Source organism: Solanum lycopersicum, chromosome 12, assembly GCF_036512215.1.
Source record: "Solanum lycopersicum chromosome 12, SLM_r2.1".
Classification (NCBI taxonomy): Eukaryota; Viridiplantae; Streptophyta; class Magnoliopsida; order Solanales; family Solanaceae; genus Solanum; species Solanum lycopersicum.
Window position 1 is genome coordinate 62888104 of NC_090811.1, and position 134580 is coordinate 63022683.

Sequence of the window (134580 nt, forward strand, 5' to 3'; positions counted from 1 at the left end):
AAAGGTATAGAAAAAAAAAGTTTTACCTAGTATTTTCATGAATAAAGTGAATCTACTTTTCATGAAAAAAATATTATGTTTGAATTCTTGAAATAGTGGGGTATATGAAATGAGAAAAAAAAATCATTGTGAAATTGTGATTTTTGCATCTTTGAAAAAGGCTCTAAAAGAGTGTTACAAGAACATTTATATTAATTGTGGAATAAATCACGTGTTATTATTTGGCTATAATTTGATGATTTTTAGCTCTAACATGAGAGTTTCAAATAAATTATGAAAACCATTTTGAGTAGTCATTTAGCATGAAATTTATGGTGAGATAAATTTCATTCTTGAAATTAAAAAAAAAATACCATAAAACATGTGATGAAGTTTTCCTTGTCAAGTCACATAATATATTGTGAAATGCAATTTTGTTGTTTGTGTGAGTCTTGCAACTCCTTTTGATTCAATTGTGTAACAAAGTAGTGACAAATAAAAACAAATGGAGTTTGCTAGTCTTATAAAAATATGAGTTATGCGACTAACAACTTGACTTGATGCTGTGTTTGCAGTACAAGCAAACTAGATGAGAAAAAAAATTGTTGTTATTTGGTGGATGAGAAAAGCAAATTATTTTTTGCTATCTCTATTATGAAGATTGAAGTAAAAACAATAAATAAGTTAAACTTCAACCAGTGAAAAAGTGAATTGAAACACTTTATTTTGAGAAATAACTTTTTAAATTTTGACTAAATGTGAAAGCACCAATATAGTGGTTAAATACAAAATTATTATTATAACGGTAAATTTAGACTCTTGAGGAGAAAAAAATACAATATTATAAGATCATATTGATCGTTGGTATACCATCAATGTTGATTGTGTTAAAATCTATGATAATCTTAAAAATTTATGAACTAAGGCCTTAGCAAGATAAAGAGTCTGAAGCACATCGAGGGGATGAAAATTGAAGCTCATAAATTCTGAGTCATATATGAGGAAATCCAACCTGGGGACTAGAGATCCTATAACCAGGTTCAATGGAAAGAACGAATCATATGATGACTTGTTGTGAAATGCACTACTGTTAATTTTATTCAATCCCTATGATGTGAGTGCATTTATCCTATAATTATTTGTGGAGGTTGAGTCTAAACTCTTAATGAAAGTCTGTATCTCGTATGAGTGGGGTGTCAAATTATAAGAGCACCTTTGACAGATTTCACCTATATGAGTGTGAAAGTAGGTCGCTTTCTATGAGAATGGGCTTGTTCTCAAAAACACTCATGAAACTTGGATAGCACAAGGCCGTAAAGTGCTGGCTATTAAAGCTTATGTCAACACCTTGATTATTGTGTGTATGCAATAATTATTTATTTCCCTTAAGCAGTCATAGTTCAAGTTTGAGACGACTACTGACTCTGTTGTTTTACTAAGTGAAGGTTCAATGCAGAGCACACCTTCATTATGTATAATAGTCTACCTTCAACTAAGTTGTAAAAAACTCTTTTATCTTAATATTAAAATGAATGGGGGATTGTTGGTGTGACATTTTAATATTAATAAAAATATATATTATATGTCACATTATATATCATGTAATGTCTATTGATAGACATTACATGCCTCTTTACTCTCATCAATTGTGGAAGAATGGTCATTAGTTTTTAGTAATTTATGTAACCACCAACTCTTCATTTCATCCATTATTCTATATTTATGTCTTGAACTTATGTATCATAGAGTCATTCATTTGGCAAATTTACTATCCACTATTCTCCTATTCATTGCAAGGAAGAATTCATCACCTAAGTCTTCATTTGTGTTGAGATAGGAGAAGAAACAAGAGAGGTACAAAAAAATATAGAATGAAAAAGATGATTGGTTTCTATTGAGCTTAGTGTAGTGAAAGAGAGAGTTGAGACATAGAAAATATTTTAAGTCTTCAACTATATTCACTATACAAAAGAGAGTGTTATATGTTGAAGGAAGGTGTTCTTTTGTAGAGCTTTGGACTCTTCAACTAATCCGGAGTTGCTAGAGTTATACACTGTTGTTAGGCTGTTGTATACTTAAGGAGGCAAGTCAAGAGTATTACTGTTGGATCGGTGTAGATTATGCCGCAATGCTTGAATCTCTTTAAAAAGAGCGAGATATTCGTGCCTCAGCCTAAAAATTTATTTCTTCATTTTATTTTCAATTTTAATCTTGCAATTTTATTATATTGTAAGTTTTTTCACTAACAATTTTTTTCCGCAAAAACATATCAATCAGTCGATCAAAATAAGTGAAATGAGGAAATTTTTTCTCTAACATATTTTTTCCTCCATTTTACATTACACTCATCTTTTAAAATTTAAACTTTAAATAAATCAAAAATAAACCTAATCCGCGAAAGTATTATTAAATAGTAAAAGTGTGTTATAATTTTAATAGTTTAAATTTTTAGATGAGATGATTACACACTACAATATGGTATCAGAATAGGTTATGAGATCGACTCTCACCATCATCAATGTGAAGAAGAATTTGCATGTATGCTCTATAGAAATATCACGGATAAAACGATCACACACGATAATAATCGGCTGAAAAAAATATTTATTGAAATTATAATTTTTTCACAGAGAAATACGACATGTTTCCAAATAACTTCATTAAAATATTGAATAGATCTACGTTGAAATTAAGTAGATTTCCTTTTTTATTCCATAAAAAATCTGCTGTTATATATATCTCAAGACAATCATGACTTTTGACTTGTGTTTCCTCAATAGATATTTGTCCACGTTGAAAAAATGAATGATATTAATATGATGAATATAGAAGCGGATTTACTATTAGAGGTGAAGTCATTATTTTTATTGATTTTAGATTCTAGAATAATAATATCACGTATTAGTAATTATGTAAGTTTTGAATATAATTTTATACATATTTTGAATAAGACAAATACGAAATCGAATTAAAGTTCTTGATTTTGGTTGAGCCTGTACGTCGATTTCTAACGCAATCTTTGTTTGGGATTTAAAATTTATTATTTTATCTCAATTTCAAATTAATATAATATAATCGAGTTTACATTAATATAATATTTAGTTAATTTCTTTGTGTATATATATAGGGTTTGAACTCGTGTACGTATTTATTTTTAGTAGATAAAATTCTCAATATTTTTCAACATTTTCGGTTTTAAATAATGTTGCCGACTTGGAATAGTTCAATTAAGGTCTTGTAATTTATACTCAACTTGTAGAACTTAATAATTATGTGATAGGAAAAAAAAAGATTTTATAAGTTGACAGATCCATTAATATTGAAAAATCTGAATATTATTTTGGTCATGCATATAGCATTATTGATATTTAGTGCTTTGGTCTTGGCTAAAATTTTCCTAAGTCTGAAGTTAGAAATTTTTGGCTTTTTGGTGTAATAATGAGTTTAGGATTTGAAAGAAGACATCATTTATTCAGAAAAGTTAGCCCACATTTAACCAACATTATCTACCAAATTTGAATCCTTATAGTTCATTTTTTAAAAAATTACAAAATCGAACTATATGATTCAGTAGATGAATCTAACTACTTTTTCATTAATCAGAAGTATTAAGTTAATTTGATTTATATGTATAAAAGAATTCTTGATAGAGAGCGATTTTCTCGATATGTAATTCCACGTGGTATAAATTCAAATTAATCAGAGTCCATACGAAAAATAAATTGAATGAAATTAATTAAAAAAATGCACCAATTTCAAGTTGGACAAAAGAAAAAGGCACCAATTTCGTAGAAAATCTTCTAAAGTTACTAGATCTACCATGTGATTTTCTTTTAAGAAAATTTCAACTATGGTCCTTAGGTATTCCTTTTTGATTAAGTAATGTATAAATTGACATAAATATAGATAGACATAGAATTTTATTAGCTTATATTTATACTAAATTAAATTATTATTATTATTATTATAAGCTTTAATTGTGATAAATACGAGATCATGGCTGGATAAACTTTAACGATTTGAAGATATGATATGTAGTTGTGCACTTTTTTTTCAAAAACTTGTCAACCTTAATATCTGTCAATCCTTTTTTATGTCCTCCGTCATAGGTATAACATACACCCTTAAGGTACTCGATAAACAAATTCAACCATATGCATTGTTCACAAAATTCCAAATCTTCTTTTTCATCTCTGATTGCTCGATAATACAATTAATATAGACTTTGGTTTTATACAACGAATCATCTTCATGATTATATATTGTTCCTTTAATGATCTAGTTACAAGTACCCTTTGATTTATAAGTAAGCATATCTTGTAAAATAAGAGTACTTCAACATAATTGTTAAGGTTGCCGCCAACCACCATATTAAGAGAGAGTTTGACTCTAATATCATATTTGTCATTATTTAAATCCATAACACATATTTTTCACTTTAACACAAATGCTTCATGAATCTGTTTCCGGAATATATTGTCATCGAATTTAAAAGCACTAATAACATATTATGAACTTATATCATGTCTTATAAAATTTCACTTATAACTCTCATTTTAAAGTAATAAAACTCACTTAAAATATCATATGCACCTATTTTTCAAATATTTATCAGTCTAAAAACTTATCGATCCCTCTTTATATGATTTTACAAACTATTAATTTGCTCTTACGCATGTGTATATATGTAGTAATGGTCCCCTAAAGTTGTTAGATTTAAAGTGGAGGAATTGTAGTTGGGAGACCATGACCAACACATGTCTATTTCAAGGTGGCACTATTACCTTTTATTAACGTTACGATGCTTTTACTTATTCAAACAAATGTTAAATAGTCAAAGCTTCTTAGTCCTCCTTTTAGCTTTTGATTTTCAATAATATACATTTAGAGACTCGACGTATTTATTTTACTTGTCATAGTTTTTTATATGTATTTTACAAAAATTATCAAGGTTAGCTCCATTCTACTGAATTGGAGAATTTCAAAACACGTACTAAAGAGTTTTCTAATGACAGTGAGATACAATTGAAATAATGTCGAGGATTAGAACTTAAAAAGTAGTAATTAATGGAGGTAGTATAATTAATTATTTAATCAAATTTTATTACTACTCTTTTAACCACATTTATCTTGATTCATGGGTAAGGAAGGATAGGGGAGAAATTACAATTAAATTGCATCTTATTTTCCAATGCAATAATTATTTTGAATCAATTATTTTTTTCGTTTTATTTTACTTGATCCATATATCTAAATAGATAATTAAATTTACTTTTTTGTTTTAGTAATTTAAGAGAGTTTTATCAACTTTTCTTCCCATAACATCATTAGTGAATATAGTTTGGTAAATACACATCTAATTAAGGTTTTGTTAAAAGTTATATCAAGTCAATAGGGAATTTATTTTAATTTAGTACTACTCTCTTTTTCACCATAGTACTTTTTCATTTCATTATTTGGTAAAAGAATAATAATATGAAAATAAGTAATTAATTATCATTTCTTTTTTTAAATGATAACTATTTTAAATTACCCTTCATTCATCTTTGGGCTCTCAAAAAACCTTGTTTTTTACTTTTTGGTTAAAAAATATCCTTATGCATAACAGAGCATACTCATAGGTGGATGAAGGGCGGTATTGTACCAAATCATATCGTTTAAGGGTATTTTAGATCATTTTCATTAAAATAATTTGAAATTACTTAATAAATAAGCTCGCATGATATTAACTTGATTTTACATTTCGTAGTAAATTAAAAATAAAAAAAGGTTAGGATATACTCTCTACACCTCCATCCACCTCCTAGCCTCCACCCTGTCCTTCACTTCCTATTTCTTCCATTTCTTTTTTATATTTGCATTTTGTGCACCATTTTAAATTTTATTTTTTTTCAATTTATGACAGACAAGAGAGAGAAAAGAAGAAAATAACGATGCATTCATATAGAAATAATAAGTTAAAAAAAATGAATTAATTAAGCAAATATGTACGACTATTACACTTTTCTTTTGTATGTACCCTTAATTCAAAATAAAAGAATAAAAATAATTGTTTCTCTTATCCCCACGCAACTCATCCACCAAGACAACAATGCAAACTAAAAGAACATAAACATGTTATTTCATTCAAATTTGAGTCTCAGATATCCTAATTAAGAATAAGACATTAAAAAAGAAATAAAAGAGAATGAACAAGACATCTGGATAATTGATAGAAAATTAAATTCTTTAATGAAAATAATATTGTTTTTTAGATGGACAATCAGTTGGTATGAGTATGAATTTTAGTTGAATCTCCATTTATGAGTTGAATTGCGTTATAATAAATCGAGGCTTGATTTAAAATAGATCAGCAGCAAGATATCATGAAATTAATTATTTTTAAATATTATTTTCAAGTGTATCATGTCAACATATAAATCATATGTGCTTTTATAAGATTTTTCTTTTTTTAAAAAAAAAATCATTTTTATTATTCATTTGAAAAGGGTTTAAATTTAGACTAAGTACATTAAGCAATATAATAAATAAGTAGTTAATGATTTTACTTTAATAAAGTTATTGAAAATGCAGATAAATATGAGCTAAAGAATCAACATAGATAATATTTTTGAGGCCAAAAAATAAACGTCAAAGATAAATTTTTAGGATCAAAAAAAGAATGATTTATACTAATTCAAATACTTTAAAGACATTTTAAATTCTTCACCGATTATTTTATAAACACGATAATTAAAATAAACCAACTAAATATATTGACCATATATGTGCGCAAGTCGTCCCACAAAGTGAGACATGGCCACACTGAGAATGATTGCAAATACCTTTCTTGGAAATTAACATAATCTGCCTCGTGGAATGGTAGTTCCAAAAGAGAAATTATATATTATTATAATTAAAACCTTTTTAGTAAATTAATTAAGTGGAATACTAATAAATCTGTCAATGTAATTTAAATTTTTTATTAAATATTTATAACTTTAAACACTATAAGTTGTCACTCAATACTATTTATTAATTAAATTATTTATAATTATTTTTTTAAGTGATATGATTGTGTAAATTAGGCATAAGAATTATGTAAAATTACATGGTTAATCAAATATATACTAGTTAATTAGTTATTATAATTATAGTACAATTAGTTATCATTGTGATCAATATTCAGTGATAATACGTGGATTGGAGTTACGAATTTGTATAATTTGCACGTTTGTATATTATATAATTTGTAGAACTTTTTATAATATAATAATTTGTATAGTTATTTAAAGTCCAGGTGTTTGTGTTTGTATAAATTCGTTATTTCGAATTTACCATATAAAAATAGCTCAATTATACAAACATACCTAAAAATTAAACAAACTCGTCCGTAAATTACACAATGAGACAACTTAAATTATAGCTACAACCCGTAAGCAAGATCATTTTAACCACTAGGCCATTAAAGCAATTGCTTTAGCCCCATATTTCTTGGAGCCTCCATTTTAAAAAAAATAAATAAAAAATAACTGGAGTATACGTTTTTTTTTTTAAAAAAAAAAGAGTTATGTGTACTATGAGTGCTATGATATCTACTAAGGAAAATGCATGTATGAGGATTATAAACCTGTTTTTAGTAAAAAACAATTTGATGAAAATATGAATAAGGAAATCATTAAGTCCCTTGAAGAATCATTTGTAACGACCTGTTTAGTCGTTTTGAGCAGCAGATTTTATTTCTGGAAAAACAGACTGAGACGACGGAACTCACGACGGACCGTCATGAGCACGACGGACCGTCGAGGGGTCTCGTTTCAAAACACTTTGAAATTCTGAAATTGGATACTGAAAATCGACTCTTTGAACTTCGTAATGGGATGGCAGGACGGACCGTCACGGGCGTGACGGACCGTCACAGACTCTTTGGTGGAAATTGAGTCTCTGAACCTTGCGACGACCTGCAGGACGGACCGTCGCAGGCACGACGGGCCGTCACAGGCTGCGTAATCCTAGGCAGGGTCGGATTTCTTTACACGTTTTAAGGGACGTTTTGGACTATTCCTACTTTAATTATAAAGTTAGTGGGTTTATGTTAATAAGTCTAATTACTTGGGGGTTAAAAGAATAACCTTGAGTAAGTTAGTGGGTTTATGTTAATAAGTCTAATTACTTGGGGGTTAAAAGAGGTAACCTTGAGTAAATTAGTGGGTTATTATTCCATCTTTTATTCTTAATTATATGCTAATTAGGGTAAAAGAAGGAGGGTTTGAATAAGAAAAAGAAAAGAACAGAAAGAGAGAGAAGGAGAATCGATAGAGAGAGACGAACGAAGAGGAAAAACACAAGGCTTTGGGAAATTCTTGCTTGATCACTAGTCTTCGGTGGAGGTAGGTTATGGTTTCTCTTATGATATTCGTAGTAAACTCTTAATAGCGAATGATATGTATTGATAATATTGTAAACCCTGCTATGTGCTTAATTGTATGCTTGCATGAATGTAATTATATAATTGTGATTATATAAGCATGATGAAGTTATTGAATCCCAAATCTTGAAAACCCTAATCTCTTTGTTAATGATGAGGCTTTGGTATAAAAGAAGGCGTGATGAACTAAAATAATGAGATTTATGATGCCTTGGTAAGAAAGAAGGCTTGATGAATTGATAGAAGGAGATTAGGGGATCGGGTGCCACGTTCCGGTACCAGGATAGTATATGAGGATCGGAGTGTCACATTCCGACACCAGGATAGAATATGGATTGGGTGCCACGTTCCGGTACCAAGATAGTATATGAGGATCGGAGTGTCACGTTCCGACACCAGGATAGAATATGGATCGGGTGCCACATTCCGGTACCAGGATAGTATATGAGGATCGGAGTGTCACGTTCCGACACCAGGATAGAATATGGATCGGATGCCACGTTCCGGTACCAGGATAGTATATGAGGATCGGAGTGTCACGTTCCGACACAAGGATAGAATATGGATCGGGTGTCACGTTCCGGTACCAGGATAGTATATGAGGATCAGAGTGTCACGTTCCGACACCAGGATAGTATATGAGGAGCGGAGTGTCACGTACCGACACGAGAGGAATAAAGATAATGAATCTTGAAAGATGTTAATATACTCAATCTAATGAACCTAAATCCCAAATGAGTATGATGAGGAAGCGTGAGTCCTCATTGATGAGCTTGGTGTTGTAACCAAGGGTTATGGTAATTGTAAATGTTGCATGCTAAGGATATTAGTTGATTTTATGATGTTATCTGATATATATTGTTTTCTATTTTGAGTTGGCCGATGATATCTACTCAGTACCCGTGTTTTGTACTGACCCCTACTTTTATGTTTTCTTCTTGTTTAATTGTGGAGTGCAGCAAACGTGCCGTCATCTTTGACTCAACAGTAACTCTAGCCAGTCTTCATTACTCCGGATATCAGGGTGAGCTAATGCTTCTAGCTTGGACTGGATCTTCCTCTTCATGTCTTGATGTCTTGAAGTTCCGGCATGGACTAGCTATTATGTATTTTTAACTTCTTAGAAACTCTTAGATTTAGTAATTTTGAAGTAGATGTTCTTGTGATGATGACTTCCAGATTTTGAAAAATAATAGTTATTGGATTGGGTTTTATTAATGAGTTTAAGTCTTCCGCATTACTTTATGTTGATAGTACCTTGAAATATTAAGGTTTAGATTTGGTTGGTTCGCTCACACAGGAGGGTAAGTGTGGGTGCCAGTCGCGGCCCGATTTGGGTCGTGACATCATTAGAGTTGATTACTTTATATATATTGAATAGATCAAAGTATTTTTTTCAATTCAAAATAGATTTTAACCAATTGAAGCATGTAAGAATATTTTTGATTCGTTATTTAGTGGTAAAATATTGAAATTAGTAGATGATGAAAATTTTAAAAAAATATTGTCTTAACCTTGATCTTTCTTTAACCCGTAATAGCTATTCTGATATTGATGGTTTAGATTTGTTTTTTGAATTAAGAGTGTTAAGAGAAATAATAAAAGTAGAAGATAACGATCTAATGAAAATACTCGATTAAATAAAAAAATTTATTTTCCAAATATACATATTGCTTATAGGATAATGTTAACAAAATTTATAGCAGTTACCTCAGCCGATTTTTTTAAAAAAATTAAAAAATTGATTAAATCTTCTTAAAGATCAACATTGAATAAATTAGCTATATTATTATTTAAAAAAGGATTATTAAAGGAGATTGATTATAAACGAGTACTCAATGACTTTGCATCTAAAATAACTAGAAAAATACATTTTAAATAAAAGTATATGATGAAAAAAATAAAATAGTAGAGCCTCTCTCTTAAGTTTCACTTTAGGCCCCTAATGTTGTTGAGTCGGCCCTACCCATAAAAATGTAAACTATAACTATGAAACATAATTAAATTTATTATAATGACTATTTGTGAAAATTCTCCGAATTATACATTTTTTATTTTAATTTGTTTGATCTATTTTTTCTTTATTCCACTATTTTTCTTTTTTTTTTAAAAAAAATGATGCTTTCTTTCTTCTTTTTTTAACAACTTTTCAATTTCATTTTTTCGCATACATATGTTTAAAATTATAAAATTAAAAAATATTTTGATATATTTAAGTTTTAACATATCATTAAGGTAATATAATTTTTTTTTCTTAAATTTACTATACTATCAAAATAAATCAAATAAATTAAAACAAACAGAGTACTATTAGTAAAATGATAAGTACTCAATCAACATCAACACCACTATTCCCACTACCTCTTCTTTTTTCCTTCTATCTTCATCGACCCTTTTTCCCTTTTCTTTCCTATTCATTTTTAAAGAGATAACTTTTCTCATGTTTACCACACTTCTTTCTATAGCAAATATACTAATCAAATTATAAAATTATAGAGAAAATTAATTAATTTGTTGGCGTGTTGGATTTTTATTATTATGTATAGGGCTAATAATATTTATTTTATGAGCGCAAATTTAATTAATTATAAAAGATGATTTATCTTTGTTTTTAAATTATTATTAACTAGCGTTTATTTTTAAAAAAGGTTGATAAAATAATTGTTCTGTTTCAATTCATGTAATATAATTGAAAGTTTAAGAGTCAATCAAATTTATTTTATAATTGAAATTTATTTATATACCTTTTAAATTGTTAATACGATGATTTATAGTAACTCTTCACGTACTTTTCAAATATAAGAATTTTCTTTCAGTTATGTTGAATTTATGGTCAAAAACTTAATTTAAATATCAATTGTGCCACAGAAAAAATTATATTTACTATATATATATATATATATATATATATATTCTCGATCTGCCACATGACACAGCAAGTGATCTGAAATTCTTCTAAGAGCATAGTAATTTTAATAAAAAGTTGAGAGACATGTGAAAAAACATCTATAAACTCGACGAAAATTTTAAAATGTATTTCAATCATATTACAAAATTGAAAATGTTTTGTTCAATTAGTCATTTACAAAATTGAAAATGTTTTGTTCAATTAGTCAAGTAAAAAATTATTTTTAATTATCAATAATTTAAAATTTTTCATCAAATTTAAAGGTATTTTCGATAGTCGATCTAAAAGAGCCTTAGTTCCGACAAAAGCAAACAAAATGTTTTTACACCTAATATAAAGAAACTCCTCCCTTGCTTGTATATGCGGCAAATAATAGAAATAATAGTAATTAACTAACAACTATACTTTTTACTATTATTATTTTTATTAATTTATCATTTGACCTTATAATAGACTTTCTATTTCTTTCTTCACACTTTCACTTAATATTTTCATATGTTTATATATAGTCTCCCTCACCCCTTCTTATTATCATTCTTATTTATTTCACATATCACCAAACTATACAAATTAATTTACTAATTATAAGCTCTAGTGTTACATCTAATGCTATGGCTATCAAAATTTTGTTGAAAAGTTTACTACCTAATTGCTTCAATGTTAAGATTAATGATGCAATTATTCATCCACATCATGATAAGATTAATGGAAATTCAAGGCTAGGTGTTGGTGATATTAGTGATCCAGAATCACCATCAAATTGTATGAGTGAAATTTCATCAAATGCTATAATAGGAACAAATCTTCATGTTTTTACATATGCTCAACTAAAAGTTATTACAAGTAATTTTTCTTCTCATAATTTTCTTGGAGAAGGTGGATTTGGACCTGTCTTTAAGGGGTTTATTGATGATAAAATTAAGTATGGTTTAGATGCTCAACCTGTTGCTGTTAAGTTGTTGGATTTGGAAGGTGATCAAGGACACATAGAATGGTTGGTAAGTAATAATATTTTTTAATCTGTCTTAATTTGTCTGGAAACGTAGTTTAAAAAAAGTACAAGATGACTTACGAATCTTATATTTTTGTAAATGATCAATATATTCAAGATAATTACGTATTTATAAAAGCTTGTTTGAAATAATTCATCCTATTTCATCATATCTAAGATATATGTATATAGTTCTAAAGATGATTCCAATGTAAATGGTTCCAATAAAATTCAATTGATCTTGAATATGAATCCATTTTTTGATTTCCTAGATATAGATGTTTTAAATTAAAAATGTTTGTAAGATACTATAATGTGTTTGAATTTTATGGTATTAAATTTGCAACTTGGAATGTCAAAAGTAACGAGTTGTTAAACATAAAATATGACATTCTTTTCTAAACAAAGTTGAAAGAAAAAAAAAAAGACACACATAAAATAAAATAGAAGAGCTAATATATTTTCTTTTTAATTCCAATTATTACTAATAGTTTAATATTTTATTTTATTTTTTCAGACAGAAGTAGTGTTGCTTGGACAATTGAGACATCCAAATCTAGTAAAGTTGATTGGATATTGCTGGGAGGATAAGCAAAGGCTTCTTGTTTATGAGTACATGGCAAGAGGCAATTTAGAGAACCAATTATTTAGAAGTATGTTTCTCATAATTAATTAACATTCTTTTGGTTTTATTTTCCATTGAAAGCTTACTTTAATATTTTTGATAATTAAGATGTGGTAAAAATAAACCTATTATTAGTAAATTGTCTAATTTGGCCAATTTCATTTTGACTCAAAGAGTTGATCATATTTGTGACTCACTCAAATTTGGTTCAACTCGTTCATTTGACATCAATATACTTCTTGATCACATAATTTTTTACCGTTTTCAAACTGAACGTTTTTTATTTTTTATTTTTGCTATTAAAACAGGATGTTCAAGTAGCTTACCATGGCTAACTAGAATGAAGATTGCACTTGATGCTGCAAAGGGTTTAGCATTTCTTCATGGAGAAAAAAAACCAGTAATATATAGAGATTTTAAGGCTTCTAATATCCTCTTAGACTCGGTAATAATCTATAATTAATTTTAATTTTCTACTTTGAAAATTTACTCTTTAATTTTAACATCCTTTTTAATTAATTTAGACCACACTATAGCTTATAAGAAAATTTAAATTCAAAATTTCAGAATTATACGGCCAAACTTTCCGACTTTGGACTAGCTAAGGATGGTCCGGAGGGTAGTGACACACATGTCACGACTCGTGTTATGGGCACTTATGGTTATGCTGCTCCCGAGTACATGATGACTGGTATATATATTCTTTATTCATATTCTGATTTATATAAAAAAAATATTTTAAAAAATAGTAGCGAATCTTGGATTTTTAAAATAAGTCATCTATATGTAGTGTTTAGATGGAAAAAAAAAAAAAACAATAGTTGCTTGAGCACCCAGTGTTTATATAGGTCCACCATTATTTTAAAGTTTTAGTAATATGACCCATTAATCTTGAGAATATTTGTCTAAAAGGTTACTTTTTATCTCTCTTTTAAATGTATTTATTGATTAATATTGTATTTATCAAAACGATAAATATTGGGACTAAAAGTATATGACCTTTATCTTAACAGGTTATTTGACAACTAGGAGCGATGTATATAGTTATGGAGTTGTCTTGTTAGAATTACTAACAGGAAGACAGGCGATTGACAAAAAACGTGGTAGTAGGGAGCAAAACTTGGTGGAATGGGCTAAGCCGTTCCTCCGAGATTCACACAAGCTCGAACGAATAATAGACCCACGACTTGAAGGCGAGTACTCGACCCAAGGGGCCAAAAAGGTTGCTACATTGGCTTATCAATGCTTGAGCCATCAACCCAAGTCTAGACCTACCATGAGCAATGTGGTCAAGACATTGGAACCTATTTTGGACTTGAAAGATATACCAATTGGCTCATTTGTTTATGTGGTTCCCTCATTTGACTCTAAAAGTGGTTTGAAGACAAAAGGGAATGAAGAAAATAAGATGCATATAATAAGTGATAAAAATCATGACAAAGAAAATGCAAGGGAAATGAATCAACAAAAGTCTGCTACAAATATTTAATTCACTTAGATACTCATTTGTATAGGACTTTTGAGACAAGAATTTAGATAATCCAACTAGAAATTTTAAATTAAAAGGAGAAAGTACCAGTTATTTTATTTTTAGCAGAGATCTCAGGTTTAATCTTGAGAACAAAATTTTGTATTGTAGGAAGCGCTAGAACTCCAACTAGCAAGATTTATTGCAGGGACTTGAATTAGTTGAGCTATCAAATTATGAATATCAGATATTTAACAATCACAACGTATAGTCAATGGTGTGTATGTTATTGATGTACTTAATTTATAAAAGAAATTTGAATACATTTTAGCTAGATTTTCTATTAAACTTTTTAAAAACAATTTTCACAAAATAAAAAAGAGTCAAAATAATTATATTGTTAAAACATTTCAAACTTGATAAGAGAGAAAAGACAATTCTTTACTTTTGTTTCTAATTAACCTTTAATTAAGATTTTTCAAGGTCAACATTAAACAAGATTGAATGTGGCAAGGAAGCAACTTGTTGGAAGTACAAGTAGAATGAAATGTTATATTTGTCTTCAATTTTGTATATAAGAATTGACTGCAGCACTAACATCATAATCAATTAAAAATTTTATTTTCTAATATTAAAAGTACAAGTGGAATCAAATGTTATATTTTTCTTAAATAAGCCGTGTGTTTTCACATATTCTTATTAGTTAATTTTGGCTCATATTTTAAATAAATTTTTGGGTGTGCTCTCAAATATCTAATTACAAATAAGTTAATTTCATAAAATATTTTTCCTTCTTTAATTATAAATAACAAAATCAATTGAAACCAAACATACCTTAGATTTTACAATTTAACGAGGATAACACATATAATTAATTAAAAGAGATGATATATTTTAACTGACTAACTTATGAACGTAATGAATGCACTTAAGAAAATGTCCAAAAAGTCCAAAATTGTGAGTCGAAATTATTATTAAATCGAATGTGTAAATATAATTTATTTACAAATTTTAGAATCTTTCCTTAAAACATATAATTGAAAGTCAATTCAATATGAAAAGAAGAAAACATCACATCAAAGTTTAATTTTAACATTTAAATAGCATAATGAAATTATAATTATTGAAAATAGGGAAAGTTGTTAGAATAGTGATATATAAATGATGTCACATATTTGGAATAATAAGCTAAAATGAAAAATAAATTTTAAATCTACAACTTGGAATAAAGATAGTGCTATACAACAAAGACGAGAACAATATTCATGCACATTACATTAAGGTCTATTTAGGACTTGAAAAGTCATAAGATTTAACCAAACATATAGTGTGAGCACTTAATTAAAAAAATTAGCACGTTTATTTAATGCAAACCATAAAATTAAATAAGAAATTTGCATCAATTATGGCATGTTTAGTTATGAAATTAAATTTGCTTTTTCTTAGGGTAGATGATAATTATGCTAAGTAGCATTAGACTAGTAATTAGTGATAAATTAGGGTCCACATGACTTTAATTCCTAGAGGTTTCCTAGGAGAAGCAAAGCTTATGCTCAACCATTAGTTAAAAAAGAAATTGAATCAATCGAAATCAATATTTATTATAGTAATTTTACTATCACATTCTTTGTTATGATGAATCAAAACTATCCAATATGTCATCTATTTTTTGGTTGGTTATCGAATTGCGTTGATTTTTTTGGATACACTAACTGATATCGAGTTAGTGAATTCCATGGAAATTATATGATCGTCTTTATCAATACAAGAGTTAAAATAAAACCAACGTCTCATTAGTTTATGCTATTCATTAATTGTTGATTCATATTGGAGCGAAAAAAACTCTATTACACCCTCCGTTCGAAAATGTTTGTCATGTTGCGTTTATCAAAAGTCAATTGGACTAATTTTTAAAGGTAAATTAGATCAAATTAATTCTCAATTATTACAAATTTTTGCATATTAATATGATGAAAAAATGCATCTTAAAATGTTAGTCAAATTTTTTATAATTTGACTCTAAAAATAGAAATCATGGCAAACAATACTAGACGGAGAGAGTAGCATGCCGAATTAGTTTTCGGATGATTTGTACTAATACTTATTTTTCTATTTAATGTTTAATAATGTTGAGATATATACGGTTAATGTGTCATTTCCTCATTTGAATACTATTAAAGTTATGATAATTGACGAAATGATACTTACCCCTAAGGCTTGCATTTAAAAAAGAGAAAATTATATGAAATGGCAAACATTCATAACTAATTATATCATAGGGGTATAGTTTAATTTATTTACCTTATATAATTATAGTTTAATTTTTTTGCTATAATTAATGGGGTCCACAACCTATTATGTAACCAATAGTATAAAAACCTTATTTTCTAATTTTGTATATAATTATACACAAAACAATTTTCTCTCTCCTTTTCACATTCCAATTTTTTCTCCTACATTTAGTACTCCAGCTATCCGGTTTGAATTTCAAATTGTTGTCCAAAATTAGATTACTCCCTCCCGAAGTTGAAGTCAATTTGGTATCCTTAATTTTAGTTGTTTACCTCTTCTTCTTTTTTTTACTTATTCAAAATTTGTATATGTGTTCTGTTTATTATTTTTTTCATATATTTTGACGAAATAATCGATTTTTTGTTCTTGATAGATCTAAAATTGGTCAAACAATGAATGAATCATCTCCATCTTTGAGGATTACCAGAGGTAGTCCTTTGCATGTCAATGTTGTTGACATTTTACCATCCTTTTCTATGGGGTTAACTCAAGATTTTGGGGTTGATGTAGGGTCTTTGGGAAAATCAAAACAAGTTATACAAGAACAAATCATGGAAGAGCTAAGATCAAAGAAAAAAAACGACCCTATGGCAGTTCAACAAGTTATTAAAAATGTCAAAGCTAGAGACATTAAAATTGTACGAGGAAGAAGAAAGAGGAAAGCTGTAAACATTGAATCAGAGGAAAATGATTCTGAAGTTGTCGGATCTGAAGAATTTCATAATCATGAGGTAGTGTATTAAAACACAAAGTCAGATACAATTTTTTGGTTAATTAGTTGTCAATATACAAAAAATATTGCTTAAGTATTGTATATAGTATATTCCATGTTTAGTAATTGTATATAGTATATTGCATGTTTATGTTATTTTTGTTTTTTGTATATATATACAAAAAAGTAATTGGACTTAAATATACAGATGGAAAATTTTCATACACGATTAGAATTTGTATATTCTATTAGTTATATACAAATTATTGAAGTTAGTAAATATTAAGTTTATATACATATACAAAAATTGATATGTACATGTCTGTTTTAATAGCTGGTAGTAGGGGATTGTATGTCAAAGGCTCATTATTTTTTTTATATACATATATACAAATATATACAAAAAGTAATTGGATTTAGTTATATAGATGGGAAAATATCATATGTGATTATAATTTGTATATTGTAGTAGTTATATACAAATTATTGAAGTTAGTATATATTAACTTTATATATTATTAGAGTATATATAAAAAGTCATTTAGAAACTTGTATATAATGTCATGTTTAACTAATATATTCATGTACAAATATCAATATACAAAAAAGGTAAGTTCATATATATATACAGAAATTAATTTGTGCATGACTTCTTTTTTAATTTTTTTTGTATATATATGTAAGTATATATAAAATTATATTTTTGTTTCACTTGCTATATGATTTTTTTTTGAATTTGAACGTTTAGCTTAAAAAAAGGGACGTTTCCCTAAAATTGTGGCATTATCTTAATTTATTGTTAGCATATTTAACGATTCAGTTACAAACCACTTTTTAAAATAGAATTGTATAAATAAAAAAAAACCTTTATATACAAAATTAAAGATACCTAAAATAACTAAATCATACCCATATAATGTAATTAGGTAAACTATACACATATAATGTTATTTAATCAAATAAGTTTGTCATATATGAAATTTTCCCTTTAAAAAATATATAAGATTTGACCTATTAATTGAAATCACAGTTGAAACTTGATTATAGAATTGAACGTATTTACTTACAAATTATGTATACTTGATAATTGGAAACATTCTTAGACATTCAGGAAAGAAAAAACGTTGGGTTCTTGAACTTGTCTGTAAAAATAGTGCCTTGAATAAAGAAGACTTGATGAAATATTGTTAATGAAGTGGAAAGTGATGATAAAAGATAATCAATTAATTATAGGGCAATTTTCACATATAGCAAATAAAAAATTCATATTTGTATGCTATAACAAAGTTTGCATAATTCCGCTCCATAGGAAATATAGAAACTGTATAATTCGCTATACATATACAGTTGAAGCAAATTGTATAAAACGAAGTGTATAAAACAAGAAAAAGAAAGACACTCGGCAGAGAACTGTATAAAAACGAAGTGTATAAAACGAATTGTATTATTATAAGTGTATAGAACGATTATATACGATTTGAATTTGTATAAAATGAGAAAGAGATAAAGACAAAAGAGACTTGACAAGGAATATACAATTGAATCGAATTGTATAAAACGCAAAAAAAGAGAGAAATTAGATACAATTTGAAAATTGTATAAAACAAGAAAGAGAGAAAGGCAAAAGAAACTGGGCAGGGGAGTATTTTTATTGTATAATTATAAGTGTATAGGACGAAAATATATGTACTTGCATGTGTATATACAATTTTCTCACGCTTTATACAAACAGAAACACAATTTATACATTTCGCTTCTGTTTGTATAAGTGAAAAAGGCGAGGTTGGCGAGCGAGATTTGGGAGAGTGGCGAGCGAGATCTAAAAGAGGGGAACAAAAATATATGTATTTATATAATTTTCTCTGTTTTATACAATTGGAAACAATTTTTATACACTTGCGTTGAGGAAGCGAGCGAGAGATTGGAGGAGAGTGGCGAGCGAGATATTTGAGAGAGAGGCGCCTGACAATTTTTTGCAAATGTTTGCTATGGAGCACAATTAAATAAAACCCTAGCTACTCCATTTATTTTAGATTATTAGTTTGCTATTATATAAAAATTTTCCTTAATTATATTTTTGGATCCAAATACCACGAGCGAACACAATATATTTAAATCAGGTGTCATGAGTCCACGCGATATTATTAGATCAAATATCACGTTTTCACACAATATAACTTATTAAAATAACTTAAGATATTTATTTTCAAAAAATCCATTTCGAAAAGAACGTGATTTGAAGACACGAGTCCTCACGTGTGTTCTAACTAAAGGCCCAAGCCCAAACACTAATGCAAAGATTACAAAAAATGTTTAGAATTATGTAGTATCTCAAATGCCCTATTAATTAGTCACTCCATTCCAATAAAAATAAATTTTTAGCACACTTTTAATGATTTAAAAAAAAATAAACAATTTTGATGTCCAAATATATATCAATCATTATTTTCTAAAATTACTCTTTTTACAATGTGTTTTAGAAAAAATTATCTTACATTTCTAGGAGTATTAAAGAAAAGTTTGGGAAAAAATAAATAACTTAATATTAACATATTATTTTATCAATTACTTTTAATTAACTTTCAAAAAATGTAGCTTATGTATATATATAATTTGGAGGATGAGTACAACTTCATTTTTTTACATTAATTAAACTTAAATAATGAATTAATAAATAATCTATTGATACATGGACAAGTGACGCGCATTATATAATCAAAGTTGAAATTTAAAATTTATGAATTTTAAATTGTCATCAAGATTATATAACTCGTCTTAGTTACCGGATTCATAATTAATACAAATACATGACTAGCCGTTTCTGTGTATGTTCTCTATATACTAACTCATCTTAGTTAGTGAATTTTCATATTTACGTATCCCTAAATAATTAAGTGAAATTTTTATGTATGTTCTCCTCATTATTTTAGTTGTTCATCTATACAGCCAAAAAAATTGAGAAAATTATACCTACATTAATAGAAGCTTTAATAAAATGTGAAAAAAATGTGCAAAATATAAGTGAATTTTGAACGTGATTCCCATATCTTTTTTGAAGGAACAACATAGAGTATCTCAACAACTCAATCTCAATCATTCCAAATCTTCTTTTCCTTTTTATGTTCTATTTTTTTATTTTTAATATGATACTCGATCTTTGTATTGAACTCCAAATAATTTTTAAGTTACTTAAATGTCTTGAGTTCCAAAAAAAAGGCATAAAATTTTGACTAAAATTAAAAACCAGCTGGCCAAGGAATAATATTATTTTTTTGGCCAAGGAATAATAAATCACTTTAACCACTTCGATCATGCATCGATCATGACATAACAACAAGTCTCAAACTCTTATAGAAATATGAAATTTTTAGTAAAAAGTTGAGAAAATTTTTGATAACACCTCTAAACTTGATAAAAATTTAGAAGCGTATTTCTCTCATATTGTAAATTTAGAGTGTACTTAAATTCAATTTATCAAATAAAAAGAATATTTTTAAAACTGTCAATAGCTTACAAATAAAATTAATAATTTAAATCAAATTAAGAGATATTTTCACAACTTCACTTCGTGTCTCAAATAAATTAAACTATGTAGATATTATATTTCTCCTGTCACATTTTTCTGATGGAAGAGTAGTCAACAATTTTATTTATATATATATATATATATATATATATATATATATATATATATATATATATATATATTTATTAGAGCAAGTGTGGTACATATTAAATGTTACATAAAAGAAAATACGTATGTGATTTATACTTATTTTTCAAAAGGATATTTTGATTAAAAATAATAACTTCGATTCGTCTGGCCGCAAAACTAATGTCCTTTGTCAAAATCATTTTGATGGACCAAAATATTCATCATTAAGTAAGCACTATGGTCTTGTTATACCAAGTAATAACCAACACATCTTGTTATATTATGGTAGATATATAATATTTCCACACGTCCCTTTTTGTTTGTCTATTATAAAAATAGATGTACGATCTCTTCTACTTATTATTTATAAAAAAAATCAAGAGATAGAATTATTGTTTTACTTTTTATTAAATATTATTTATTTTTTATTGAGTGAGATAAGAAATAATGGATAAAGATCCGGTTAAGTATAATTAAGTCAAGTAATATTTAATGATCCTATAGATTCATGTCATATGTATTATATGATTATTAATAGTTGAGATTCATTTAAATTATATACTCATCTTAATAATAAAAACAATAAAGTTGTCAACTATTTTTATTTTTTAAAACTATCAAATAAAACAATTAAGTGTATGCCCAAGTTAATATTTTTCAAAAAAAAAAATATTTAATATATCTGATTGAAAGTATTTGCATTTTCAAATTGAGACTTATCGTCAACTCTCGATCCGAATATCCGTCATTCTTAATTTTTTTTCTTGAAAATATTAGCTTGAGTACACTTAGTTGCTTTATTTGATAGTTTTAAAAAATAAAAATAGTTGACAGTTTTGTTGTTTGTATTATTAAGATGAGTATACATATAATTCAAATTTATTATTAAGATGAGTATATAATTTAAATAAATCTCAACCATAAATTATAATATAGTACACTTGGCATGAATTTATAAGAACATTGAACATTACTTGACCTGATTATACTTGACCGAATCTTTATCCATAAATAACTTATAACAATTTGGATTAATATAGTAAAATTATTATTTTATTTATTACTTTTTATATATTATATGCGTGCATAATATATAATAGTGAAAAGTACTCCATATTAGTTATGCATATACAAATATAATTCATAGTGATTGTGCCCCGCGTAAAATTATTATGAAAGAGATTATACGGAAAATGACCTAAAATATCCTTAAACTATTAGAAATGGTATAAAATTATCCCCCATTCACATATTGGCTCCAAAATCTCATTCACCTATTTGTTCCCAAAATATCCTTGTCATCCACTTTTGTGTTCAAATTTGACCATTTATTTAGCGGTTTTAAATTTAAACTATTTAAATGTTTTTTTAAATATGTGGTACTCAACTATTTGTTATAATTTAACTTATTAATATATTTATAAATCAATCAACTTGCTCATCCATTACTAATTAAACCTCACTCAATTAATAAATCTGTCCTATTACTAATGTAATAACATGAAAGCCAGTGTCAATGAATGTTTCTAAAATATTGAGGCGAAAATGTCTATAGAAGTACATTTTCATACATTTAAGTCCTCAATCAAAACAATATATCAAGTGTCTAAATAAAATTATCGATAAACTTAAAAGTCTCACTATGTTCATCTTAATTATTCCTTCATCTCAATTATGTGATGTTAATTAATAGATAACGTCTTTTTAAAAAATAATATATTGAAGTTTTTGTCACGACCCAAAACGGGCCGTGAGTGGCACCCACATTTATCCCCCTATGTGAGCGAACCAAATAGTCTAAACCCCATCATTTCAAACATAATGAATAGAAAACATTGCGGAAGACTTAAAAACTCATTAACAAAATAAATCAAATAACTTCTAAAACTCAAACATTTATTATTATCCCCAAAATCTGGAAGTCATCATCACAAGAACATCTATTCTCAAATTACTAATCTAAGAGTATCTAAGAAGCTAAAATACATAAAAAGCTAGTCCATGCCGGAACTTCAAGGCATCGAGACATGAAGAGGAAGATCCAGTCCAAGCTAGAAGCATTAGCTCACCCTGAAATCCGGAGTAATCAAGACTGGCTAGACTTGCGGTTGAGTTGAAGACGACAACAAGTTTGCTGCACTCCACAAATAATCAAAAAGAAAACATACAAGTAGGGGTCAGTACAAAACACAGGTACTGAGTAGATATCATCGGCCAACTCAAAAATAGAATACAGTATATATCAGATAATATCATAAAATCAACTACAATACTCAACATGCGGCATTTACAATTACCATAACTCTTGGTCACAACACCAAGCTCATCAATGAGGACTCACGCCTCCCCATCATACTCATTTGGGAATTAGGTTCATTAAATTGAGTATATTAACATATTTCAAGATTCATTCTCTTTACTAATCCTGGTGCCGGAACGTGGCACTCCGATCCTCATATACTATCCTGGTACCGGAACGTGGCACCCGATCCATATACTATCCTGGTGTCGGAACATGATACTCCGATCCTCATATACTATCCTGGTACCGGAACGTGGCACCCGATCCATATTCTATCCTGGTGTCGGAACGTGACACTCCGATCCTCATATACTATCCTGGTACCGGAACGTGGAACCCGATCCATATTCTATCCTGGTGTCGGAACGTGACACTCCAATCCTCATATACTATCCTGGTACCGGAACGTGGCACCCGATCCCCTAATCTCCCTACTTTCGTTCATCAAGCCTTCTTTATACCAAGGCATCATCATTAACAAAGTATATTAGGGTTTCTTTTTCAAGATTTAGGATTCAATAGCTTCATCATGCTTATTTTATCACAATTATATAATCACAACATGTAAACACACAATTAAGCATATAGAAGGGTTTACAACACTACCCAATACATATCATTCGCTATTAAGAGTTTACTACGAATAGTGTAAAAACCATAACCTACCTCCACCAAAGATTCGTTATCAAGCAAGCAATTTCCTCAAGATCTTTGCTTTTCTCTTCGTTCCTATCTCTCTCGATCGTTTCTCCCTCTCTTTCTGTTCTTTTCTTTTTCTTATTCAAACCCTCTTTCTTTTACCCTAATTAACATATAATTAAGTATAAAAAATGACAAAATAACCCACTAATTAATTTAAGGTTACCTCCTTTAACCCTCAAGAAATTGGATTATTAATATTCAACCACCAACTTTATAATTATAAGCAGGAATAGTCCAAAACGTCCCTTAAAACATTTAAAGAAATCCGACCCAGCCTGGGATTACGTAGCCTATGACGGGCCGTCGTGCCTGCGACGGTCCGTCCTACTGAGTCGTCACAGAGTTCAGAGACTGAAATTTACTGAAGGATCTGTGACAGCCCGTCACGCCTGTGACGATCCGTCCTGCCATTCCGTTACGAAGTTCAGAGAGTCGATTTCAGTACCCAAATTTCAGAATTCTAAGTGTTTTGGAACGAGACCCCCTCGACGGTCCGTCGTGGGATTCGTCGTCTCAGCCAGTTTTTCCAGAAATAAAATCTGCTGCTCAAAACGACTAATCAGGTCGTTACAGTTTTAATATTTAAAACAACTCATAAGTATTTATGAAGTTATATTTAAAAAAGGTATATGAATTAATTCGGATTGTGTTACTTCTTTACCTTTAATCATAAATTTCGAATTCAAGCTTGAAAGAGAATCCTATTGAAAGTGTCCTCCTAAATAAACGTCTCAATCTAACTTTAATTGGGGCTTCAATTTGAACTCGAATAATTTTGGATGTCATTTTGAGAAATCTGCAATTTCATCGTGTTTTTGTAATGTTTAGGGTGATTTTGATATTAGAATTGGTTTATTAATTGGGTGGGGATTAATTAGTATTAGTGGGTAGTGGATTGGTTTATAAATGATATTAATAAATTAAGTTATAACCAATAGTTGAGCGCCAAATAATTTTTAAAAATATTTAAACAATTTAAATTTAAAGCCGTTAAATAAGTGGTCAATTTTGAACTCAAACGTAGATGACAAGGGTATTTTGGAGCAAATAGGTGGATGATAAGGATATTCTGAAGTCAATAAATGGATGGAGGATAGTTTTGTGTCATTTCCAATAATTCAAGGATATTTTAGGCCCTTTTCCATAGATTATATTCACACATATATAATATTTCTGTCTATTTATATTCATGTTTATCTGTTATAAAACCTCAAACTATTGCTATATAATGTAAAATTTTTTAATCTACCGCTATTTCAAGTAAATATATGACCTTAATTTGTTGTTGTACGTGATTTTAATTGAGCAACTTTCACATATAGCAAATAAAAAATTTATATTTGTATGCTATAGCAAAATTTGCATAATTGCGCTCCATAGCAAACATAAAAACTGTATAATTCGCTATACATATACAGTTGAAGCAAATTGTATAAAAAAAGAAAGAGAAAGATACTTGGGCAGAAAACTGTATAAAACAAAGTGTAGAAAACGAATTGTATTATTATAAGTGTATAGAACGATTATATACGATTTGAATTTGTATAAAATGAGAAAGAGATAAAGACAAAAGAGACTTGACAAGGAATATACAATTGAATCGAATTGTATAAAACGCAAAAAAAAAAGAGAAATTAGATACAATTTGAAAATTGTATAAAACAAGAAAGAGAGAAAGGCAAAAGAAACTGGGCAGGGGAGTATTTTTATTGTATAGTTATAAGTGTATAGGACGAAAATATATGTACTTGCATGTGTATATACAATTTTCTCACGCTTTATACAAACAGAAACACAATTTATACATTTCGCTTCTGTTTGTATAAGTGAGAAAGGCGAGGGTGGCGAGCGAGATTTGGGAGAGTGGCGAGCGAGATCTGGAAGAGGGGAGAGAGGGGAACAAAAATATATGTATATATACCATTTTCTCTGTTTTATACAATTACAAACATTTTTTATACACTTGTGTTTGTATAAAAAGTGAGGAAGCGAGCGAGAGATTGGAGAGAGTGGCGAGCGAGATGTTTGAGAGAGAGGCGCCTGACATTTTTTGCAAAGGTTTGCTATGGAGCACAATTAAATCAAACCCTAACTACTCCATTTATTTTAGGTTATTAGTTTGCTATTATATATAATTTTCCTATTTTAATTAGCACTCCATAGAAATCACACGCACCTTAATTCAAATTCTAGTAAATAAATAATATAATTATTGCAGAAATAATTTCCTATACAATATCTCAAAGAAAATAAATAAATTCACACTTTAATTAGCTCCATATTAATCACACATATTTGATAACATAATTACTACTAATTTTCCATACAATATCTCAAAGAAGGAAATTAAAAAGAATTTCACACATTTTAAGTAAATCTACTGCCTCTCTTCCAAAAAGAATTGAATATTTTATTAATTGAAATTTGTAAAAAATTTCTCCCCTGCAAAGAAGCACAAAATTATTAGCTTTGTAGAACAACATAATATTATATATTAATTTCTACCACATAAAATTAATTTGAGTTTTAATAGTGCTTAATTAACTTTCAAGATTTACTCGAGATTATAATTTTTTTCTACATAAATTTATCTGTCATCCGTGCCAAAAAAATATCTTGATTCGAATACTAGAGTTAAACTAATTAATGCTGGGTGTCACTTTAGTACACAAAATCTTCAATATCTTTTGAAATAAAAATTATGTATTTAAAAGTAACAAAAAAAATATTATAAATTACAATAATTAACAATTCAAATTATTTAAAAAGTATTTGTGATAACTTATGATCAAAGAAAATATCTTCTAACTAACCAAATCGCTACTTCCTCCATCCCAATTCATATAATGTTGATTGACATGAAATGAAATTTAAAATATAAAAAAAAAAGCTCATAAAATACATGATTTGAGGAATGTCATAGGTGTTTGTGTAGGTATAATTTTATCTTGTCGAGGATGAATTAAGCATTTTAAAATTAAATTATTACTTCTTCTCTCCACTATTAATTGTCATACTTACTATTTTTAGAGTCAAATTGTAAAAATTTTGACTAATAATTAACGATATATTTTTTTATCATATTGATATACAAAAAATTACAATGTATAGCACTTTTCGTATAGTTTTTAAATATCTAACTTTTTTGTTCAAAATATCAAATAAATGTAACCTAATTTAACTTTTAAAATTAGTCAAATTGACTTTCGCATAACATGACAAATAAAAACAGACTGAGAAATTATTAAATATAGAAATCTGTCATTCAGACATACTAAAAAGAAAAATGTGTTACACAAATTGAGACAGATGGCGTAGCTTAGAAAGTATTACTAATGTAAAAGAACATATTTGAAAGAAGAATATTTACCATATAAAGATCATTTTTTGCTCAAATTTGCCTTGTGATTGGACTTAAAGGAAGGTGTCATAAGAGGAACAGACAAAGATGTTTGCATAATAAAATTTTGTTGAATTGACTCTAGGGTTTTACCACCTTCTTTTATTTCTTTCACTAATGAGTCTGAATATTTTTTAACCTTCTCAACCATGCACTTCACTTTCACTATTCCTATAAACTTAGCTGCCATTAATACTTGATGTATTTTCTTCTCTCCATTTCCCCCACCGAGTCGCGCCGATGGCAACGTCTTCTTCTTGGAGGGATGATTATGGCTACTCTTAGTGAAGGTGTTCAATATTGGAGACCCCATGATTGTTATTGTTAAATGAAAGATAGAAGAAACAATGTTGTTGTTGAAATGGCTAGTTATATAAAGAAACATAGAGATGGAATTATGAGTGGGAGACGTGTTTCTTGAAAACAAGCATAATATTAAAATAATGGCCTTAAAATAGAATACATGTTTTACATTTATGTTGTATTATTTTAATGAATATAGTGTTTGGATAGACTATATCGTTTTCTTGTTGTAATATAATGTTATACATTAATAATTTGAATGATAAACCTAAAAGAAAAGTAGGGCATGGAGTAGAGCTATTATTAAAAAGTAGGGTAAAGGTTTAAATGTGATTATTAATTCTAAAAATAATGAGTAAAGATAAAATAAGAAGAAAATATTAAGGTAACGATGTGATTACACTAAATCGATCATTACATAAAATGAGACTTTTTCTTGTTACATAACTATAGATTAAAACGAGACAATAAAATAAAATTTAAATAACAATCAGAATAGCCGTTATATTTAGACAACACAATACAATATAATATAACAGGTAACAACCATCCAACATGTGAGATAGTGAAGAGAAAATAGATGAGCGTGGAACTAGGAGTTCACATACGAGTTCAATCGAATTTAATAGTTTTAATTCAAGTAATATACTTCTGTTATAAAAAACATTTAGCTATATAAATATTAAATTTAGCACCGAATGATTATCACTTGATTGAAGTTTTTATTTTACGATTCAAAATTTATAAAGTTAAAATCCTAACTCGTTGAATAGCTCTTACATATTAGATGGAAATATAAATATGGATCTTGAACGTGATTCCCATATGCTTTTTGAAGGTATTAACAAATCTCAAGAACTCTATATCTCCCTAAATACTTAAGATTTTATTAAAAGCTCAATTTGGTAACAACAACAGATTATCTCATGTCACATTTTCTAATTGCAAAAGCTGTAAACGTGCTTAACAAAATCATTTTAAAACATTAATTAATTGCATTAGAAAACTTTAGTAGTTGATTGGTTATTTGAATGTTTATTTGTTGGTTCAGAATTTCATTTTTCATTTTATAATCGTCTTTCGCGATGCTTGACTATTTTTTTTATTTTAAAAAAATGTGCCTAAAATTTGTTTGTATATTTTTTTCTATGAAATTTGATGTTAATTATCTTATTTTAAAATTAATTTATATGATTATTATTAACTAGCTACTTGATTATTATTTTTTTGTGTGAAATTAATCTCTGGTAGTCACTTTCCAATTGAGAAAGAAAATTATATTTTAAAATCTCTTATGTTTAAAATAAATTTATTTTATAACTACTATAATCAAATCTCCTGATTTGTTTGTTAGTTGGGCTGCCACATTATAAAATTATTTAGTATCTAACATATCTTATATTACTGTTGTCACGTATTATTTGTTGGAATATATTATAAACATGTTGTTAGCTATATTATTTTTATGATATAATTATTTATATTAATTTTATGATTTTTTATATTAAATAGATCGTTTTTGCAGATATCTGTTTTCAACTTGTATAATAGATAATTTGGTGTACAGAGTCCAAGTTTTGTAAAATAAAATTTTGAAGCTAACTCACATTCTGAATTTATTAGTCAAGAGTAAATCATTTCTTATAAATAGTACTTTTAAATAATTAGATATTTGACCAAGTTTATTTGGAGACAATAATTATTTTACACGAATAACATAAGCGCTTTTTTGATTAAAAAAATATTAAAGAATTTATTATTTGAGTAGACGGGTGACCTAGACGACTGTGCCACAACAGACTGTGGCCATCAGCCGAAAGAGCCACCGGAGCCACAAGAACGCTTTCTGAAACTGGGTGGGCAGACGAACTTGTGCCAGGGAGAACGTACAGACCATGCTCACAGGGGCCCTGAAAAATCACCCTCTTGGTATTATTGTCTAGGATCTGAAAATCATTAGAGGTGAACAAGAGTGAGCAATTATTTTCTTTTGTGAATTGGTGAACTGAAAGGAGATTGGTTTTAATAGAAGAGACGTGGGTAAGGTTACCTAGGTGAAAGATAGCGGTGGGGTTTTTAATGGTACCCGTGCCAGTGTGAGAAATATTAAGGGACTCACCGTTGCCAACAGTAATACCATTGGAGCCATGATATGTCTCTGGAGCGTTAAGCTTGGATAGATCTGAAGTAACGTGCATGTTGGCCCAGTATCCAACAGCCATTCAGAGGAGGGGCCGGCTTGAGATGCATATTTGGCACGGTTATCACTATTTCGGCTCTCCTCATACCGAAACCAGCAATGAACAGCGGTGTGTCCTGTTTTCTGACAGATTTGACAAGTTGGACGATCCCGCTCGTAAGTGCCCTGCTCGCGCTGGAAGATGACTGCCCGCCGCTGCCGAAGGAGTGCAGGCTGTTGTTGCTGCCGTGCTGCTGACCATCGTATGGCGGACGACTGCCCTGCCGACCGCCGCGCCCGCGGCCTCCGGTGTTTCTGCCGTAGCCGCCGCGACTCCCCTGCCGGCCGTCACAACGCCCCCCGCGATAGTTCTGGCTTGCGGTGAGGGCGGTAGCCGGCTCCATAACAGCGGCCTCTCGGAGAAGAAGTTTGCTCTCCAGATCCACATTGATTTCTTCACTTTTTAGCCACGAGGAGAGAGTAGTCAGGTCAACGGGCGTTGGACTGATGCGAACCGCCTGTTTAATGGAGGAGTAAGCTGATGGGAGCCCCCGAACGACCCACATGACAAGATCTTTTTCGGGAATGATTTCGTTCACGGTGTCGAGGGCTGTGATGATGGTGGAGACCTCGTCTAAATACTCCGACATAGTTTTCGTGCCTTTGGTAATTATGTGGAGACGATCACGCAATTGAAAAATATGAGAGTGGGAAATTGATGCATAGCGTGTTGCGAGGGATCGTCCACAGGGCTGAAGCAGTTGTGTAGGATCGGACATGTTTCTGAACCGTGGGAGAGATGACCGCAATCAAACATGATCGGATCTGGCCATCCACGGCTTTCCAGGCGGCATGGGCCGGATTGGTTTTTTCTGATTTGTCCGTGGCGGTGATGACTGCCGGCGGCGGTTCTGTGCTTCCATCGACGTATTTGAGAAGGTAATTAGCCTCAAGGGCTGTAAGAACGGTGATTTTCCATGTAGGGTAATTTATGTCTGATAATTTTTCGAGAGTCAGGGCATGAAGATGCCTGAGAAGGAGTTTAACGCCAGAAGGAAGTGAATCGAGAGGATCCACCTTGGTTGTCATGGCTGCCGCCGCCCAAGAGAAGAGAGGGAACGATCGGTGCCCTAAAGAGAGAAAAAAACCTAGAGAAAAGAAGATCTAAGTTTTCTGGCTCTTGATACCATGAAGGAATATTGATTGTATTGAAGTGTTAACCTAATAAGGGGATCATGGGAGATATATATAGGAGATATAGGAAGAAGTACTAATCCTAAAAGGACTAGGATTAATACACAGTAAATACTAATATTATTTAATACTATTTATTTAATACTATCTGTTATTAGTTTGGCTAAGTAGTATAATTTTATAAGTGAAACTGAACCTGGTATTTGAGTTTTGCCTCTTTAGATATAGGTTTTCTAGTTGGGGTGGGTAGGGATTAATAAAAGGATTCGAATTTGGGTTAACATTTTATTTGTTTAGGTTAATTCATTTTTATTATTTTAATTTATTTTAATTTTATTAAGTACAACTCAATTCGTCTATTTAATACCCCTATATTAAAGTGATCAATTTAATAAGCCAAAAGGCAATAAAGATGGCGTGTAAAAATTAAGGATCAATTTAATTTCGATTGTGTAAAAGTTAGTGTAAATAACTTTTTCACACTCATTCAAAAGATATTCAGCTGGCCTTTGATCAAAATTTTTTAAATATTGTTGGCAAATCATTTTTCATGTGTTTGGCCATTTATTAGGGAGAAGTATTTGACTTTTTAAAAAAACATGATTTATTCATATATATTTTTAAAATAATTAAATTACTCATAAGCTTGTATAATTATTTTATAATAAAAATGTTCAACATAATTAACATGAATTTGAAAAGAAGAACGAAGCAAACGAAAGAAAATCTTTGATAATAGGTTATTCATTTAGTGATTTCGATACAATAATAGAGTATGTGAAATCTTACAAGTAAGATCTGAAAATAATAAAATGTACACAGATCTTATCACTATCTCGTAGAAGTAGACATTCAGTGCACGAAAGATCATAGACTCAAGTGCAATAAATCTCAGTATAAAGATGAAGGAGTCAATGAAGAGAATATAACAAATAACAAGGAAAAAGTGCAAAAGTCAGCCAAAACAATAAAATCATGTGATAATTGAAATAACATAGTATTAGGATAAATTATTTGAAAACATAATAAACAATGAGAAAACTACAATAATACAACTTACTATCGCAATCACCAGACACCCTAAGCAAGACAATATACCACAATACCATCCAACTTTCTGTCCTAATACATGCTCACCACACCCTTTTATCTAGGGTTAATTATATCCTTCGTGACCTGAAGTTGCATCATATCATGTTTTTATCACCTTTCCTTAATACTTCTTTGATCTACATTTAACTCTATTCGTACACTCTATAACCAACCTCACACACCTTCTTAAAGGTGATTCTATGCATCCGCTCTCCACATGTTCAAATCATCTCAGTCTCACTTTCATCATCTTGTCCACCAGAAAGGTTACTCCTATATTTTTCCAGATATCTTTATTTCTTCTCTTATCGCTCCTAGTATGACTTCACGTCCACCTTAACATCCACATCTCCTTCATATGCATCTTCTAGTTATCTCAAACCCCCAATTATTCTATATTTATACTATTTGATATATAAAACTGTTGATCGACTTAGTCTGTGGTCTCATAATTTTATTTCTAGTTGTCCCAACTCTCGATTATTTTATAATTTGTTGACTTTTACTTATTAGCAAAATGCAACATGTCAAATCACGTGCGTTGTTCATTTAGTTCGTCACCTTATTTCTAATTAAGCGATTTTGGTCAAATTTTAACTGTTAAATTGATAATCGAAGTGACAGCGATCAATAAGTCAAAGGGTTCTCAAATGATTTCCTACAAATTAATAATGAATAAATCAAATCAATTAACTCCAAAATCGAATCGAACTGATAATTGCCCTAATTAAAACTCATGTTACTTTTTTTAAAAAAAAAGAAAAAGAAAATGGCAACTATGGGTCCAAGGATTTTCGCCCCTTAGTCAAAGTGAATAGTCCGAATGAGCATCTTCTCCCCCAAATATCAGATTCCATTAATTGCTTCTGAAATTCTTATATCAATTTGGTAAAATTGTTGCAATGTTTTGTAATCTTTTTCAGTTTCTTCAATTCTTCATAAAAATGTTGCTTCCCTTCTTCCTGCTGTCCATTCTCTCTCTTCCTAACAGGTGAGTTTCACTTGCTTATTGTCTTTTTTATTATCTGCACAAACCATTTTTGGTACTGAAAATGAATAGATACAAAGCATTCCTATAATTAATTCTCAAAACAAGTTTAGGATTGAAGTATTAGTACAATTATTGTGGTGATTTTGAAGATCAAGGCCATATTCTTGCCTTTTATACAATTATTATTGTGGTTATTTGTCCCTATTATTGTGTTGTTTGCAATAAATTTTCTCAAGTCTGGAAAATAACTGCTGTCAGCTAAACAATGTGAATCACCAAGAGTTTATGGGATATTCGAGATACTACCGTTTATATAAGCGTGAGCTAGAGTTTGGGGTAGAGTAGCCGACCTCTAATAACCCTAATATGGTTGAGCTTGTCCACAAAATTTCAATGTCTACATGTGTACTCGACTTAGATTTCTTATATGGTCACTCAGCTAATAGTTATTATTTAGAAAGTCACTTTCTTTGTGAAGAAAATTGGAATCGAGAAGAGAGGTGACTTTCTGAGATAATAACTATTACTTGAGTGTGTAAGATATCTAACTCACTTCTTGTGAGTTGGTCGAACTTTAGTTCTCGATAGCCATTCGATTTTAATCAATCGGAGTCAGCTATAATACTCACATTCTGTGCTTCTCTTTTGTCAATGTTCTAATGTTGTAGATGTTCGGCAGACTCTTCTACAGAAACAGAAAGGACATTGGCTATAATAAAGCCAGATGGTGTTTCTGGAAACCATACAAATTCCGTTAAGGAGACAATTCTCAATCATGGATTCAAAATCACAGAGGAATCGCTCATTCAGCTTGATGAGGATCGTGTGAAAAGATTTTATGCTGAGCACTCTTCAAGGAGCTTCTTTCCAAGCCTTGTTGAATACATGACCAGGTAAACGTTTCCCATCTAGAGATGGTATTTGATTCTGAATTTTCTGGTGATCCCCATTCCGTTTTGAGGGAAGTAAAAACTGCAGGTTATAGTATAGGGTGTAGGCTAGTTTAATTTGGTATCAAGTGGTTGTTGAGAACATTTATACGGTTAAACTAAGAATTTGTAAAGAAAAGAATCATTTCCTTTTGAAAATGGACGATATTTGATGATGGGTTGTTAGTTGTTACATAACCAAAAGGCATTGCAGCCTAACATGACTGTTGCATCTGCCTCTAGATTGGAGCTATTATATTTGCTTTTTTAACAGGACAACAGGAAGTAGTATATTGAGCGATAACTCTCTGATACCACTTCATATCACACGACTCAGCAGAACGCAACAAATACGAGGAAATCACTTAGAAAGAGTAAAGGATAGATTGAATTTTACGGATTAGAATAACACAAACTCAAGGATTAAACTTCACTTGAATCCTTGTTATCATTAATGATCATTCCCCAAGACAGTAGCGATAGAACCCAAGAAAAAATCATATAAAGAATATAATTAGTCAATTCCGAACAAATACGAAAGAACCTATTAATTAATATTCCAAACAAGTGAGACTTGAGGTTCTTCAGCGATCAGAAAGATTGGAAGGTGGCATAGGTTGTATGTGGAAATTTGGGACAGCCGGACAGGAAGCAAAAACCCTTGTTTGTTTGTTGACAGAAAAATGGGAGCTTTAGTGTTTTCTACTCCCTGTTCAGTCAGTGGTGATGAAGGATGTTACTTCCATCGAGGCATTTGCTAGACAAAAGCACCTGTAAGGCAGCTCTTGGTTGTGAATGATATGTATTGCAAAAGACAACCTGGATAATTTGCAAAGATGGGGAAAACTCTGTATGGGGTGGTTTGTGTGAGAAAGGATGAAGAAGTATATGAATCACCTCCTTTTTCATATGGTTGAGCATGTTTTATGTGCCTTTTGGAGCGGGATAGTTTTGGAACGTCTAGCAATGTTGAAAGTGTTTTAAATATAAAGGAAGTCCAAGTATCTTGGTTGTGTAATCGTTTACTTGAGACACAATTGAATGGAACAAAGGTTTGTAAAAGATATATTTTCTTCAATCGAGAGAAACAAAAATAAGTTCTCTAAATGATATAGAAACCTTTATAGAGATTTAAATTTTGTATGAATGATATAGAAAACTCTTCATCAAAAAGTACATACTTTAGAAAGTTGTACGAATCTTTTGAGTGGTTTGAAGATTTAGTTTAATATAACTCATTGCTGCCTTTTCATCCATTTCAAATAAAGTACCTTGTTTATTGAGGAAAAAAAAGGTCTTTTGTCCATGTAATTAGTGAAAGATCTGTCAATCGGATATATGCTATTATGTTGAATTAGAATAGTTTCATAGACTGATTTCTCGTGAGAATTTTTTACAGCTGCTCCTCCTCCCTTCTCATCCATTTACTACTCCTTTTTTCCTTCATTAACCATTTATCGGCAGTGGTCCAGTGTTGATAATGGTTCTGGAGAAAGGGAATGCCATAGCTGATTGGCGTGCATTAATTGGTCCCACAGACCCACTCAAGGCAAAGGTTACTCATCCTCACAGGTTTAGACCTCCTCTCTTCCTTTTCTTTTCTATTTTTACGTCTATTATTACTATTGCATGGGCAATATAGTTAGAATATTAGAAAACTAAATAGATAGACATAGATAAGTTTTCCTTCCTTGCAAAAAAGGGTTACTACCTCAATTTAACTCATGTGACCTAGTGGCAATGAAGTAGGTTGAGAATCATGAGGTCTCAAATTCAAATCAAACACTAGGTGATTTTTTTCCTTTTGTTGTAGACTTGGTGGACAGAGTTATGACACTTGTTGCTTTTGGGGGTGTCAAGTGTCCTATAGAATTAGTCGAGGTGCGAGAAAGCCGCAAGCTGGCCCCAACACCATGGTTATTAAATTAAAAAAATGCTTTCTCAAAGATTTGCTTGTTAAAAAAGAAACATAGTGAAATATGTGTAACTTTGATTTCCCTTAGTATGAGGTTACTTTCCCAAAGAAGTTGTCTCCTTCATGGAAATAAAACATTATTTTTACTGATATTCCTTCAAATTATGTGACTCTTCTCGTTCCAGATATGATTAATATTATATCTATAACAGCTACCATCTTCTCGCTTTCTTTGTCAGAGCATTTGCAAGTTTGGTTCTCGACTACCTCAGTGATTGACGATGTTAAAGTTGTTGGTAGTGCCTTAGACTCCATACATAGCACATAGTTAAAGAAATTGTCAGCCCAAGTTGTCCTTTTACATTGAAAATTATTTTTAGGCTTTTGTTAATTCTGAACAAGACATGTTCTTTTCACCTGTGTCTTTATACATACAGTGTCAGAGCCATATGTGGGCTGAACTTACAGGAGAATTGTGTTCATGGTTCTGACTCACCTCAGTCTGCTAGCCGGGAAATATCTTTCTTCTTTAAAACGACATCATCAGGTCAAATTACTAAGCCCATTTTATGTTCTAATTATGTGTATGCATTTTATTCTTGACAATGAAAAGAAAAGGCGGTTTTTGTTGGCTATGACATGTTAATGATATTTGGTTTTGCTGGCTGTGACATTTTGTTCAGGCATCAACAACCATTACCTTTTAGATTATAGGCTTATGCATACCTTTATTAACCTTTTTTAGATTGAGACAAACGAATTTAGTCCTTCAGCCTCTGGGATCATGGGATTAACAGTTACAAGGATTCCTACACTTCCAATCCATTGCCTCTCTAAACCTTTTAAATGGTTCCTCTAAACGTCCAGATTTCGAGATGAGATTATATGAGAGGAAAAATGTCCTTCCTCTCGAGTGCAAATGCCCTCCTCCCCCAATTCCCGAACCAAACAAAAGAAGACAATACAATACTAGATATGTAGAATAAGGGGCAAATATATCCCTCAACTGTGAGATTTAGAGTGTATATACCTCTTGCTAAAAAAGTGGTGCATATATACCCTATAACAAATGGTGCATACTTCTTATTTAGCCCCCCCCCCCCCCCCCCCCCCTCCTTTTTTTAACCGATTGAATTAAAGTAAAATCCTAAAACTGGTTTAAAAGGGGTAAATATGCACTATTTGTTAGACGACGGAGGGGTCTATGCACATCTTTTTAAGAAGGTTATATCTACTCTAAATCGCTAAATTGATACGTATATTTTCCCCTTTTCCCTTAAGAAAATAACTGTACCTGTCTTTTGCTTGGTTGATGTGCCAAGCATACTGACTAGAATTGAAATGTAATCCCTATTTTAGCATTTTCTTTTTGGAGAGATCGACTGCAATCAATCTCGTGATGTATTTTTGGAGGTAAGGTTCGGCCCCCCTCGTGTGCCACCTTTCTGGTGAAATTGATAGCCTATTAATTAAAAGAATCAGAGACTAAGGCATACTTGTTGCCATTGAGATTCTTTGTCTGATTAACGTTCTACACAAAATCCGTTACTTTGCAGGATATGCATCTAAGCATGATGAATTATAAGTCATTGAAGAACAATCGAATCGTGCCCATTCAGATTCCTCTATGAACAGATTGTTGCAGCGAACTTAAATTGAGTTGTCCTCTGAGATATTGTATCCTGCAAGCTAATGAAAGTCAGATGGAGCTTACATTATATGAGTTTAGTTGTCAGTATTTTCGAAATGTAACATAGATATATGTACATTTTCAAAAGTACGATGAATTCAGTATTTTCAACATGTAATATATAGATATATGTGTCAAATTACACATTTCAGATCATGTATTACACTGACTGAACAAGGAACAACATAAACTACTACATTAGCTTGATCACCATGTGCTACTTGAAACTGAATCTACATATTTTATATGATTTTGGACAATTTTATCCCTCGAGAGACCCTTTCATTACTAATATCATGGTTTGTCGTTTATTAGTTATACATAATATCAAGTAGAATGTGTCATTGATTATACGTAGTTTGAAAAAGTGTACCAAACAAGGTATAATTAGTAGAAGTGAAGAACAAAACTATTATGCATGCATGCATACATTCACATGAACGAAATATTGTTTCGAAAGTAACTCTGGTTCGCCAGTTCAAACTCAACTTCTTGCTATATATTAGCGGACCCACAGGTCGGATCATGGCTCTACGCTCTTTCTTTTTGTGTGACTATATGTTAGCGGACTCACAGGTCGGATCGGGACTCTACGCTCTTTCATTCTATGTGGAACTATACCAGGGAGAGAGGGGAATGTGTCTGGAAGTCGAGCAAGACAACTATATTTTGAAATTTTTCCTCAATAAGATCACTTCATGCATTAGACTGATGGATAAAGAGAACGGATATGGCCTAAAAGAGCTTGGTCACTCTACATATGATGTAGATCGACTACATCACAAAAATATCGATTTATTTTAGATGGATCAACAATAAATAGCTATTTCACCAATAGATAGAAATGAGAGATTGATTTCCTCTCTATCTCTTTCAATCTATCATAACAGATCAGACAATCTACCAATCAATTTAAAAATAGTATATTCATCTCGTTTTTCGTTCATTTTCTCCACGTAAACATAGCAAACATGATTTTTTTTTTAAAAACAGTTAAATCAGTTAAAAGTACTCGTTTCACGCCTTTATATTATAGATGTAGTTCCTCCTATATATGTATTATGAATTTGTGATTAGGGACTATGATGCAAAGTCAACTATCCTCAAAATTTAATTTAGTAAATCTATAGAAAAAGTAGATGTATGATATAGCTAGTCAAAGTGAACATAAAGTGCACACAACTTTAATTATTATGGAGGAGATAACTCCACATCATGCAATTAGCGACTTAATTAATTTAATTAAGTTAAATCAAGAACATTCCACATCTAGCAATTCTCTCGATATAAGCAGATTTATCATTTTGCAGTACTCTAATCACATGCCCTTAATTACTGCTTTACTTTTAATTAACTTTTCTTGATTACTGTGATTTTTCCACTAATTCTCTCGAGTTCCACTAATTAATTACATTTTTATAAACCATTTTGTGGCTTAAATATCTTAAGTGACGAACTTGGTGACGCCAAAGAATTTTAATTTATATTTTTATAAAATACTTTTCCCATTGATTAATCATTTGTGTAAGCATTACTCCTAACTTGGTAGTATAGATATGTAATTGTTTTTTAAAAAAGTCAAATCGAATCGAACATTATTTGATTCAATAATTTAAGTGATGGTTTTTTTTTAATATTATAAGTTGAATAACACATTAATGACAATCAGGGTTCAACATATAAAAAATAAAACTAAAATGTGGGAGTCGCGATTCAAGCTCGAGTAGGCTGAGAAAATTAAGCCCTCTTTATTACTGCGTCAAGGGTTACATTTGTGTTAGTGGAGTCAAAAGTTAATATATACATATTAAATTTTAAAAACTGATCAAATATATATATTTATACGGTGTTATTTTTTAACAAAGTGACTTCTGTGGGTCTGCCCCTAATGACAATAACAACAACCAAGTGAGAGATTTTAACCCTACATAGGTAGAGAGATTGTTTTCATTTAATATTATAAGGGATAAGACATAAGTACCCCTTAGACTATGACTGAAATCTCAGAGACACACTTTAACTATTTTAAGGTTCTAATTACCCCTAAACTTATTTTTTGTGTAATTTTGTACACCTTTTGGCTCATTGGCACACTCTGTGACTCTACTTAAGTGAGGTGTGTTCAAGATGTTTGGAGGTCACGTACGCTAAAAATGTGTATAAAATTTTTTTAAAAATGAATCAAAAAGTAATATGACGTTAGTTTAATTAAGGTGTGTCTGAAATTCCGGTCACAGAATACTAATTCCTTATTCCATATTATTACAAGAAATTAATAAAACTAAATTGAGTCGAACCAAAATGGAATGTAAAATATACAAATTTGCAAAAGATTAGTAAGTTTTTCCACAAATTCTAGTGATGTACCGATGTTGCACATTATCTAGTAATTTCTTTTTTATTAGCAACTCATTAGGGTTCTCCTGCAATGTTGAATTGTTTTATTCTTAGCCAGAAATTTTAAGGGTATGAAGAAAATTCTATTGAAAATGTCACCCCTAAATGAGTCTTGCTTTAGTCGGAACTTCATTACAGATTTTGAATGCCGATAAAAACAAAACTCAGTATTCGTTCTTAAGATAGAACAAACATCTTCTTTTTTTTTAAATAATGAGTTAGGAGTGCAACCTTTGCATGGTTGCAATTTCTGCCACGTAAATCAAATCTTTCTTGAGCATTGCATGCATAAATACAAACTCTTATAGTAAAATATTACACTCAACGAATCTATGATACTCTTGATCAATACTTTGTGTATCACATTAAAAGTTACTATTATTTTACATTACATATATAACAATGAGACATTAATGCAACTCTTGCATAAAGTCTTTAAAATGTAGTATCAATATCGAAGTTGTATCAAAATAATTAGAACGGTTTTGAACTTTTCTAATTTTAATTATATACAACAAAGTAATTGAAATTTGATATAGTATACATTTTATTTGCAAAAATAATCCCCCACCCCCACCGCTTCGCCCCTACTTATCATCGTCCATAAATTAGACACTATTAGAAACAAAATATTTTTTTTCACTTCGAAACAATAGAAAAATTCTATTATACAACATGATTCTTTTATTAATTTTCAATCGAATCAACTTATAGAAAAAATACATACTAAAATATTAAAATACTGAAAAACTTTCTAAAGGCATAGTTAAGATATATAGTGGGCATATGATATACTTCACTAGGGTTAAAGCAAACATATTGAACCAAACCTAATATGGGGGAAAATAACATATGATCACCACATGTTAATTGTCTCCTCACTAACTAACTAAACATATGGTTTTTGGATGAACATATAAAAGAGAGGCTTAATCATCACCACCAATTCTTTAAAGCAACTTATGTGCAAATGGTGCAATCCAATCACTTCAAAAAGTTATAGGCCCCCACCCTCATAAGGGGAAGGAAAAAAAAGTAATCAATTCCTTTTCTAGAACGATCAATCGTTACGCTTTACTAGTTTTTACTTAAATAATAAATAATTTAATTTTAAATTATTATCATATGTCTTCATCGAAAGTGTAATTTAACCAAAAGATCATACTCATCTCTTCCTAATTGTAAGCGGCCCTCCTTTATTAGTTTTTGTTCAAATAATAAGTAATTCGATTTAAAATGATTGTCATATGTCCTTATCGAAAATAGACTCTTACAACTAGAAGATACTCTTCTTTTCCTAATTGGAAACGATTAGTTTTTGCTCAAATAATAAGCAATTCAATATTGGATAATTCCCATGTGTCCTTATTGAAAATCGAAGATTCTTGATCAAAATATATTTTGTCGTTCTAATTGCACAAATAATATAACATTTAAAATATACTCCATATGTTGGTATTGATTAATTAGATAGAGCATAAAACAAATTTTATTTATTTTTTTGAATTTATTATGGCTTTAAACAACATTTTTTTAATGATCAATAAATTAAATCATTTCAATTATTAAAAAAAAATATGAATTCATTGGTTGGCTTTTTTTGAAATAATTCTTTAGAGAATGACTCTGATTTCATATACCTTTCCATGCATGAACCTTTTAAATTACTACCTAATTATTTCTTTTAAGCAAATAAGAAAACGTAAAAATATGATCCATGTTACAAAGTATTTGTATTATAGTGAATGTCTATCATGCGGAGTCCTTTAGGATATGGTTAAAGAGTCCTCCAACTTGGGGACCAAGTTAGATTTCTCCTATAAATAGAGTGCTCCTCTTCATTGTAAATTAATTTATAAAGAGAAATAACAAGTCTTCTCTTCCTTTATCTCTAGCTTCTTCTTCTTATTTTATAGTTTTATAACACGTTATCAGTACGAGACTCTAATTTCTCAAAAGTGAAGGTTAGATTTGAAGAATTAATAAAAGTATTATTTATTCTTTTGTTTTTAATTTTAATGGTCAATCTTACAAAACTAGAGTTCACTGCCTTTCAGAGTTCGGGCAGGAACTACCCCTCATGGGTGTTGGATGCTGAAATCCACCTTGATGCAATGGGTCTTGGAGACACCATAAAAGAAGAAAATAAGGCATCAATAAAACTGTGCACGAGCAATGATATTCTTGTGTCATCATCTTGACGAGATTCTGAAAATCGAATATGTGACAGTTAAGGATCCTCTTGTTTTGTGGAAAAACCTAAAAGAAAGATTTGACCACTTGAAGATGGTCATACATCCAAAGGCACGATATGATTGGATGCATCTAAAGCTACAAGGCTTTAAGTCTATACATGAGTATAATTCTGTCATGTTCAGAATCACTTCTCAATTGAAATTATGTGGAGAAACGGTTAGTGAGATTGATATGATGAAAAAGACGTTCTCCACTTTCCATGCCTCGAATGTGCTCTTGCAGCAACAATATCGAGAGAAAGGTTTCAAAAAGTATTTTGAACTAATTTCTCATCTTCTTGTGGCCGAGCAAAATAATGATTTATTATTGAAAAATCATGAGAATCGACCTACTGGATCTAAACCACTTCCTGAAGTGAATAAGGCGTACGCTCACCATGCTAGGCGTGAAAAAGGTCGTAAACCTAATCGTGGTCGTGATTATGGTCAAGAACGTAATTCTATTCCTGGCATTAATCATTCATCAAATAAAAAGGAAAAAAAGAAGGGATGAGAAACGTGAAGCAACTAGGGAAGGTTGTTTTCGATGTGGTGGAAGAGGTCATTATGCACGTAATTGTCGTACTCCCAAACACTTGGTTGAGCTTTATCAAGAATCACTAAATAAGCAAGAGAAAAATCCTGAGGCAAATTTTATCTCTGAAAATCAAGTTGACATCACGCATTTGAATGTAGCAGATTTCTTCGCACATCCTGAAGGAAAAATAGATCACTTAATTGGTGATGGTTCTGTGAACATGGAAGAGTGATATTTTTTTTGGTAGTATTTATTAACAAATTTCATGTAATGATAGTTGTTTGCATGAGTATTAGTATTTTAAATTAGTTTAGTCGTTCATTAGCTTGTTCCTTAATTCTTAATAAAATAATATATATATTTCATTAATTTATTTATATGATTCTAATATGATAGAGTTAGTCAAATACTAAACTTTATCACGTGTTTGTATTATATTAGGTCTTTAACTTGGTCAAATGTTAAAAACATAAAAATTTTGATATTAACTAGGACTTATCATGTGTTTGTATTATATTAGGTCTTTAATTTGATCTTATGTTAAAAACATGCAGTCTGTTATTAACTAGGATTAAAAAATAATTTTATTTTATTTTCTTAACAACTCATTTTTTACTTAGAGGAAAGAATAAATTAAGGCTCAATTTCTAATATTTAATTATTAATTTATTCCTTTGAATATATTGTACTCTTTTGACAACACTAATATTTAATATATATTTATTTTGTGTATGTCATTTCATGTGAAGATATGGATAATTCTAAGAACATATTATCGAAATATGAAGATATTTGTTTGATTGATTTTGATACAACACATACGATATTCAAAAATAAGAAATATTTTTCTCATTTAAGTATGGGTAAAATAAATGTTACTACAATTTTTTGTAGTACTAATATGATTCAGGGTTTTGGAAGAGTCATTCTAATTTTGCCCAAAGGAACTAAACTCATCATTAATTATGCTATGTTTTCTCCAAAATCTAAGAGAAACTTGTTGAGTTTTAAAGATATCCGTGAAAATAGTTATCCAATCCAATCAATGGATGAAATAAATCTTGAATATTTTGGTATCACTAAGAATGACTCTGGGCAGACATGTGTTATAGAAAAGTTCCATACCTTATCTTCTGGCTTGTATTGGACAAAAATTAGTGCAATTGAGGCACATTTTATAGTAAATAAGAAGTTTACTGATTCGAATACATTTGTACTTTGACATGATCGTCTAGGACATCCTGGGTCAATAATGATGAAATGAATTATAGAAAATTCGAATGGATATCCACTAAAAGACATAAAAGTTCTTTTAAATGGTGAATTTTCTTGTACTGCTTGTTATCAAGGCAAGTTAATTGTGAGACCATCACCAATGAAAGTTAAGATTGAGTCCCTTACGTTCTTGGAACGTATACATGGGGATATTTGTGGACCTATTCACCCACCTAATGAGTCATTTAGATATTTATGGTTTTAATAGATGCTTCTTCTAGATGGTCTCATGTGTGCCTATTGTCATCTCGTAACTTGGCATTTGCAAAATTATTGGCACAAATAATAAGATTAAGGGCACACTTTCCTGATAATCAGATTAAGTTGTTTAGCGATTGGGATAAGAGTTGAACACTTCGTTGCTCATGTTCATACTCAGAATGGTCTCGCTGAATCATTAATTAAACGTTTGCAATTAATAGCAAGACCATTGCTTATGAAAACTAAGTTGCCCACTTTTGTGTGGGAACTAATTGCGACACTTATTCGTCTCAGACCGACAAGTTATCATAAGGTTTCTCCATTGCAATTGGTTATGGGTCAAGAACCTAATATATCTCATCTAAGAATTTTTGGAAGGGTTATATATGTGCCTGTGGCACCACCAAGCCGCACTAAGATGGGCTCTCAAAGAAGGTTAGGAATATATGTTGGGTTTGAGTCGCCCTCCATTATCCGCTATCTTGAATCATTGACTGGAGACATATTTACTGCTAGTTTTGCAGATTGTCGGTTTGATGAGACAGTTTTCCCAAAATTAGGGGGAGAGAATAGTGAAATAAAACGAGAAATTTTGTGGAAAAATTTATCATTGTCTCATCTTGATCTATATTCTTCTACTTGCGAACAAGAAGTACACAAGATTATTCATCTGCAGAAAATTGCAAATCAAATGCCAAACGCATTTACAGATTTGAAAAGGATTACTAAATCACATATTCCCGCAGAGAATGTCCCAATTCGAATTGATGTCCCTAAAGTACCATCCACTAGTGTCATAGCTAATGAGTCAAAAACACACCTAAAGTGTGGTAGACCATTGGGGTCTAAGGATCAAAATCCTAGAAAAAGAAAGATTAAATGTCAAGATGACACTATGAAAGAATCTCATATGGAAGTTCAAAATTTGAATAAGTCTGATATTCATGAAAGAATCAATGAACTTGAAACTCAAGGAAATAATGAACTATCTATAAATTTAAGAGATGTTTTTTAAACTAATGTGAATCAATCAGAAATAGTGGTTGATTATGTCTTTGCATATAATGTTGCAACAAATATCATGCAAGATAATGAGGATCATGAACCTCAATCTGTTATAGAATGTCGACAACGAAATGATTGGCCAAAATGGCAAGAAGCAATTCAATCAGAGTTGAATTCACTTGCCAAGCGTGAAGTTTTTTGGACCTATAGTTCAAACACCTAATGGATGCAATAACATTGTGTTATCTCATTAGTTTCACAGTCCATGAGCAACTTGAAATGCATTTGATGGATGTGGTTAACTTGATAATGAGATATACATGAAAATTCCTGAAGGATTTGCGATGCCTAAATCATATAATTCAAAATCTCGAGAAATGTATTCAATTAAATTGCAAAGATCATTATATGGTTTGAAGCAATCTGGGCGGATGTGGTATAACCGTCTTAGTGAGTATTTAACTAAGGAAGGTTATACAAATGATGCAATTTGTCCATGTGTCTTTATAAAGAAAACAATATCAGAATTTGTTGTACTTGCTATTTATGTTGATGACATAAATCTTATTGGAACTCTAATAGAGCTTCAAAAGACAATTGATTATTTAAAGAATGAATTTGAGATGAAAGATCTGGGAAGAACAAAATTATGTCTTGGTTTGCAAATTGAGCATTTGACAAATAGTATTTTTATTCATCAATCTGCCTACACAGAAAAAGTGTTGAATATATTTCGTATGGATGAAGCGCATCCATTAAGTACTCTGATGGTTGTTCGTTCACTTGATGTGAATAAGGATCCATTCCGACCTCAAGAAAAGGATGAAGAAATTCTTGGTTCTGAAGTACCATATCTTAGTGCAATTGGTGAACTAATGTATCTTGCTAATACTACAAGGCCTGATATAGCTTTTGCTGTTAACTTGTTAACAAGGTATAGTTCTACTCCTACTAGGAGACACTGGAATGGGATCAAACACATTTTGCGATATCTTAAAGGGACAACTAATATGGGCTTATTTTATTCTATTAATTGTAGCCTAAATCTTGTTGGTTATGCTGATGCAGGATATTTATCTGATCCACACAAAGCTCGATCCCAAACAGGCTATGGGTTTATCTGTGGGGGGACTGCCATATCTAGGAGATCTACAAAGCAGTCCATCGTAGCCACTTCATCTAATCATGCTGAAATAATAGTTATTCATGAAGCAAGTAGATAATGTGTGTGGCTAAGGTCGATGATACATCTCATTCGAGAGAAATGTGGTTTGAAATGTGATAAAGTACCCACCATTTTATATGAAGATAATGCAACATGCATAGCACAACTTAAGGGAGGATTCATAAAAGGAGATAGAACGAAGCATATTTCACCGAAGCTTTTCTATACACATGAACTTCAAAAGAATGGTGATATAAATGTGCAACAGATTCGTTCAAGTGACAATGTGGCTAATCTATTCACCAAGTCTCTACCAACTGGAACTTTCAAGAAGATGGTGCACAAGCTTGGAATGCGAAGATTCAAGTCTCTGAATTAATGTTCTCATTAGGGGAAATTAATACGCGTTGTACTATTTTTCCCTTACGAGGTTTTGTCCCACTTGGTTTTCCTTGTAAGGTTTTTAATGAGGCAGCCTAGATGCTTATTAATAGATATGTGTACTATTTTCCTTTACTAAAGTTTTTCTTTTCTTAAAGTTTTTTTAGTAAGGTTTTTGACGAGGCACATCATCTATGAATTAGACATTCAGGGGGAGTATTATAAAGTATTTGTCGTGAATGTCTATCATGTGGAGTTCTTTTTAGGATATGGTTAAAGAGTTCTCCTACTTGGGGACCAAGTTAGATTTCTCCTATAAATAGAGTGTTCCTCTTCATTGTAAATCAATTCATAAAGAGAAATAACAAGTCTTCTCTTCCTTTCTCTCTAATTTCTTTGTTCTTATTTTATAGTTTTATAACAATCTAAATTTTTTATATAAATTATTAAAAATATTAGACAATAATCTAGAGAATGTTGTACTATGAATGGTTGAAATGTAAGTCAACCAGACCTCTTTTATTGGGACACGTGTTGGTCTGACTATGACATAATCAATGACCTTATTTTGTATGGACACGTGGCTCATCATTCTATATAGTCCTTTTTTTAATTGCTTGGAGTACTAAATTGTCATTAACTATGGTAATCACTATGTAATTGTAAAGTATAAGTACATATATTATTATTAATTTATTACAATATATACTTCATATCGCATTTACGATATGTACTAATGATATTGCATATCTATATGCTTCTTTCGCGTTTCATCACTCATTTTAAAAAATAACCTTTCAATGTGATGAATGGATATCACACCTGATTTGAATTAATGTATTACTTATATATATATATATATATATATATATATATAATATACAATGAAGTTTGAAATAATTGAAATTAGGTCTATCATTCTTATTGGAAGGGTAGGTATTTTTCATTGGAAACAGGACCTAAATTTTTAAAAATTATAATTGGCATATACTTATCAAAGTGCAAATATAAGTATATTTTTAAAAGTGCACATACTTATCAAATAAATGTACGGTTTACCTAGACAAAGGCACTAAATAATGCAATTATTTAAAGCAAATCATATCAATTTTGTAGAGATGATCATGAGTATCTAATTGATAATATTTGTCCACAAATCAAAGTTAACTTATATTTTCTCCGTCTGATATTATTTGTCATAATTTCTATTTTTAGAGTCAAATTATATAAACTTTGACTAGCATTTTAACATGTATTTTTTGATCATATTGATATGCAAAAATTGCAATTTATAGTATCTTTCATATAGTTTTATAATATCTAATTTTTTTTGTTTAAAATATCGAATTAATGTGCTCTAATTTAACTTTGAAAATTAGTCAAATTTACTTTCGAAAAACGCAACATGACAAATAATTCCAAACGGAAGAAGTGTGTATATATATATATATATATATATATATATATATATATATATATATATATATATATATATATATATATATATGTAGAGAGAGAGAGAAAGATTCATAGGGTGGATTAAGAATACTTTATATATTATGTATGATTTTACTTATGTAATGATCCGGAAGGTCATTTTTGGAAATTTTAAATATTAGTGTAACTTGAGTTAATTAATCGATAGTTTATGGGCTAAAGTGATAATTTATTTAAGACCCTATACCATTTAGACTATATTTAATTAAATATGTGGGTAAAACCTATCACAATTAGTACTTAATTAATTCATAAAAGGAAAAGAAGGAAGGAGAAAGACGGAACGGACGAAGGATTTCGACATCTTGCGAACTGCTACAGGTAATTGCATCAAGTCTACATGTTATTCAATAATTTATACATATATATGCATGCCTGAAACTAATATTATATTAAAATGGGAGGGGAATGATTTGTCCATAAGGTTGTAGGCTAAATAGGTGTCATATACCCATTACTCTTTACACTTAACTTTGTACCAATTTTTTTTTTTTTTTTTTTGCCTTTAATGTAGTGATGATTTGGCAGCAATTGCCTTTAGTTTAGAATTAATCCTTAGGAAATAAGAGTTTGGATATTATGAATAGGATACAGTATGGTATTGTGACGGAACATTTGTATGATTCAAGATTTTATCTGAAGCTTACTGTTGCCCGAATTGCTTTTCATCATTTAGAAGTCAAAAGACATATTTGTTTCAACTTGGCTTATAAAAAAATAAAAATAATAATAATAATTAAAACTTGACCCTAGGCTTGAAACTTGGAATTTTGATAATTGAAATATCAATTGACCTTAACATTAGGAGCTTGATTGTATAGTCGAGTAAGTTTTTGAGTGAGTTTAGAGTCTAGACTAGAGACAAAGTGATGTAGATATCTTTTCGTCTTGAAATCTTATTATGGACAATTATTTGAATAGATTGTTTTGAATTGGAACTTCAAAGAAAGGGGAAGATTCAAGTTCCGAAGTGATTGTTCGACTACTTGAGGCAAGTGGATTTCTAAACTCTTGTTAAGCGTACGAAATTCGTGTATTTCCTTCTGTGATGTTGAGAATGATTTGGAGACTTGATGTTTATTTGTTGGTGTTGTATTTCTTGTTGTAAATTGTGCTTCGTTATCAAATGGTTATCTCCCCCTTTTCATTTGAGCATGTCATTTGCATTGTATCTGAGACATGGTTGTGGTAAGAGGATGATGTACTATTTTCGAGGGTCGTATCGCGCGCCGCGATGGATATTATATTTCGAGGGACGTATCGCGTGCCGCGAAGGTTACTATTTATCGAGGGTCGTGTCGTGCGCCGCGACAGATGCATGGACAGATATGTCCCCCATGGGTCCCGGACTGAGAGACAGCGGGTGTGTATCGTTAGGGAAGACATGCATCACTATACTTGACATTGCATCTCATGGCATTACACATTTTATTATTGATGAACTTGAACACGTGTTTTGCTGATCTTGTGAGTGTTTCTCTGTGAAGCTTGTGACTGTTGAATATTGAGTTGTTATTGAGAATGTGTAAACTGATAGAGTGTGGTTATTGAGTTGTGTGTTTGGTAAACTGTAAACTATTAGACTGTAGCGTGGAGGTTTAGATATGGTGTAAGAAGTGCCCGTATTTTGTTCACTTAACTTGTGTTTAGAAGTTTGCTTGTTGGGTACCGCGTGGTTTGGTACTCACTCCTTGCTTCTACAAATTTTTGTAGGATACGAGCCTGGATCTTCGTGATACCTGTCATTTTTTTCATTTCCGAGGCATCTTGTGGAGGATTGTGAGGTAGCTGCTTGTCATCTCAGCGAACTTTCCTACTCCAGTTTATGACTTTGTTTTTACTTGAAAGACAACTTCATGTTAGACTTCTATTTTATTTCAATTCTAATATTTACATTAGAGGCTTGTGCACGTGACAACCTGATTTTGGGGATTCAATTAATATGACTTGGTTTCATAATAGGAATTGTAGATGGATTGTCATTTACTTCCGCACTTTGTTAGATATTTGGTTTTAGGCTGACTTGTCTTGGTGGGATAAGACGAGTGTCATCACACCCATTTTTGGGTCGTGACAACTTAGTATTATATTTGATAAAAATATTGAGCCTATTTATAATAATCTATGTATTAGTTATACACCCTACATAGTATTGTAGGATGTATAACTAATATGTTATATTTGATGGTATAAGTAATGCATACGATTTAATATAATACCACGAGATTGATCTAAGTAAAGAAAAATATATTCCTCATATTCTTTTAGTCATTTTGTTTATTTTCTTGGTTTTATGTCTTATATTTACACTAGTACATTTATTTAAAGAAATTGATTTACAAATTTTTTTATTTAGAAAGAGTCATTTGTTGTTAAATAAATTCAACTTGCTAACTTTATGTGTAAATGAAGATGGTTTATTCGATTTACTATTGTTTATCATCTTTTTGGTTTTAAAACTATATTATCTATCTTTTTTTAAATTGAAAATTAATGTTTTGCGAATGATCAGTTTATTAAGATGACCATTATTTATTCTCTAATAATTCAAGTGAGAAATGAAAATAGCAAACATGACTACACAATATTCTTCTCCTAACTATATGTTTTAAATGTGTGAATAAAAAATGAAGAGTTGAGATCTTTACGAAGAGTTTTGACTTTAATGAAAAGTTATGACCTTTCCGAATAGTTGTAACTTTTCAAAAGGTTGTTACCTTGCCGAAAATGCACAATAAGTATTTTTTACACTACCCTTTGTTGTCTATAAATACAGGAATTTTCTCTCATTTCAAAACAACCAATTTTCTGGACTTCTTATTCTACTACGTACTAAATTTAGTATTCTAAGTGTACTTTAGTGTCGTTGAGTGGTTTAGTGACATCATGAGTATAAGTATCGATACACTGGCGAGTAAGATTATTCTATCCTAAGAGAATAAATTTCATTAACCTCGTGTACTTAAGTGGAATAATTTTCTCTAAGGACACACTGCATTTAGTGGGTTCAATTTCTTCTTTGAGAAAAATATTTTGTATATTATTGCAAATTTGTTTCTGATTCTAATTTCTCTATTAATTTTAGTTTTCTAGTTTGAAAGATACTTTTTAAATTTTGTTGTTTCATACCAAGTTCTTCAAAAAAAATTCTAAGTATTTTAGAAATATAGAAAGAACAACAATCTAGCTAGAAGACCACAAAAAAAATATTCTCCAATAATTATCTATCTTAATAAAATTACATGAAATAGCACATCTCATAGTAATTTAAATGCATAATTTGAAAGAAACTTTTTGTAGAGTTTTAATTTAAACACAAAATTTAGAAGAAAAGCAATATATCAAACACTTGATTAAAAAAATAAATTTTACACGACTAATTTACGCATAAGTAATACATACATTATTTTTTTTTATACCAAACCATTTCTAAATATTTTGTATTTATAGATTCAATATAAACGCTTGATACCGATAGAAAAAAATTTGATGGTAATAAGTTGGTACATGAGACATGGGGGCCTATACATTTATTTGAGGGGTCATGTAGAAAGATCGAGCAATTTCTTTTTCCTATTTGTTTAGATAGCTCCCAAAGAGAGATGGCCAAAATTCCTATGAAAAGAATATAATGGTGGGCTTCTCAATTTTCAGTCTGTGTTTTGATTGGTAATTATGCATTATGATTTAAATTAGTGTTTAAATATATGATTATTTTTTTTCATATTTAATTTTTAACAAAAAAACTTGATTTAAGATTTCAAATTATAATTTTTAAAAAATATTTATACTTTGTAGAAAAAAAAATTTCTTACCATTTTAAATTTTCTAAAAGGGGATTCATGCGATATGATGATATCGTTCGCATTATGTGAAAATATTATATTAAAGAATAATTAATTATTATTAGTGTTGATTAGTGAATATTTATAAAACAATGGATTTATAATCACAAAGATCTGAAAAGAACATGCCTATATATGCGACTTGTCAACCTAGTCATGGCTAGATCATCGATCAAGATTAGGGTCCATAAATAGTGACAATTTGTGATGTTTTAGGATGTTTTAATATATTATTTTGTGAGTTGTGCATCACTCATTTCGTAAGATTATTTAAGAATTTGAAAAAATTGATAGTTTTCGCAATCAGTGAAATTTTCTCGTTTTAAGAAAAACTATCATCGTAAAAAATTTAAAGTACAAATCTAAATAAAACTTCAATTTTATATTAATTTTATTACATGACATGACTTTACATTGTATATTCAAACAAAGTATAAATATATGTTAAATACATTTTAAAAGATTATCGCATATCCCTCACTCAATTAAAATAAATCGTTTAAAAAAAATCATTTCGATCCAATCCATTCTTATACAGTGTATACTACAAAGATGCTTTTTATTTTTTGTGGTTCTAGTCAATTATTAGTATCTAGCTATTGCATATCCTCTCATTTTAGATAATATAATGTTGTTTGATGGGGACAAAAAATTTCATTTAGGCAGACACTTAGTCACAAATTTAAAATATTTTTTATTTGAAATTGATAAAATTAGAGTTATTTGATTGTACTTATTACAAAAGAATATTTGAAAATATGCTTGAACATATTCAAGCACAACTTTAAAAGTAAATAAATTGTAAAATATGTAATTAATTATTTTTCAAAATTGGAATACAATTTTAAGTTTGATTTGGAATTTTCTTGTCAGATACTAATTATTAAATAAAGTAAAAATATTATCCTGAATAAATAAATATTTTTCATGGCTGAAAGGATCTTTAAAGTATTGTTACAAACTATAATCTTAAACATGTAGCTATAGAATCATGTTATTATAGGCCAAAATATATTTTTTTTAAAAAAAAATTAAATGCAAACATAAGTTATTCTTCTTGAAATAAATTTAAAATGAAAAAGAGCAAGTACATTATAAATTCATTTGTCCTTCATTTTACCTTAAAAATACAATATCTTCTTTTTCTTGAGATGTCCAATAAAATAAAGTACATATATATACTGAAAGTAATGTAAATATGTAATTTTAAGCAAAAAAATAAATAAATAGAACAAATGTTGAAAGTAAATTGATGCAAGTTTTTTTAAATTTATATTGGTCGAAATGCCCAGTTTTCTTGAATTGCAAATGTACTTCCTTTTTCTTTTAAAGTTCGATTTTCCTTCGTCTCGTTGATTGCACCTCTAGCTGAGGGACAAATGTCTTATATAAAGTTTAAAGGTTAGGATTATATTATATTATATTAACAAATATCATAACCATAGTTAAGTCAACTAAATTTAGAAAACTACTCTCTAAATTTAATAAGAATTATTTACGATATATTTCATATAAAATTTGATATTTATTAATATCATTAATTTTTATCTTCTTTTTTTTTTTAATATATTTTTAAATCAACCAAGTGTCTTTTGTGGCTTGATTGGCCATCTCTTTTAAGAAAAGTAAAATAAAAAATGAAATTTGACAGCAAATAATTAGTAATATGTAATTAAGTTACTAGTTGTGTCATCAAGGGGGGAGGGTTAGTAATATAATTAAGTCATGTCGTGGTGTGACAACAACCATTGGATAATAAATCTTTTCTTTGACATTGCTCATCAATATTATTAATTTTTATGACATGTCAGTATAAAAAAAAATTTTCTCTCTATATATAACACTCAAAATTCAATTCAAAACATTAATTATATGTAATATTCTTAGTAGGCGAAATATAAATTTGTAAAGTAAAACACATCGTAACCTGCTATAACACGTTAAAACACATTTAATGTAAAGAGTAACCTCAAGATTAGCATATTAATCTTTAATCTAATGGAAGAAATCATAGCCACGTTTTCAAAGTAGTACAATATCCTCAAATTACTCTCCCATGTGTGTGTATTATCTTTATTCTACATAGGAAAATGTTTCCTTTTTATTTGTCCACGTATTAAAAATAATAAATAAATAAAATCTAGTGCTTGTATGTTTTGGTATATATATAATTAGTGGAATCATCAAATATACTAAAGAGAGTGAGAAACTCAAATCTTTATTAATTACTCTCAATCCAAAGCTCCTATATTATTGGCTTCTAGGATTTCAACTTTTCACTTTGACTTAATTCTTCTATTCAAACATCATCACAAAATTCATTTTTTTTTTCAAATATGAAGGTTGGTCAAAATTTAAGTTTTAAATTATCCTAGATTTGTTTCATAATTTTCAATTGAAATATCTATTTATGTCTATTTTTTGTTTTGGCTTGTAGTTCTTTAATTGGATGCATAACAAGCTCAATGGTGGACAAGGAAGTAGGAGGTCTAATGCTATGCCAATTACTACAAGTAACACTTCTTCCTCTTTCTCGTAAAAACTCGTATTCTTCAAAAATGTTACTGCAATAATTACATGTCAGACTTTCGTGCATTTTTAATATATCCACGACATCCATTACATCGTCGTATGTGCTCATTAGCATTCACCTAGCTAAAACTCACACATTTCAAAATTGACTTCGTCATCCGATCATTTTTTGTGATTCTATGCATAGTGAGAGTTCAGTGCATTTAATTAATAAAAAATTAATAAATTTTGGAAATTTGAGAAGAATGATGGATTGTCTCAATATTTGGTAAATTTGTTTAATTCTATCGTACTAATATATTTCTAACTAATTTATTTTTTTATCGTCACAGATCATAATATAAATGAAGAATTCAAAGATTGGCCAGATTCGTTGTTATCAATTGGAACTTTTGGCAATAGAAGCAGTGATCTCAAAGAACAGAGCAAATTACACGTGAAAGACGATGAACTAACTTCTTATTCTTCTTCTCCAGAATTAGCAGAATTCACGTCTGAAGAAGTCGAGAAGTTACAGAAGGAGTTAACAAAGTTACTATCACGAAAACCACCACCAACTGCTAGTAATTCTGAGTTTGTTGACATCAAGAACGGCGCTGCCAATGCTGATGATATCCTTCCGTTGGACAGATTTCTTAATTGTCCATCGAGCTTGGAAGTTGATCGTAGGGTTAATTCCAGTAGATTTAGCAGTGTTAATTACTCGTACGATTACGACGAGGAAGAAATCGACAGAACAATAAGAGTAATTATAGGTAGATGCAAGGATGTTTGTAGAAAACAGAGCAAAAAGAAATCAATTGGGATGAAATCAATTTCTTTCCTTCTCAAGAAAATGCTTGTTTGTACAAAGGGTGGTTTTGCTCCCGCTCCCAATTTACGTGACACATTTCCCGAATCAAGAATGGAGAAGGTAACTATTTTTTCCCACTAATTTAAGATTTAAATTTAATAAATTTAATACGTAACGAACGAAGCATTAATTAGTTCTAATTGGACTTTAAATATGTCCTTACACTTACTTTTACCTTTATGAGTTCAATATTTACTATTGAACTCGCGATATTTAATATTTATTTAAAATTTTAATAGTTTTTTTGTTATTTGTGTTAACAAAATTTTATATTTATTATTATAGCTTTTGAGGACAATGCTTTCCAAGAAAATACATCCCCAAAATGCCCCTCGAACATCAACAAAGAGATATTTAGAGGAAAAACATGCACAAAGAGAAGAGAAAGAAGAGAAAAAAAGAGAGGAAAATAGTTATGATGGATCTAAATGGGTGAAGACTGATTCTGAATGTAAGTAATATTTTGTAAAATATTTTCAACAAAAATAAAATTAAAAATTATTATTAGCTTGATTATATTAATTAAAAACTTTTTTTTTTTTTGCAGTTATCGTCTTGGAAATATAGATATCGCCTCTCTGCTAGTTGTTCCATTCAGGAAAAGTCAATGTATTATGATAATATAAATTTTTTGTTTAGGGCAAAAAGGTCAAATTTACTCATGTACTATCGTCTCTGTTAGACTTTTGTTCTATTATTATCCACGTTAGAGGTCTTGTATAAATCCTTATTATATAGGGTGAAGATAATCGCCTTTTCCTAACGGAAGGATAATATTAGACCAGAAATCTTCGTTCGATTGTAACTAGTACAGGGGCAAATTTGACCATTTTTCCATTTTTCTCTACAATCCTGTTAGGGTTTTTCTTCAAAGCAGACCTTAATGGCCCTCCAATATTGTACAAATATAGCTTTATCTAAGGTTTCTTGTCCTTTTTTTCATGGTTGTATCTGTTAATAATGGATGCAACACATGTTGTGTGATGTTTTCTTTTTTATAAAAGAAAATCTTGTGATTTGTACTGATCTGTTGGGAATGTTTATATTATTTTGTTATATGTTATAATATTATAGAAATGTAGTACAAGAAGTCTCTTTAATCTTCTTTTAAGTACCTAGTACTATTTGTGACTTAGAAAATGTTGCATTAGTTGGCATAATGTGTGTTATTATTTAGCAAGAGAAATGTCCAATCAAAACAACACATAGTTCATAATTTATCTTATTTTTTTTATGTTATCATCGTAGGTAAGACAGCTACTCTAAGATTTGAAGACGATGAGTATATAGCAATATAATTATCTATTATTATAATTCATCAAAATAAAAATTTATTGATGAAAAAATGTAAAAGTCAAATATATGAACAAATCTTTAAATTTGTTGGGTTTTTCCATCAGGTAATTGAACTATACTATTTTTCTATTGAATCATTGAACCACCCATAAATTTATTCCTTTTAAACACCGTTGGCTAATGTGGAACTATATTTTGTGAGAGATATTGATAGATGATACATATGGTTTTCCTGAACTCATTAGTCCAATTGATAGATCGAGAATAATTGTGTTTTAATTCAAGTCATTTGAACACATTAGAAGACAATGAGACTAACACATAGTTTGTCTTCATTCCTTCAATCAAAATCATTACAATACGAACACAATTGAAGGCATTTACAATAGAAAAGTCAATCAGACAACAATATCTAAAAGGAACAAATTGTGAGTGGTTCAATGATTCAATATGAAAATGACATAGTTGAGATATCTGAAGAAAAAAACTCAACAAATTTAGAAATTTATTTATGAATTCGGTCAAAATTAAATAATAACAGTAACTAATTATTATTTATATATATAATCTAACAATGCAATCTCTTTTATAAAAATGCATTTAGGAGGGATTGAATAGATTGAATTATAGTTAGTCATTATTGATAGAATTATTTTTTTTTAATAATATATAAAAATTTGATGCAAGTCTAAAAATCTTAAAAGAGCCCAAAAATTAGATTTTGGCCTAAATACCATTTTTTTTTTCTATATTTTGGAATCTTGATTTTTTGCCAAAACTTGATACTCACATTTTAAGGCCAAACCGATTTTACCAATTTTCTTCTTCAAAAACACCTAGCAAACATCTATGGCCAAACAAGTTTTAAAAACTCATATATACTTTTCCTTATATCTTTCATGGTTTTTTTTTTCTCTAAATAAGTATTGCTTTAACAAAAATACATACTATTTTAAAATTTAAGATAAACATAATATTTAATTATTTTCAGTTATACCCTTATATTAAAGAGTTATATATGACAATACTTGTTTTGAAATTATATATTTTTATTAAATGACATAAAATGAGTTGTAACAACACTTATTTTGAAATTTAATACTATGATCTTCTCTTTTTTATTTATTTATATTATTTAATTTTTGACTACGACATACTTTATCCTTCATAAGATAAAAAATAAGATCTATCAGCTATGATATTTAGTTTTACTTGTCCATTAAATTTTGTATACTCTCAAAAAATAATGATTGATTATTCGTTTATATAGATAATTGATTATAATAGTATGAACTTGAAATGTCAAACTCCATATTGAAAACCTTGTTAGAGATCGCTCTTTATTACTTTTTCTCTTCATTTCCCAAAATTCTCACTTTGATGGAAGCCATGTGTCAACTCCTGGAAACTCCATTCATGCCCACCTACCGATTGAGGAAAACACTACCAATTCCTGAATCGAGGGACTACACGCCCTTTCCGAGGGTAGGCTCATGATAACACTCTTATAAAACTAAGCTCTCTTAAAATTTTGAATAAAATGTCAAACCAACCATATCTTAGTTTCAAATACTGAATAAGTAATTGTTATTAAAACTCCTAGAAATGCAAACATGCTACATCTTGTTCTCATGCATCCTACTTAACAAATAAACTTTCTGGTAAATCCCTACTAAACAACAATATTAATTTTAAGTGTTTAAAAGGTATTAGCCCTAATTAAAATGTCTAAATAAATAATTTAAACAACTTTAAAGAGGGTCTGTTGACTTGAGCCAATAAAACATAAACTAATGTTATTTTGATTTGACATTTCTCTTACTTGATATAATAATTTACTAAAACTTTTTTTCTTTTGAAAAATGGGTCCACGTACGCATGTTTACTCTCTCTCTCTTTTCCGAATTCATAAATTTTTAAAATTATTGGATAAAATAAGAGGCGGTAGTTTCAAACTTACAATTTTATTATCAAAATAAGTTTTGCTTAGCGGTGTCATTTAATTCAAATTTATACATTATTACATTAATTTTATGTATCTATATTTAATAAAAATAACACATGAATCAATATTATTGTAACGACCTGTTTAGTCGTTTTGACCAGCAGATTTTATTTCTAAAAAAACAGGCTGAGGCGACGAACCCAACGACGGACCGTCATGGGCACGACGGACCTTCGCAGGGTCTCGTTTCAAAACACTTAGAAAATCTGAAATTGGGTACTGAAAATCGACTCTCTGAACTTCGTAACGGAGTGGCAGGACGGACCGTCACAGGCCATTCACCCAAAATCAAGTTTTTGAACTATGCGACGGACAGCAGGACGGACCGTCGCAAGCGCGACGGCCCGTCACAAGCGCGACGGCCCGTCACAGCTTGTGTAATCCCAGTTGGAGTCGGATTTCTGGTTAAGTTTTAAGGGACGTTTTTGACTATTCTTGCCTTAATTATAAAGTTCGTGGGTTTATATTAATAACTCAAATTCTTGGGGGTTAAAAGAGGTAACCTTAAGTTAATTAGTGGGGTATTATTGCCATCTTTTATTCTTAATTATATACTAATTATGGTAAAAGAAAGAGGGTTTGAATAAGAAAATAGAAAGAACAAGAAGGGAGAGAGAGAAACGATCGAGAGAAAAGGAAAACACCAAGCTTTGAGGATTAACTTGCTTGATTTCAATTCTTCGGTGGAGGTAGGTTATGGTTTTCATGCTTTCATAGTAAACTCTTAATCGAGAATGATATGTATTGGTAGTATTGTAAACCCTACTATATGCTTAATTGTATGTTTGCATGAATATGATTATGTGATTGTGATAACATAAGCATGATGAAAATATTGAATCCCAAATCTTGAAAAGAAACTTCAATATACATTATTAATGATGATGCCTTGGTATAGAAGAAGGCTTGATGAATTAAAGTAATGGGATTGATGATGCCTTGGTATAGAAGAAGGCTTGATGAATTAAAGTAATGGGATTGATGATACCTTGGTATAGAGAAGGCTTGATGATTTACAGAATGATATTAGTGGATCGGAGTGTCACGTTCCGACACATAGTATTAGTGGATCGGAGTGTCACGTTCCGACACATAGTATTAGTGGATCGGAGTGTCACGTTCCGACACATAGTATTAGTGGGACGGTTGTCACGAACCGACACGTAGAATTAGGGGATCGGAGTGTCACGTACCGACACATATAGGGGATCGGAGTGTCACGTACCGACACATATAGGGGATTGGGTGTCACGAACCGACACGTAGAATTAGGGGATCGGAGTGTCACGTATCGACACATAGTAGTAGGGGATCGGAGTGTCACGTACCGACACATATAGGGGATCGGAGTGTCACGTACCGACACATATAGGGGATCGGGTGTCACGAACCGACACGTAGAATTAGGAGATCGGAGTGTCACGTACCGACACATAGTAGTAGGGGATCGGAGTGTAACGTACCGACACAAGAGGAAGAAAGATAATGAATCTTGAAAGATGATAATATATTCAATCTAATGAACTTAATTCCCAAATGAGTATGGTATTGAGGCTTGAGCCCTCATGGATGAACTTGATGGTACTTATTGATGATTATAGTACCTGTTGTTGCTACATGTTGAGTTTTATAGTTGATTTATGATATTACTTGATATATATACTGTTCTCTATTTGAGTTGACCGATGATATCTACTCAGTACCCGTGGTTTGTACTGACCCCTACTTTTATGTTTTCTTCTGGTTATTTGTGGAGTGCAGCAAACGTTCCGTCATCTTCAACTCAGCAGTGATTCTAGCCAGTCTTCGTCATACCGGATATTCAGGGTGAGCTAATGCTTCTAGCTTGGACTGGGTCTTCTTCTTCAAGTCTTGATGCCTTGAACTTCCGGCATGGACTAGCTTCTTATGTATTTTTAGCTTTTAGAATACTCTTAGTTTAGTCATTTGATCGTAGATGTTCTTGTGATGATGACTTCCAGATTTTGGGGAATAATAGATGTTGAATTTTAGAAGTTAATGAATTGGTCTTTATTTAATGAGTTTAAGTCTTCCGCATTACTTTCTGCTTATATTATATTGAAATGTTAAGGTTTAGATTGGTTGGTTCGCTCACATAGGAGGGTAAGTGTGGGTGCCAGTGGCGACCCGGATTTGGGTCGTGACAATTATTGGATGACAAAATTAACAAAAGCAATTTTTTAGTAAAATTGGTAAAAAATTTCAAATTTTTAACAACAATTCAAGATCCCAAAATCTAGAGAGAAAAAAAATGATATTTAGGTGAAAATCTAGTTTTTGGGTTCTTTTAAGATTTTTAAACTTGCATCAAAATTTTATATTTTATCAAAAGAAAGAAAAAAAGTCCATCAATTATGACTGTAACTATAATTCAATCTATTCGTTCCCTCCTTAAATGCATTTTTATTAAAGAGATTGCATTGTTAGATTATACATAAAAATAATAATTAGTTACAATTATTTACTTTTTTTCATAAATAGATTTTCATTCTGATAAATTACGATAACTGATAATTATATTATTAGTGATTTATTATCGCGATATTATGTTTGTGTACCGTATTATTTAGATCACTATGTAATTAAAAATTGGACAACTTTCACATATAGCAAACAAAAAATTCATATTTGTATGTTATAGCAAACTTTGCATAATTGCGCTCCATAGCAAACATAAAACTGTATAATTTGCTATACATATACAATTGTATAATTCGCTGGCCTAAATTGTATAATTCGCTGGCCTATTTCGTTGCAATTGTATAATTTGTTTTGCATACAGTTGAATCGAATTAAAATGTATGTATATTGCATAATTATAAGTGTATAGCAAGAAGATATATGTTTTTCTCGCTTTATACAAAAACAGAAACACAATATATACACTTCTTGTAACGACCCGCTAGGTCGTTTTGAGAATTAGGACTATTTTTACTCTTTCTGAAAAAAATAAAAATTAAAGGGGGGTATTTTAACTATTGATAACTACAAGTACCTAGTTGATGAAACTTTTATTAAATAAGTAATATAGATAATAGATTAGTGGGGTTTCACGGTTAACATACTCTTGTTCAGAAAATAAAAGGGGTGGAGGCAGAAACTTACCGTAAGCGACAAACGAGAGGAATAACAATAAGAATTGCTCAGGTAAACGCAAGCAATTTTCATTCTTTCTCAATTCTGCATATTAAAATAGGTTGTCAGAGGGCATTAGATTGTTGTTATTATTTTATTCTTATGTTGTTATTTAAGAGTGTTTTTTTTTTTGTTTTCATGGGTAAGATGTAGTGTATAGTGAGTTGAGAATTTATTTATTATCACGGATTGAGATTTCTGGGGACGTTAGTGTGGTTATTAGGTGATAGTCTAATAAAATCCTAATCGCTAGACGTATTGTAAAAATCTGGAAATTTGATCTGCAAATTTCCCTCCCGTATAATTAATTTTTGCATAAGAATGAGGGGGAAAAGTGTTGAACCAATCATTGGGCAATGATTGCCAATGATTGGCATGTGACAAACAATTTGGCCAAATTGTCACTTGTACAGAATGACAATTGGGAGGAAAACGTTGCAGGCTTGCGACGTTGTGCATCGTTAATGGGTGGTATTATTCTTATTTTATTCATTTACAAAATTTATTTACTAGTTTTATATATTAAGATATGTAATTAATTATTGGATATATATTATATGATCTAAAATTAAATTTTAGTGTATTTAAGGAATTAAGGTTAAATTCTTGGCTTGAAATTTAACAAATTGGCATATAAATTATATCAAGATTTGACGTTTGATTAGAGATATGAGTGAGTTTAGGGTCTATGATATACCTATAATAATTTGAATGTCCACGAACTCGCTTACTTATGAATATTGCATCATTGGTAGATCGTGAACATTACGGAACTTTGCAAAAAGGGAAGGAACTATCTTAAAGATTCGTGACACGAATTCGGCACTTGAGGTATGTTAAGGCTTGTTAGACTTGTTGAAGGACGTTTTTCTAATTAAAGATTAAAAATAAAAATAGACAAAGGGGTAAGGGGGAAATATGGTGGTCTCGTATCAATGGTGTGACGGGCATTGGTACGAGTACCGGTGTTATAAAACGGAAAATTACTATTATAGAATGTGGATTGAAATTTGAGAATGCCAAGGCATATGGACATTAGCTGATATATTATTGACTTGAATTCCTTGTGTGATTGTGTTTTATTTATTTCACCCGTATAGTTGTGATAATTGAGGTGGTTATGTATTATATTCATATTGATTGATTGAGATGCATCATCATCCCCTCTATTGAAACAATATTGTGCACATGCATAGAGATGAGACTGAGTATAAGTTGGACACGTGGAGATCGTCCGTGCTGGGGATGGTGAGATGTTAAGATTGTAATTTGGGCACGTGGAGACCGTCCGTGCGAAAATTGTTTGATATTATGATAGTGCGTTGAGATCGTCCGCACAGACACGTGTAGATCGTCCGTGTCAGTATATGGACCTCGCGAGTCCCCCATGGGTCATGAACTCTCGATGTATTTTCGAGGAGTATCATGTATATACGGTTGGGTGAGTATTGAGTATTCTGAGACATATCATTACATGGCATCATATTGCATTGCATTTCATCCCATCATTCATTCTTGATGACTATATGTTTCGTTTGGTGTTTGGAAAATATTAAATGTTGATTTCCTTTATTGATGAAACTTAAATAGTAAGTGTAATATATATATACTTGTACAATCTAAGAATTTATTTTCTTATATAACTCCCGTCACTACTTCTTCGTTGTCGGTCAATGAGACATACTAGGTACACGTGATTTCGTACTCATACTACGCTTGTTGCACTCTTTGTGGTGCAGATTCGATTCCGAGTAGAAGCACATCTCGTGGAGCAATTTGAGTCCGAGCTTTGAGTTGTGGTGAGCTGCTTGGCTGTTCCGTGGCCCACACCTCCCTCTATCTTTTATTTATTCTGTTATTAGTATTCAAACAGGATATCCCTTATATTAGATTTGTCAATTAGTTTCAGACTTGCATCGAATTTTAGAAGCTCTTGTACTTAAGACACCAATTCTTGGGGTGATATTTTATCTTCCGCATTTCGTACTTATAAGGAACTCAATGTTGGAGATTCTTGATAAGCATTGGTCTTTTTACTCATTTGTTGGTTTAGTTGGGTTAATATGTTGGGTTGGCTTACCTATTGGTTGGGAACATAGGTGCCATCACGACTTGCAAAATTTGGGTCGTGACACTTCTGTTATATAAAGCTAGAGAAAATTGTATTTCACTGCAATTGTATAATTCGCAATTGTATAATTCGTTGGCCTTTTTTTAGCAATATTTGAAGTAAAATGTTTGTAAATTGTATAATTAAGTGTATAACACGAAGATATACATTTTTGCATGTGTATATACAATTTTCTCTCGCTTTATACAAAACGAAAACAGAACTATTTCTGTGTATAAAGCGAGAGAGGCGAGCGAGAACGGAGAGTGGCGAGCGAGATTTTTGGGAGAGAGACGCTGACAAATTTTAGCTAATGTTTGCTATGGAGCACAATTAAATCAAACCCTAGCTATTCCATTTAATTTAAGTTATTAGTTTGCTATTATATATAATTTTTCCTTAAAAATTTGTGTCAAACTTATGAGTATTTTGATAGTTTAATTTGTAAAAAAGAAAAATATATTTTCTTAAAATTAAAACACATGTTGTAATTTTATTCAAAGATATTTTCTAAAAATATTTAAAAATCAATGATTAAACACTAATCAAATTTATATTTGTTTGAAACTGTTCATAATCAAACTCAATGTCACGGTACTTGAATAAAAAATATCGATATTTCATCTATTTACTATTAAAACACTTAATAAAATATGAATATTATTTATGATTAATCTATATTGTAATGAATAATGGACTATGAATATTATGAACAAACGAAGTGTTTTTCCAAATTACTTTAGCGAAAATCTATCAAAAAATATTTTTTCTATCTTCTCAAAAAACATATTCATACTACACAATATATTTTGTTATGGTAAACAAATTTTTCTTACTCAATATCCAGAATACTCATATAATAAAGCTTGATTAAATTCAAATAATACATTCTAAGAACATATTTAAAAAAAAGCTACCAACAAAAAATTTCCCGGTCAAATCAAAATCAAAGGATAAATTTTAGGAATCACATAATTTTAATACGAAATTACAATCCTCTTTAATTTTCAATTACATTAATATCTTAAAAAGTAACTCAAATCAAATACATTAATATAGGGCTGTTCAAAACAGAACCGAAACCGATAAACCGAATCGATAAAAAAGTTATTAGTTTATAGTATTGGGTTGTTGGCTGAGTGGTTTTGATAAAGGTTTTGATTTTTTTTGTTATCGGGTTATTGGTTCTTAACGGTTTAAAAATTTTTCTTAATGGGTTAACTGACAACCCGATAATAAATTAAATAATTATATTTATACCATTTTGTATATAAAGTTCTCAACTAGGTGTTTAATTTCCTACTTTTATTTTGGTTGTCTCAAACACTTGATTATTCTACAATTTAAAAGTGTTTGTTTTTGAGCAAGATGTAACTTGTGAACTCAAGTGTACGGTTTATTTGGTTTGTCACCTTATTTCTAAGTGATTTTCAGTATTTTTTCTTTTGTGTCAAATTTTAACGGTTAAACCGATAATGATCAAAAATCGATAACCAATAACTGATAAGCCAATATCTTAATGGTTCTATAATGATTTAGCATCTCTACAAATCGATAACCAATAAGTCAACCCAATAAACTTCAAAACCGAATCGAATCGGCCGATACACAGCCCTACATTAATATTGTTGTGTGGAATTCGAGATAATACGTGAAAATATAAACGCGAAAAACAAGACAACAGATTTACGTGATTCACCAATAAATTGGCTACGTCCACGGGAAGAGGGGTTGCAGTTTTATTATGGAGAGGCAAGAACAGAATTACAGAATAGGGTTTGCCATAGCGTCTATATATAGTGCTAAACTACGCCCTAACAGGCTTGGGCCCAACATACAGAATTGACAGATAATTAAGGGTCCAATTCAAGGCATTCAACAAATCTCCACCTTGACTTGAATTCTCCAAACAGATTCTTCAGACGCACTATGATAGTGCCAGGCCTCCCCCTCTTCCTCAGAATTGCCCCGCAGGGCAATTAACAGCTTCTGATGTTGAGCAAGTCCAAACAGTGTTGAAACTTGCTAACATATCAGCAGGATTATCAGCAGTTCCTACTTTCTTCACCTTGATTCTCTTCTCACTTCTCAGAAAATGATACTTCACGCCAATATACTTGGTTCTCTCATGATGGACTTGATCCTTGGCTAGACAAATTGCGCTCAAACTGTCACAATACACCATAGCCTGATTATGATGCAATAACTTAGTCATATCCTCCTGGTGAACTTCTGACGATGCAACATGGACTGAACCTGTAACCGTGGAACCTTGTAGAAAATATAAAGTACCACGCATGACACCTTTCAGAATCAGATTTGAACCCTTCCAGACCCACAAGACTCCATCTTTTCCCGACCAGCTGAATCCCTTGCTGTCCAAAAGACTGAGAGATATCAGATTTTTCGTCATCAATGGAACATGCCTGACCTCGTTCAATGTGCAGAAGCTACCGTCATGTGTACTTATCTTGATCGAGCCTGTCCCAACCACCTTGCAGACAGAACTGTTGGCCATCGAGATGCTGCCTCCGTCTACCTGCTCATAAGTCGTGAACCACTCTCTCTTAGCGCAAATGTGATAGGATGCCCCAGAATCGAGAACCCGCACATCTGAATGATGAGTGTGCTCATCCGCAACTAGGGCAATGTCTTCTTCAGAATTGGTGCCTTCTTCAGCAACAACAGCAGACACTGATTGTTTTTCCGATTGCTTCTTCTTCTTCGGACAATCAAATTTCCAATGTCCCTTCTCCTTGCAGTAATTTCAAACATCATCCGGCTTTGCACCCTTCGACATCGGCTTATTTTTCTTTCCGCTGTTTTTCCTTCCCTTTCCGCTACTGGTGAACAGACCGGAAGGCTGTATGTCCGTACTTGTGCCGTTAGCCTTATACCGTAATTCCCTGCTATGAAGGGCCGATCTGACTTCTTCCAGCGACACAGTATCTTTCCCAACAATGAACGATTGAACAAAATTCTCAAACGACATTGGGAGAGATACTAACAGAATCAGGGCAGCATCTTCATCCTCGATCTTCACATCGATATTACGCAATTCTAATAACAAAGTATTCAATTGCTCTAAATGTTCCCTGAGTTGTGTACCTTCAGCCATTCGTAAACCGAATAGACGTTGTTTCAGAAGCAGCTTGTTGGTTAGAGATTTTGTCATGTACAAACTCTCCAGCTTCAACCACAGACCAACAACAGTCTCTTCATCCGAGACCTCCGTGATGACGTCATCCGCGAGACACAGCATGATCGTCGAGTGCGCCTTTTCCTCCAAAATTGTCATCTTAGGAGTAACGACGGCGTTCTTGTCTTTCGACAACGGCGCCCAGAAGCCTTGTTGTTTCAACAAAGCCCGCATCTTGATCTGCCATAAACTGAAACTGTTCCTCCTTGTGAATTTGTCGATTTTCACGTTCAAAGCAGACATCTCGAATTCTCCAAGAACACTGATTAACCGAGAGGCTCTGATACCAATTTGTTGTGCGTAATTCGAGATAATACGTGAAAATATAAATGCGAAAAACAAGACAACAGATTTACGTGGTTCACCAATAAATTGGCTACGTCCACGGAAAGAGGGGGGCAGTTTTATTATGGAGAGGCAAGAACAGAATTACAGAATAGGGTTTTCCATAGCGTCTATATATAGTGCTAAACTACGCCCTAACAGGCTTGGGCCCAACATACAGAATTGACAGATAATTAAGGGCCCAATTCAAGGCATTCAACAAATATGTAGTTCGAATATATTAAAGAGTATATCAAATACATCATAACACAAGCCAGATACATAATATATAGTTCGAATATATTAAAAATTAGCTCGAATATATTATAAAATAAATTAGATGTATAATATGTAGCTCGAATACATTAAATACTGATTTAAATATATTACTATATATAATTCGAATACGTTAAACAAATAAAAAAATTTAGAAACTTTTAGAAATAAAAAAAAAGATATTAAAAATAAGAAAAACGTGTATTTCAATAATTTTTCGTAAATTCGAATCTTAAAAAAATTCACCATAGTTACTAGAAAATAGCCCTCTTTAAACTTGTAGGTCCCACTGGCCCCATGGGTCCTCCTCCTTCTCCACTTGTTTTACTGTTTGAAATATCAGATCTACCATTTTTTCTACACTGAAGCTCAACTTCAAGCTCTGTTAAGGGGCAATGTCGTCCTTCGGAGTTTCAGCTTCAGCCATTGTTGTACTTTGCTTATGCTTAATTCACTCTATACAAGCTTCACAACACGATTACTCCGCCGATAAATTCGTAAGCAAAGGCAATGTGTTTGTAGTTCATGGAGGTAGTGAAGGAATTTACTCTTCTAACCCTAACATCAACCAATCTTCTACCGCTTCGGCAGATGGACAGTCTTTTATACGGTGAAAATTTCTCTATCTTCAATATGACTGTTTTGAGTTTTGATGTTAAATTGCTTCATTTGTAGTATCTGGTTGTATTTTCTGCTCATTTTGGGGATTTATTTTGATATTTCTGATCTTAATTTGGGATTATTGAAGATTTAGTTGATTGATGAATTGAGATTTGAGAGTGGAGTATTGACTTGGTAATTTATTATTAGTTTTCACTTTGAAAACAAAACCTATTTTTTTTTCAAATTTCACAATGAAACATGGTCAAATGCACACTAGTAGGTGTTTGGCCATGAAAACCCAAAACTATTTAGCTTTATTTGGAATTTTTGAAGTTGGAGTTAGATTAGCTGACAAAGCATTTCAGGATAGAAACATGTAGATTTCTACATAGGCATGTGATGTCAGTGTTATCGCGAAAAGCGCAAAAAAGCTCTACGGTTCGTGGGACTTTAAGCGCAAATTAAGGGCGGACTTTAATGAAAAACGGCGCAATGGGAGAAAAAAAGTACAAATATAATAATTATAAGAATGACACATGACCAACAAAATTGAAAAAAAATTATGATAGAGCGAAAAATCAATTGTCTAGTGTCACTTCTTCATAAAAGGCTCACTGGCAAGGAAAGTTTGCCTTCGAACCTTGGTGACGACTCTAAAGCGCACATAGCAAAGCCTCAACATGTTTTGAGCCTTGCTTCAGGGCTTAAGTGCACTTAAAGCGCACCTTTGTTAACACTGTGTGATGTCCTTGAAGAAGATCAATTATCTGTGTCATATCAGGCCTAGATGTATGATTGTTGCGGTGTGCGAGAAAAAAACACGACTCCAACTTCAAAAATTTTAAATAAAGTGAATTAGTTTTTCCTTTCCATGGCGTTTGACCATGTTACATTGTGAAATTTGAAAAAAGTAGTTTTTGTTCAAAGTGAAAAATGATATCTGAAATTGTTTTGGATTCTCAAAGTAGCCCCTTTTGACATGATCCATTATTCAAAGCTTAAATTCTACTAGAATTCTAACTTGTCACATGGAAACTTAAGCGAGATGTCAAATATAACAACATTCTTATGCTAGAACTACACTGAAAAAGGTATTAAGTGGAAATTGATCCCTAGGTAAATATCTCAACATCTAACCAAGTGCACCATTTAGCATTCTTGTAGCATAGGTGTCAACAGATAATATTATACCAAATTTTAGAAAGTATATGCATAAAATACCTAATTTTACGGTGAGACCACGGGTTCATGTGCCCCATTTTTAACATGTAAATTCACCCCTGCTTAATATTGTTGTTGGAATGTTGGTAATAGAAACAAATATCACAGAGACAAAAGTTCAGCATTTTCTGACCTTTATCGTTTGTAAAAATCAGTTTTGAGAAGATTATATTCCGGAGACCTGAAGAATTTTCAAACTTTAGCTCAGGATCAATTCATGCAGTTGTTTTTGAGGTGGATGACCGAGAGACAATTGGCGGCTCTGCCTATGGGGGGCAAAGAGCTGTTTGTTGCACAGCAGATCTTGCAAAACTGGGAGTTTGTACACAAGGGGAAATAATTCACCGCCCATCTACTAATAATCCTGGTTGGCCTAAAGTATTTGGTGCCTCATTTGGCATTGATGAGCTTGAAGCAAAACTGCAGCCGAGAACAATACATATAACAAAAACTGGAATGTACAATGTGTACTTTATGCACTGCGACCATAATCTTAAGGAAGTTGTTGTTGAAGGGAAAACCATATGGAAAAATCCTACCGGTTACCTACCTGGTAGAATGGCACCACTTATGAATTTCTATGGGTACATGTCTCTTATGTTTGTGCTACTTGGGATCTTTTGGTTTTCTCAGTACGCGAGATTCTGGAGAGAAGTTCTTGCTTTACAAAATTGTATTACTCTCGTAATAACATTAGGCATGTTTGAGATGGCATTATGGTACTTTGATTATGCTGAATTCAATGAAACCGGAGTCAGACCAACTGGGATCACTGTATGGGCTGTTACTTTTGGTGCAGTAAAGCGCACAGTTGCTCGTTTGATTATTTTGATGGTCTCAATGGGGTATGGTGTTGTTAGACCTACCCTTGGTGGTCTTACATCCAAGGTTCTTTTGCTTGGAGGAACTTTCTTTCTGGCATCAGAAGTTCTTGAACTGGTAGAAAATGTTGGTACTGTTAGTGATTTCTCAGGAAAAGCAAGGCTGTTTTTTGTACTTCCTGTGGCAATCTTGGATGCTTTCTTTATCCTCTGGATATTCACTTCCCTTTCTGCAACTTTGAATAAACTTCAGGTATAGTGACCTTTACTTTTGCGTATTACGTTGTGTTAATTTGGTGGTCTATAATAAAAGGACTTCCTTCCCGCAATTCCTATCCTATTAATGTATTTGTGAGTGACCAGAGATCTTGATGTGATACAAGTTCACCTTCATATATATATATATATATATATATATATATATATGATGGTTAATTATAACATGACTTCATGTTTCCAATCATTCTTACTATCAATCAATGGTAGTTCATTTGCTGCTGTTGTGGACTTACAGGCTAGAAGATTGTTGGCCAAGTTGGACATATACCGGAGGTTCACAAATGCTCTAGCTGTTGCAGTTATTGTTTCTGTTGGTTGGGTATGCTATGAGGTAATATTTGGCTATCTTCAATTTAAGACTGATCTTTTTGTTTATTTTCATCAACCTAAGCGATTCTTAGATTTGTCTACTCTCCCAGAAAGAGCCAAATGATGGCAACCCCAAAGTGATCTGAATTAAAGGAAAAATAGCCAAACCTTAATGCTCAAGTGTCCAGTTTATGTGTACAGGCCACAGGGAATGAGTTTGTTGAAACAGTAACAAAAATATCCAGCACTCATCTAATCCATTAACTGACCTGCAAATCTTGATAAACAAATATGAAAACAGTGAAATTAGGTGCTTACGGGTGACAGGAAGGTGGTGCTTTTATGGAGTTACAGTTGTAATGCTATTCGAGTCCTGTTTCATCTGCTCTAAGCCATTTAGTAAATAAATAAAAACATCATAACTCAACAAATCTTTTTTCTTCTATCCGGGAATTCGTAAGAAACCTAACTGAGCAAAATTTTAGAAAAGGGTAAATCTGTTACTGAGGTAAAATGAGTAAATCAGTTTAATGAGTGTCACGACCCAAAAATGGACGTGATGGCACTCGTCTTATCCCACCAAGACAAGTCAGCCTAAAACTCAACCATTACAATAAAGTGCGGAAATAAGATATAAGTAACTTAATAAAAACCCCAAAACCTGGTAGTCACGTGTACAAGCCTCTAAAGTATTACAATTGATTCAAAAGAAAAACTCAAGTCTCAAATGAACTTGTTTCTAGAATAGAACAAGATCATAATCATGGAGAAGAAAGTCTGCTGCGATGGAAACAGCTACCTCACAAATCTCCAAGAAGCCTCGGAAAAGAAGAGATTGACAAGTACAATGAAAATCCAGGCTCATAACCTACAAAAATTTGTAGAAGCAAGGGGTGAGTACCAAACCACACGGTACTCAACAAATAAACCTCTAAACACAAGCTAAGGGGATAAAATACGGATACTCCTACCACCCCAACTGAACCTTCAAAATTACAACCTGCGTAAAAATCAGCCCAACCTAACAACTCACAATTTACATAGCACAAAGCCTTACAACAACACCTAGACAAGTTACATATCCTCAACAACGATACTTGGACAAATTACATATTCTCGACAACAACACTTTGACAAATTACATATCCTCAACAACAATACCTTGCCAAATTACATATCCTCAACAACGACACTTTAACAAATTACATATCCTCAACAACAAGCTCAGTATTTATCAATCACAAGTTCCACATAAAGGCATTCACAAGATCAGCAAAACACAACATCAAGTTCATTAATGATAAGAATGTGCAATGCAATGAAATGCAATGTCAAGTATAATGATGCATGTCTGACCTAGTGATACACACCCGCTGTCTCTCAGTGTGGGGCCCATGGGGGTCATATCTGTCCATGCATCTGTCGCGGCGCATGACACGACCCTCGATAATAGTAACCATCGCGGCTCGCGATACGTCCCTCGAAATATAGTATCCATCGCGGCGCGCGATACGTCCCTCGAAATGGTACATCCTCTTTAAGTTCTCATTCTTTCTCAATACACATAACACTTTCACAACCATGTAACAGAATAATGCAAATGACATGTTCACACAAATAATGAGGATATGACCATTTTCACAACACTGCACAATTCACAACAACATCAACAATGATTCAACAAACTTTTCAAATCATTCTTTATTATCAACACATCACACACAAGCAATTATTCACATTGCCTTTTATCACCCTTTGGTTTCATCATTAGAATTATTCAATGTAGACAAGTCAACACCTCACCAAGTCTCATTACTCCCAAACATATACCACAAGGAAATACACGCATTCCATACACTTAACAAGAGTTTAGAATTTCACTTGCCTCAACCAATCAAGAATTCACTCCGGAACATGAGCCTTCCTCTTCTGTTAAACTTCCAAATCAGTGCAATCTATTCAAGTACGTATTCACAATGAGATTTCTAATTTAACATCACCTATATTACTATAATTCAATTCTTAACCTTAATGCCAATTAACATGTCAACTCTTCAATTTTCTCCAAATTTCAAATCTAGGGTTTATTTCTAATTTCCTCAATATTATAGTTTAATAATATTCACATAATACAATATATCTAATATTATTAACAATTAATTTTTTTTTATACGATAATCATAAGAAGAATTCAAGTTCATGGTGAAACTACAAAACCAGTAACTTGCATCCGAAAAAGTAATTTATTAAATACTCCATCCCATCCTCCTAACTGTAGATGAAATATAATTTTCTAATCATTACAAATAAATTAATAAAAAAAATGCATGTCCTCTCAATAATCCATAACGCAAGAACGTGCCTTCTCATTTTTATTCTAACTTTCAATTTCTGCACTTTATTCAATTAAACAAATATATGACTTGTTGTCATTAATTCAACTATATAACCTTTACATCATCGATAAACGTCCAGCCAACACGTAATGTCCTTTCATTCTTTATCTAACCAATGTATTATAAAAATATACTATGATATATGCTTATCAATTCAATTGATAACAAAATATTTCAAAGGGACGAGCATACCGACCTTAGGGATATGGAGCATTGTAGTTGTTTTCCGCCACCGTTCCTTTTCATAGTTAATGACTTCAAAATAGTAAACCCTACTTACTTTATTAGTTTAATAAAGCTGGGTTAAGAGGTCTATAAGGTATTAAATTACTATGGACTTGACCCGTCAACTAATTAAATAAATTGTTTAATATATGTCCATTAATTAAGTAATTGTAGTTAAATAAATAGTTTAAAATTTTCAAATCACCTTCACCAACTAATCAAAATACTCGGGGCAACTATTGATATGTGTAACAATTGAAATTTCGTATAAATTATTATTTGTTTTAAATGACTTTTTGAGTCATTACAATGAGTGTGAGGGCTAGGAGACCTACCTATTTATTAAGCATTTCCATTAGCTGAAGAACATACGTTTGGTAGCGAGATTCTTAATATCCTCAACTTAGGATCATATGGAATGATTGGGGGCTTATGTGGATCCTCCAAAATTGGAATGTCCTCCTATCTCGTACCTGAGTTCATATAACATAAGTTTCTTATCGTCCTAATTTTTCCGGTTTTTTGTATTACCAAGCTAAGCATTAAAAGTTATTTTTCCATGGCAGCTGTACTTCAAGTCCAGTGATGTGTACAACGAGCGATGGCAAAAGGCCTGGATTATTCCTGCCTTCTGGCAAGTGTTGTCTTTCTCTCTCCTTTGCGTCATCTGTGCTCTTTGGGCTCCATCTCAAAACTCCATGAGGTAAGACCGGGCTTTCATCTCTATAACACATGTTTTAGATTTGATTAAGTTCACAGAGCTCCTATTATGTAATTGCTTACCATAAAACATGCTAAAAATGATCGTTTTAGTAATGATGATTGTTCTTTCTTATGTAAAGATGATCTGAAATGTCCTCTGAACTGGCGATTTTTATCTTAATAGAGTATATGAATACTTTTTACCATGCGAGAAAATGAGATGATTTTCTCCTTCACCCAACCCTCCCCATTTCCATTGAGAGATCATGAACGAATGAAGTTCCTTTGTCAGTTGAAAAAGAACGAAGAAAATGATAACATATTTTCCCGGTGTCAAAGATTCAGCATCGTTTACTTCAAACCATTTGGTAGAACCTATATGTTTGCGATATTTACTTTCCTTTACTACACTTACATTCTAATTGGTTTTCTTTTCGATACAACCAGATATGCCTATTCTGATGATAGTGAAGAGTTTGATAAGGATATCACCTTGACACTCATAAAACCCTCCCCTCTGCCATCAAAGGATGTAAGAATTCCATTCGAAGTGAGATCAACGCCTGGTGGAGATGGGACATCTAATGGTGGTGACGTAGAAGAAGACAAGACAGAGTAGAGAGTATATACATATATATTGTCCATACTACTGTAAACGAAAAACGTCATGAAAAAGAGTTAATTGCTCATAGAATCTTGTATCTGGTGTTCTCTGTGCAAAAATATTGAAGGTGGGATCAGGTAATAGTAAAATTCTTAATACAATAGGGAAATTGTTGCCTTCGTTCATATTTGTTTCAAAGTGCTTATATGAATACTGTATGTGTTGGCCAATATTCATTTTATTTTACTGTCTATGCAAATCTTAAATTATTCTAAAGTATATGTCAACATATAAGTGATCGTTTATCGACCAATGACATTAATTATCAAATGATTGAATAAACGAAAACATATTAATTACGATAGCATTAAAAGCATCTAATGAATTATAAGTTCATCGCGCATTATCATTTCAATAACTCAGCTTGCTCATAAGAGCCCATAGGTGATAGTGATACAATAACAATCAAGTTCAAATTTCATATTTAAAACTAGGCTTCAATTCCTTGAGTTAAAATACAAAATAATCAAAAAAATAAATAAGTTATATAAATAAAATAAATAGGAAAAATGACAGAAATCTCACATTTCAGTTCTCTTACTAATACTATCCCTTATTAGTTTTACAAATTTTTAAAATCTCTCATTTTCACGCATCAAATTAATGTATCAACACATCAAATTAATGTATCTCGCGCATCAAATTAATGTATCATGTATAAAATGTACATTAGATTAGTGTATCATGTATAAAATATAATGTATCTCACTTAACAATTAATGTATCTCGCACATCAGATTAATGTATTAGCATTTATATTATTGTATCAGTTTGAGGGATTTCTGTAATTATAAACTTACAAGAGACAAATGATAATTTTACCTTAAAAGTATCTGATATATGTCCTTTGCCAAAAAAAATATCAATGACAAAATAGATATTGCATAAAATAAGGACAAGATTATATTTATGTAATTAGGGCAAAGTTAAAACGTTTTTTTTTATGTAAAAAGAAAGTATAATTACTTTTGGTTAGTCTAAATCAATTATTACTTGTATTATAGTATTATAAGTGAGATATTAATCTTTTGACTTACCTAGATTTGTACCACATTCATAGAACTATTAATTTCGATCACACCTAACAACTAACATGACAATTAAACCATAGGCGAAAAAAATATGTGAGATATCTAGGAGGGTCCCTTACTAGATATTTTTACACTATAAGAGAGTCTAAATAAATTGAGTTGGTGATCTAAAGTTATATTTTGATGAAAGGCATTTAAAATAATAAATTTGTAAGTGAAATTGTATATATTTTTTTTATTTGAAGAAATATTTTGTTAATTTTTTAAGATGTAAATTTTTTATATACTCATAATCAACTAATTATATAATTTTTACTTCTAAACTTAAAAAAATAATTGTATGCTTTGGATTGTTTGATATGATATATCATCAATTCAATGTAAATATGATATTAGATATAAGAGCATGAAGGTCGAGATTTATGGCAAAAAATTTATAGGTAATTGAGTACTGATTTCTCTCCTTTTTGTTATTGTTGGTGGAGGTGGTGGTGGGGAAAAGGTGGTTGTGGTAGTGGTTTCTCTACACATTTATTTTCGAGACCAGTTTTGGAACACTTTGTTCTCTACTCATACAAGTAATCAGTAAGGTCTGTGCTTAGATCCGCTTGTGGAATCACTCTGAATGTATTATCGTTGTTGCTTTAGAGATATACATGACATGATTGATTTGAATTTTGTAATACCAAATGTACTCATTTGCGTTAAAATTGTAAATATGTACATCAACCAAATTAATAAAAATTGAAATTTCTTACCTCACGTATTTTAGGATTTTTCAATTTTCTCAGGAATTTGGATTTATTTATTTATACGAGTGAAGTCTTCACAAAACACACTACTAACTTCTGTTTTAAATATTTTCTTAATTCCATCAAGATATAACTATCTACCGTGTTTCTTTAGAAAATAACTCAAAATTCAAGATGGGTGATGACATTAAAATATTCAACAAAATAATAATAATGAGATCTCATAGAAGAAATATTACAGATTTATAAGTCATAATGAAAATAACGATGATTTAAAGTACTAAATCGTGCTAAAATAAGTATTAGTTGCATGACAAAATATCAAAAAAATAATAAAATTAGTATTTATATTTTAATTATGTAAACTAATGTAAAACTTAGAACTAATATTCAACATTGTTGAGTTACTAATAACTATGGGTTATATTACCTTACTCAAAATTCTAAATCTCAAACTTAAAATTAATGAGTTGAAAGATACAATCTATGAAATTTTTTAAAAATATTTATAAATCACATCAAAATAAATACTTTACGTATAAATACTTTATAAAAATTGTATACGTGTAGTGTTTCATTGGTTTAGTTAATTTGATTTGACTTTTATAGTTAAAACCAAACTAAATCAATTATGATAAGATTTTATTTTCTCTCAATATCAAATCATGTCAAATTAAATCATTACTCAAAATATTTTTTTTTAAATTCGAATTATCGATTTAGCACGTTTTGTCAATTTTTCTTATACATCCCTAGTTATATAGGGCCCAATAAAACTTTGGGATCCTCTAAAGTCTTTGTTTATTATTATCTTATAGTTATGCACTGAAAATATGAATAATGAATCACCTTATTTTATGCAATATATTGTAACATTTATATTAGATATCACATTTTTCTAGTTTTTAATATTTTTCAGCATGAAAATTTTTTGTTACTGGTTCTAGTAAATTGTTGAAAGACTTGTCTAGGCTAGAAATAGTCTTACTATTACTTTGAATATATATATATATATATATATATATGGGGGGGGGGGGAATACTCAAGTACCCCCTCAACCTATGTCCGAAATCTCGGAGACACACTTATACTATACGAAGGTCCTATTACCCCCTAAACTTATTTTATAAGTAATTTTCTACCCCTTTTTGGCCTACGTGGCACTTCATTGGGAAAAAAAATCAATTACCGTTGGCCCCATAAAATAATGTCACGTAGTTCAAAAAGGGGTAAAAAATTACTTATAAAATAAGTTCAGGGGAATAATAGAACTTTAGTATAATATAAGTATGTCTTTGAGATTTTGGACATAGGTTGAGGTTGTACTTTGAAAGTTCAAGTTTGTGTCCTCCTCTATTACTTCAAATTATTACATCTGGTGAATTTTTTGCTATAAAAATAGAAGTTTAAATCAATTTTGAAGATGATTTTGTTTATCAATAACTTACAAAATTCATTTTTGAGAGTTCGAATATTTAAAAACCCTAATAATGAAGATTTAAAACTTTTTATTTCAATTCATCAGGTAATATTAAAATATATAAGGTTAATATCGCTCCCAATTAGTTTCTATACAGCAAAAAATAAAAATTATAATCATAAATTAAGAAATTATTACTTTCTTTCCAAAATCCTAAACCTTCAATTATTATATATGAATTTAACATCTTCATTATCGAAGGTCTTGTTAATTAGGGTGAAATGTTATTGTCAATGGAGGCAGTTAAAGCATTGGGCTAAATCGTGAATTTCTCTGTCCTAATTTATATGACGTATTGTAACAATTCAAGAGCGGCATCCACACTCAACCTTCTAGATGGATTAATCAATCAATGCAACCCCACTTATAATAACTATTCAACTCATGAAATACAACAATAATGCGAAAACTCAAATCTTATTAAAGGAAGAAATCAAATCAACTAGAGTCTATCGCGTATTATTTTCAAAACTTGAAACTCATCACATTAAGGATATCTAATTTCAAAATAGTAAGTCTAAATGCATTAAAGATATCAAAATAAAAAAAAAAATAGTTTGTGTTCGTAAACTAAGGGCATCATGTCATGATCAAAAGAATCCAACACGAGTTAGAATGAATAGTTCACCCTGGAACCTGATACGTTGAAGACTGGCTAGAATTGAAGGCGAGTCAAAGTCATTTATATAATCCTGCACTACATAAGAGAAAATGAAGAAAAAACGAGTAGGGATCAATATCGGACAACATATGTTGAGTAGATATCATCGATTGACTCAAAAAGAAATCAATATGCATAAAATAATAACATGAAATTAACTATAACACTTAGTAGGTTACAAACAACAAATAACGTGAACATGCGACAACAACACTAAAGCAAATATGTAATTAGTCAACAATATCAAGAACACACATGAGAACTCAGGCTTTCACACCATACTCTTTTGGGAAATGGGTTCTTTGAGGTTGACTATATTAAGTTATTTTGATATTTTTTTCTTTAATGTTATCATGTCGGAACGTGACACTCATGAATTCATAAATATCGTGCTGAAACGTGTTCAATAATATTATGATGACTCATGGCACCCTATCCAAATATGTCGTGTCTACTCATATATTGTATCGGCTCGTGACACCTGATCCAACAATATAGTTAATTCATTATTCGTTTTCATCTTTTTCTACTTTCTTAACAATATTTCACTAAGACTTCTTTGTTCAAAGCATCATTTTAATAGAATGAATTCAAGATTATGAATTTCGCGATTTTGGAATTACAGACCAATCGCGACATATATGAAATTATCCAATCACAACAATTAAGTACATAGAAAATTTCATAGCATTACTCAATGACTATCTATCACCATTAAGAGTCTGTCTATCATAAAGAATAAACCATAACCTACATCATATGACCTTCACCTTAAAAAAAATGCATATACTGAATTCTACCTTATGCACTTATATTCTTTTTTGTTCGACACCTTCTTCTTTTCTTCTATAATTAAAATAATTATGTACAAAAAGTGACAAACTCTATTAACTTATTTTAATAAATATGAATCAAGTGGTATAAGATATTAAATAAATTATGAACTTGGTCTAATGACCACCTACTAAATTAATTACTTAACAAACATTCGTCAACTAAATAATAATAGTTACACGAAAAATTCAAGATTCTCATTTAATATTTACGGTAAAAATTTTTTATAAGAGAAATAGGTCTGGTGTACGAAACGACCTAACAGGTCGTTACACTCCTTTTTTATTTTAGTCAGTTTTTGTTTTTAAAAAATGATATGTTTTTATACTTAACAAATAATATATTACACTATCAATATTTTAACCATGTTATTTTTTAATACATTTTTAAAAAAATTCTTAACAATTTTTTAAAATTTAAGTTTCCACTGATATATTTAAAGCCATAAGATTTGTTTATCTTTAATTTAAGATCACAAATTTAAAAAAAAAATCTTAAGTCTCACATCATATTAAAATATTAAAAACAAATTGAACCAAGAAAAAAGTTACTATCTCTCTTTTTTAATAGTGAAATGTTTAGTAGAATTTTCGAAACTCGAATTTGAAATATGTATCACTTATATTTAAGGTCATAATTAATTTAAGATCACAAAATTTAAAAAAAAAAAATCATGAATCTCACATCAAATTAAAATATAATAAATAAATTGAACGAAAAAAATTCATTATCTTTTTTTCAGTAGTAGCTCGAATTTGAAACATTTGTTACTCAATATTTAAGATCTTAAGATCCGTCTATCGTTAATTTAAGATCACAAAATTTAAAATTATTTTTACATTCTTAAATTTCACATTAGATTAAAATATAATAAATAAGTTGAACGAAGAAAAAAGCCATTACCTTTCTATTTTAATAGTGAAATATGTAGAATTTTTATAGCTCGAATTTGAAACATGTTACTCATATTTACGATCAAAAGATCTATCTATCTTTAATTTAATATCATAAAATTTAAATTTTTTTTTTACTTTCTTAAATTTTATATCAAATTAAAATATTAAACAAAAAAATCATTATTTCCTTTTTCTTAATAATAAAATATTTAATAAAATTTTCAAAGCTCGAATATAAAACGCGTGTTATTCATGCATATCTACTATTTTTGTAGCCCCAATTTGGACCACAAGTCATTATGATATTCACATGTATATCAAGAAAATAAAATAAACGTGCTAAATAATTGAAAAGTGGTCATGAATATACATAAAAGAGATAAAGACAGCTATTGACGGTACATCAAAATCACGAGCATTATAGTATCACACTTTAATTTTTGTGATACATTTATTATTTAGGTATAGCTAAAAGAATTTTTAAAAAATATTTATCTAAATTTATTGTCATTTATAATATTAGAAATATATATTGAAATTTGAATTCATATTAAAAGTAAATATTTTGATGCTCTATTCTGAATCGTGTTACACAAGGTAGGACCGGAACGAAAGATGTATACCTAACTTTATCATTAACAACAATACCAACAGTACGCCACTATCAACATACTCGATGTAATAAATTCCACAAATATCGAAAATAAGGAAGTGTACGTTTTCGAACCCTAGCATTCAAGATATATTTATTCCCCTACCTATGAAAAAGTAGTCATCATTTTTCTTCAAGCTAAAGAAGAGAATAGATCCAACTATGTCAAATAGGCAACTTTGTTCATTAGATAGTGAGAAATCACATTTGATGAATACTTGTAATTTGTTGACTCAATTTTTCAATGGAAAAGCAAATATCAATGATCTAAATCTTACAATTAGTAACAATGGAGAAGCCAAAGGTAACTTTTTTAACTTTTCCATATTTGTATTTTTTTATTTTGCTTTCTTGTTTCTACTTCATTTATGCTTTTATCTTTGAGAAAAATTGATGATGTTTCTCAAAGCATAATGAATTGTGCAAATTGTTCTAATTGGAGATTCATGTTTTATCGAACTGAACTAATTAAGAGCGTTTTTTTTTTAATCGGAATAGATAAATCTGTAAATAGTCCATTAGTGGGTAGGGTGATCAACTCAGAGAGTGTCCGTCTCCTCAAAAGCCTGGCAGTTCTTCAATCTCCGCTTTTGGGGCAAGTACTTGGTCCTGGAGGTTTCTTTTCCTCAGTCAATTCGATTTGATCTAACATTTTGTTACGAGTTGAATGGACAAAGAGGCTTAGTTTTCATCGAGCTTGTGAGATTCATGTATGAATTGAAATTTTCCTCGAAAATTTCTTTTTTATAACCTCAATACATTTTATATGCATCTACTACTAGACTATCAATGTCCAATTTTTAAGCGATCTCAATTATTTTTAGGTATTTATCTTGATTTTCTTAGTATTTTTTCTTACTTCTTTTATAATTTTTTTTCAAAAAAATAAATATTTCTTATAACAGTTAAATGTTTATCTTGATTTTCTTACCCTTTTTTTAAAGGATCCTATCACAATTATAATAATGCTGAAAAACATAAATCTTCTACTTTTTTTTATAACAATAAATATATGTCCATCAATTAATTTAAACTTATTATATTTTTTTTTTCTTTATTGTCTTATTTATTAACCTCTTTGCATAATTTATCTATTAGCCTCAGCAACAAAGGATTTGTTAACCAACATGGAAGAATTATCAACTAAGACAACAGAACAAGACCAGAAATTAATAGATCATGTTCCTAAAAGTGCAATAAATAAAGCCAGCGGCAGGTTTGAATTTATTATGTCATTATATTCAATTTATGTGAAATAATTTTTTGATATCGAAATTTTAGGAAAAATATAAATTTTTTAAAATATAATCTCAATCTTGTAATAATATTTTATGATTATGAAACTTGTAATTTAAAACATACGTGAACGTTTGTGTGATCCTATAATATCTTTACATTCAAAGTAAAACCAATAGTGTTGTTTACATATCGATAATAGAAAAAGTTTATCCGCACAGAGCGTTTACATCAAACTAATGCAAAATGTATTATTATGTGATTTAATGAAGTAAAATTAATTATAAATTTAAACAGATAATATGCATATATTGATTTGATATAAACACTCGATGCAGATATGTATCAATTTTTTTGGAAGGAAGAATAAAATTATTAATTTCAAATTAAACTATTTGTCATGTTATATATAGTGACTATAATAAAGTAGTGGTCATAATTTTTGTATTTTTTTATTTTTGAAAGAGAAGGCCAAAAAGGCCAATTGGTCATATTTTCTTTCAAACCCACCATCTTGTGTTCTTCCAATCTAGCATGTGACTTCATTTCTTTCATCTAGTCACTCATTACCGTCGAATGTTATGGTATAGTGAATAAAATTATATTTTTCTTAATTATAGATTTAGTCAGAATCTTATATATGAAATTAATTGTTGACGGGAAGCGTTTCCCCTTGAATGAGATCCGATGTGATGCAAATCTAAAATAATCGAAATTTAAATATTAAATAATGAATAAAAATTCAAAAAAAAAATCTACTTGTTCATTAAATTATCCACCGACCACAACCATAACCACCGCCATTTTATTTAAAAGAAATAATCACATAACTATAAATTTGTTCGCGTAATATAACATTGCCAATTTATTGTATTTAAGATACAATAAATTACACTTTTTGAGATTCTTGAAAATTACCTATATAGAGAAGGTAAGAATAAATTTGTTTCAAAAAACTTGAATATTCTTTAATAGAGTAAAATATTCGTATTTATATTATTATTATTTTTAATTTCACCAAAAGATAATAATATTATATAAATTGAAATGGAGAAAATATTTTTATTTCGCAGCAAAGAGATACCACATAAGGAGCAAAAGCTAGCCCAATTATCTATATTCTATGGGGGTAAAGTGGTGGTTTTTGATGATTTTCCAGCAGAGAAAGCCAGAGCAGTGATGTTATTAGCTAGCAAAGGAATCTCTAACAACTCTTGTGCCATTTTTCAAACCCCCACCACCACTCAGACTAATGGATCCAACAACTTTGGTAAGTATTTATTACTCACGAGTCACGAGGATTCATCATGAATTGACAAATTTAATTTTCTATTCCTTTTCTTCTTATGTGGCACACTATCTTGTGGATCCAACGTGTATTGATATATTTTTTTTCAAACTAGTGTCACTTAGGCCAAAAAGAGGTAAAAATTACTTATAAAATAAGTACAGGGGTAATAGCACCTTAGTATTAGTATAAGTGTGTCTCTAAGATTTCAGGCATAGGTTGAGAGGGTACTAATGCATTTTCCCTTTTTCTTTTGGGGATGAATTGTAAAGGAAAACAAGTCATATAAATTGAAAGGAGGGAGTATTTAGATACAAAGTAAAATCAATTTATTTTTTTTAGCATATAGTATTAGATGTTGAATCTCCTTAATTTCTTCTGATGTTTACTTTTACATATTTCGAACTTATTTAATGAAAATTCTGACTTTGTCAACTTATGTCAATCGGGAGACTAACATTGTAAACAAGCTCATAAAAAAAGAGTTTAATTACTTAAATATCCTTTATTGTATTAAGAAAATATTGTTAATTTAATGTTTTCTTAATAGATGTGAAAATACAATCATTTGTAGACTACATGGTCACATAAATGGAACAAGCATATAAGCAATGGGTACAAGATTTTAAAAATATGTATATATATACGCTTGTTTAAATACTAAATTCGGCTCTTTTTTATTTGTGCTCTTCAGATTTACCTATTGCAAGGAGATCTTCACTTTATAGGTTTCTTGAGAAGAGAAAAGACAGGTAAAAGATAATATTTATGCACTAGTAATACATATATTCAAACTTCAAACATTTTCACATCTCAAATTTTTCTCTTTTATTTATCGTGTGTTATAGGGACACGGCTAGAGCGCCATACCAAATGCATAATCCATTGCAATCATCTTCAAGGACTCGTGGAGATCATTTTGATCTCAATTTCTAGTTATAACTCAACTCTTCGATTCGAAGATATTGTTAGTAACTAGGACAACTTGATATAACGAATTATTTATATATTGTTGTACGTCAATATTTTTTTATGATATAAAAAAGTTATATGTTATTAGTATAGAAAACTTGAACGATTCTCATTATTGCAGTTTTGATACTCAATGTTGCATGCCATTGTCATTCTACATCCAATATGGACAACATATAAGAATAGATCCATTATTTATTGTGATCAATTGTGTCAAGTTTATTGATTATGAAATTGTAAGAAATTATGAAGTTTGATCTCATAAATCATTTCAAAAGACATTTAATTTTATTGAAGGTATTTGTTAGAACTTGATTGTTGCTACTAACAAGTCGAATGAGCAATTTGTCTATGTTGACGAGGTTACCAACCGAGTGATTATCACATAAATGTATCTGGTCGAAATCAATAACTTGACATATAGAGGAAGCATGTGACCTTCTTTTGAAAAGATATATTCCAACAACATTATACGAAGACGATGTTGAATATGTAGCTCAACTAAGAGGAGAAGATACATAAAACGGAGAAAAATATATATTTCACCAAAATTCATTTTATTCATAATCATCAAAATAAAAGTCAATCAATTTTTTCAACAAAATCACTCCAGTGATAATTTAGCAGATATGTTTACCAAGACATTGTCAATATCAATTTTTGAGATGTTGAGATACAGATCATAATACATCATTTTTTGAGATATTAAGTGATGTTTTCATTAGGGAAAGTAAATATGTATTTCATTCTTTTTTCCTTAACCAAGATTTTATCCTTTTTTCTGACAGTTTTTATTGAGGCAGCAAACAAAGCGTTTTACTACACATTTTCTTTCACTAAATTTGTTCTTTACATGGATATCCAAGGGAATGTTATAAAATAAATGTCAACATAAACATATTTTATGTTGTAACATAATCACATAATATGTTTTGTGTTATACTATACATGTACACAATATACATTGTGTGTAAGATAGATATACACATAACATACATGTGTTGTAAACTAGTCATCCATACAATATACTTGATACACAAATATATACATGACAAATAAATATCTATATAACATACTAGTACCCGTATATATATATATATATATATATATATATATATTAAAGTGACATGGATACAATAGGTTGATACATTTGGGTAATCCTAGCCCATCTCACCTTCTGGGGATGGTGACTTAGAAAAGTTGATTACTCAAAAGACAACTTTTTATTCGTATGGATCAATATAATGATTTCTTTGTTGCATTATCATAACAATCCTTGATACGTTTTGTGATACAATGTTGAGGAGAAAATGTATGTAAATTTTATCCTTATTTCATCGATAAAAAAAGATTATTTGTAATAGATCCCTGACTCAAAAGAAAAAACAAATTAAATGAAAGTACAAGAAACAACATATAGTACAAAATAACAACACATAGTAATAAAACAATATTATAAGAAAATAATACCAAAGTTAAAGTACAAGAAATAACAAATAGTTATAAAAATTGAAGGATAAGACGCTACTATAATGGTATTATAACTACTAATACGGAAAATGGTCTAAAATAGCCTCGAAGTATTGAAAATGGTACAAAATTACCATCAATCCATCTATTGGCTCCAAAATGCCCTTTTCATCTACCTATTGGCTCCAAAATACCCTTGTCATCCACCTTTGAGTTCAAAATTGACCACCTATTTAACTATTTTAAAATTAAACTATTTAAATATTTTTTAAAATACTTTGCGCTCAACTGTTGGTTATAATTTAATTTATTAATATAATTTATAAACAAACCCACTACCAACTCATTATTAACTAAACTCCACCCAATTAATAAACCAATTATAATATCAAAATTGTCATAAACACTACTAAAACACGACGAAAGTATAGATTCCTGAAAATGACATTCAAAATTATTCGACTCTGAATCAAAGCCCCAATTAAATTTAGGTTGAGCCCCTTATTTAGGAGGACACTTTCAATAGGATTCTATTTTAAGCTTGAAATCAAAATTTATGATTAAAGTTAAAGAAGTTGTACATTCCGAATTAATTCATGCACTTTTTTAAATATAATTTTATAAATATTTATGGTTTGTTTTAAAACCTTAATATATTATTTTTAAAAAAATTATCTATGAAGTAACATCACATAATTGAGACGAACGAATACTTAAGATGAACATAGTCAGACTTTTACGTTTATTGTTAATTTTTATTTAGACAGTTGAATGTACGATAATTTACTTTTATAGATATTTTCGCCTCAAATTTTCAAAAACTCTCATTGGAAGTAGCTTTCTTGTTGTTGCATTAGTAATATGACGAGTTTATCATTTTTGTGGGATTTAATTAGTAATGGATGAGTAGTGGATTGATTTATAAATTATATTAATAAGTTAAATTATAACAAATAGTTAGGTGTCACGTATTTAAAAAAATATTTAAATAGTTTAAATTTAAAACGGTTAAATAAGTGGTCAATTTTGAACCCAAAGGTGAATGACAATGGTATTTTGGAGCCAATTGGAGCCATTTTCAATACTTCAAAAGTATTCTATGCCCTTTTCCGCTTCTAATATGGACGAACAACAAGTCTAACACTCCTATCTACTAAACTTTCATCCTAATTCAGATCAACCACAACCTCTTATCTAAGGTCTTCTATAAGTTGAAACTATATCATGTTATGTCTTTATCACCTTTTTCAATACTATGTCGATCTGCCTCTCTTTCTCCCGAAACCATCCGAAGTCAATCTCTCACATCTCCCTACTAAACACCAGTGCATCTCCTTATTACATGTCCAAACTATCTCAACCTCACTTTCTGCATCTTGTACTTCATCGAAACCATTCCTCCCTTGTCTCAAATATCCTTTTTCTAATATATCTGTTCTAATATACCCATACATTCATAACAACATCCCAATCTCCTAATATTAAAACACTCATTCATAATATTTCAAAAATCTAATTTAACTACTTATACTTTAATTAAGAAAAATAATTGCTTAACATTAAGAATTTTTTAAAAAAAATTATTTAGTCTTTGTTAATTTGTTTAAAGTTAGACAAAATAAAAAAAAACATTTTGATATATTGAACAACCCATTCTTAAGTCTTCCCACAGTCCCAGAGAGTTTGATAAAACCCTTCCCGCTCTTAAACCTCCGGTGCTTTACCTTTCGCCTTCCGGTGCCGTCAAAACTTTGATACTCTGAAGATGGAGATTGACGATGGCACATCTCCTAGCTATTTCGACCCGGAAAATCTAAGCACAAGAGAGAGATTTCGTCGATACGGGTATCTGTTTCAGCAATTTTTACTTTCCCCATTTCGTTTTTTCTATTGCATTTATATAGATTGTAATTGACACAAACTAGTTGAAATTCAAGTTAAGTAAACCTGCTTCCGTTTTTGCTAGGTTAGAAGCTCACAAATGTGAGTGAGGTTCAGCAAACCTTTAGTTTTAGAGAACCCCTAACTTATTTAGTATTGGAAGGTGATGATTGGTTTAGCTGACCTAAACTATTTTGGTCTTGATTGATTGATTGATGACTGTCAATTGATGTAGGCTTAGTTTCTGCATAGCTATTCATGCATTGTATGCGTGAAGTAGGAAGTTCTGAATCTAATGGGGGAGCTTGATTTGTTTGCATTATGAGGACTGATGCTTATTCAATCATTTTGGTATTTGATTTTCAGCTCATAACACTGAGAGGTGCGATGGGACTGTTGGAATCTCTTCATCTTTGGTTAGAGGGTCTCAAATTTGAGTTTTGAAATTGAAGAAACTTTCAATGAGGAGTGACCCCCTAGTCCTACATACGCAAACTCAGTAGCAAAAAAAAAAAAAAAGAAAAAGAAAAGAACTTTTTTGGAGAACTCACAAGTCACAGTTAGTGTTGTGAAAAGAGAGAGTGAGCTGGGCTAAATAGGCACAGTTCTTGCTAGAGCCAGATTTAGAATTTTTACTCAGTTAATATGAAGTACCATTGCACCTACTATTCTTGTGTGATAATGAATGTGGAATAAGTAAAAAATATTTGTTTTTTGAAGAAAACAATCAATTATATTGATGCTCCAATTGGCCACAACAAGACGATCTGTGCAGACATATATATCATGCCTTAGATCGACACTTGTTTCTGGTATGGCTTTAAGGTCGTAGTTTTGTATTTGTTCACCTTTCCTAGTCAAGTCTGTCTACTTCTCCATAACCCCGAACCAATTTTCGGACATCAAATGACTGTCTTTTTATTAGATGAAGGGGGCACTAAATTAACTATCGGTCTTTTGGGTCTATTAACCTTACTAGACCTTTTACAGAAGAGGCGATGCGCACATACTTTAAAAGAAAACTTTAGCAGAGAGACATTTGGATGCACCAACTGTGCATGCTAGTGAAGAAGAGAAAATTGGCAAAGGATTGGTAGAGGGTGTGCACCTTTAATGTTGTGAATTTGCAAAACCCTAAGAGCTACTTAACTATTGTTTTGAGAATCCTTATCGAGGATAGTTTTATAATGAATGTTGAAACCCACACCCTAGGGTTTGAGCGAGTGGTCAATAAAGTGAGTTGAGATCCATGAGGTTCTAGATTCATGTCTTAGAATGTCGTTTTTTTAAAAAAAAGCACGCGCTTCGCTTCACGCTTCTCGCTTCTGTGAAGCAAGCCCTCGTCGCTTTTTTCCGCTTCTCGCTTCCCAAAACACTGTGTCGAACGTCTGTCAGAGGGTGATCCTGCCCAATTAGCGTCTGTATATCCAATGATATGCTCATGACCTTGATCTTCAAAGAGTAGTCCTTTATCGGGGGCTGACTTTATATATCGAAGAATACAAACAACTACTTCCCAATGACTATCACAAGGGGAAGTCATAAATTGACTTACAACACTCACGGGAAAAGAGAGGTCTTGTCCAGTCACTGTGAGATAATTCAACTTTTCAACAAGTCGTCTATACCTTTCATGATTAATAAGTGGCTCCCCCCGTCCCGAAAGAAGTTTAACATTCGAATCCATCAGAGTGTCAATAGGTCTACATCCCATCATTCCTGTCTCCTCAAGAATGTCTAAGGCATACTTGCGTTGAGAGATAACAATGCCTGATCTAGACTGAGGCACTGAGCAATCTCAATACCTAGAAAATACTTCAATATGCCAAGGTCTTTAGTCTGAAAGTGCTTAAAAAGATGTTGCTTTAAATCGGTGATACCATCTTGATCATTACCAGTGATAAAAATCTCATCAACATAAACAACCAAATAGATACATCGACCTGGCAGAATGTCGATAAAACATAGAGTGATCAACTCCACTACGAGTCATGCCAAACTCCTGAATTACTGTGCTGAACTTCCGAAACCAAGCTCGAGGAGACTGTTTCAGACCATAGAGTGACCTACGCAATCGACATATAAGGCTACGCCAAACTCCTGAATTACTGTGCTAAACTTTCGAAACCAAGCTCGAGGAGACTGTTTCAGACCATAGAGTGACCTACGCAATCGACATATAAGGCTACTAGACTCCCCCTAAGCTACAAAATCAGGTGGTTGCTCCATATAGACTTCTTCCTCAAGATCACCATGCAGAAAATCATTCTTTATGTCCAATTGATAAAGAGGCCAATGACGAACGACATCCATAGATAGAAAAAGACGAACAAATGTTATTTTAGCCACAGGAGCGAAAGTGTCACTATATTCTAGCCCAAATATCTGAGTATACCCTTTGGCGACAAGGCGAGCCTTAAGTCGATCAACCTGACCATCTGAACCAATTTTGACTGCATAAACCCAACGAAAACCAACAATAGATTTACCTGTAGGAAGGGAGACAAGCTCCCAAGTACCACTTTTATGTAAAGCAGATATCTCATCAACCATAGCTTGCCTCCATCCAGAATGAGAAAGTGCTTCACCTGTAGTCTTAGGAATGGAAACAGAGGACAAAGATGACATAAATATGATCAGAAGCCCCAGAGTCCACGACCCATGTTCCAACAGTACTAGATTGCGACACACAAGCAAAAGAATTACCCGTGACAGACACATCAGGTTGTGCAACCGAAACTACTTGTAGAGATGCTTGCTTATTTGCACGATACTGAAGGAACTCATCATATTCTATCTGAGCAATATGAGCATTATTGGATGGTTGATTAGGTTGAGCACCATATGCTACTGGTGGAGATGACTGTTTATTTGCGCTATTTGAAGAAACTCATTATATTCCTTTAGAATAAGAGGATCATAACTGGGTGGTGAACCATGCAAAATATGACGTATGTTACGAGTGTGTCCAGATTTGTGACAATGACTACACTTGGATCGAGGTTTTCCAAAACGTCCTCCCCCTCGCCGATTCTCCATAGACTAATATGTACGCTTTTCAAAGGTTTGAGATGCGAGAATAGAGGAGCCGCAAGACGAAAGAGGCGAGAGAATGATTCATCGATTGTAGGAACTGTAAGGCTAACTAAAATATGATCACGCACAGAATCATTATCAGGAGGAAGTCCAACAAGAGTAAGAACTAGAAACAATGTTTGTCTATGTTCTTGTTGTCTTTCCACATCCGTAGATACTGGCATCAACGTGTCGAATTCCTCCATGACTGCCTGTACCTGTCCCAAGTAAGTAGACATCGAATTCTTGTTTCATTAAGTTGGTCAATCGAGATATCACATCATAGAATCGAGAGATGTCATTAGTGCATAAAGCACGCGCCTTTTCCCAAACTGTATAACACGTTTGGAATGGGCGAAACAAGGGCATCAATTTGGAATCAATCGAACGCCATAAGAGACTACATAATTGAGCATCTACTTTCTCCCAATGTGCTTTGACTTTTGCATCTTCTTCACTAGTCTTTGCCTTTACATCTACCACATAAGTCTTGTTCGTTAAGTGATCGTGCACACCTTGACCCTTGTACCACAATTCAACTGACGAAGCCCAAGATAAATAGTTTGAACTTCCCAATAGAAGTTCTGTTCTGAAGTGATTATAGGCTAGAATTTCCAATCCCTATATTTTTAGAACCAAAAACATCACATCCAAAAGACATTATGCTAAATTTGTCTCGGGAACAACAAAAAAATCTTGATTATTGAGATCTGATCATCGGAAAATTCAAATCTCGAATTTTTTTTGTCCGGGAACAGCCTGAAAATAGCCGGAATCCTAATTCCGGCGATCGAATCTGGTTGGAATCAGAAAAAAAATTACATAGTCAGCCTCGGAATGAAGAGGCGACTTAGATAAAAAAAAATTATCGAAAAAACTGGCCGAAAAAAGTCACGCGCCGGTGCGTGGATCTGACAGTTCGCCGGCGAAAATCTTATCGGCGGCGCGTGTAGCATTGGTTTTCGGTGTGGATGACTGGGCTTTACTCGCCGGGAAATTCCGCAACTAGTGGTGGTGTCAATTTTATGAAAACAGTGAAGTAAAATAATAATAATCTGGACAGACTAGGTTATCGGAAAATATTATTTTTTTTTTAAATTTTTTTTTCTCACAATTGCTCTGATACCATGTGAGAAATATTGGAGAAAATATTATTGAATTGCGTATCTAAATTTTTACATGAAGACCTTATTTATAGACACTACATTGGAAACCTTTTCCAACTAGAATTTGTATTCTTTTTCATATTCTAATTCCTATTCTAAGTAAAAAATACTTATTCCTATTCTAACACCATGGTTATGTAGAAAAAACCGAACTTCCTAACAATACATTGGAGAAAGATAACTGAACTGATACACTTGAATACTCCTATTAATTTATAAGAGAATGTGGATTTGTGTATAGTGGACCTGCAGCGGCTATTTTGCTGAAAGTATTTAGACTGTGGTAGTTAAAGGTCTGTTGCTTGTATGTTTGTAGCAACTATATGCTGGTTCATTGCATTGAATGGTTTTTATGAGCTAGACATATATTCTTAATGTTTTTTTTTTCCTTTTTAAAAAGTTCATTCTGGCACTAAAGCATCGGTACCATGAGCAGGAAAAGGAGTTCAGGCTCAAGCTTATCTCCTCATCGGGAAAGATCCGCTGCTAGGATCAGCGAAAACAGATTGAATGGTGCACTTTTTATGGAGAATATCAAACAAGAAGTTGAAAGTATTGATGCTGATCTAACACCTTCTGGAATACAAACTGCTTCTAGGAGGAGACCCTCTTTTGATAGCCGTGGGATATCAGATACAGATACCGATTTGATTCGTCGAGGTGGAAGCCTTTCCCTTAGAACTTGCAAGGAGGAGTATGATGCATCACAAGACAGTGGAGACTCAACATTTACTTTATTTGCCTCCCTACTGGATTCAGCTCTTCAAGGTGCTTATTAGTAAAGATTGTTTTAACTTATTTTCGGTGGAGCGCAAGGTCACAATTCTTTAATCAACAGAAATGCTTGGGTTGTTGCTTATTATGTGGCTTACATTTTGAAATTACCCTAGCGCCCCCACAAAAAAAGAAAATATGATGTCTTGAATTATGATGTTTCGAGAGTAGAGAACCTGGAATATGTTTTAAATAATCTTGCGAAGAGCCGAATCATATTGTCATATCAACTTGAATATTGTGATAAAATCTGGCAGGTTCACAATTGAACTATAATAATAATAGACCTTTTCCCCACAAAAAATAGAAAATAATGGACTTTCCATATTGATCGAGTGTTTCTTCTTTTAATATTTGCAAAAAAGTTTCTTGTGATTTTAATTTTTTAAAATTATTAGTCTATTAGGATTGTTTGGGATTGATTGATTAATTGATTCTTTTAGGACTAAAAAGGAATTTCTTGTCTTGAATGTCTAAGTACAGTTTGAGAAGTGGAGAGGCATGATATATATTTGTAAGCTCTGTATATTGATTTGTGTAATTGACTTGTGTTCATTAAGCTCCCTTTTGGGATATTCTGCATGCTCATTATTTAGGTTCCTAGACTAAAGAACTAATTTAATGATTTTCTTACTGTGCGCTTATGGTTACTTTTCTGATGAAATCTCGTATCCAAGACATCTGCATGCTATCTTGTAACTTACACTGATCTGATGTTAAAGTTGACATTTCAAGCTCTTTAATTTTCATGTTTATGGATTCAATAGGAAACTGAGAGAGAGCCAGGCCAAAAAAATCCTGGGATTATTTCTGTAAAGACATACTCTTCTTTATTTGGCATGGATCATGCATATGGAATAAAGAAAGATCAGTGTCACGGCCTGAATTGGGCTTTGGAAAGACTTCTTTTTTTGATTTCCCGTCCGGTGTCCGGAGCCCAGATTGGAGCTCCGACTAAATCCGGATCGCGCCTGCAGGGCCCATTTTGGGGTGGCGCTCCCAAAAGGATTTGGAAAGACTTGACCTGTAGATATATGGACAATGCACCGTAGATTAATTTATCAGTCTTAAGGAGAAAGTTTTCTTAGTATGCCATGAAGGAATAACTAAGTTTTATAATTTAATGTAACTGTTTCTGTTTCTATTTTCTGTAGGGTTAATTTCAATCCCTGATTTGATATTACATTTTGAGAATTGTTGCCGTGAAGTCTCAGAGTCAATTAGGTACGTATGTTGCTCTGATTTAGTGGATTTTATCCCAACTTGAATATCTATATTTGACTGTTTATATCTTTTAGTGAGAGCTGACAATGTGTTTTGTATATTGTTGACTGGTCCAAATACGAGTTTCCAGAAGTTACCTTTGATTCTATAGGAAAAAGAAATAGACGAGTTCAATGAATGAAAAAAGAAAAGAAAAAGAAAGAGATGAATTGTTGAGAGATGGAAAAGTGCTGCTCTGGATTTTTGTTGAAATAAAGCTATAAGGGCAGGTGGACATTCAATTCATCTGAAACGTATGCTAGAATATGGTTTTCATTATGGCTTTGTTTGTTAGTTTTGTAGTTACTTCCAGTGCACTTTTTTGATCCAAAAATACTCGAGCATCATCAACTACATGCTTGGGCTTTTTGAACTGATTGACAATCTCAAATTCCTGCCCCAGAAATATTTTGAATCCTCTTTAACTTTGGTGAAAACTGGATGAACTTCTCTCAAGTATTCCAGATTAACAAACTAAGATGAACTTCTCTCAAGTTATTTCAGATTAACAACATAGTTGGTTTAGTTTAGTAAGTAAAAAACTAAACCAAACTGAAATATGTACATTCCCTACTTGTGGAATTCTATAAGTCTGGTCTTGCATCTTCAACATCTTAGTTTGTTAATCTGGAATAACTAAACCAAACAGACCTATGTACACCCCTATTCCATCATTTTAATTATTTTTATTGTCACTGCTACCGCCATTATTAACCACTACCGTCACTGCAATCAATCTCTACTACTAACCACCTCATCATCACAATTACCACTGCCGTTGATGCACTGCCTTGAATGAATCGTCAACCACCACACATTCTTCAGCCATCACCATCAACATTGCCAGCTACTAAAATAACTTCACCGTCACAACCATCATCACCACTATCAACAGCCACCATCACCCAATCTCAGTACAACACCAACCGTCTCCACCATCACAACTAGGGATGGCAGGATGGGTAATTTATATGGGGTGGCAGGATGAGTAATTTATATGGGTAAAAGACGAATAGTACTCATATTTACCCATTTAAAAGTGGTTAGTTCATTGGGGTAAAGATGTTCATTCATAAAATAAAAGAGAAGTGGTGGCGGGGGTTGGGGGATTGGTTAAAGAAACTTCAACCTTTTTTTTTTTTTTTGTAAAAAAGGTTTAATTTAGAAGGGTGGGGTGGTAAAAGAAACTTCAACATAGAGGGGTGGGCTGATAAAAAAACTGTACAAAGAAATAATTTTTTTTTCATAAAAAACAAACTAATTTTCTTTTGGGGGGAGGGGGGTGGGTGGGTGGCTGGTAGGGGTGGAGTGATAAAAAAACTTTAAAAAGATTTTGTTTTTAAAGTTTTTAGTAAGATCTCTACTATAATATGGGTACCATATTTACCCATGTTATCCATTGGGTAACTTGTTTTTACCCATTTAAAATATGAGTCGAGTTGATTACTCTATCCATTTTTGTTAAACTCTTTTTCGATCGACTCATGTTTGACCCGACTTGCTCGTTTGCCTCTCCTAATCACAACTACTAGCTATTAATATCAACCATTACCACCTCTACAAACTATCCCCATCATTGGCGAACATGAATGTTTAATTTTCAGTCAGAATAATTTATTTTATTAAATTTATGTTTTTATAATTTCAAATTTTTTAAAATTTGAATTGTATATATTTATTATGTTTACACATAAATAAATTATGCACATTCGATGTTGGAAACATACAATTTTAATCATTCCATGTTTAAATCTAGACTATCTTAATCATATAAATATGCATTCAAATCCAGACGTCTTAATATTAATGAAAACAAATGAGGCCTAAGAGAGTTCCCAAAATCTTTGACTAGTTTTTCCATTTTGGTCCAAAAGGCTCTTTGTCAACCTTCTTGTATTTCTTCTCCTCGTTCATCCTTTTTGCAATCATTCAAAGCTGCTGTGTTTGGAGTCTCATTGTTACTCTTTCAAGACAATTTTTCAACTCTTACACTTCTCCTGTAGTTCAAGAAAAAGGAGGAAAAAAGGACATTTCGTTAAATCCCAGACTGTAGATTCTCCTGATTTGCTTGTTCCTGAATGTGTCTCCAGCCAATTGAGTTGGAGGTCCCCAAAATATTTCTGAATTAGCAATTAGTCTTCCTTCCTTTTATTTGGTTCCAGTAAATCCTCCGCATCTCAGTGTATTAATCTGTCTTTACTGGCAAGCAAGGGTAATAGAAATATGTGCTCTGACTAGAAGCAGATAAACTTGTCTCCGTAGTAAATATCTTACAAATACCTCAATTAACAGTAAGTCCCTTTCAAATAATGGTTCATTCTCTCTGATCTCTAGAGAAAGTTATATTTATAAAAACGATAAGGATAATGGTTGTAGTGACTAATTAGTAAAACAAAAGAAACTAACATGCCAAATTTGTGAAATTGATGGTACATTCTCCATTGTTACTGTGATCATTGTAATCTAGTCCCAAATAGAGGATATTTCTGTTGTATTTTCATGTGAGACTGCAGTACTTTATAACTTTTTCCTGCAGGTATGGTTCTAATGAAATGCACAGAGTTATGGAGGACAAATTGATGAGACAGAAGGCTCGGATTTTGCTTGACGAGGCAGCTTCCTGGTCTCTCTTGTGGCATCTTTATGGAAAAGGTTATAAGTCGTCAACCTTTTAATACCTATGTTCTTTAGTTATCACTAGACAAGTTTTGCCACATCTTACTTTTGGTAGTGAGAGAATTGTGCATGTTACCGTTCTAATTTTTTTTTGTGTCTTTGGGGAAGGCGTAGTTGTTACTCCATTCGTCTTAATTCATATGACTCAAATGAACTTGTGTTTAACTACTCAGTTTGATTATTTTCTTTTTAAAATCGCCATACTAATAAATATCGTGAAAATCTCATCATTATTGTAGATGGTATTCTCAATGTAGTTTTGAAGTGTCTATGATTGAATTTGGAAATTTGAATTAGTGGAATCATGGTCAACTTGAAACTTGATAATTTTGACTACAAAAAGTCATTTCTCATAGGTTGAATATTTTTCTTCCATCTAACTAAAAATATGAAAATATGTGCACAGTTGACACTTGGAGATGACTAATTCATGTAATATTAGAATTCATGTTAGATACAGAAAAGATCAAGAAATGTAGATCTTGTCATTTCCGTTGTATGTTGGCAAAAAGAATATCATGTTCATCTCCTAAGTGATTGCAAATATGTAGTCTGCATTTGGCATTTGAAAAAGGATACGTGGGCATGAGTCACTTTAAATGTATACTAAATCTTCGATCTTCTGTGAGAAACAAGCCACTAATGTCATTAGCACTTGGATATGATTTTATTGTGTTTCAGTCATTTTACTGCAGAAGTTTTCGTAGCAGAAAATAGTTTCCTGCTCAAATTCATCGATTTGATGTTAGCTCTCTTGTTTTATGTGGCAACTTGTTATTTAAATTTAACATTTCATCCTCTTGTAGGAAATGAAGAACTTCCAGAAGACCTAATCATGGTGATGTATCTTTAGTTGTTAACAAACTAGTGGTATTGCTGTTTTAGTGTGTTTTGTTTCCTTTATGTTTAACATTTCTGTATCATATGATGTTCTATACAGTTACCAACTACTTCACACTTAGAAGCTTGCCAATTTGTGGTGAAGAATCATACTGCACAACTGTGCCTCCGGATTGTGCAGTGGCTTGAAGGATTAGCTTCCAAAGCCCTTGATTTGGATAGAAAGGTAATGAGTTGGTGAATGACAAATTTTAGCTTGGTTTTAGCACATTTTTTCTGCAGTTCTTGCATTTTTGGTGATCTTCCCTATCCGTCCGTTTCTATTCCTTCGAAGAATCGGGATGTTTCCATTTCCTTTTATAGTCTTACATGTCTGAGTTAATTAGAAATATTTATGACATTGTTTTTGTGCATCTCAATACCTGCTCCTTGGATAGTTTTTTTGATAAAGTAAGTGGTATTAATAACATCATCAAGAAGTTGCAAGAATTACAAGATATGGCATTTGAGTTTACGAAAATTCTGTGGCTAACTATACTAACTATCTAAGCGAGAATTAGTGAGTTAATAAAGTGCTGAGGTTGTTCCGCATTAACAGCAGGATACAAGTTGGACCAACTAAACAAATTTGCAACCACAAAAATTATAGCTCATCTGGTGAGGATTATTTGAGATCATATAGTCAAAGATCATTTAGGGAGATAATGGCTCATAGACTTGACCGTTGTGGGACTAAACAGGCTAACAGAAGTTTCATCTTCCTTTATTTATGAACTTTGTGTTTTCTCTCTCTCTTTTTTTTTTTTTACAGATATTCTGTTAGAGTTTTGTCTGGGATGTAATAGATATATCAATCATCTACTTCTTAATTCCAAATTGCTAGAATGTCTAGGATGTATTGAAGTATTGAAAACTGTTCTTGAGGGAGGAGAGAGTTTCTATAGTGATTGTTTCAGCTCAAATTTATTTGACAATAGTTTAGTAGTAAAGACCTGCACTATCGCAGTAAACCTAATAAAATCAACAGAATTATGCTTCTTTGTCTTGGTCCTTGGCTTGTTAGGTCTTGTACTTGGCTCAACTTTGTCCCTGATCTGGTGAAATTCTTTTTAAGTAAAGCGTTAATTGAGTCAATCCAAGGGGATTTTCTTCTTAGTGAACTTCACAGAGGAAACCATTAAAAAAGCTCAAGTCTAAGGGTTTGTGACTGTGGTGAAGGAATGTGGAGAGTAAACAAAGTGACTCAGTATATTTTTGTTTACTCTCCACATTTCTCTGACTGTGATGAAGGAATGTGGAGAGTAAACAAAAATATACTGAGTCATTTTCTCCATTTTCTCTCTTTCTGATAATCGTTGTTTTGATCTGTTTGTACACCGTGATTATACTTTTGTGGCTGCAATGGTATATGCTCTGTTTGTTCTCTTTCTGATACTCATTATTTTGCACTGTTTGTACGCACTGATTATACTTTTGTTTTCATGGCATATCCAAAACCAAAATAGTCTTTGGATTTGATTATTGGGTCATGAAATCTTTTTTTTTTTTGGATGAATGGAGCATGAAAGCTTTTTAGAAAGGTATGGTAAGACGGTATGAGGGATCCATGAAATAAAGAAGTCAAAAAAAGAAAAGAAAAGAAAAAAATATGACAGACGGATAGATTAAAAAAAGGCCTTTGTTCCTAGATTTTTGTAATTGGGATAAGATCTTTGATGTTACATCAATTTTCTACTTAGATTTATCGGTTGGGATATTTTCTAATTGCAGCATAAGTTTCAAGTTCTTATTTTTTCTCTTGCTACATTCTCTTCTGGAACTAACGGATGTCATCTTTTTTCTCCTTTTCTTCCCTCACTTGTTTGCACGAAAATCATACTGTGTAAGAGAGATGACTTTGATGGTTTATTTGTTTGTTTAATTATCACACACAAAAGGCAACCCAGTGCACGAAGCATCCCGTGTTAACAAGTTCGGGGAAGGGCCGCAACCCAAGGAGTGTGATGTAGACAATCTACCCTGATGAAAGCATTAGTGGCAGCTTCCACGGCTCGAACCCGTGGCTTATAGGTCACACAAAGACACTTTACTGTTGCTTTAACGCTCCCCTTTATTTCTCTAGCATAAATACCAAAAATGAATGGGGAGAGACTGCTCAATGCTCATATCTGCAGTGCCGTTTCTATTTGCTATAGGATATATATTTTCTCTTTTTTCATGAAATCTGTAGTGGTGTTTGTTTCTGATTATGCTGTACTCAATCACATTTGCAGGTACGAGGCTCTCACGTTGGCACCTATCTCCCCAGCTCCGGAATTTGGCATCACACTCAACGGTTCCTGAAGAAAGGTGTTTCAAATCCAAAGACAATTAATCACTTGGACTTTGATGCGCCTACGCGTGAACATGCTCAGCAGTTACATGATGACAAAGTATTGTCTTGCAAATAGATTGACTTAATTATTTGCATATGTGTCTCCATATCTGATCTCTTTCTGGGATCATTGATGAATTTTGTGGATCGTTAGAATTTATTGGATTTTCTTTTTGACAGAAAAACTATCTCTGGAATCTATATGTAGAATTATTAGAAGATCTTGTATCATCCCTTGAACTGTAGGCGTAGGCTTAGATATGGCATAAACCACCATGCTTCAGCTTTCTCCTGGGAATCTCATGTCTTCGTCCACCCTCGTTGTGCCTATCTACATTCAGGGTAGTCCTTTTCAATTTATGTATCATTTATGATGCATCTCTGGTTTCCCTGCGTGCTTTATAAATTAATCATGTGAAGAAGGGGGTGCGCACGTTTTGTGTGTGTGGGGGGGCGGGGGGGGGGGGGTTAGTAGGAAAGAAATGGAAAAACCATGATTTTGTAGCTACTATTAGAGGGAGTTTATAGTTTATATTGTTGGATTTCATGATGCCTAGATATCTTATCGACTGATGGTGTATGTTACTTGTACCTATAGAAACAAGATGAATCTCTTCTGGAGGATGTCTGGACTCTGTTAAGGGCAGGGAGATTGGAAGAAGCATGTAGCCTCTGCCGGTCAGCTGGACAGGTATGCCAATCTTTTTGGGCAAGTATGACACTATATTTATCTGATAAAATCATTAACTTGACAGTCATGGAGAGCTGCAACACTATCTCCATTCGGAAGGTTTGATCAGTTTCCTTCCATGGAAGCCCTAGTGAGAAATGGCAAGAACAGAACGTTACAGGCCATTGAGCTGGAAAGTGGAATTGGTCATCAATGGCGTCTCTGGAAATGGGCTTGCTATTGTGCTTCCGAGGTAGGAAATAGGAATTCAATTGATGAGATTTCCCATTTCTAGCTTCTGTTTCGTCCAAAAATAATTGTTTATTCATATTATATGCAAGAGATGTTGGGTTTATGTATGTCTATCTCTGTTATATGATTGTGTTGCTGGGGTTGGTTTCAGTTGAACTGATGGAACCTTTTTTCTCTATATTGAAGAGAATTGCAGATCAAGATGGTGGGAAGTATGAAGCAGCAGTATATGCAGCCCAGTGCAGTAATCTGAAACGTATTCTTCCAACATGTATGGATTGGGAGGTATAAGATTCCTGCATTCCTTAATGTGGTTTTTCTGTGTTTTAATCTCCATGATACTACAAGTGTTTGGTAGCCGTTGGATTGAAAATTTTGCTGAATGTTTATTAGGTCTCTTCTAGAAACTTCACTAGTCTTATAGATATTGTACAGATCTGATTATAACTGTCATAACTGAAAACTTCCTTCTAGAAGGGGACTTCGAGATTGGGACAGGACGGACTCCAATATGTTATCAGATTATTCAATTTCTTTGATGCAATTCTCTAATTATGAGGACTCCTAATTATTGCCTGTTCATTTGTATGTTCTATAGAATGAGCCTAAATACATATAGTGACTGTAGATATACAAATGAGCAAAATAGAAAATAAGAGAGAGAAAAGACTAGATATACATGAAAAGGGGATGGGTCTAGATGCCCCTAAGAATCTGGCAAACTGTCTAGGTCCCAATTAAAACTTTAAAATGAAGAGGCTTCATCCGGAAACTAGACCCTAACCCCAGGGAGGGGTCTAATCACGGGTTATCTAGATGGATGGTCCTCAATTTTCTTTTTAATTTTTATTAAATGAATTTATTACTCAAATAACCTTATTCATTTGTTCCTCGAAATTTTATTCACTGAAGTAAATTTTTTTGAAAATAGAAGTGACAAAGAAATTGTGTTGTACACTAGGCTATTTCTGGAATTTATAAAATACTTATTTGATAAACAAAGATGCAAAAGTGTAAAATGGAGTACATATGTCCTTAACAAATATATAAAAGTATGGTCTTGGTCGCATCATTTCGGCCTGGCCCATTTTTATCTTTAAACCTGAGCACATACTAACACTTCTAAATTGTAGATTAAAGATTATTGCTTCACATGTACTTAATCCTTGGACTGCTGTTGTGAACATATCTACTAGCTAATGAATTGAACCACAAAACTAATATAGATACGTCTAGATTCTAGAATGTATCTTTTTATGAATAAAGTGATAATCAATTATAGAGTTGATTTAGAAGCAGTCTGCATGCTTTAGTTGACGTATCTGCTAGGTAATGAATCACTATTGGAAATGCGTCTAGAATGTATCTTCTTATGATTAAGGTCACAATCAGACCCGATGCTCTGAGTTGGGAGTTGGGAAATAACAGAGTGTTCTCTGTCAAGTCTTTCTATGAGAAGCTTCTGTTTAGGGCAGATGATAGTTCCCTTATGATTCGGTCTGAATATCTAAGGTGTAAGGTGTGCTTCTTCACGTAATTGGCGACTAGGGGGTGCTAGTGACGATGAAGAATCTTAGGAAAAGAAAGGTTGTTTGCATAAGCTGGTGTTTCCTATGTAAGGAGATAGGCAAGGACGTGCATTGCAAATTAGCCATGAGGTCATGGTGGGATATGATTAGATGGTTTGGTGTTCGTCGGGTTATGCCAAATTCCGAGGAGGAGTTGTTCAGCCGGAAGAGTGGAGTTAGGAGAAAAAGGCACAAGACTTGGAATGTTACTCTTGTTTTTTTTGCTGGTCATTTGGAATGAGAGAATAGTAGAGCTTTTGAACGGTGGAGATGAGCTTTTCTCAATTGAGAAGTAGTCACTATTCCCTTATTTACTTTTGGTGCAACCATGTAGTTCCTGTTTGTATAGAGGATTGGGTATCTTTTGGGGAGAATCATATTTTGTAGGTCTCTCCTTTTTTTGGCATACCTCTTGTATACTGCCATAATGCCTTGTTATTATCAAGAAATCTTCTACTTGATAAAAGAAAAAATCATGATCAGCCTCAATGTGCTTAATTCCTATCAGGCGTTTGAGTTAGAAGCAATATGCAATGGTAGTTGACTAGTTGGTTGCACAAATTTACTTGATCTTATCAAATTTCTGAGTTTCAATTCTTTAAACAGTTTCTTCAACCACATGATACACATTTCCATTCCATAGTCCAATGGTCAACTTTGCATTATACTCCTGTATCAACTGTTGTTAAAGGCAAGACACGAGTCCTCAAGTTAGGTACGGTGCAGTGCACTTCACTGTAGTTGTACAACAACACTCTTGATGCGTACTTGAGCCCTTACGTTAGGTGCAGTAGAGTGTTCTTTACCATAGTTATACAACATTTTGGTGCAAGATTAAGGCATCACAACATGCGTTTCAGTGCTTGTGATATCTGTCTTAAGGGAACGACAATAGTAACTAATGGACAATACATTTGTTGATAAAATATTATGGATGAATATGCTATTTGTTTAGACTAAGAAATTAGATATTTAGTGTTAGAGAACTACTCACTGAATTTGAATTAAAAACCTGAATTGTGTTTTTGCATCTGAATGCACATTTTCTTAACTGAAATGCCTGGTTTGATGGTGTTGACAGCACTATTTCAGCACAGACTGTTTTTGTTCTTTCATCACAAATTCCTTTGCTGCATTTAGTTTCATCCTTTCTGTTTGGAGGATGAACTTATTTTCAACCATTTGCTTGCATTTTTCATAAGGAGCTTTGGTTTCCACTTCTCTCTTTTTTTCCTTCTGCCTCTTCTTTGATTTGTAGTGTTGCTCTTGATACTGAAATCAATATTTTCTTCTTCCAGTCTGCTTGCTGGGCCATGGCAAAATCATGGCTTGATTTTCAGGTTGATGTGGAATTGGCCCGCCTGCAACCCGGTGGAAATGACCACTTCAAGAATTTTGAAGAAGCAATTAGTCCAGATTTTGCAGATGGCGCTTCTCAACCAGCTGTTGGGCCAGATAGTTGGCCACTTCAAGTTGTGAATCAGCAACCTAGGCACCTTTCTGCTGTTCTTCAGAAACTCCATTCAAGGTAACTAACTACGCAATCCAGATTTTGCTCCATATTTTTCTTTTCTGTTTCCTATCTGAAATCTGTAAAAATTCTTTGTAATCTAGCGATACGGTGCATGAAGTTGTTGCTCGATCGTGCAAGGAGCAGCAGAGACAAATTGAGGTATAGAGTCGTTTCATAACAGAGTAATATGTTTTAGCCTCTATTTAGTCCCTTTGATCTATTGGAAATTGGAAAATTTAGTATCCCCTTTTGATTACAAGATACATCTTACCAGCAAATGTACTTGTGCAAGTCTATACTCTATACACAATCATTTGCAACAATAACTTAATTCCAGAAGTGTAGTTTATGTTAAATACAAGTCTTCACTATGTACACTTGATGAGAAAGGCAGTGTAGCATATTAAAAGGATTTATCGTCAGTGTGCGACAAATTGTAAATACTATGTGATGTTGAGCTGTTATACAGTCTGCTGAGTTGAATTTTAAGGAAACACTGCCTGTGAAAGTTGGTCCGGCTTTTCTTATGATTTAAGTAATTTCTGATGGTATATTTCTTGATGTTATTCCTGTCACAAATTTACCACGCGTACACATTGAATGTATTGTTGTGGCAGCTCAACCCATATCTCTGTGCACCACATAATCTAGTATTTTAGGACTTCCTCACTTGGTCTGTGTCAGTCTTAGAAAAGCCTAGTTCCTTCCATTTTCTTTGCCCCAACAGTTCTGTGTATATAGCAACTTGAGCGGGTAATAACTTTGGGTACATTTTTTTTTTGAGAAGGTAACATTGTGTATATTCATTGAAACCAGTGCTTGGGTTGCACTAAACCATATTTACACAAAATTCCTGCCTTTCCTTGGGTAATTCTTGAATCTACTACTTCGATTGCAATTAGAATGGCATCTATCCTGCCTTTTGCCTTGGTGTCATTCTAAGTTACTCGATCCATTTAAAAAAGAATGACCTAGTTTGACTTGACACGGAGTTTAAAAAATAAAGAAGGCTTTAATATACCAAAATGCCTTTTAATCTTGTGGCCTTAAACATGCCACGTGAAAGGAGCTGAAATCAAAATGTTGTCAAAAAAAAGAAAGGGGTCATTCTTTTTGAAATAGACTTAAAAGGAAAATAGGTTATTCTTTTTGAAACGGAGGGAGTAATACATCTTCCTCAAGAAGAAGGTAGTGTATATTAGCTAAGTACAGTTTCATTTCCCAAGTATTCTAGTGGCACCGATCTATTCTGCAGCTTTAACCAAAAGTTTTGAACAGATGAACCTTATGTTAGGAGACATACCAAGTTTACTGGACATCATTTGGTCTTGGATATCACCTTCTGAAGATGATGAAGCCTTCTTCAAGTAAGTAAATCTTTCACATTTCATTGTACATGAGCTAAGTTTTGCTGTTGCTTACACACACCAAGATTTGGTTATTCTACAGTGGTTTTCAATGCTTATTGTCTTTGTAAAGCTTCTTGGGAGTATCTTTGAGAATCTTGACAGTATTTTAACACTATTGAATTTTAAAACCACCTCATCAAAATGTTGGAAGTTGCTAAAAACAATACATGGTTTTTATTTAATTAACACGCCTCTACACGTTTCAGTTTCATTCTTTTTCTTGTCCAACACGTGAAGTTTCTTTTCTAAAATGGTACTCCCTGTATCCCATATTATATGGGCACTTTCTATTTTATACGGTGATTAAGAAATCATTAATAGATTGATCAACTTTACTATTTTGCCCTTTAATCATATGAATTAGCCTCTTGAAAAAAGAAATTCTTGGGTCTTCAAAATTTGTTTAGACTTTCAAAGGCCATATTAATTGTAGGGGTAAAATGGGATTTTTTTTTAATTAATTCTATCTTGATTTAGTAAGTGATCAAGTAATATCGGACAAATATTTTAGTAAGTTGCCCATCTTATATGGGATGGAGGGAGATAAAGCAGGACCTCTACCTATTTTGGCACTCTATTTAATTTTGTGTGACCACTTCATAAAATCTTTTAGCAGGCACTTCACATACTGAGCCTCCCCTCTATATTGAATTTAGCATGATATATTGCCTGATGTCAATTGTCCAAAGGGTTAGGCTTCCAGAAGTACTTTTGTTGTTTTTGGCTCCTGGATCTTACAAAATATTCTGTTTCCTTGATAATTAGAACTCAGAAGTACATGGGTGATTTATCTATACATGTGTTTAGTAATAGACTATCACAATATGCATGCATACAAATTCTTGGAAACAAAGTTTATGTTGGATGTGATTTATGCTGACTGTGCATTTTTTTACGCTTAGACCTCATGGTGACCCACAAATGATGCGCCTTGGTGCACACTTAGTGCTTGTGCTCCGATACTTACTCGAAGATCAAATGAAGGATGATTTTAGAGAGAAATTACTGACGGTTGGTGACCTCATTCTTCACATGTAAGTACTCTGTTGCATATTCTTTTTTTGTTGGTATTGATAAATGTAGAAGGTATATAGGGAATCAATAATCATGTTCTTTCATCTCTTCTCATGTGTTTCTTTAAAATGACAGTTTGGACAGCATGTCCATGATTCACTGCCTATAGCATCTTATGTAGTTTTGGTGGAAAGTCAGTTAAAAGTTTTCTGTAGCTATTTTATTTGATTTGTGGTGCACGAATTATGAGTTTAAGAGAAAAACTAAATGCTTGGAAATGTATGGTAACACCTATCAACCAGTTTGTATAAATACTATATGCTGCTTTATTTACGATGTCTGTAGTTCAATTGATTCTGAGATGTCTTTCTGAATTTTGTAGCTGCCTAGTTTGCCTTACTTAAGTTAGTACTAATTGCAAAATATTGTTCGACCGATTTGTATGCGATGAACCTTGAAGCATTCTTACACTTTCAATCAAGTTAGAATTCATAGACCATACATAACAAGGTCACTGCAATTATACTTCATCTTTGTTCCCCTAGTGCCTTGATGAATGTATTTTTCAACTGGTTGCAATGGATCACAGAACAAACAGAATTAGAGATTCATCTGGATTATGGATTTTCAAGAACTATGAGAATCAACTTTAATACTTAGAAGGCAAAACAGAGTCAACTTCAATGTTCTTTATCAGCGTTCTTAATCTTTTTGACATAATATCAAAAAGTTTATACTTAGTGAGGTGGGAAGTGGGGTGGCTAGTAGTGGAAGTCTTCAGATTTTTCGACAAGGTTTTGCTGCAGAAGCAGTTGTGTTGATTTGAAGTGGAGGTGCACACTTTAGATAGACGGAAGTGGTTGCAGAAGAGTATTAACACAACGGAAGAGGGTGGAGGACTAGAATCTTTTTCATAGTGTTGTTTGGTTGTGGCTTGTGATAGACTTTAGTGGTCAGATCACTTTTATGGGTGGGGTTGGCGATGAAATAAACTTTTGAGCCACGAGTCTGGTAAGGGTACATTTAGGGTCTCCCTTCCTTGTGTAGTGAGATTATCGAACCACAGAGAACTGACAATCCAACATATGTTTTGATTTAGTGAGGAATCATTTCATTAAGAAAAAGGTAAAATGCTCCTTTATATAAGCAGTATGCCAAAGGTAAAATGCTCCCTTGTCTTCATCTGTTTTTTTTTTCATTGTGTCAAGTATATCTGCTCCATTTTTGTAAGAAATCAAAGTAGTACTGCACTATTTTTAGTGTTAATTTCTTATGTCCTGTGTTTGTGATTTTTTAGCACTATTATTATCTGTTCCTGAAGTCTGAACTGCAATTGCAGGTATACTATGTTTCTATTTACAAAGCAACATGAAGAGTTGGTTGGAATTTATGCTTCTCAGTTAGCTCGTCATCGTTGTATTGATCTGTTTGTGCATATGATGGAGTTAAGGCTGAATAGCAGGTATTTACCTATATAATGCTGACCTTTTTTCTCTTTAATTTTTTCTTTTTGGAAAAGCAAGCATTATGGCAATAACAAACAATAATGACTTTTTGTTGCACATCATCAATAAGAACTTGCCCAAAAATAATAGGGCAAAAAGTTATAAACAAACCATAATGATTTTTTGTTGTCCAAACTCCAAACCCCGATACTGTTGGAGAAGTTCTTTTTTCATGACTCAGGAACAGTTCATTCTGCTTGATCATTACAAGGGAACTTTTGCAGAGGTTTTTATTTAAACTATTTGTAATGGCTTAAGTTGCTGTCTGATTGCATTGTTGCTTTTCCAATGTTGACAGTGTTCATGTCAGATATAAGATATTCCATTCTGCTATTGAATACTTGCCATTCACTCCAGAAGATGATTCGAAGGGCAGTTTTGAGGAGATCATTGAAAGGTCCCTTTATTCTTCACACTTTTCGCAAGTTTGAAATAATGCAAAATAGAATTCTGTAAAAGGACTTGGCGTTAAATTATAATTATTTTAAACAGGGTTCTTTCAAGGTCTCGTGAAATCAGAGTTGGGAAATATGATAGTGAAACTGATGTTGCAGAGCAGCATCGATTGCAGAGCCTTCAGAAAGCTATGGTAATTCAGTGGCTTTGTTTTACACCTCCTTCAACAATCAATAATTCTACGTCTGTTAGTATGAAACTTCTTTTCCGGGCGTTGATGCACAGGTCAGTTGTCTTCCCTATTTTTTTTTTCTTAATTTATTACTCCTTGAGGCGACTCAAATGATCATGCCCTCCACTCTGTAATTGGTTATCTCATGAACGATAAAATGGTGAATGTTGATTCATACATGTAGTTGATGGGTAAGGTAATTTTGTAGACCTCCCCTAGAAAAAAAAAAGAATTAAGGGAGAGAAACCCCAACAGTACATTCCCATCTGCAAATAGGAAGCAACTCGTTTGGTTGAACGTGTTCTGATGCTTAACTGTATTGAGTGTGTATACGATACGTATCAGCGGGAGTACTTTTTTTAAAAATCAGTAAACTAGCAGGAGTTCTTATTTAACTTTTTACTCTTCTTTAAAGTTTTCAATCTTTGTCAACATACCCAAACTCAATTTTTTTGTGTGCTGTTGCGTCTCCCCTCCACCGATGTTTGTTAATCTTTTTGATGCCTAAGTACTTTTGCTCACTGTTTGTCCCCAACATATAATTGGGATTCACTTTCAACTACTTCCACAGCAATGTGCTGTTCAGGGAATTTGCTCTTATTTCAATGTGGAGGGTTCCAGCAATGCCCATCGGCGCTCATACTTTGCTCAGTTTACTGGCTGAGCCATTGAAACAACTCTCAGATGAGCTTGTTTCCATTGAGAGTTATGAGTTCTCGGAGAATCTAAAGGAGTTCCAGGACTGGGTATGCTTTTGGGAATTTTACAGAAGATCTCGAGATGCCTTTAATTTGCTTGCTATTTCTTCTATCTTGTATGATTTACTCGTTATAATTTTTTTTCCCGAATCAGAGTGAGTTCTATTCATGTGATGCAACTTATCGCAACTGGCTAAAGGTTGAGCTAGAGAACGCAGAAATTTCACCAGTTGAACTCTCAGATGAGGAGAAGCAGAAGGAAGTTATAGCAGCTAGAGAAACACTTGATACATCACTCTCGCTTCTACAACGTGAGTGAACAAAACCTATGTGAGAAAGAATTGTTCAGAAGATATCTAGTCTTAAAAGATGTATTGCTTTCTCATAATGATTTGCCTACCCCTTGCAAAGTCTCATTTTGTCTTCGTTTACCCCGCACGTTGGCTCTCAATTTCTTCTCAAGTGTATGCCTTTTACAGTTGAATTGTTGGGCTCCCACAAAGTTAATGTGCTGAATATGTATCTTAGGGCAAGAAAATCCATGGTTAGTTCCAACTGAAGATCGCGTATTGGAAAGTGATGAACCTGTTTTCCTGGAGTTGCATGCGACTGCGATGCTTTGTTCATCAGCTGGTGATTGTATGGCTCCCGATGCCACCTTATGCACAACGTTAATGAGCGCCCTTTACTCTTCTGTCAGTGAGGAAGAAGTATTAAATCGCCAAATAATGGTATGCTAATTTTTCCAGTGAGGACGTGTCTTATACACGAGTCTCCTTCTTTCTTGTCGTGTCTTAACTTTTAATTATAATTGGAGTTTTCGACCATGTTGGTCTAGTTTTCCATCAATCAAGGTACCTATCAAAAATAAACAAGTTTTAGTGAGCTTTAGAAATGGTAAAATGGAATCTCAGCCAAGATATCAGTGCCAAAAAGGGGTGTTGGGGGATGTTAGAATGGACATGCTAGCTAGCAAATGTACTTAAAACATGAATACATCTGTCTGGGTTATGGTCTATTGGTGTAACGATTTATATAGAACATCATAGTCCATACACTGATATTTAGGCAGGTCAACTTAAATAAGAGTAATAGACAGTTTCAGCTATAGGGGCTTGGGAACATACCCTCTGTAGTGAGTTTCTAGCCTTATTATGCCTTTTGGCTTATTTTTATCATTTTAGCTTAAACCAACTGCTTATAAGCACTTAAAGAATTTACCCGAAGACACCGAAAGTGCTTAAAAGCTATTTTGGCTCAAAATCACTTAAAATAAGCCAATCCAAACAACCTATTAGGCTTTTCTGTTAAAACAAAATATTAAAATCAACAGTAAATTAAAGCGGGCTCAAGCAATTGGTTATGTTTTAGGAAGACTTTGACCTTCAACGCAAACATAATAATGTTGGTGATTGACATTGTGTTAATGTTTGTGCAGGTGAATGTCTCTATATCGTCCAGAGACAACTATTGTGTTGAGGTTGTATTGCGCTGCTTAGCAACAGGAAATGATGGGCTTGGGCCACATAAGTTCCATGATGGTGGTATTCTTGCTGCAGTGCTTGCTGCTGGTTTTAAAGGTATGAGATTTTCTAGTTGATGAACTTGTTTTAAGAATAGCCTTCTCCCAGTTTGGCAAAGCCTCCCGTTGATATATTGTCTTCTCGGAGCTCCTTCTGGACCACATTCATCTTTAGCTGCAAATCGTTGTGTGCTTTCAAATATCACTAGTTATGTGTCATTCTTTTGCATTTCATCTTTTTCTCCCGTTTGCCACTAGTTTAGTGTCATTAGTTTCGGGTTGTTTATTTTAAGCCTTGATATTAAATTGCTTTAGCCTTATCTTCATTTGTAGTTCTCAATTAGTTTTCTGGTCTTCCAACTTCTTTGTTCTTTTCTATCCTCCAATCTTACGTGTTTTCTTTTCTATTCTTTTTATCTCTGTGTTTATACTCTCATTTCACCGGTGCGTGCTTAAATGATTCCTAGACCACATTTTGTTTGATCTACGTACCGTTTTAATATATCTCAAAAAATAGACTTATTTACTTGAACAACAAATTCCACCACATTGGAGTGGGTGCAAATGGAAGACTAAGAGTGCAAATTCCAGTTGACTACAATGTCGTGTTGATTACAACTGCTGTTATGGATTAAGAGTTGGGATACTGTATAGGAAATGACTTTTGCGCATGTGTTTTTCGATCATTTTACCACATGGTGGAAATATATTTACCTTGTAAAAAAAATATTTTTCAGAGATATATATTCCACAGAATATGGTTACCAAATACTGGATGATTTTGTAAAAAGTGGTTCCGAATGACCCCCAATTGCTTAGGGGTCGCACTCTGTCCCGCTTGGTGGACGTGTAGCAGCACCTGCGACTGAAAAAGTAGCGAAAATATAATTTTCTAAAAAAAACATTTTTAATGAACCCAGTGGCATTTTGAATTCGAATCAACCTCATCAAATCTTGTCACACCATCTGACTATTATGTTGGCAAAACTCTGCTAAGCTCAAGCATGATCAGTCAATATTGCTGCTCTTGCTCCCTGTGGAAAGACAGTAAGGTCATAGAAACTGAAATGGAGTAGAGGATTTGGCATTGTTTCTCTTGTGGTACTGCTGACTTCGTGGGAATGAGTCTATGAATTGATTCAAATAGTTATTCTGCTAGTGTCTAGGTGCTATATTTTCAGTATATAGATTGTGCTCAATGAATTGATTCAAATAGTTATTCTGCTAATGTTGAGGTATTACTTTGTTTTCAGTATATAGTTTGTTGGTCGTATATTGCACATAAAGAAAGTTATAACTTCTGTATTTCATTTGGTTGAACAGGCTTCTCGATTTCCTATCTATAGTTGCTTTATGAACTCTACTATCATTAATTAGTATCCTCTTAATGTTTTATCTCATAGCATGTATTGATCAAGACAATGATCCCGACTTTTGGGAAGAATCTTTACCTGTATATTAGTGCCAATGATACCAATGAGGTTCCTTGAAACTCAAGTGATATCAAATCTCTTGATTGACATGGTGTTGGTGTTGTTTGACTATCTGCTACTGTCAAAACCTTTGATCGTTTGACTTTTGTAGTTTTAATCCCTGTTCTACAGTATTAAGTTCACCATAAGTCCAAAACACATCATCGGATCTTTTACCAATTGAAGTCAATCTCATTATGCAGATCTTAATCCGTTCTTGACCTTTTGGACCATAGAAACACTTGGAGGCAGTTCTTTTTACTTAGCTAGTACTAACTTCTTCCACGGCTCATTTGCATGAGAATCACACTAGTTGGCATGATTTGTAAACGGGAATTCTGATGAAGCTCATTGCTTTTTTTTCCCTTTCCCTTTCCCTGTCTCTTTTATATATTACCCCGTCATCTTCTTAAATTATGTTGTTTCTTGTTAAAGGGGAGCTTGTTCGCTTTCAAGCTGGAGTTACAATCGAGATATCTCGATTAGATGCTTGGTATTCTGACAGTCATGGTTCTATTGAAGGCCCTGCAACCTATATAGTGCATGGTCTTTGTCGTAGGTGTTGCATCCCTGAAGTCATTCTGCGGTGTATGCAGGTGAGCTTTCTTTGGGAACTAATAATTTCTAACTATTGATAATATTGTGTGCGCTATCATCTAAATCAAATGCTAACCACAACTTTCAATTAAATCTCATTTGACAATGCTGAATGTCTGAATAGAGCAAAAGCTACAAGGACGTGTCTGTTTTGTTCTCCCAATTCTGATCTGTTGAGCTATTTTGTAGGTTTCTGTCTCACTCGCGGAGTCTGGTAATCCACCTAATAACCATGAGGAGTTGATCAACCTTGTCACAGATCCTGAAATTGGATTTCTTCGTCTCTTCAGTCAGAATCAGTTGCAGGTAAGCTAACTGTTGGCTTTCTACCCTTTATACAGTGGAGACGAGATAATATAGCTTTCCTATCAACTAAGATGACTGTTGGTGCATAACTCACAAACTCTTCCACAACTGCTTATATTTTCTATCGTTTCTCCAATCTTTATTTAAGCTCCAAGTAGTTATTATTCCATCCTATGATGCTATTGACCAAGTTATGTTGCCGTGATTGATTTCCCTCATCCTCCCCGCAGCTCCGACTTCATTTACCATCTGGCCACATCCTTAGTGCTTGACGACAGTGATATCTAGCTTCTGTTATAGCCGTCATACCCCCTGTTTGTCATGTACAGGATGTTTTAAGGTTTACACCGTTACTTGCTAGTGTAGATTGAAGTATACACCCATTTGTCAGGGTGATGGGGTAGTTGGATCCACGATGATGAAATTGTGGCTTAATATATTTGTTATCTTGTCAGTTAATTCCTGCTATGCAAATAATTAGGTACTGCTACCAAAAGTTGAAGCTCACATTTCATGCAGGAATTTTTGTTGTTTGAGAGAGAATATACAATACACAAAATGGAGCTTGAAGAGGAGTCAACTTCTTGATTTGTTTAAGATGAAGACCAGAAGAGGCTTTAATTACTTAACAGGCTTGTGTAAATTTTAGTGGATTTGTGTATTTGTATTTGTTGTCTATCAAAATTCAAGTTGATGGAAATTTTTGCTTTATTTAGGAATCGAAAACTAGAAAAGTTACATAATATCAAGATTTGTTTGAAGATGATCTGAGACATCTTCAAAGATGAGCAATACCTGTAAAACTTATTTCCCTCTTTTTCTGTTTTTTTCCCTAATATCATGGATTTATCACTAAATATTTCATGTTTTGTTCACTCTTTTATATGCAAGTACTAAATTTTCTAAAATGTCCTCTACTTATTTCCTTCTCATGACAACTCTTGCTCATAAGAATTTAGAACTTCCACTCTCAAATATTACATCTATTTGGGTCCAATTTTTCTCAATAAAAGAGAAAATGTATATTTACTCATATTTCTTACCTTTTCATGAAGCTAGTAAAGTTCACAAGTAAATCCCTTTTAGAATGGGAGTTCCACACTAATGAGGAACTATTTTTGTAACTTTGACCAGCCTAATGGTGTTTTGTCAAAATGAATGTTGGGAGTAAGCGTTCGATTTTATCATTTTTTTGGATTTAGAAGGTTATGAATCGTTGCACAATACTAGGTATGTTTTGCTTTGACTTGATTACAATTGAGCGTCATGTATAAACAGCAGAACTTCATAAGCATGCAAAAGTGGAGAAGAAAGAAAAATAAGAAACTAAACATCAACACTGCATATATCACAAGTTGCAAGTTGATCAACTCAACACTACAATATATGTTGCACTTAAAATTTTAAAGTTTAGCAAGACAATATGCCGAGAAGATTTAAGATTAATATCATTTTGTCAATGTTTTACCAACATGGCTTATCTGTCTTACATTATCAAACTCATAGCTTGAGTGTCTCATCTGCCAAAAAACTCTCTTCATTGCGCGCACAACACGGTAGCCATTGTGAAATGTTAAGTGGTCTTCAGGTTGCCACACAGTTTGATGTTGCAAAATCAGTAAGTATCAAAGAGTGACAACACTTCTCTAAGCTGCATATGGTATATAGTTGCATCACCAAATCTTATTTTTCGCCCAGAAGAGGAGAATAACAACTCCAACGACAATAGCAACGGGTGCCCATTTCCGAATCAGAGCCTAAAGTTATCAACATATGAGTCAGTACTTTAAAAGTGATAGCAAGTAAGTAAACAAAACAAGCATATTGATTAAGACAGGAGGCAAGACCATCCACATGTGATACATGAAGTGCAAGGTACCCAGGGCTCGGACCCGAGACCTTAAGGAAGGAGCAGCCCCATCCACTGCACCATATCCGTTGATAGTAGGATTTAATATGCAAATTTTAGTCATTAGGTGCATTTATTTTCTAAACCTGAATCTTAATACTTCAAATCTCAATCAATAAGTGTGTTATTCTTGTTTTCACTAGTTACAGGTCTGAATAGATCTAAATGAGTAAAATATGTAACAAAGTCTTAATATCATTACGATTTATTCATTATCAACTACCACAACCACCAATTACTACCGACAATCACCATTATCAGCCACCACTAACATTAGCTATCACTATGCTACGCCATAATTATCAATGCCACCAACAACTACCACCACCGTTAACCAATACTATCAGCCACCATTATTACTATTCACTAGCTTCTGCCCAGAATCACCACCACCAACTACCACTCCAGTCAGCACCCACAAGCACCACCACAATCACCATGATTTTAAAAAATATTTATTGATACAGTATTACTCGTCAATATTTTATTTGAATTTTATATTATTAATTTCTTAAATAAAGACATGTTCAAGCCATGAAAGCAGGTAGACAGTCTACACTCTACATCACACCCCATGGGGTGCAGCCCTTCCCTGGACACTGTTTGAACGCGAGATGCTTTGTGCCCTGAGCTGCCCTTTTACATGTTTTAAATATTCAAATGTTGATAAAACAAACCGCCATAATTGTTTAGGATTCAAGTTGAATCTTAAGAAAATAAAATGGGACCTAAACTAGAACTAGACATGGTCAAAGTTTCGTTGCCATTTCTGTTGTATGTCCTAGTCAAAGCACAAATGAGGACCAAACTAAGTGCAAGATTCAAAGAGCAATGACAGGAAACACAAGTCCTTGCTGGTGATAATCATGGTTAAACATTTCTCCATTCTATTTCTTAGGAGCATGTGATAAGAATCAATGCACATGCTATCAACAGGCCTCCAAATACTCCATTGAACATTAGTTCATTTTCATCCACAATAGACTTGAACATATTGAGCCCCATAATCTTCTACAGTGACATCCTACATCATATGCATCTGTGTGCACATCAGAAAGTAAAGAACAAATCCCAAGTTTCATGTTCCTTTAATTCCTCCTACATCACCATTTTTTATTCCAACTAATGCAAAGTAGAAAGTACACTTTTAAAGGAGAAAAGTACATTTATGGCCAAGAATATGATCGTATCATCTCAAAATTTCCAGGACACTAACCTGACGGTTTAAATCTCTTGCTTTATCAGCATAAATGCGGGATTCTGATGTCAAGCGACTGGACATCTGACTGACCTCTGCACAAATTCATATTTGTACAATCAAATCTCTAATATCAAACATATACAATGGGAGAATGTTCGAACTTCGATGAACATAAGAAGGATGAAAAAAGAGGGAGAACCAACTACATAACAAATGTATATCACATAAGAATATGACTGTTGATCTAACAAATAAGCACTACCACTAACTATATCAGGATAACAATAAACTTAAAAATGACAGAAAATAAAAGCATAAAATGTTATTAAATAAAGAAGCTGTCAGACAGCATTTGGTAGCTTTTCAAGGCCAAACAGACAGAGCAGGGCATTTAGGATTAGTAACATCACAGATATTTAAAAGATCAATAAGGTGGTGCTAACAATGGCACAAGAAACTTTCCAGATACTACAAGAAGGTAAGGAGGTCAGGTAAACACTGGAATGAGAAACTTACGATCCAACTTCTCACCAACACCTAAAACTTCTTGTACATTTCGAGTCATTATCTGATGAACTTCGTAGAGTTCATCATTCAACTTTGTAATATTGCGCTGAGTCCTGGTGTCCTGGTACAGTTTCTTTGTCTTCTGTATGAATGTATCTTTTTGAAACAAGAAAAATACAAATTGCAGAAAGAAAAAAGATAAGTATTCAACAGTAGATCAATTAGAAATTATAACAGCGGACAGTAAAGACAAGACCATACCAAATTTAATAAAAGCATATGGTCTGGCAGCAGTTTCGATTTGACTCCCATTGACACGCTCAAACTCATTCTTGAGGTCTTCTAGGTATTGAAAAGCAAGTTTCTTGGGATAAGACCGGTCACACATTGTCAAATAACAAACACGGCCTTCAATGTTATAACTGAGTGAACCAGTTAAGAGAACACCTTCTTTTAGTGTCAAAAAGCAGTAGTTAAGTACATCTATTTTAGAAAGGAAAGGGTAGTGGAAGCAAAGTGTAACTTGGAATGCAAACCATCCATGAGACTTTGTTCAATAAATCATACTTCCATCTACAAGATTGATATTACTATTAATCCAGAAAATGAATACATAGTCCTCACAAAGGTAACACACATACCATGAAAAAAGCCAGAAAACAGACCACTAATAATAAGAACAAATTGTATTGTGCTTATTTATTAGCTTCTGCTTTTCCAAAATGAATTTATCAGTTCCTGTGTATCCAAGAGTAGATGTCATTCAAATTACTAGTTCAGATTGAGGAAGAAATCGGGTTGAAAGAGAAAAAGAAGAGGGATACGTGATAAGAGATATAAGTCTGCCAATACGAAAACAAAAAAGATCCCTCTTGGTAGCCGGATCCATCCTTCATCCCTTTGCCTATTTTGTGGGTACTTTGGAGGAAAAGGATCAAGGAAAGTTTTTTGTTCATTTTCAATCCGTCCATGATGCGACTATTGGTAAAATTGATTGAATATTATTTGTACAGAACCATATCTTGTGCAAAATTATCTACAAAGAACTATCCCAACACATTAACAGGTTTGTAAATTTATCAAAGGCACCCTGAGGACCCCACATTACTTGTGCTAATACCATGAAATATCCTAGTTGTCCCTAAATTTTGCAACACTAACTGCAGATGTTATACAATCCACTCAAGCGTATACCTTACAACTGCAACAAAGACACTGGCATAGTAGGCAAATAATTTTATTTGCTTATTGTTAGAATGGGGGGGGGGGGGGGGGGGACCTGTTCAGGACTCTCTAATGGACATGGTTTCACCCAAAATTTAAAAAATGCAGTTTCACTAACAAGTGCATAAACAAAGTGACAAAATTCTGCAGTATTCTCTGAGATTGAATTGCTTCACATCATTATCTTGACTATGAGTAATTCAGAGAAGCTATTTGGAGTGACCATTTTGTTACTTAGCTTGTACCCATCTCAGAAAATAAGTTCAAAAAGATAACTCTGCACTTTGAGAAACTTCGGTAAGCATTGATTTGAGAAATTTAATCACCCAAAGAACATTGAACAGATGCTAAATGAAACAAAATAAAAGGATACTGGAAAATATAAGGCCCAGTTTCTACAGACATCCTTGATACCTCAATCTGGCCCATAGAGAGGTTCTTAAACAAGGACTTGGCTTGCTGTTTGTAGAAATCTGCATCTTGAATATCACGGCCATCATCCAGCCCCTCCGCTAAAGGAAGACCATCAGTCACACGAGCAATCATAGTCAACTTCACCATCTTGCTTTCACAAGCATACAACTACAACATCACAATATGGTAAGAGTTCAATTTGCAGATTTGAAGTGGGAAATATTACAAATGTCCGTACTTTCTGTTATTTGGACAGTGGATTCCAACAAGGCCTTTTTTAGGGGACTTTCCTGCTTCTGGCTCCAATAACTCGGGGCTTTCTTTTACTTTTCAAGAAAGTGAGATAGCAAGTAGCATTTCTAAAATGCACTTTAATCTTTTAGATTATCTTGAAATCGTATGACTTCTGCTCTCAAATATCTAATTGACCAAATCAAAACATATGACTAATAGAGAAAATAACTGAATTTATGCTCAAGTCTTCTCTGAGTACTAAATTGAAGACCCACAACTTCTATGTTACATAAAACAAATCATTCAAAGTTTGCAAAGATGTGTTATTTTGAAGACATTCTTTTAAAATTTCTGAAACTATTCAATGCAAGAAACAGGCCTGAAGTGAAGAGACTGTAAAAAGAGTAAATGATATTCCTAAGGGGAGTAGAAAAATAGATCGACATTAAATTTGATATAACGATTCAAATGTGCAGAGTAAATTGAAATATTATATTGTTCAGATGATGGACTCTTAGATATATCTAGCACTAACTCATTAGGAGTTTACACTGATGCAGCCTAACAAGTTTCTAATGTCTTCCACATTCCTACTTCCCACAAGTGATACTAACTTATGCAGTATGCCATGCTAACTGCGAATTTCCATTAACTTATGAACATGTTTGGCACCTGCCCCAAATGGAATAGCTTTCCCTGCCCCTACATCGTACTTTGTGTCCCTTAACCATAGAAAACAACAAGGTATGCTCAATTCAAAAGTTTCAAGAAAGCAAATCAATGAAAAATTTAGGAGGACTCCTTGACTAATGGCATGTTTAAGCTACTTAAAAAGATTCTTAAAAGGGATTCACCCCACAACACTTTCCATTTCAAACATGTCAAAGACCATCATGAAAGAATGCCTGACAAGGGTGTGTTAGCCAGTGGCATAGCTAATTGACTCAAGGGTGGTCACTCAAAGACACTTCATCAACAACTACATTGTACATAGAAAATATTACTGCATATACAGGGTCAAAATAATTTTTAAAAAATATATACTAAGCTGTTAAACACCCTTAACGAAATTGCTAAGCTACACACTCAATAGCTTTGGTCAAAACCATATATTTATATTAAGAAATTCACTTAATATGTTACAACAACCACATATCCCGTGAAATCCCACTAAGGCCTGAGGAGGATAGAGTGTTCACAGACCTTACCACTACCTCATGGACGTAGAGAGGCTGTTTCGATTGACCTTACCACTACCTCATGGACGTAGAGAGGCTGTTTCGATTGACCTTACCACTACCTCATGGACCATCATCGGCTCAAGTACATCAAACCCAAGCAAAACACAGAAGAAAACAAATGAAGAAAATTAACTTAGTATCTATATATTATTAAGCCAAAACCCATTAAAATTCTCTTTAATAGAATTCAGAACTCATGAACTCAACCACCCAACACGAAGAACTCAAAATTCCTCAAATATTACTAAATTGACAAACTGCATCCATCACATAAAAAAACCATTTTTTTCAAAATTGGAACACAACTGAAAAGATGAAAATTTGGATAAGCACATACATCAATTTCAATTTCTAATGAAGATTCACATAAATAAATAAAAAATTGAAATAGAAGTTAAATCTGGGGATTGATGAAATTACCAATCATAAGCGTATTGACTTTGCTGCTGGATCGATGATCTTCGCTTCTTTTTTAAAAAAAATTAATATTACAAGTTATTTTCCAGAGATTTGGGAGAAAACGAGAAAAAAAGTTTTAATTTTTTTTTTTTTTGATTTTTCTTTTCTAAGTGAAAAACCGGTTTACACGATTATTTATACCAAAAAAAATATAAATTCTTTTTTGTACATTGGGACAAAATTAAGAAAATCAAATGGGTATTATATTTTGGGTTATTGATGTGATAGATAGAAAGATCTTAAAAAAAGAAAAAAGGATACAGCTTCTATAAATTAATTAAAGCAAGTCTTAATCATAGTTATTCACTTTCATAAATATTTTTATTAAACATGGAATTGCTTTTTCTCAAAACATGTTTTAAGGTCTTTGAAAATCGTAGTTCAATATGAGTTTTAATTCTGATAAAAATAATTATTTTTGTGATTTTAATAAAAACTTTTTAAACATATTTGTTACACATATTGAAAAATTAAGACTGGTCAACGGACCGGAATCGGTTCACCGGACCGGACCGGAACCCGTTGACCGGTATGTTGACCGGTACCCGGAATCGGACCGTAATTACCGGAATGATTCATCGGTTCTGTCCCATTCCACTATATACCGGGATGGAACCGAAATGAACCAGAACGGATCGGGATGGAATTAACGGGACAATATTTTTTGGAATTACGAAAATATAATTTTTTATTTTATTTTTTAAGTATAAATTAATAGTTTTTAAATTTATACTATAATTTTTACTTAAGTTTATTTTAAAGATATTTTATTAATTTTTTTGTTGTTGTTAAGTTTGCAAGTAAAGTCTAATAAAGTTTTCAAAATTTAAATCTTTTGAAGTTTATACTTTATAAGTTATTACTTATATTCATTAATATTTATTTTATAAGTTATATTTATAACTTGTATCTTGTAAATATTAAAAAAATAAAATTTGTAATTTTAAAAAAATTAAATTAAATATAAATTATATAAAATATAAAATATAAAAAAATTAATATATATTAAATAAACCGGACCGGAACTGGATCGGACAGGAACGGAACCGGAATGAACCGGTACCGGTACATCGGAACGAAATCACGATTCCGTCCCGTTTCGTGTACCGGTTCAGACTATCCCGTCCCATCCCGTAGGCAACCAAAACGGGACAAATCGAAACGATACCAATACATCCCATTCCGTTGACAAGTTTTATCATAAAACCTAATTTATTCTCTATCCAGGTAAGCAGTTGATCGTTGACTGTCTCTTCAAAACTATTTTCGTCATTAACCAAGTCTGATGCGTGTTGAATCCTAAAGCTAGTTGCGTCAAGAATCACACGAGTCAAACATGATTAAATGACGAAAATAGCCTGGGAGAGCAAGCTGGCAAGACAACGGCCAGCTGCTTCCTTGGCCACTATGATTTAAAAGATTGTATATATAAAAAAGGTTCAAAAATGCTAATTTTAAGTAGTTACTATTCACTATACCTAATAGCAATTCAAACTATATTAGGATTATTAGGCTTTTTATAATGGGAAAAGGCTTTAAAATGTCTTTAACCTGTTAAAAATGGTTCAAAAATGTTTTGGTTTCACCAATTAGTTTAAAAATACCTTTAATATTTTCTTTAAGATAAAAAAAATGCTTTTAGTTATATGACATGGAATTTAACTACACAAATGATTAATTTTCATTGATCCGCAATATAATTATTTTTCAAAACAAAAAGACCCTAACCCAAACCCGTTTTTGTTGGGAAAACGCGGACGAGCACAAAAATATATATGATAAAAGTAATAGAAATAAAATGGGAAAATAACGACATCCGAATTTTACGTGGAAACCGTTCTGAATAAGGGAAAAAACCACGGACCAAGAGGAGCAATTGATATTACTATAGTAAGGAATTTTATACTGTGTAGTCACGAATACAATACTCAAAGTGATTACTACACACTCAAAAGGAACAACACTCTTTTGGTTTCCGTCTTACTAAAATATCGCTCACACTCTATTTTTCTTCACTGACTATTTTTTTGTATAGTCTATAGAATACCTCACTTTGCTCTCAAAATGATTTTTCTCTCTAACTTGGTGTGTTTTACAAATGAGCAAGAATGTTTTATTTATAGGAGGATAAAACCATGGCTATACATATGTAAATATAGGAAAGTCAAGAATGGTTGCAAATCTTACCAATTTGTCAGTCACTAAATCTTTTATTTTCAACTCTAATTACTATTCCTTTTTAGCAATTGCTTATACCAATTAAATAGCTAAAGTTAACCAAAAAATAGGATGGATTCAACCGTTTTCAACTGAGACTTCATGTGTTCCTCTGTTCTTTCTTCTTTTATGTTCCTTCCTCATTTCTTTCTTCATCCTTTTTTTCTTTCTTTTCTTTAAAAAAACAACTTCTTTCATCTCCAAAGTAGCTAAGTTACAACAATTAACTTGACAAAAGAAAAAAATAACTAAATTGCAGCATGTAGTATAATGCAGCTTTTAAACCCATAAAAAACAGTAACTTTCAACCAAACAAATAACAATTAAAACGAAAGCTTGAAATTCAAAAAATAACAGCTAAATGTACATTGTAAGCCCCCCAAACCAGCTAAATGAGTTTGGTTGTTGGGTTTGAAATGGGTTTGGTGGGATTTTTGTATTTGATAAAATAATTATGAGAAAATTGGTCATTTGTTTAGTTAAATTTCATATCATAATTTTGTTGGTTAAAGGGCATTTAATTTTTGAATCTAAAAAAAATATTAAGGACATTTTTAAATCAATAAGTGAAAGGAGGACATTTTTGAATCATTTTCAATAGGTCGCGGACGTTTTTTTTTTAACATTTTCCGTTTTACTTTTTCACCAAGTATTGCAATCCAAATTATATTAGGACTAGGTTTTTCTCTTTCACCACATAACTTTTTCTTTGTTATTCTTGTAAATAAAGAATAGCCTCTCACCACTCTGAAAATTCAACCTTCCCCATGTTGGTGATGATCGTGACTAGCTTAAGCGAGGCGATATGGTACCGATCGATGTTCTTTGATGTGCAAAAATTTCTAAAATTATGTAAAAAAATCAAATATTAACATAATTGTCTCCACCGTATGTATATAATTTGAAAAATAAAATAACAAAAATTTATATAAATGATATTTTTTTAACAAATGTGTTGTTTGTCTTGCTGGTTTGACAAGCGGGAGTGTAGTAAGTAATTGTCTTAGTTACCCCGAGTTTGAGCCTCATTGGGGACATGTTTTTGTTTGATTTTAACTTTTCTAGTAATATTATTGCATAAAAGTTGATATTGGAACCTCCAACCTTAATTTGATTTTAACTTTTCTAGTAATATTATTGCATAAAAGTTGATATTATTGGAATTCGAAACTCCAACCTTCAATTCCTAGTTAAAATAAAATGGACTAGTTGAACTAGAATATGATTTGTATGATATTTTAGTAATTTAATCAATTGTTTGAAATGGAACTCTAACACAATAATAAGTTATAAAGTAAAAACTAAATCATTAATCAATTGTTTGAAATGGAACTCTAACACAATAATAAGTTATAAAGTAAAAACTAAATCATCTAGAAAGTTATTATTTGTTAGTACATTTTAAACAATTTTATTAATGTAGTGTTATCATATCAATTATATGTTGATTTATTATTATATATCGACGCCGTTTACAAAAATTCATACATATAATACTGATCTCTTTCACATAGTTTGGAAGGAACACATTTCAACAGGATCAGACTTGATTTTTGGTAATGAGATTCATCTAGCACGGCTACTGCTGGGAAGAATCTCAATTCTATATCACGTAACGTGATAATCTCAATTCCCTAGATGGGATCATATCGTTTTTGGAGAAAAAGACTACAGAAAGATTTGACACATTGAATAAGATAAACGAAGTTTATGTGGATGACAACTAAATTTGTATAGAAAAAATAATTCGTAACTGTGTCATCAAACTTGTACCTGATTATGAATATCTTTTCATTACTTGCGGTTGAACACCTCCCCCACTTTTTGGAATCTAAGAAAATACAAATTTTACCTGAAGAACATTAAACTTTTAAAGATAGAATAGATCAACAAATACACCAGGATTAAATTACATGGTAGAAGATTAGATAATAGAAAAAATCATTTATTTTTCTATGGTAATGTGTAAAGTATTTTAAAATTTCTACTTTTACAAGTCTAAAATATTAATTATTCAAAATGTCACACCTTCACTTTGACTATTAACCAAAACTTCGGCGAGAACATTAATTTTTCTCCCCAATTTATATTCTAGTCTTGTTTACTTTGAAATATTAATATCATATTACTAATCTAATTTTGTTATTAATAATTTTTTAGATTGTGCAAAATAAGACCTTAGTACTTATTTTTGATTTGTCACACAGACTCTTTTATTTCACTATATTTTAAGTATATTTTTTAATTTGATTGAAATACGTATTTTATACACTTCTAACTGAAAGTTCATGGCGACGAAGAAGAACAATATGTGTGTGATTCACTTACTTTGTCTAAACACAATATAATTAACATCACACAAGTTTATTCAAATGTTAGAGGTGTTTAAAGTACACTACAAGAAAAAGTCTTAATTAAGACCAACATTTAAAAACGAGTCTATATTCTTATCTCTAAAAGTACATATATTGGGATGAGATTATATTTCGATCATTATTGATATATGTTATTGTGAAGACATTAAATTCGGTCCCTAAAATGTACTAACTAGTCCTAAAATGTAATTTTAAGCATTGAGAGCCCTTGAGCGGGAGATTTTTCCGCCATACGAAAATTTCTTTTGAACATTAATGATTTTATCTGTAAAAATTATTGTGTGTTTTCCTAAACTCAACGATTTTCTGCCTTTGAATGGATGTTTGTGTCTTCTTCCTTGTATAGAGTTTTCTGCCCTAATATCTGTTGTGCGGAATTTGATATAATACGAGAAAATATAAACGCGAAAAATAAGACAATAAATTTACGTGGTTCACCAATAAATTGGCTACGTCCACGGGAAGAGGGGGAGCGGTTTTATTATGGAGAGGCAAGAACAGAATTACATAATAGGGTTTGCCATAGCGTCTATATATAGTGCTAAACTACGCCCTAACAGGCTTGGGCCCAACATACAGAATTGACAGATAATTAAGGGCCCAATACAACAACATTGTATACCGTCGGGCCGGGGGCGTCGCCCCCCCGGACCCCAGGCCAGGGGGGCGCGTCGCCTCCCTGGACCCCCCAACTCACTGACCGGTCAGCGAGACCCCCGTCCTTTCCGGTTGTAACGGGTTTGATTCAAGGCATTCAACAATATCAATGACATTCTTCTTGTAAATTGATATTAGGCAATAATATATTCCGTGAAATTTTGGGGTCTGGAGAAGACAGAGTATACATAAACCTTACCTCAACTTTATGGAGGTAGAGAGGTTGTTTTGCAGATTGTATCACTCCCTCATGGACCATAAGTTCGAGTGCATCAAACCCAAACAAAAGACAGAAGAAAACAATGAAGTAATTTCACTTAATATATATGTATAAATTATTATGGCCAAAACCCATTAAATTTCTCTTTATTAGAATTGAGAACTCATAAACTCAAAATTATAGCTCACCCAACATGAACAATTTAAAATTCCAAAGATATTACTAAATTGACAAAGTGCATCCATTACGTAAAAAAAAACCGCATTTAATAAAATTTGTTAGCCACATATTCAAAATTTATTAAAAGTATCAATATTTTAGTTTGTTATAAATTTGATTTATATATTTTTAAAAAAAAATTAATTTAAAAAATACCATTATTTAATAAAAGAAGGGAGAAATCAAGGAAAGAATATTTCAAAAAAGAAAAGGTAAATATCACTTAATTTTCTCATCAGTTGCATTTTCAAAAAAAAAAAAAAAACTCAAACATGTGCTTTTCTAAATGTATTTTTTCTCCAGAATTTTATAATCTTTTTGAAAGCATATTCATTCCAATATGTATACTATTTGTATTCATTCTAGTTTTTATGTTGTATTTTGTATAATAAAATTTGTATTTTTTATTAGTTTGTATTCATTTCAATAGGTATGTCAATAAATCTGTAGTTAATCAAGAAAGATATTTGTATTTATGTGTTTTTTTCACTATGTATTTTTTTATTCAAAATCTTGTGTCATTTCTGAAGTAGTATTCATTTTAGTATGTATTTTATTTGAATTTGTATTAATTTGAGTTTTTATGTAGTATTTTGTATAGTAATACATAAAATAAAAGAAACACTATGATGAAAAAGTGAGGATGAAATATAAAATTGGAAAAAAATAAGTGAATATTTGGTGCAATCATTCTGAAATAAAATACACAACTAGTTGACATACCTTTAGAATGAATAGAAAGTAGGAACAAATACCAGATTCATAAACTAGGCAACATGATTGTTGAATGAATACAAATATTAACAACCTACGTACAATTTTGAATATAAATTTAGAAAGGATACAAATTTCTTAAAAAAATATAAAAAAACAAAAACAAACTAATAAATAAAATATATATCTAGTTGATATATCTTTGAAATGATTCAAATTAAAAACAAATACAAGATTCATAAACTCTGGAACATGAAATTTTGAATGAATACAAATATTGATAGCATATTGATTTGAATATTAATTGAGAAAAGATATAAAATTCTAAAAAGAAAACTATAAATACAAAACAAACTGAAAGGAAATTGTTATTCCTCAACTTGGTCTTCAACAAGTTTTTCGAAATCTTCAACACCCAAATACAAAATTCATAGACGGAAATCTTAAAAGATTTGGTGACAATGTATTTACCTTTATGGGTGAGTGAAAAGTATTTTGAAAGAATTGTGAGATTTATTAAAGGAATTGGAGGAAAATAGAAGAGTTTTTTAGACAAGAAAAGTAGAGAACAATAATGAAAAGTGTAAGGGGAAAGCAAGGAAGAATTCACTTTGGAAAGGAAAAGGACAGTTCCACACGAAGGACTCTCTGGCAAGCTTTTCGGTGTCCAAGTGTCAAGAACTCAAGAGGTAAAAATAAAAAATTTGGGGTAAAAACCTACAAAGAGATGAAAGTGGGAAATGAAAAGAAAGAATATTAATTATATTAGGATACATTTTATTTGCTAAAATATTGACATATTAACATTTTTGATAATTATTTTAAAGTATAAATATTTATAATAATTATGTTAGAAAATTTGACTAATTTGGTGATTTTCCCTTCTTTTGATTTCAAAATTGGAATACAAATAAACAAGAAAACACGTATAAATAATTTTCTGGAGTTAAATCTTGGGATTGATGAAATTAACAATCATAAGCATATTGACTTTGCTGTTGGATTGATGATCTTCGCTTTTTTTTTTAAAGTGAAAATGACATGCACTTGACTCCATTTATAAATTGGATCCTTATTCTCATGACTTTGTTAACTAAATATTTATATTTATTAAAACACAATATCTTAATTATTGACCAAGCTTACGTAATATTAATATTGTTGATTTTTAAAAAAGTGATTGCACGCGTCTTAAGGCGATAAACATTATTTTTTACATTAAGATATCGAGTTTGTATTTGTGAATGTTTCATGTAAAAATTCAATTAAATAGGAAGAATTACACTTGCTTGACATGAATTTCGTCCTCAACGGCGATTTGTGAGCAAATATTGAAGAACATAATAATGAAAATTTCATAAGTTTTTATGTGTTAATAAAAATGACATGAAATCTTACAAAATGAGATGACAATTCACGTGTAAAAGATTGCGCTTCACACGCACATATCAAATGAGAAAATGATTTAAAGTATCATGTTTTAATGAATTAAAGAGTTAAGTCGACAAGATATAAGGGTTAACTGACTAACGAAGTGAAGTACAAGAGCCTCCCGGATCTTTCTGCCTTTTTTAATTAATACTATAATGCTTAAATTAATATACAGATATAACAATTTACTACTTCAGAAAGAATTTTAGCATAGTTAAATAGTTCTCTTTTCTGGATGCTCCATTTTATTTAATTTTGTTTTTTTGTTCTAAATCAGGAGTACCATATTTAACAATATTGTCTAAATAAGGACATTTAACTAAATTATAAGAGAATTGCCTTATTTAGGATTTAGATTGTCACGGGCTAATCTATCAGGCCGTGCAGACACCTACTCTTAGTCTCTTACATTTAGATAAATGCTCTTTGCTCTTTAAAGGAAAAGCGTTAGAATATAGCAAACATTCATATATATTTTAAAAAATAGATACATATATATATATATATTCATGTTATGTGGATATAATTAGACTATATATAGAAAAGTTAATTATGTGCAAATAAGTATTTTTTATATATTTAATGTAATAAATAAATATTAAATAGAAAAATAATTATAATTAAATGCCTAAATAATTACGTTGTTGGGCCCGTGCATAGCACGGTAGTACTCATCTAGTATATATAGAAGCATGAAGAGAAGGACGATCAAGGATATTTTTGTCTATCAAAAATAATTTCAAGCTTAGTTTAATTGTACCTTGTGCGATAAATATTCAAATTTCCAGAAAAACCAACAAAAATTTATGTAATTTCCTATGAATCCACCACTAAGTCAATAATTATGGATTCTAATGGCCATACGTGTACATTATACATTTGGAGGAGAAAAAGAAATCATTGCAAAGTTACATGGACTCATTTATTGATTTATTATTACTTCAAAAGTCTGTACATTCAAGTTGATACATTGTTTTAAAAGAATTTTTCTTATTTTTGAATGTATAATTTTTAATGAGATTTTTTATACCAAAAATTCAAATTCAAGGGCTTTTAATCATTTCTTGTTTAAGTGTGGTTTGGTCATAAAAGAAATATTGTTTATTTTATTTAAAAAATTTATAGTTGAAGTCGTTTAAGTTTGTGCAAAAAAAAAATAGAATATAAATATAATTTTTCTAAAGGTATGCCATTTAATTTGGTTTCATCTAATATCTATGTTCTTTAATTTTAGATATTTACAAGTAGAGACATAATCTTGTATAAAATTGAAAAAGTTAACACTTGTGTTCTACTTGACGTCCTACATGACAATATATTTCACGTCATATGCAATATTTTATGTCGCTCCTATGTCTGTTAATCCCCACAGGACGCGTGTATCTACTTCAACTTTATAAAATTTTAAGTGCTTACTTGTGCACGCTCGAAGTTGAATGTCATAGATGTCAAATAAAGTCAAGTTAAAAGATATATTTATATATTATGTTTTTCTAAATATGGTTTATGTTTCTCAGTAAAATTGCTTGACTAATTAACATGAGACATACAACCAAAGTGCACTAAATAAAATAATATCTCAAAATAGACGGTTGTATGATGTCATAGATTAGATCTCATATAAGAACTACCACATACTATTACAAAAAAACAACACTTTTTTTTAAAAGTTGAACTTGTGTTAATCTATTGATTTTGAAAATAATATTTGACTATTTGAATGTATTTTTTTTAAAAAAATGGGGTCAGTTTTATAAGGATAAATAATTTGTGATAAAATTTTAAAATTGATAATATAGTTAGGGCCCGTTAGGTTATTGGTTAGAGTTATGCATATATTAGTTATGCATGATTTATTTATGTAGGATTTAGTTATGTGGTATTAGTTATATAGAGATTAAAACAATACATAAATTATTAGTTACTTAATATATTATTTACAATTAATAAGCAAGCAAATAGTATAATTTCACAAAAAAAATATGCTCTATACTTAAGTGGAATTTCTATTTTATTTCTCTAAAAACATAACTCTTTCTCTGTTTTGACATTATTACTCAAAAATCTATCTCTTAAAAGAGATATACTCAAAACTCTTTTGGAAAAATCTTAGTTTCCTCTCATCTTAAATATAAGAATATTTACTCTTGGAAATACTTAGTTCTAATGTATCATTACAAAGAAAATGAACTCTACTCTTTCACAACTCATATGTGCAAATCTTAAAAATAAAAAAAGTTTGCTAAAGACTTCTTAAAATAGGGTTTATGCCGAATTATGGAAGTAAGTGACTCAATTCAAGGACTCAATGATACCTCTCGTCTAAAGATTGTTCGACTCATAGGGTTCATGTGGAATTATGGGCATGAACTGCAGAACTCAAGGACTTCATGGGTAACATGTTGCAACCCCATGATTAGGAATATAATTCCTAAATGTTTAGGAACTCAATACTCAAGAATTAGAATTTGAAGATATTGCCGCTTTCAAATATACTCAACTTATGAAGTTCATGTGGAATTTATGGACATGAACGACTCTACTCGTTCATGTATACGATTCTTTTAACTCTCATACTTACTTCCTCAACACTTAGCTCAAATCAATAGTTGATCTCAAAGGATTAACAAATGAACTCAAAGACTTTCTAGAACTCTACTGTTAGCTCTTTCTTGAATTAGAATTATGAATTCAAGAGTTATGATTCTTGATATGAAGGATCTCGATGATAGTGTAGATCCATGAATACATTTTCATCATTCTCATACTCACTTACTCGAGTTTTGAAACAAGTTATTAGAAATTATAGAAGACTCCTCAATAGACTCAAATGGACTTTCTCAAAAGACTCGAAAGAACTCTCAAGACTTAACTCTTAGCTCTATCTTGAATTTGAATTATAAATTCAAGGTTATTATTTTTAGTATGAAAGATATCGTAATGATTAAATGAGTTTTCGATAGTTAATTGTGATATATGAATTATGATCAAGAAAACATTATTTGAAAGCAATGCCGCAATACGGAGATGCATTTTAATATTTGATCGCGAAATTATATATTTATGATTGACGGGCCCTTTCATATCTAGTATATATAGATATATATAGATATGCTTTAGTTGATTCAGCATAATAAAACTATTACTGAACACATCAATTAGGATATGTCACTATATTATGTATACAATCAATCTGAAGTCAAAACGGAGGTAAAAGCAAAGCCAATAAACACAAGTACATACGTCAAAATTAGAAGGTTGTACTGGTTCCTAACTTGACTCCTCTAAACTTCAATGATATACAGAAATCAATCGTCAGGCATACTCAAGTAGAGGCATATATATAAAACCCACTAAACAAATAATTGGAAGATGCACAAAAAACTCGTGTAAGCACGAGGCTAATATTTGTTATTTTGTTTGTTTTAATTTATATAGCACTAGTAAAATTATTCACGAGAATTTAACATTGTGGAATTTATATCAAAAATTTATTTATCATTAAAATTAAAACACTATATTACTCCTTACATATGAGTTTATGTAGTAACACATATTAATAATGTAAAGAAAAATAAAAATTATTACATCTTATCATTTATTCTTAATAACATAAGTATAAATTAATGATAGTAAAAATACATATCAGAATTTGTAATATAAGCATTGGCGTCTGTGAGCCACTTAGCAAGAACAAAATAGACAAATATTTAATTGTGAAGAAGAAGAGGAGATTCAAAATTTTCATTGTTTAAAAATGAGAGGATATTCCTCTATTTATTGACAACAAAGGGTAGTGTGAACAAATATTTATTGTGTCTTATCGATAATGTTGCAACCCTTTGGAAAGGTCACAATCTTACATAAAAAGTGCAACTCTTTAAAAAAACTCGCAACTCTTCATTAAAGCCACAACTTTTCAAGAAAGAAATGCTACTTTTGAAAAAAAAAATAAATTAAAAGAAAATTTTAGTATACATATATGATTAATAAAATCAAGAGAGTCAATAATTTTTAAATAATTTTATCATTAACTATTGTAATTTATAGTAATTTAAATATAATATTTAAATAATATATGTTCAATCAGTCATTTCAAACAGTAATCATCTAAGGTCTGAAAGATCTGATTCTGGACACCATTCTTCATTCTCTAGAGCAATACCTATTGCTGAATTTGGTGATAGTGTTATTCCCATTAACATTGTAAATTATGAGAGTGATCCTCAAGCTTTTACGAGTCGCTGCAAGTCAGCGATAGCTATTATCTACATTAATTCCATCGCTGATGGTTGTGATAACCTAAAGTTAGAGCAAGGAGGTAGAAACCAATTTATGACTAACACTTCCACTTTTCTTTGTGATTATCGTATTCAAGATCCTGATATTATGTTATAAAATATTTAATCTTACAATTTTTTGTGCTGGTAAAAACTGTTTGGAAATCATATGATTGCATGGACATTAGTAGCTATACCATTAAGAAGTTCTCTTTCTCTTTAAGGGTATTCAGAAGTTTCTTTATGTTTTGGTGGTCATTTTGTTAGGAACAAGTTATTCCGACATTAATATGTATCTTATATCTCACATCAAACAACTGCTTATACTATTGATTTCAACTGGTGGTTACTATGTGGAGTTATGGATTTTATCACTAAATCTTGTTGTACGAGAAAAAATTGGTAAGGGTATTCAAAGTTTGTAATTCATCCATGAAGTAGAGAAAAAAATATTTTTTATTTGTAAAATAATCAATAGGGTACCAGCAGATTGTAAGTTTTGCTATCATATAAAAAACATTCTTACATTAAATTTTATTTTCAAGGTTATTTGGATTGTGCTGAATTCTTAATAGTTTGTAGTTCACCTATATGCTTTGACATTTATTTTGCGTTGATTATATGTAGTCATTAGTTATTGGTATCCTCCATTGGTGGGGTAAACTTTCATTTTATCAGGCAGCCTTTGGAAAACTATTCTTTTGTCACGATCCAAAATTAGAGGTGATGACTCTCGCCTTATCCCACCAAGACAAGTCAGCCTAAAACTCAATTGTTATAATAAAGTGCGAAAATTTTATAATCAACTGAAAAATACCCCTAAAATCTGGTAGTCATGTGTACAAGCCTCTAAAGTATTGCAAATGATTCAAAAGAAAAACTCAAGTCTCAAATGAACTAGTTTATAGAATAGAACAAGTTCATAATTAAGGAGAAAGAAAGTTTGCTGAGACGACAAACAGATACCTCACAAATCTCCAAGAAGCCTTGGAAAAGAAGAGAATGACAAGTACCATAAAAATCCATGCTCATAACCTAATCGGCCCAACCTAACAGCTCATAATTTATATAGCACGTAACTCAACAACACTTAGACAAATTACATATCCTTCAACATCACTTTAACAAATTACATAACCTAAACAACAACACTTCAACAAATTACATATTTTCAAGAACAACACTTCAACAAATTAACATATCATCAACAACAATACTTCAACTAATTACATATCCTCAACAATAACACTTCAACAAATTACATATCCTCAATAACAAGCTCAGTATTCAACAATCACAAGTTCCGCAGAAAGGCAATCACAAGATCAGCAAAACACGATATGAAGTTCACTAATGATAAGTATGTGCAATGCAATATCAATTATAATGATGCATGTCTGACCTAGTGATACACACCCGCTGTCTCTCAGTCCGGGACCCATGGGGGACATATCTTTCCATGTTATCCATCGCGGCGTGTGATACGACCCTCGATAATAGTAATCATCGTGGCGCGCAATACGTCCCTCAATAGATAGTATATATTGGGGCATGTGATAC

The 134580-nt window shown here is 31.7% G+C and overlaps 8 protein-coding genes and 1 long non-coding RNA gene across 11 annotated transcripts; 7 read left to right on the forward strand and 2 right to left on the reverse strand.

The window, feature by feature from the left end:
* Positions 1-11773: 11773 nt before the first annotated feature.
* LOC101265518 (serine/threonine-protein kinase RIPK-like) lies at positions 11774-14714 on the forward strand. Its single transcript, XM_004252470.5, has 5 exons — positions 11774-12292; positions 12803-12938; positions 13219-13355; positions 13478-13601; positions 13924-14714. The coding sequence occupies exons 1-5, from the start codon at positions 11906-11908 to the stop codon at positions 14397-14399; spliced, it is 1260 nt and encodes a 419-aa protein (XP_004252518.2). The 5' UTR covers positions 11774-11905; the 3' UTR covers positions 14400-14714.
* An 18236-nt stretch (positions 14715-32950) lies between these two features.
* Positions 32951-38007, forward strand: LOC101262899 (probable nucleoside diphosphate kinase 5). The gene is made up of 5 exons (XM_004252358.5): positions 32951-33200; positions 33869-34093; positions 35594-35701; positions 36482-36591; positions 37601-38007. The coding sequence occupies exons 1-5, from the start codon at positions 33112-33114 to the stop codon at positions 37627-37629; spliced, it is 561 nt and encodes a 186-aa protein (XP_004252406.1). The 5' UTR covers positions 32951-33111; the 3' UTR covers positions 37630-38007.
* Positions 38008-42306: 4299 nt separating this feature from the next.
* LOC138340504 (uncharacterized) lies at positions 42307-42879 on the forward strand. The gene has a single exon (XM_069292232.1). The coding sequence runs from the start codon at positions 42307-42309 to the stop codon at positions 42877-42879; it is 573 nt and encodes a 190-aa protein (XP_069148333.1).
* An 11550-nt stretch (positions 42880-54429) lies between these two features.
* LOC101266104 (protein DRO1-like) lies at positions 54430-56747 on the forward strand. Its single transcript, XM_004252471.5, has 5 exons — positions 54430-54614; positions 54710-54785; positions 55137-55717; positions 55943-56108; positions 56205-56747. Exons 1-5 carry the CDS (start codon positions 54609-54611, stop codon positions 56222-56224), a joined length of 849 nt encoding a protein of 282 aa, XP_004252519.1. The 5' UTR covers positions 54430-54608; the 3' UTR covers positions 56225-56747.
* Positions 56748-68309: 11562 nt separating this feature from the next.
* LOC101261395 (uncharacterized) lies at positions 68310-75434 on the forward strand. Its single transcript, XM_004252353.5, has 5 exons — positions 68310-68633; positions 70003-70921; positions 71183-71278; positions 74444-74580; positions 75027-75434. Exons 1-5 carry the CDS (start codon positions 68419-68421, stop codon positions 75196-75198), a joined length of 1539 nt encoding a protein of 512 aa, XP_004252401.1. The 5' UTR covers positions 68310-68418; the 3' UTR covers positions 75199-75434.
* LOC138340555 (uncharacterized) lies at positions 71736-73973 on the reverse strand. The gene is made up of 2 exons (XR_011213123.1): positions 73849-73973; positions 71736-72124 (listed from the first exon to the last, which is right to left on the reverse strand). It is a non-coding gene; the product is annotated as an uncharacterized lncRNA (long non-coding RNA).
* A 6010-nt stretch (positions 75435-81444) lies between the features above and the next one.
* Positions 81445-85142, forward strand: LOC101263193 (jasmonate ZIM domain-containing protein 1-like). Its single transcript, XM_004252359.5, has 5 exons — positions 81445-81853; positions 82648-82765; positions 83859-84055; positions 84768-84825; positions 84922-85142. Exons 1-5 carry the CDS (start codon positions 81712-81714, stop codon positions 85007-85009), a joined length of 603 nt encoding a protein of 200 aa, XP_004252407.1. The 5' UTR covers positions 81445-81711; the 3' UTR covers positions 85010-85142.
* A 2984-nt stretch (positions 85143-88126) lies between these two features.
* Positions 88127-114575, forward strand: LOC101260210 (nuclear pore complex protein NUP107). The gene is made up of 24 exons (XM_004252349.5): positions 88127-88360; positions 93074-93405; positions 94566-94635; positions 97211-97326; positions 98157-98188; positions 98291-98416; positions 100464-100622; positions 101163-101255; positions 101320-101487; positions 101673-101771; positions 104353-104582; positions 104669-104726; positions 105846-105934; positions 106879-107010; positions 108330-108452; positions 108794-108892; positions 108988-109176; positions 109695-109869; positions 109976-110132; positions 110350-110552; positions 111260-111401; positions 113251-113411; positions 113602-113718; positions 114238-114575. Exons 1-24 carry the CDS (start codon positions 88281-88283, stop codon positions 114304-114306), a joined length of 3219 nt encoding a protein of 1072 aa, XP_004252397.1. The 5' UTR covers positions 88127-88280; the 3' UTR covers positions 114307-114575.
* Positions 114576-115037: 462 nt separating this feature from the next.
* On the reverse strand, positions 115038-121202 carry LOC101261994 (25.3 kDa vesicle transport protein SEC22-1). Of its 3 annotated transcripts, XM_069292601.1 has the most exons (7): positions 120869-121015; positions 119212-119393; positions 118933-119141; positions 117597-117757; positions 117345-117491; positions 116844-116920; positions 115038-115475 (listed from the first exon to the last, which is right to left on the reverse strand). In XM_069292601.1, the coding sequence occupies exons 3-7, from the start codon at positions 119118-119120 to the stop codon at positions 115392-115394; spliced, it is 657 nt and encodes a 218-aa protein (XP_069148702.1). In that variant the 5' UTR covers positions 119121-119141; positions 119212-119393; positions 120869-121015; the 3' UTR covers positions 115038-115391. The 3 variants fall into 3 exon arrangements, with proteins under 3 accessions (XP_069148702.1, XP_004252403.2, XP_010314328.2); XM_004252355.5 differs by lacking the exon at positions 119212-119393 and having other exon boundaries at positions 120869-121202; XM_010316026.4 differs by lacking the exon at positions 119212-119393 and having other exon boundaries at positions 120411-121015.
* Between the last annotated feature and the right edge of the window lie 13378 nt (positions 121203-134580).

What these genes read in the sequence shown, in the direction of transcription:
- LOC101263193 (XM_004252359.5), top strand. Translation starts at nt 81,712, where the DNA reads ATGTCAAATAGGCAACTTTGTTCATTAGATAGTGAGAAATCACATTTG. An exon ending in TAATGGATCCAACAACTTTG is followed by an intron (nt 84,056 to 84,767) that starts GTAAGTATTTAT and finishes TGTGCTCTTCAG; the next exon opens with ATTTACCTATTGCAAGGAGA. An exon ending in CTTGAGAAGAGAAAAGACAG is followed by an intron (nt 84,826 to 84,921) that starts GTAAAAGATAAT and finishes CGTGTGTTATAG; the next exon opens with GGACACGGCTAGAGCGCCAT.
- LOC101260210 (XM_004252349.5), top strand. Translation starts at nt 88,281, where the DNA reads ATGGAGATTGACGATGGCACATCTCCTAGCTATTTCGACCCGGAAAAT. An exon ending in CTTGCTATTGTGCTTCCGAG is followed by an intron (nt 101,488 to 101,672) that starts GTAGGAAATAGG and finishes TCTATATTGAAG; the next exon opens with AGAATTGCAGATCAAGATGG. An exon ending in AGCAGCAGAGACAAATTGAG is followed by an intron (nt 104,727 to 105,845) that starts GTATAGAGTCGT and finishes AGTTTTGAACAG; the next exon opens with ATGAACCTTATGTTAGGAGA.
- LOC101261994 (XM_004252355.5), bottom strand. Translation starts at nt 119,120, where the DNA reads ATGGTGAAGTTGACTATGATTGCTCGTGTGACTGATGGTCTTCCTTTA. An exon ending in ATATGCTTTTATTAAATTTG is followed by an intron (nt 117,492 to 117,596) that starts GTATGGTCTTGT and finishes TGTTTCAAAAAG; the next exon opens with ATACATTCATACAGAAGACA. An exon ending in TGTTGGTGAGAAGTTGGATC is followed by an intron (nt 116,921 to 117,344) that starts GTAAGTTTCTCA and finishes GAATTTGTGCAG; the next exon opens with AGGTCAGTCAGATGTCCAGT.
- LOC101266104 (XM_004252471.5), top strand. An exon ending in CCGAATCAAGAATGGAGAAG is followed by an intron (nt 55,718 to 55,942) that starts GTAACTATTTTT and finishes TTATTATTATAG; the next exon opens with CTTTTGAGGACAATGCTTTC. An exon ending in GGTGAAGACTGATTCTGAAT is followed by an intron (nt 56,109 to 56,204) that starts GTAAGTAATATT and finishes TTTTTTTTGCAG; the next exon opens with TTATCGTCTTGGAAATATAG.
- LOC101261395 (XM_004252353.5), top strand. Translation starts at nt 68,419, where the DNA reads ATGTCGTCCTTCGGAGTTTCAGCTTCAGCCATTGTTGTACTTTGCTTA. An exon ending in GATGGACAGTCTTTTATACG is followed by an intron (nt 68,634 to 70,002) that starts GTGAAAATTTCT and finishes TGTAAAAATCAG; the next exon opens with TTTTGAGAAGATTATATTCC. An exon ending in CCATCTCAAAACTCCATGAG is followed by an intron (nt 74,581 to 75,026) that starts GTAAGACCGGGC and finishes CGATACAACCAG; the next exon opens with ATATGCCTATTCTGATGATA.
- LOC101265518 (XM_004252470.5), top strand. Translation starts at nt 11,906, where the DNA reads ATGGCTATCAAAATTTTGTTGAAAAGTTTACTACCTAATTGCTTCAAT. An exon ending in AAGGACACATAGAATGGTTG is followed by an intron (nt 12,293 to 12,802) that starts GTAAGTAATAAT and finishes TTATTTTTTCAG; the next exon opens with ACAGAAGTAGTGTTGCTTGG. An exon ending in TCCCGAGTACATGATGACTG is followed by an intron (nt 13,602 to 13,923) that starts GTATATATATTC and finishes TTATCTTAACAG; the next exon opens with GTTATTTGACAACTAGGAGC.
- LOC138340504 (XM_069292232.1), top strand. Translation starts at nt 42,307, where the DNA reads ATGATATTCTTGTGTCATCATCTTGACGAGATTCTGAAAATCGAATAT.
- LOC101262899 (XM_004252358.5), top strand. Translation starts at nt 33,112, where the DNA reads ATGTTTTGTAATCTTTTTCAGTTTCTTCAATTCTTCATAAAAATGTTG. An exon ending in ATTCTCTCTCTTCCTAACAG is followed by an intron (nt 33,201 to 33,868) that starts GTGAGTTTCACT and finishes CTAATGTTGTAG; the next exon opens with ATGTTCGGCAGACTCTTCTA. An exon ending in AAGGTTACTCATCCTCACAG is followed by an intron (nt 35,702 to 36,481) that starts GTTTAGACCTCC and finishes TTATACATACAG; the next exon opens with TGTCAGAGCCATATGTGGGC.